General features: G+C 47.8%; 3 protein-coding genes and 1 pseudogene across 3 annotated transcripts; 3 read left to right on the top strand and 1 right to left on the bottom strand.

Annotated features, from left to right (window-relative positions):
* The first annotated feature begins 556 nt into the window (after positions 1 to 556).
* CORO2A (coronin 2A) lies at positions 557 to 56189 on the top strand. Its single transcript, XM_004271472.4, has 12 exons — positions 557 to 870; positions 29355 to 29555; positions 45522 to 45638; positions 47999 to 48148; positions 49374 to 49553; positions 50289 to 50405; positions 51021 to 51125; positions 51817 to 51913; positions 52837 to 52949; positions 53275 to 53365; positions 54256 to 54530; positions 55842 to 56189. Exons 2-12 carry the CDS (start codon positions 29355 to 29357, stop codon positions 55971 to 55973), a joined length of 1578 nt encoding a protein of 525 aa, XP_004271520.1. The 5' UTR covers positions 557 to 870; the 3' UTR covers positions 55974 to 56189.
* Positions 56190 to 58950: 2761 nt separating this feature from the next.
* On the top strand, positions 58951 to 93105 carry TRIM14 (tripartite motif containing 14). Its single transcript, XM_012533615.3, is given in 12 exon segments — positions 58951 to 61295; positions 63837 to 63904; positions 63906 to 63930; positions 70359 to 70592; positions 74200 to 74380; positions 78160 to 78252; positions 81971 to 82208; positions 82210 to 82388; positions 82391 to 82578; positions 86934 to 87106; positions 88211 to 88293; positions 89752 to 93105. Coding segments are annotated over 9 exon segments (1542 nt in total). The 5' UTR covers positions 58951 to 60875; the 3' UTR covers positions 82495 to 82578; positions 86934 to 87106; positions 88211 to 88293; positions 89752 to 93105.
* Positions 76181 to 77447, top strand: LOC117201896 (40S ribosomal protein S3a-like; annotated as a pseudogene).
* NANS (N-acetylneuraminate synthase) lies at positions 89663 to 119038 on the bottom strand. The gene is made up of 6 exons (XM_004271471.3): positions 118805 to 119038; positions 107417 to 107632; positions 95520 to 95619; positions 94558 to 94712; positions 91660 to 91926; positions 89663 to 89893 (listed from the first exon to the last, which is right to left on the bottom strand). The coding sequence occupies exons 1-6, from the start codon at positions 118934 to 118936 to the stop codon at positions 89684 to 89686; spliced, it is 1080 nt and encodes a 359-aa protein (XP_004271519.1). The 5' UTR covers positions 118937 to 119038; the 3' UTR covers positions 89663 to 89683.
* Positions 119039 to 131313: the final 12275 nt, after the last annotated feature.

Here is a 131313-nt window from a genome sequence, read left to right as displayed (position 1 = left end):
TGTGTAAGATAGGTAATAGATAACCTCATAGGCTTGTGTGACGGTAAAGTACGCTGATTCAATTAAGGTGCCTAGAACTGTGCCGGGTTCATTAAGTGTTAGGTGGTGGTATTACTGAACGGCTGGATCTCCCCATCTCCGCCCCATTGCCTAGCAGTCTGGACCCCAAAGCCGGCGAGACTGGGCAGCAGCGCCCCCTCCTGGCTACTGAGAGAAAGAAGGGCCTCCTCCCGATACTAAGCGGCCCTCTTGCCCTCTTCCTCCCGGCGGATTGGGAAGCCTCAGGAATTACTCTACCAGCCCAGGTTCACCGAGCGCTACTCCCGTGGCGGGCTCTGCGCGCGCACTTTGCCGTGCGGGGTAAATTAGATCGTCTCATCTAATTTTCAAACAGCTCTCTGAGGCAGACACGGTTACTGTTTCCATTTCACCAAGGCAGAAACTTGAGGCTCCGGGAGGTCGAGTCCCTTGTTCCAAGCCACTCAGCGAGGGAGCGGCGGGACGTGAAGGCAGGAGAGTGTGACTGCCCCCAGCTTCTGTTTGGTCGCGCGGGTCAGCCCGCCCCAGTCACCGCGGCGAGTGCGTGCCGGTGTACGCGCCCGTTCTGTGCGCGTGTGCGCGCCCCGAGACCAGCCCCGGGGGGCCCGGAGCGCGGCGAGGAGCGTGAGGAAGCAGTGGTTGCCCCGCGGGCTCGCGGAGCGCGAGGGCGGGGCTTGTGCCGGCCCTTGCCCCGCCCGCCGGCCCCGCCTGCCGTGCTTAGGGAGGGAGGAGGCGGCGCTGGGAGCCGGGACTCGGCGGGCGGCGAGGAGCGCGGAGCCGGAGCCGGAGCCGGACGCCGCCGCCGCAGCCACCTGCGCGGCAGTCATCAAGGTAGGGCGGCCCCGAGCCACCGGCCATACCTTCCCTGTCTGTGCGATGTGTGCGCGCTGCGCCTCTGGGCTGCAGCGCCCGGGGAGGGATGCTGGGGCTCGGCGCACCGCAGGGGACCCGGCGGGGCTCGGGGGACCTGGCTTCCAGCCCCTCTGCGTGACCTTGCACAAAGCACTGCTCCTCTCCAGGCCTCAGTTTCCCCATCGGGACAGCGGGCCCAGTGGTGGCCCCTTCCTCGCTGGGCTCTTGGGAGGGGCCGCCTCAAGCTCCAGCCTCCCGACGGCGAGGGGCCTGGATGGGTACTGTCTGCACAGCCCACCCGCAGTGAGGGCCTCTTATGCTGGCTGTGGCGAGTCGGTCCCGACAGTCCCCCCATTAGTGGCCTGGGTGCCTCGCGGGACCTGTGTCAGGACCTCTTCCCTCTCCTGGTTGAGCAACCTGCTGGGCCTCAGCTTCCCTGTACAGGAAACAGGAAGCGGGGGGACACCCCCAAGTCCCTATCAAGCCGGTCTGGGCATGCAGGGTGGGGCGGTCAGAGTCTGCCTGCCAAGTCTGCCTCCCGGTCTGGGGCTGGGGGAGCCCTGGGTTGGAGGTGGTGGGGCCCTCGGCCACAGACTTGCCTAGACCAGACCCATGCAGGCACCTGTATTTAGGGAATGGTGTGGAACATGCCCTTCCCCATCCCTTCCCCACCAGTGCTGACGCCCAGCTCTACGTCCCAGCCTGGTGTGATAGGGATGGCTTGTCCACACACGGACCCCAGAGGGGCTACAGTGCCAAGAGAGCCATGTCTGAGTGGGGTTCGGTCTGGGACAGAGCAGATGTCTGAGGGACTGTGGCTCCAGGCTCTCTGGGTGAAGAAGACCTCTGGCATCTGACCCAGCCCCTTGGTCAGATCTCCTTTGGAAGGTCCTGCTGTCCCATTGCACACCCCTTGTTATGGGAATCTCACTAGCTGTAAACAGAGCTAGAATCTACTAGTCCTGCTCTGAGCACACAGACAACATCTGACCCCTCCATCCCCCACCCCGAGGCAATCATCTGGTCCCTTAAATCAGTTTACCTCAGGGCTAAACAGCCCCAGATCCAGCATTGTTTCTCCTGTCAGAGCCTTAGGGAGCAAAGGCAAGACGAGGGAGCTGAGGTGTCTGCCCCAGAGCAGGCAGTAGTCAGCCTGGGGATTATTCAGAACCCACTGTCATCAGCACTGGAATGTGTCCCCTGTACCCTTGGGTTAGCAGCTACCTTAGAGGTCTGGAGTGAGAGAAGGAGCCAGAGGAGCCCCTCTCCAGGCCTTCCAGCCCATGCGTGTTCTTCCCTGTCTTCTGTTGCCTGCCCTGATTGAGGGAGTAGTTTCTGAGAATCAGGACTGGGCCTTCTGGTCTCTCTTGTCCCCCCTCATGACCTGCCCCTCACCCGGGAGCTTTCTTACAGCCAAAAGAAGGGAGGCATTGCCAGGGCAGGTAGTGAGCACTGTGTCCTCAGAGGTTGTGAGCAGAGGCTGGATGAGCACTTGCTGGGGGTGAGCTGCCTTTGACTGCAAGTCTGGGACTCTAGGGCCGAAGTAGAGTGAGCATGACCTTACCTTCTGGCCATGGTGGAGCTGCACAGAACTTGAAGCTAGACCACAAACGAGTGTTATTATCCCGTCGTAAAAGCAGACTAAGTATATGTGCTGTCACTTGAGCATAGCTCCGACCCACAGGCTTAAGTGCTACCTATTTCTCCTGTCATCTCTACCTGCATATAATCTGGGCTCTGTTTTCCTGCTCTACTAGTCCAAGCTATTTAGGCCTTGATTTAGAGGTATAGCAAATTCTGGTTATTAACAAGTCATCCTATGCCAATAATTTTAAAATGCACCATGGAATTATGGAATATCTAAACTGCAAGGGATCTTAAGAAATCATCTCATTCAACCCCCTCATTTGACAGATAGGTATCCCCTATCCCTGGAGGGGATGTGACTTGTCAAAGGTCACACAGCAGATGAGCAACCAAGCCCAGCGATCTTGATTCCAGAACCAGAGTGTGTGTGTGTGTGTGTGTGTGTGTTTGGAAACACATACCACATAGTAAATGAAAGCAATCTGTATTTATTCCTATAAAATTAGCAGAAATAAATATAAAAGGATAAACGTCTATGCTGGCAAAGCTATAGGGATTCTCCGGTAGCATTTAATTTTGCAGAGCAACCTGGCAGTTTGTTACAAAAGTCCATGAAAATGATCCTAACTTCCCTTTGACCCTAGAATTCTAATTTAAGGACTTTACCCTAAGGAAGTAATTATAGAGAGAGACGAGTGTAGTGCTGTTATTTGCAAGAAGTTATCTTATGGTGAAGAAGCTCTTGGTGTTTTATCTGAGGCTTAATAAACATTTCATTTAAAAAGTACACCTTTAATAATAGTGATACTAAAGCTTCCATGTCCAGAGTCTGGCCAGCGCAGGAGCAGTGTGGTCCAGAGGAAAAGCAATGAGACTCCTGCCAGCCTAGATTCCAGGATGAGCTCTTCCTCTACCCCACCGAATGACCTTAGGTCAATCCCTGCCCCTTTCTGTACCTCACTTACCCTATATGTGAAATGGGGTAGATTCAGTGATTGCTGAATTTCTTTGAACTCTGACAACCCACATTCTAGGCTTAGCAAACCTCTGTAGAGGAAGCCTTTATTAGAAGGAGCAGTGAACACAGGGATAACCAAAGATTGTTGCAGTCTCCCTCCCCCATCGTTAAATGAATCCCCTTAGAGGCAAGCAGCTAGCTAGGGGAAGGGGCTTCCCTCAGCCTTAGACCTTTGTTATCTCCAAATGGCCAGAACCTGGATTTTTTTTTTTTTGGCCGTGCCCCTTGGCATGGAGGATCTTAGTTCCTGGACCAAGGATCGAACCCATGTCCCCTGCACTGGAAGCATGGAGTCTCAACCACTGGACTGCCAGGGAAGTTCCAGAACCTGGATTATTTTAGATCCTACTGTATTTTTGTTTTTATCCTCTTTACCAAATATCAGGGTACAGAGATTTTTCAGGAGGATTGGAAAATAATTCAGCAAGATCCTCCATTTATTATGTTACGTCTATAGGGTGTGCCTTGCCTTCTTCAGAACAGATTGGAGGCGTTTAGCAATCACACCTATTATGAAGGGCCAGGAGTTGGTGAACAAACATTTACTGAGCACTGACTGTTTATTAGGCCTCGAGGTACCTCCCAAGGGCCTGCAGGCTGCCATGCGAAACGTATTAGGTCATATGTGAAATGGCCAATATCTGGCTGTTTTTGACTTACAAGAAATGGCCATTTGGTTCAGCCTAAATGGAAAAAGATATAATGAAAAAGCACTGTGCTCCTTACCATAATTGAGAGATTGGCAGGGTGCGGTGGGGACTAGTACAGTGTGATTACTGTATAAGCTTGGAGAAGTCAAGTAAGAAGGACATGGGAGCCTCACCTCGAAGAATCAATAACAACAACAACAACAATAATAATAAGCTAACATTTATTGAGTACTTACCACCTGCCTGATTGTCCTAAGTGCTTCACAGTCATTCATGTAATCATTCAGCCTTTCATTTATTAAACACCTGCATTGCGCTAGGTATCTTCTAGGTATTGGGGGGAAGGGCGTTCTTGACAGTAAACAAAATAGACCAAAAAGATAAAAAATCTGTCTTAAAAGAGCTTACAATCTAATAGGAAAAAAAGACAGACAATAAACACTAAGTACAATAGGTGGCGATAAATGAGATGGAGCGAATAAAACATAGGATATTTTGAGTGTGTGAGGGGGAATGGAAGGAGGGGTTGTGGTTTCAAGTAGGGTGTATGTGAGGGGAATCACTGAGAATCACTTCTGGGCAAAGGCTTGAAGGAGGTGAGGGAATGAGCTGGCTGATTCCTGGGGAAGAGCCGTCCAGGGAGAGGGAACAGCCAGTGCCAAGAAAAAAGCCCTGAGGTAGGACCATACCTGACATGTTGAAGGAAGAGCAGATGAGAAGATTGCCACGAGGGAAGAGGAGACAGGTGAGAGAGGCCGCCGGTCCAATTGTGTACCCTGTCTCGTACAACATGATGGACTCCTGTAAGTTTGAGGGAGGTACTACTTGTATATCTCTTCTTCAGTTAAAGGGACAAAGGTACAGAGAGTTTAAGTGACAAAGGTACAGAGAGTTTAAGTAACTTGCTGAAACAGTGTCTCATAGAGGAGCTAGGGCTTTTAGTCAAGGGCAGTGGGAGCCATGGAAGGCTTTTGAACAAGTTATGGGCATGGCCACATTTGAGTGTTTTGTTTTTTTTTAATTTATTTTTATTTTTGGCTGCATTGGGTCTTTGTTGCTGCACGCGGGCTTTCTCTAGTTGCGGCGAGTGGGGGCTGCTTCTCGTTGTGGTGCGCGGGCTTCTCATTGTGATGGCTTCTCTTTGTTGCGGAGCACGGGCTCTAGGCGCGTGGGCTTCAGTACTTGTGGCACTCGGGCTTCGTAGTTGTGGCTTGCGGACTCTAGAGCGCAGGCTCGGTAGTTGTGGCGCACGGGCTTAGTTGCTCTGCGGCATGTGGGATCCTCCCGGACCAGAACTCGAACCCGTGTCCCCTGCATTGGCAGGCGGATTCTTAACCGCTGCGCCACCAGGGAAGTCCCCACATTTGAGTGTTTGTGCGATTCCTCTGGGGTACAGAGAGAGGGCTGTGGAAATAGTCCAGGCCTGGGATGATAAGGCTGGACCCAGGCAGCGTAAACCATTGAACGAGGGGGCAGAGGATCTGTCAAGCTTGGTGCTGGGGGTGAGGTAGGGGTCCAGGCCAGGTGAGTAGGAAGAGGAGGAAGCCAGGCTGGTCTTGGGCTTATTTATTTAACAAATACTTAATAGCACTTCTTATGCTCCAGGCGCCATCTAAGATTTTACATACACTGGCCCATCGAATCCTCAAAGGAATTTATAGAATAGATACTATTACTTACTATTTTTAATGGGTGTATTGTATGTAAATTATATCTCAATGAAGTTAATTTACAAAGAAAGTATATTTGTTTCTTCTAAGTACTTGATGATAATAGAGAATGTAGAAAAAAGAGAGGAAAACAGAAAATAAATCACATCTCTTTTTATCTTAGATAATCAATATAAATATTTTACTATATTTACTTGGGTTTCTTTTTCTACTATTATCCCCATTTTTCAGATGAGGACACTGTGGCCCAGAGAAGTTGGGCAGCTCGCCCAGGGTCATATATTTGGACCCATGTCATCTGGCTCCAGTGTTCAGGGTCTTAATCACCGCGCTGTGTTGCCTGTAGGCAAACCTGGAATGTCAGTTGGTGGGTTCCATTGAGACACCCCCCCGTACCCTGCACTCACCCCACCCCCAGCATCCTTTCACAGATAGGGAAAGTAAGGCCCAGTGAAAGGTGGCACCTTGCTCAGCATCTCTCAACCAGTTGGGAGCAGATATGTGAGGTCTTATTCTAAGAAGAAACAGGGAGCTGAGAATTTGTAGGGTTGATGTGACAGCTGCTTCCAGCCTGCAGTGCTGGTCTTCCAGAACAGTTGAGACAGAGTCCAGGGATGGCTTGATGTAGGAATCACATGGGAGGAGAGGGCTCTGAGGGTCTCTGGAGTTGTTCCCAAGACTCTCTTCTTGGGACAAAGACTAGGGGTTTAGATGGCTGCAAGCACAGTCAGCATTATGACCGACTGCCTGAAGCCAGGAACCCCAGGCCACATCAGCAGAAGCATAGAGTTAGATCCAGAAAAATGAAGGTCTTGCTGGAGTTTGGGCTACCTCCTGAGTGGGACTGGGGCAGCTGGGACAGATCCAGAGGCCGCCAGGCTGGGGAAGAGCCTGTGCCTTCAGATTCCGTGATGCTTCTGGCTTCCACCTCAGCGTGCCAGACCCCAGAAGACCTTTTGCCCTCAGTGATGTGTGTTCTCAGTCTTTGGTCCCTGGGACTCTCACAGACCTTCTCATCTCTTTGCAAAGAGTAAAGAAACCAGACTACTGTCCTATTTCATGGAATGCAGGGCACAGCCAGTTTTGAGATAATATACCATTATTTTATAATCCATTAAGAAAGAAAAAGGGCAGCCAATTAAACTATAAGTTACATCCCAGTTTCAGAGATGTTAAAAACTCTTGTGTCTTAGAATCAATTAAATATGACGTGTGACAGGCCCCACCCTAGGTTCTTTTTTTTTAAACTAACTTTATTTTTTATTTTTTAATATATTTATTTATTTATTTTTGGCTGCATTGGGTCTTCGTTACTGCGTGGGCTTTCTCTAGTTGCCTCAAGCGGTGGTTTCTCTTGTTGCGGAGCACGGGCTCTAGATGCGCGCGGGCTTCAGTAGTTGTGGCACGTGGGCTCAGTAGTTGTGGCTCGCAGGCTCTAGAGCGCAGGCTCAGTAGTTGTGGCGCATGGGCTTAGTTGCTGTGCGGCATGTGGGATCTTCCCGGACCAGGGCTTGAACCCGTGTCCCCTGCATTGGCAGGTGGATTCTTAACCACTGCGCCACCATGGAAGCCCCCCACCCTAGATTCTTAATGTATATTCACTCATTTAATCCGTACAGCAACCTTGTGGCTAGATATTCTTGTCCTCTTTTTACAGATGAGGAAACAGGGGCCCAGAGAAGTTAAGTTACTTGCAAAGTCGCACAGTCAGCGAGAGGTAAAGCTAGGATTTGAACCCTGTTCTAACTGGATTCCACCACATTTTCCTAATCCAACTCCACAAAGACAAGGCTCCTGAGCTCTGGCCCTTGGGAAGAAGAGAATGTTCAGCAAAGTAAATGTATGTCAGTGCAGAAATGCCTGGTGGACAGGCCGTTAAACGCTGGGTGCTCTGAGTAATGAGGGGCCTAGAGGAGGGCTGGGGAGCTTATGGACAGGAAGGAGCTTTGGGAGCTCGCTGGCTGGGTCATTAGTCTCATCCTTGTTATGACCATTTCCAAGAGTAGGTTGGCCTATGGCCTGCCCTGGAGAGAGACTGCGGAGGCCTATCCCACACAGATATCCCAGAACCTCACTCAGACTTATCCATTCATTCATTCCCTAAATAGTAATTTTTCAATTTGATTTTTTGAAGGAGACCTTTGTTCGTGTATTGGTCACTTTCTGCATGTGAAACAGAGCTCAGAGCTAGGGATCCAGAGCAGAGCAAAACAGATAAAGGGGCTGCCCTGGTGAGCTCACAGACCAGAGAAGAGCTGGTCTTCTCTGTCCCACAAAAACCGGAGAAGTCCCACAAAACCCGGAGAAGTCCCACAAAACCCGGAGAAGAGGGGCATAAGGAGTGTGCAGAGTAGAGAAATGTGCCTGGTCCAGGATCACTGCAGAAGGCTGTTCTAAGGGAAGGACTTTTGAGCTGAGATCTGAAAGATGAGTAGGAAGTAACCAGGTGAGGGTGGGGAGGGGAACATGCTAGACCAGCCTGTGCAAAGGCCCTGAGGCTGGAGGAAATGGACTTTTGAGGAATTAAAGGCGCTGAGTGTCTGTAGCTCGGATCCCTGGGCAAGGTGAGTGTGGAAAGGGAGAGTGGGCCAGAGCCTTCAAGCCCTGCAGCAATGGCCACAGAGTGGCATGCTTAGATTTCCATCTTTTGAAAAGATCAGGGGCAAGATGGTTGGTATCCCAGACTAAGTGACCAAGTGAGAACAGGTGGTAGCCGTGGGAATGGACCTATGTGGATGGTTTAAGAGATGTTTAGGAGGTGGAGGAGTGTGGGATGAACGACGGATTGGCTGTGGGTACAAGGAGAAGGAGGCCATGCCGGCGACCCCTGGGATCTGGCTTGTCTGAAGTGCCCTTCACAAGGCCTGACTCGCAGAGGGAGGGGTTCTGGGGGGGAGACAGGCAGTAGTGGGAAAGGACTTCACTCTGTGTGTGCCTCCTGCCCTCATCTGGTTTTCGTCTATTTTTTTCCCCAGCAGTGCTTAGATATCCTGGTTCATCCAGCATCAGGGTTTTGCCAGACAATATGGGAAAAGTCAGCAGGATGAAGGATTTTACGGTGTTGATAAGAGTGAGGTGATGGATCGTGGAACTGAGGGGAGGAAATAGAGTGAAGCGAGAAGGAGGCAGATGAGGGAGAGAAGGTTGAGGAGGCCAGTGATGGAAGTTCTCATGGGTGAAGGTCTGCAGTGGGGGGAGGCCTGGCCTGATGTCCCAGGTTGCTGGTACAAGAAATGGGCATCACGGTGTGTAGATATCACATGGCCCAGACACCACCCTACAAGCTGGCCTTTCAGAAAAACTGGAGCCAAGCTTGACAGATTATGTTGTCCTAGAGAGGGGTCTCTGGTCCAAGGCTCTCTCCTTGGGCCTGAACCCATTTTTATTGACCCATCAGGGGTGCTGACAAAGGGCTGGTCATATCTGGACGTGCCAGGAAGCTGGAGGCAGGGAGGGTGTGATCAGCAAGGGGGTGCTTGAACTAGTGACTTTGGAAGCAAGTGGAACTGTTTCAGTCATGGGGCTCATCTGAGGTCACACAGCTAGGAAGTGGCTCCCTGGTTTGGTTTTCTGTGCTGTGGATTCCAGATTTCAGAGGGTAGTTCCTTTCTTGTATCTTGCTCTGAACCTGAGAACATGACACTGCTGAGTCTGCAGCCTGGGAGGGGAGTTGTAGCCAGCTAGGGGATGGCCGGGACTGCATGCAGGAAGACTTCCTGGAAGAGGGAGCATCTAAGCTGAGCCTTGGACAGAGTGATGGGGAGGGAGATATTGGCAAAGGAACAACAGAAGCCAAGGGCTGGCGATGGGAAGCACACTGAGCCTTTTTGGGATGCCTTGAACATACAGTCTGAGTCTGGTCTGGCTCAATCTAAAGGGAATAGTATCAGATACGGACCAGATACCAAGGGCAGGGAGGTGGAAACAACCCACCCTGGCAGGGAGGAGTGTTTTATCACTGACATTGTTTAGAATTATAGGCACATAATGATAATAAAGTCCGGCTTTTTGTCGCTCTTATTATTGTTTTTAAGTTCTCTATAGCAAATACACCCAGGCTGACTGCTCACCTCCCTGCTGCCTTTGTCCCCCCACTTCCCCTTCCCAGCAGGGGGGAAGAGAGCCATAGAGATAGGAGCAAGATTTCAGCCTGTGCCTCAGAAGGCCCAGGACCCATGTCCACAGCTGCCCACACCTTACCAGGCCTGGGCTGGCATACCCTGGGGACCACTGGGCTGCAGGGCTCCAAGTCCTGTGGTGTCCAGGGCTGCAGTTGGTGGTCAGAGGCAGAATTCTTGGGCTCTAGGGGAACCCCAGATCTCACCCTCCTAAACAGCCTTCCAGAGTAATAAGGACAGTAGTAATACCCTTCAGGGGTTACTTCCCAGCCCACAGATGTCACCCTCATGGGCACTCAGACAACAGCTGGACCCGAATAGTCCCGTTTCACCAATGAGGCTTCAGAGTGACTCAGAACCGTGGCCAGCTGATGACCCCATGTCCCCCATCCTGATGGCACTTGTAACCTTTGCTGATATCTCCCTGCCACCCACGGCCACCCTCAGAGCCAGTGGGTGATCTTACATCACAAGGGAGGCAGCCCAGAGGGTGAGAGGTCAGGCAGCTGCCTACGGCCCAGTGAGAGAGCCAGGAAGGGACCCACTGTGGCCAGGACTCAGAGGTGTTAGCATCAAGAACTAGAGATTTGCGTTCTCTCTGGGATCTACCACTGACCAACTAGGTGACCTTGGACCAGTTACATCCCTTCTTGGGTCCTTGTTTCCTCACCTGCAAAGTGAGGGGTTAAACTAGGTGATCCCTACCATCCCTTGCAGCCTGAAAATCTTCTCTGAGGGTCTCCCTGTCTTCTATTCTGGTGGCCTCCAAGGTGAGGCACACAAGATGCTCATTGGGGTGCAGGAAAAAATATCATCTAAACAAGAAAATCATTCACGTTTGCTCACATTTGCCAGGTGTAGACACACTGACACACTCTCCAGTCAGGGGGCAGGCAGCTTCATGTCTCAGGTCTCCAGAAGTCTCTGAGAAAGGGGTGACAAGGACATCCTACTCTTTGGTTTGTTTTAGGCAGGTTATCCCAACTAATTAAACTGGTCAATTAATCCAGGTTAATCTAGACTAATTAATCCAGGTTGGATTTGTGGATTATATTAACCAGTTTTAACAAACTAACCCTCACAAAATGGACAAGTGGTTTTGAAAGATTTCTATGAGGACACTGGATTGTTAGTAATTCTGATAATGCTAGAGCATGGGGACAAGACAATGTGAGAATTAACACTTGGCTTTCCAGCACTATCACTTCAGTCAGCCACAAGGCAAGGAAAAAAAAAACATGAGACAAGAAGTCAGCACAAGTTTTTTTGTGTGGGGGAGGACACTATTTGAAATAGAGATTTACAGTCACTCTGGTTAATGATGAATCTCGCCTCTTGTGTACATTGTACCTTACGTCTATAGGTGATGGTTACTTGTATATAATATAATATATTGGGGTCGGTGAGCTCGATGTTTTTCCCTTTGGAAGGAGTAAATGATCAAAACAGTTTGGGGCCCACTTCTGTAACTTCCTGGTCTTTGCTATGCTGCTGCCACTTCTGACTCACCACCACCTTTGTGATCATACTTTGCTCGAGTGAGATGCGATTTCTCCAGTTTTCTACCCGTTCCTAGGGCAAAGACTCCATGGCTACCTCTGGGCCCACAGAGCCCAGCATGGGGGTCTGTCTCCAACTGGGGACTTGGAAAATATGGGTTGAGTTGATGTGCTTCAGTTTACCCTTCATGCTCTACTGGCCTTTCTAGCAGCAAAGACTTGGGGTCTGTCTCCTCTCCTGACCCCAAGGAGCCCCATCTTTCCCAGCCTGAACCATACTCTGGAGAAACGCAGCCCACCTTTCAAAGGTCTGAGCCTCAGGAGGGCCCAGCTAGGGTGAATGACCCTCGGCCTCACAATTAGAAGACCTTCTTCCCCAGCCATCCTTGGAATTTGTTCCTCTGAGAACAGCAGCACAGATAAGAAGCAAAATATTTGACACCGTATCCAAGCACAGGATCAAAGGAGACTTTGTTCCGTGTCTTAGAGGACTCTCCTGGGCTGGGAGTGCTGGAGACCTGGATCCCATTCCTGGTTCTGCCCTGTGTGTGTGACCCTGGCCGTGCTGACTCAGTTTCCCCTTTCATACCTCGTGATCTCTGGGGGTCTGGCCAGTGCTGCTTTTCTGAGATGTGAAGTCTGGGATCTTTTTGGAGACCTGCTCTGCTGAGTGGTTCTTTGCCCCTCTCTGGAGGGTTTGGGTATGCTCTGGTCTCCAAACTGGGTGAAAGATGGGGACAGCTTGGAGCATTACTGTGAGGCAACCAAAATGGGTGGAAGATGGGAAACTGAGTCGCACAAGAAACTCCCCAACCTGGAGCAGAGCCATCCCAGGGTTAGGTGGCAGGGGCCTCAGATCTCTGGAAGGGCTGTTGTGGGGCAGAGAAACGGATGTGGTTGGTGGGGCTCCAGGGATGGAGACAGGGCAGTGGGGGAAATTGTAGATTTCCGCTCAGCAGAAGGAGGAAGTCTAACGGTTGAGCTCTCCTGCCCCCCGGAAGGGGTGAGCTTCCCTTCAGCAGAATGGTACAAGCCGAGACATGCAGACTTTTCAGATGGAATGGTGTGGAAAGGAGAGCAGAGAGCTGGGCTGCGTGCTTCCCTGGGTCCCTGACCCTGGGCAGTCCTGGGTTATTGTGTCTGTTTCTTGCCCCCAGATGTAATAAGATCATTTGAGAGAGGGGGTTAGTGGGTCTGGCTGAGAATTAGATTAGACGAGAATTAGAGCTTCAGGCTCTAAATCAGCGCTGAGGGCTGGGGGAGGGGCATAAGGCTTCCTCTGTTTTCATCCAGTTAAGGGGATTTTCATGCCTCCCAGCACAGATGACCCCTGAATCACTCCTGAATCTTTAGATCTTTAGGTGTCGCCTCTCTGAAGAGAAAAGGAACATGGGCACTTTGTGCTTCTGGTTTAATCTGTAAGCCCTGTTCAAAGTCCTAAATATTCATTTCATTTTATTTTATTTATTTTTGGCTGTGTTGCGTCTTCTTTGCTGCACACGGGCTTTATCTAGTTGTGGCGAGCGGGGCCTACTCTTCGCTGCGGTGCACTGGCTTCTCATTGCGGTGGCTTCTCTTGTTGCAGAGCATGGACTCTAGGCACGCGGGCTCAGTAGTTGTGGTGCACAGGCTTAGCTGCTCCAAGGCATGTGGGCTCGAACCCGTGTCCCCTGCATTGGCAGGCGGATTCTTAACCACCAGGGAAGCCCAATATTCATTTCAATCCATTAATACAGGTAAATAGTTTAAAACCATGCCTTCTTATAGTGAGCAGTCAATAGAAGTTACCATTATTACTTATTTAAAAAAATTTTTTTATTGAAGTGTAGTTGGTTTACAATATTTTATTAGTTTCAGGTGTACAACATAGTGATTCAGTATTTTTATAGATAGATTATACTCCATTTAAAGTTATTACAAAATAATGTCTATATTTCCCTGTGCTATACAATGTATCCTTGATGCTTATTTATTTTATACATAGTAGTTAGTATCTCTTAATCTCATATCACCCCCTTCCCCCTTCCCTCTCCCCACTGGTAACCACTAGTTTGTTCTCTATGTCTGTAAGGTCATTTCTGTTTTGTTGTATACATTCGTTTGTTTTATTTTATTACCTTCCACATATAAGTGATAACATAGAGTATTTGCCTTTCTCAGTCTGACTTATTCACTAAGCATAATACTCTCTAGGTCTATCCCATGTTGTTGCTGTGATTACTTACTTTGAATTTACCTTGCGTTTACCATGTGCCAGGCAGTGTTGTAAATGCTTGTCAGGTATGAACTCATTTACTATTCCCACCCCATTTTATAGATGGAAAACCTGAGGTCTAGAGAGGCTGACTCACCTGTCCAGGGTCTTTCGGCTGGTATGAGGTGGGGCTGATGTTTGAGCCCAGCAGGTGGGCTCCTGACTATGTTTGTAACCACTGCTATGCCACCTCTCGGCATCGTCATATTGATCTCGAGTGTCCTCTGTGTAATAGAGAAAGAAAGCGCCTTTGCCTCCATTCTCCCTTCAGAGCCTCCCAAAGCCTCAGGAGGGTTTCAGGCAGGGACGCACATTCCCATTTTATGGATGGGGCCCAGGGGCACAGAGAGGGACAATGACTTGAGCAGGGTCACACAGACGACGAGGGCAGAGCAGAATGGAGCCGGGCCCCTGATCTCAGAATATCTGTGTACCATCGCTCTACAGAGCAGGGCTCCCAGCTGAAGCCCGGTGGGAGTAGGTGCTGGTTATTGAGGGCACTGCTCCCTTAAGAGGCCCCTTCCTTCCTCACAAGGAGCAGAGCCAGCTCTATAGAGAGGGCAAGCAAGCCAAAGGGAAGATGATGGGAAAAGCCACCCTCTGCCAGGGAGAAGGTCGAGGCGGTCCTGAAGGTGCCTGAAGGAGGGGCGAGGATTGTCACCCTGCAGGGCCCCTTCTGCAGGAGGCCTAGGCAGAGAAGGCCCTGACTAGCCACGAGTAAAAGGGTGAAGGGGCAACCAACCTGCCCCCCCACGCCCTGAGGTCACGTCAGGGACTGACTCTAAGGCCAGGGGTCAGGGAGGGTTAAAAGAAGCAGGTGCTCCCTGGGGAAACAATCATGGAAGTGGAGCCAGTGAAGGAGTGCAGGAGAGCTGGGTGCTGATCTAGCTTGGTGCTGCTGTTTCTTTCTTTTCTTTTTTTTAAATTAATTAATTTTTTATTTTATTTATTTTTGGCTGCATTGGATCTTCATTGCTGCACGCAGGCTTTCTCTTGTTGCAGAGAGCAGGGGCTACTCTTTGTTGTGGTGCGCGGGCTTCTCATTGCAGTGGCTTCTCTTGTTGCAGAGCACAGGCTCTAGGCACGCGGGTTTCAATAGTTGTGGCTCGCGGGCTCAGTAGTTGTGGCTCACAGGCTCAGTAGTTGTGGCACACGGGCTTAGTTGCGGCATGTGGGATCTTCCCAGACCAGGGCTCAAACCCATGTCCCCTGAGTTGGCAGGTGGATCCTTAACCACTGCGCCACCAGGGAAGTCCTCAGTGCGGCTGTTTCTTTTTTCTTTTTTTTTTTTATTGTGGTAAAATATACAAAACATAAAATTTATCATTTTAACCTTTTTTTTTTTTTTTTTGTGGTACACGGGCCTCTCACTGTTGTGGCCTCTCCCGTTGCAGAGCACAGGCTCCGGACGCGCAGGCTCAGCTGGCATGGCTCACGGGCCCAGCCGCTCCGCGACATGTGGGATCTTCCCGGACCAGGGCACGAACCCGCATCCCCTGCATCGACAGGCGGACTCTCAACCACTGCGCCACCAGGGAAGCCCTTAACCATTTTTAAGTATATCATTCTGTGGCATGAAGCACATTCACACTGTTGTGCAGTCATCCCGCCATGATTTTTTAATTCTGACTTCACTGTAGCCTACTCTATTCTTTAATGGTTTGCTTACAGGTATGGATGAAAAATGTGCGTTCAGTGCTAAAATATCATGTTTAGCAAAGGAACTGTACGTAGGACACTAACCCACGACTTGCCCCATGCCAGGCACTGCTCTAAGGCAATGTAAATGGATAACCGTATGGAATCGTTATGATGCCCCTATAAGGTAGGTTCTGTTATTGACCCTAGTCTACAGATAAGGAGACCGAGGCACAGAGAGGTTTGGTATCTTTCCCACTCCCCGCACCCCGGCTCTTGTTTGGGCCCACTGGTTTGTTGAGGCCTCACTGTGTGCCAAGGCTAGAGGCTCTGTTCTACTACTTGCCTCATCTCACAGCAGCCCGGCCAGAGGTAGGTGCCGTGTGGTGCCGAGACTTAGAGAAGCTGAGTTGGGTTGGTAGCCGGGTCTCTAACTCTGAAGCCTGTGTCTTGACTACCTGCCCTCCATGCCTGCTGTTCAGGTGGTGAAGCTGTCGTGGGAACACCTGCGCGATTCTTGAGTGCTGGCCCGAACCCGCGTTTGTGTATTTAAAAGAATCTTGGAGAGAGAAATCCCAGGATCACAGCCCCAAGTGGCCCCGAGTTAGGAACTGGCTGTGTGCTCACAGAGCCTGTGGAGGTCAGGTTCCCACTAGTTGTGTAACCTCAGGAAAGTGCCTCCGTCGCTCTGAGCTGAGTGCAGCTTGCTGCATCCAGGAAGTGGGGATAGTTCTCCCCACCCCAAGGCGGCTGTGAGGAGTGAATGGAATAGTGAACGGGAAGGACTTTGCAAATCATGCAGCAGGGCTGTAAAGCAGTGGCTCTCAGAGTGGTCCCTGGACCAGCTGCATATTGCTAGAAATGCAGAATTCTCAGGATCCACCCCAGACTTGCTGAATCAGAAACTCTAGGATGGGCCCAGCAGTCTACATATTAATCAGCCTTCCAGGGGCCCCTGATGTGCTCTCAAGTTTGAGACCCACTGTTGGGAGAGATTCTTGCAAAGTGTAAATGAGATACTGTCACCAGTCCTGGCAGAGTCAGTCTCGGGGCAGAAGTGCCTCTTCAGCCCGGGGTGCTGGCATCTTTCTTATAACCTTCATCCTCCAGTGAACCTCCCACCCTCCTGCCCTCCCTGGCCTGCAGGCCCAGCCTGAACAGATGTGGGCAGAGCCCAGAGAGGCTGGAAATGGGGAGAAGTCCTCACCATCCTCTCCTGGCGTCTGTTGCAGACACTGCCTGGGGAATTGAGTAAGGCTGCACAGTGGCATTTATCTCCAGGTTGATACACAGGTTGGGGAGAAGCAGTTGGGAATTTCCCATCACCCTCCTGTGTAGCTGGTCCAGGAAATGGAGGGTTGGGCTGCCCAGGCTCGGGCAGGAGCAGGCAGCCTTCAGTCATACCTGGGGACTCTTCCCACAGGGAAATGGGTTGAATGATGAAAGGAAGCTATTTTCTGATCTAAAACCCCAGCTGCTGAGAAGTGGCCCAGGAGTGGGCCTCGAGGCCGGGCTTCCCAGCTCCATGTTTCTCTCAAAGAGCTGAGATCTGTGGAGGGACATCAGGCCTTGACTCCTGGTCAGCCATCCGCCAGTTCTTCCCCGATCAGTCAGGCTTCTCTCCTCCTGAGTCCAGACAAGGACGGCCTCAGAATCATCCTCCTCTCACCATATTCCACAGCCCCTCCAGCAGATTGGAGCTGGGCATGAAATGAACCCACTTATTTCTTCCTTAGACACAGCCCACAGTTGACGAAAGAAAATACTTGCCCTCCCTAATGGCAGGGACTCTATCCACCTCAGCCCTGACAGGTCACACCCTGGTTATAGACTTTGACACCTCCCTCCGTGGTCTCAGGTGGCAGCTCAGCTAGCGTGCAGAGCCTTGCCCCGGCAGCTTTCCAGTCACGGCCCTCATTGCTCCTCTGCATTTGCTCAGGCCCCAGCTGAATTGGACCCTTGGGTTCCCTGGGTATGCCTTTGCCTGCCCACCCCTCACCGCGTGGCTCAGTGCAGAGCCTTCCACCTGCAGTGCCGTCCCTACTCTGTCCTGGGCTCGCTCTGCTCAGCCTTGAAGGCTTAGCTCAAACACAGCCTCCTGGCAGCCCTTACCCACTCGCCAGGTTTCAATCTCCCTGCTACCCCAAATTGAGTTTGCCAGCCTTTCCCATCAGTCTGGGCTCCTGGGGGGTAAGGATCGTTCCTGCCTCTGCCCCACGGTACCCAGCACAGGCTGGACTCACAGAAGGTCCCAGTGATGCTGCCTGAACTCACTCTGGGCCCCAGGTCCCTGCAGCAGGGCAGGGTGAGAGCTGATTTGTAGGTCCACTGACGACAGAATTCAGGCTCCCTGGCCAGGTGCCCATCCCAGAACAGAGCTTCAGGGCTTCAGCCCTACTCCAGGATCGCTGTGGGGCTCTAAACAAGGCACCTTCCCCCTTTGTTTCTCAGCGTCTCTCTCTGTCTAAAGACAGATCCAGAAGTTCTGCCAGAGAATGGACAGTAAGCAGGAAGTGGAGCTGCCAGATTTTCAACGTCTGGGAGGCATCTTTAAAAAGTCTCCGTGACCCTTGTCTCTCGAAACTCACAGATAAGGAAATTGTGGGGCAATAAATCTTCGTGGAGTTTTGGTCAGGACCTGATCAGGGGGAATAAACAGGAAGAAGGCCTGCTCTGTGTCTCCAGAGGGTCAAGGCAGGAACAGCTCTGAGGACTGGGGCAGCTGCCAGGCAGGCGGTCCCACTGCCCTCATGGGCCCCCCGGGTCTGGCACGTGCGGGCTGCAGAGCCCTCAGCGAATTGTCCCAACAGGTGGGTTAGGGCCGAGGCGTTACCATCTTATGGGTGGACAAACAAAACCCGAGAAGGGGACAAGGTTTGCCCAAGGTCATGCAGCAAATTGGCATCAGAATTAGGACTCTCCAACCTGACCAGCAAGCCTGCTGTGGAAGAGACAGGCCCAGTCCCTGGCTCCTAGTACCGAGAAGGGGTGTTCAGGAAAGGCCGGTGGAGTGAGTGAAAGCTCAATCCAGGAGCCAAGTCAGTCTCCCCCTGGGTGCCTGCCTGTGTGGTTTAGCCTGTGGGTGGGCAAAGCTGAAGGGAGAGGACCATTTGGCATTGACAGTCCAATGGATAGATGGAGGAAAGATGGGAGAAACACAGGGAGCAGGACAGGAGGAAGGGAAGGGAGTATCCATCAGCTGACCTTCTACTTAGTACTGAAACCAAGCGGGACCCTGTGGGGCTCCTGGGCACAAAAGCCTTTCCGGCTCCCCCGTTTCTTACTTGCAGGGTAAAAGCTTCAGCCTCCTAGACCTTCCCAGAGTTCCAAAGGGCAGATTCAAAAAGCCACTAACCAGGGAAATAGGGAATGCTGAAACAAAGGGGGAACAGTCAAGAAACTATACTGCAGTGATTAAAGCAGGATCCTGGTTCCTCCTCAAGGGATATACCTAACAATATCTTTGGGCTCTTCTGCAGGAACTAAGAGCCCCACCCAGGTGGAGGGTGGCAACTTCCGGCTGAGCACAAGATTTCGGGAACACTGCTCTGTTACCTCACCACCAGCCAATCAGAAGAAAGTCACACACCCTGCAGCCCTCGCCCCAAATTTGGCCTATGAAAACTGCCCCAAAACCATCGGGGAGTTTGGGGGTTTTGAGCACAAGCCACCTTGCCTGGCCCTGCAGTAAACCTTTCTCTGCTCCAAACTCCGACGTTTTGGTTGCTTTGGCCTCGCTGTGTGTCAGGCACACGAACTTGTGTTCAGTAACAGTACCAGACACGTGCAAAGCCTTTTACATCTGTTACCTCATTTAATCTTGGACAAGGCCCCGTGAGGTAGATACGAGGGTCCTCTTTTACAGATGAGGATGCTGGGGCCCAGAGACAAATGAGGGTCCCGGGATTTGAACCAGTTGCCTCCTCTTTCCTCTCCCTGTGTATCAGGATGGGGGACCTCATAGGCTAGAGAGATCGCTCAGGCCTTGGAACTTGGGAAGCCCCCTGGAGGCGGTTCTATTTGAGCCGGGCCCAGGAAGGTGGAGTGAGAGGAGGGGGCATCCTAGGAACCCAGCTAAGTGCCAACCTTGGACTTACCTGGGCTGACTTACCAGCTCAGACTGGTCTGGGCTGACTTGGCTCTAGGCAGAGAGAAGGGGTGTGAGCAAAGATGGGGTGTCTGGGAAAGCCAACGCTTTGAGGGGAGAGCAGATAAACCAGCGTGGCTCAAAGGGCAGGTGTGTGGAGATGAGGGGAAGGCCGTCAGGGAATGTGCAGGGGCCTCAAAACCCAAGTCCAGCCGAAGGCTTTATCCTGAGGACAGAGGGGACCTGGGGCTGGGGGGCGTCTTAAGGGAAATGACAGAGTCAGGGTGGGGGCAGGATAGGAGGCCTGGGCTGGGGTGGAGGAGAAACGGAGTCACGGAGAGAAAAGGCTGGCCAGGCCTCACACAGCTTGAGGAAAGGGTCAAGAGCAAGGGTGCCGGGGGGCAGGGGAAGCCAGGTCATCTCAGGAGATGCCCTGCTCCTCCTGGGGGCCCAGGCACCTGGCTCTGGGCAGTGTCAGATGTCAGGAGGGGAGGTGCTCCCTCGGGCCTAATCTCATCAGGAGGAAAGAGGCATTTTCTTGGCGCTCTCTCTGACTCAGCCTGTATTTCCTGTGGGCCTGCGGGGAGGCATCTGTGCTGGACCAGAAGGACCACAGAGCTGGAGGAGGGGTGATAAAGGCAGAGGTGGGAGGGTGCTCGAGGCAGAGAGAACCTGGAAAGAGAACTGTTATTCCATGCTGGCTGCAGGGTGCCTCAGCCTCCACTGCTGATGGGCCGCGGGCGGTTGAGGCCTGGCGGGGGTGGGGGCGTCCCCAGGCAGCGTGGTTCTGCTTTCCTGCCTGGGAAAGCCGTGCCCATGGAGAGAACCAAAGGGCTTCCTCTGCCCTTCCGCCCTTCGCCCCACACTCCCACCAAGACCCTCAGGCCCCACAGCACAGGGCTGAGCGAGGCTGCTGGCCTCTGCTGCCAAACCCAAGTCCGTGTGCCCCGTGCACAGTGAGGCCAAACAAACCGAAATGTCGGAGTTTGGAGCAGAGGAAGGTTCGTTGCAGGGCTGAGCAAGGAGAATGGGGGAGGGGGCTCGCGCTCAAAAGACCCAAACTCCCCCGTTGGTGTTCAGGGAAGAGTTTTTACAGGCAAAATCCGGGGTGAGGGCTGCAGGGTGTGTGACTTTCTTCTGATTGGTTGGTGTTGAGGTAACAGGGTGGTGTTCCAGGAATCTCCTGCTCAACCTGAAGTGACCATCCTTCTTCTAGGTGAGGGCCTTAGTTCCCGTAGAAGAACTCAAAGATACATTGTTACGTGTATCCCGTACATCCCTTGAGGATGAAGCAGAGCTCTGCTTTATCTCTTCACTTTTGTCTGACTGCTTTTCCTTTGTTTCTGCATTCTCTCATCTCCCTGGTTAGTAACTGTGTCAATCTACCCTTTGGAACTAAGGGAAGGAAGGTCTAGGAGGCTGCGGGCTTTTGTACCCTGGAGAGACGTGCTCAAATAAATGCCTTTCCTCTCCGGGTTCTTCTGAATCCACAGGGATTGTTAGTTGGCTTCTCACGTGCCTCATCAATGTGGTGAGCACCGAGGGTCGGAACTCTGCACCTAGCGGGCTGCTTTGCACTTTCTGGTTTGGGATTTTTACTCAGATCCCCAAAATGTTGGGCCCTCAGCACGTACCTGTCATGTACTAAATCAAATCTTAATGTCCTGTAAACATTGGGACCACAACGGTCTTCACAGCAAACATCTGTTGAGGACTAAGTATGCACCGGCATTGCTCCATGTACTGGGCGGATTATCTCATCTAATTTTCAGGGCAGCCCTGTGGGAGAGTGTGGACCCAGGACTAAACAGTTCGGTTCTGGATTCCAGCTCAGCCGCCTACTTGCTGTGTGATTTTGGGCACGTTACTTAACCTATCTGTGCCCCAGTTTTCACATTTGTAAAAATGGGGTGATAATAATGTTGCAGGAAGAGGGGGACCCCTTCCAGGGCCCAAGAGTGGGCTCTTGTCTAACACTCAGGAATGAATTGTCTGAGAAGATACATGGGCTGACAAAGCAAAAGCAAAAGACTTTATTGGAAAGAGGCACCCGGGTGGAGAGCGGTGGGGTAAGGGAACCCAGGAGAATTGCTCTGCCACGTGGATCGCGGTCTCAGGTTTTATGATAATGAGGTTAGTTTCCAGGCTGTCTCTGGCCAGTCATCTTGCTTGTGTCCACCTTTGGTCTGACTCAGGGTCCTTCCTGGGGGCACGCATCTCTCAGCCAAGATTGATTCCAGCACGAAAGTTTCTGGGAGGTTGGTAGGATATATTATAGGCTGGCGTCTGCTCCCTCCTTTTGGCCCCTCCTGAATTCTTCTGTCTGACGGTAGCTTATTAGTTCCATGTTCCTTATTGGGACACCTCCTGTTGTGAGATAACTCTTGCAAGTGGTCATTATCGTGCCTGGCCAGGGCGGGCGGTTTCAGTCAATGGTTCTCTAACACCTGTACTTAACCAGATTGCTGTCAGGGTCAAGTTAGTACCTGGAACATACTTCACATATAATAAGCAATGTGTTAGCTATTATTTGTTATTATGCCTGATTTTACTGGTGAGGAAATAGACACATTAAGCAACTGGCCCAAGGTCACATGGGCACAGTGGACATGTCCTATAATTACACTGTTTAGTTGGGTACCCGGTAGCCACGTGCGTCTCTTGAACACTTGAAATGGTAGCGCAACTGAGGAGCCAAATTTTACATTTCAATTCATTTTAATTGATTTTAATTTAGAAGCCATGTGTGACTAGAGACTCCATGTTGGACAGAGCTGCTGCCTGGGTCCCATACCCAGTGACCTGATTCAAGTGATTCTAATGTGCATTCAAAGTTACAAACCACTGCCCTGTGCTTTAGCAGCCAGTTAAGATCGTGGCATCTCATCCTTTCCCGCTCTCGGCCATTTCCCTGAGAAGTGTACACGTGTGGAGAACAGTGACTGAATTGCCCCTTTACCCTGCACAGAATAAGCACTTTACAGACCTTGGATTTTTCTGCTTTGAGGTGTTCTGTTCTTTGGTTCAGGATGTTGGGCTCTTTCAGAAGTTCGTTCTAGAGCCTTCTGTCTCACAGGCAAGTTTTCAGAGTCAAGGCTACTAGTGACTTACTGTAGAATCGTTGCGTGTAAATAGGGTAAAAGTTCTCTGGAGGCCTCTATGGTAGGTGGCAGTGGAACAGGAGGGAAGAGGACAGGGCACAACCTTTAAAAGAATGGCATAATAGAACATGACAAAAACTGGTTAGAACCAACTAGGTCCAAGATGGCAGAAGATTCGACTTCCCATAGACCTTGAGCCTCATATGCTCATTATAATTCATTAGCTAAGTGACACACCCACCAACGCCATGACAGTTCTGCGGCCAATCATCAAAGTTCAAAAAGCAGATGGTGGCCCAATTCCTGGAAATCTCCACCGCTTCCCCAAAATAGTTGGAATAATCCTCCTGTTCATTAGTCTATGAAATTACGCAGCCCATAAAAACTAACCACCCCATATTTCAGGGCCTCTCTCCTGAGATGGCCCACACTCCATCTGTGGAGTGTGTTTCTCTCTAAATAAACCTACTTCTTACCTATCACTTTGTCTCTCACTGAATTCATCCTGTGACAAGACATCAAGAACCTGAGCTTCATTAAGTCCTGAGACCAGGTGTGTGATCTCAATTAAAAGACCATGGGTTCGGGCTTCCCTGGTGGCGCAGTGGTTGAGAGTCTGCCTGCCGATGCAGGGGACACGGGTTCGTGTCCCGGTCCGGGAAGATCCCACATGCCGCGGAGCGGCTAGGCCCGTGAGCCATGGCCGCTGAGCCTGCGCGTGCGGAGCCTGTGCTCCACAACGGGAGAGGCCACAACAATGAGAGGCCCGCGTACCGCAAAAAAAAAAAAAAAAAGACCATGGGTTCAAGGACTTCCCTGGTGGCACAGTGGTTAAGAATCTGCCTGCTAATGCAGGGGAACACGGGTTCCAGCCCTGGTCCAGGAAGATCCCACATGCCGCGGAGCAACTATAAGCTCGTGCGCCACAACTCCTGAGCCTGTGCTCTAGAGCCCACGAGCCACAACTACTGAAACCCGCGTGCCTAGATCCCATGCTCCACAAGAGAAGCCATCGCAATGACAAGCCCGCGCACCGCAAAGAATGGTAGCCTCGGCTCGCCGCAACTAGAGAAAGCCTGCGCACAGCAACGAAGACCCAATGCAGCCATAAATAAATAAATTTTTTTTTTTAAAAAAAGGCCATGGGTTCAAGTCCCAATCTGGGTTTGTCCAGGTTCAAGTCCCAATTTGAGTTGCACGGTTTCAGCAGGGTAACCAACTTTTCCCTTTTTGCTTGAGACTTTCCTGATTTTAGCGCTGAAAGCCCTGCATCCCAGGAATACCCACCCCACACACACCCTGGACAAACCAGAACAGTTGGTCACCTCCTTCTGTGGAGAGTGACAAGGTCTCTTCTTGCTTCCATGGTTAGGCAGAGACCTGCATTGACAGCAGCGGGGCCTTGACCTCAGCTGGGCCTTGGCATCCTGAGCCAGATATCTCACCCCTTCCTGTGGGTGGATCAGAGGCCCTGATAAGGACTTAAGGTGAATTAAAAAGGTGCTTTCCTGTCAAGTTTGGGGTCAAGGTCAAGATCTAGATAAACTCTATTATGGATAATTGTCAACCCAGGATTAGAGTCAAGACATGGGACCCACCCATAATTAGGCATGTATTGTGTTGATTCTTGGTCTTTGTAGATCACCTTCAAATACAGAGTCCTTTACCCTTATGGTAATCTTTTTTCACTTTGTAAAGCTAGGAAACTTGTGATTGTAATCTCCCTCTTTTAACTGTGGCTGAGGTAAGTGTGGTGGTTCAGACCCTGCCAGGAGGCGTGTTTGGGGGCAGCTCGATGACCACAAGGTCAGGTTTTAAGGGAAAAAATAAAATACAATTCCAAATATGAAATGTGGAAACAGAAACTTACTAAGGGGACAATGGTAGCCAGGAATGCCAGATTCCTCCCCACCGCTGACGTTCAAAGACCAAATCAGGTAATTTCATTCTCCCTGAGGCCAGGAACAGCGCAATTAATGAATAATCTATTATGCTGCTTTGTACCACACCCAGTTTGGGTTCAGTTTCAGCCACCCTGCAGCTAACCCTTGTCCTGCAATGATTCAGGGCTAGGCTGGGAAGATAGGCCTCTGGAGCCAGGCAGGAAAATCTCTGTGTCTCTGTCTCCATCTCTCTCACACACATCAGAGAGGAGCACGAGGTGGGAAGAGGGGCATCTGGACCACGTCTTGGCTTCTGCTTGCCATCTCCACTCCTACTAATTTGATCTTGGTCAAGTCACTTCCTCTGCACCAAATGGGGACAACAGGCCTCAGGAGAGTTGTAAGGGATAGGACAGGCAGCAAGCCATTCCCCTGTCAGGCACTGAGATGTAAACTCAGTGGGGACTTCCCTGGTGGTCCAGTGGTTAAAACTTCTCGCTTCCACAGAAGGGGACATGGGTCCAATCCCTAGTCTGGAACTAAGATTCCCCATGTGCTGCACGGCACGACCAAAAAATAAAAATAAATAGATAAAAAATAAACTCAGTGGGGTGTTAAACCCAGCGATGACTAAATCTTTTTGCAGGGCAGGGAATTCACAGCACAAAGAGCCTAATCCCATGGCATCAGGCCAGCTAAGCACCCTTGGGATAGCAGAAGCAGAATGGGTGCCACCACCTGCTTTGTGCCCTAATGGGCTGGCCCGCTACGCCTAGGAAGACCTGCTATGGCTTTGATGTGGGCCCAGCTGGATGGGACCAGGCAGGATAGGACAAGTGGCGTGGGGTAAACCTGTCCCGGATCGATGTTCTGGCCCAGCCCGTGGGCAAGGGCCTCACAGTGCTGAAGGCCCGCTATGGTCCTCATTTTCAGGCAAGTGCCTGCTTGTGGGGAAAGTAAAACTCCTGCTCTCTGAATTGCTGAGTCCTTAAACTCATTCATGCACTGATAAACACAGGCACGCGTGTGCAGTACATGCACAGACACAAACACCCAAACAGAGGCACAGGTGCACACCCACCCACAGGGGTACACAAGCACGTAGGAACACCCTGATCAGTGCAGTGTTCACACACAGACTTGCACACACAGTGCACACACATTCGCACAAACTTCACCCACATATATGCATGCAGTCCTATACCTGGGGCAAAGGGAGAGACGGCCCACCTGGCGTGGTGCCACCCACCCACTTCTGTAAGTTTCCCTCATGGCTACAAGTCTGGAAGAAGCTTGGCAGTGGAGGCAAGGTGTTGGAGCCAGGTGGGGTGGGATGGGGGAGAGGAGTTTGGCACAGGGGTCGGGGGGCATGAGGTTCACACTGCTCAGAGGCTGGCCGGCCTCATCAGTGGAGGCCAATAGCCCCTTCGCCAGAGGACGTCCGCTTGGTTTACTGAGCCTCGTTTTCCTTTGCTGTGAAGTAGGGGCGATAATGGTCATGACACTTCCCCTTGGGACTGAGGTGGAATCCAGGGTGTAATGAGTGTGAAAGAGCTTTCATCATCATTATCTGGAGCTGAGGCCTCCAGAGACAGAGCTGCACCTCCTCCTAGCTGTGTGACGCCAGGAAGGTTGCTTCACTTTTCTGCCTCAACCCCTACATCTGTAACAGGGAGCAAGGTAGCACCTAAGTTCATACAGGGGAAGCGCTTGGAACGGAGCCTGGCACATAGCAAGCACCCGAAACTAAGAGTTGCTATTGCCATGGAGGTGACTGTGAGCTCCAGGAGAGCATTGCCCAGGCCTCTTATGGCCCCTGACTCTGAACCTGGAACCAGAGCCGTCCCCCAGGTGTGAAGGGAGAGTGCTGAGAGTGGCCAGAGGGGCCAGGACTGTTGATGCTGGCCAGGTCATGTTGATTTCAGCAGGCATGACTGGCCCCCTCACCACACAGCCCACCATGGGCACCAAGGCTGCTTTATCCCCCTCCCATGTTTTTCACTAACACGTCCCACCCTCTCCATCCCCTCTGCCCTGCTTCAGCCCAGGCGACTGTCATGATTACCTCAGCAATCAGAGGAATCCACCTAAAAGTGAAAACTGGTCCTCATCCTCCCCTGCTATAACCCCTGCAGCAGCTCCCATTGCCCTCAGAGTCCAAGTCCTTTCACATGGCTCCTGAGGGGATCTGGGTCCTGCCTGCTTGCCCACCTCTTCCCTGCAGGCTCCTGTGCCCTGGCCACACCAAGCACAGGCAGCCATTGCCTGTCTACCATTGGTTGGGCCTGCCTGGGGCAATGTGTTAGTCAGGACGGGTAGGCTCTGCTCTGTGACAAGTATCCCCACTATTTCTCTGCAGTTCACTCTACAAGTTTAATTCTCTGTCATGCTGTATGAGTCAGTTTGGGGCAAGGTGCCCTATTCACACAGTCCCTTGGGGACCCAGGAAGATGGAAGATGCACCATCTGGAACATGTGCCCTCCTCATCCCTCCAGCCAAGGACGAGAGTTCTGGAGGGTCACCGGCAGGTCTTACACGCTTCAGCCTGGAAGTGGCACACATCACTCCCACCCACGATCCACTAGCTAGGACTGATAGTGGCTGCCTAACTGCAAGGAGGCTGGGATGTGAGGGGAGCAATGGAGTGTCTGGTGAGCATCACCGTGGGCCACAGAGAGACGCCCCCCACCCCCACCCCCAACTGCTGCTCAAGGCGAGGCAGGGGTGGGGGCCCAGGAGCTGAGCCTGCTGACTTGCCCCCTACTTTCCCACCCACAGCCCAGGCCCCAGGCTACTCCTCAGCTGCCACTAATTGCCAAGACCCCAGGGAGATCGTTATCCTTGCTCTTCTTTCCTTAGATGATCCTTAGGACCTGTTTCTCTCAGGGCTCAGTGCAGAGAAAAGCTGTACTGCTCCTTAGCAAGTGCAGGCATTTATCTTACAGACAGTGAGTAAATCCCTTTCTGATTCTGTTTCCCTTGTCGAATTGACCACTAGGAAGCTCCGACGCAAAACCTCCCCTGTGTGCTGGTCCTGGCAGCACACAATCGTAGCTTGACTCCCCCTACATTTCAGGTGATCTCTTTTTGTTCCTGCATTTTCCCTCTGTCCCCATTTCCTCACCATGGCTTTTTTTATTTCCTTCTATCTGTGTTTTCTCTATTTCTGTAAGGCTTCTTACATCGTTTCTGGGATTGGATGGGCATTGTTAGGCAGTCCCTGCGTTCCGTGCTACTTCCTGTAGCTCTGGCAAATGCAGCCAGGGTTTTGGGCAAAGCTCCCTAAAGGAAGGTTGAAATGTCTGAGCTTCACAGGACAGACCTGCCGCCACGAAGCTGATGGTACCTGGTGCTCTGTAAAGGGAGGGCACCTGGGAGCTGGGGGAAGGAAGGGTTTGGACTCATAGTGATGGGTACAGACAACAGTGGGCTGGGAAGAGCAAGCCAAGCAGAGGGAAAGGCAAGGGTGAAGGCCCAGAGGACTGGAAATGCAGGGGCAGGTACCAGGGAAGCTGCGTGGTGTGCTTTGCCTGGAAGGAGCCGTTTAGAAGATGAGCAAGAAAAAGCGAAATCTTGGGATATAGGGTGGGACCCAAGCTGAGTTTGGCCTTGATCCTGTAGGACAGCAGTGAATGGGGAGCATCAAAGGGTGACCTAAGGTGGGGGCCGGGGAGGGAGGAATATAGCCAGGCTTGGTGTCCAGAACAATCCCTCTGGCTGCATGAGGAGCGTAGATGGGAAGGCCCAGTGGGTCAATGAGACTGAGGGGCGGGGGTTTGAACTGAGCAGCAGCAGGGCCAAGAGGAGGCCACATGGTATATATTTGGCCACTAATGAGCCCTAGACCCTCTTACAAGCCATTCATGATCTAGCCCTGCTCACCGCTCCAGCTCGTGTTCTCCTCGTTCACATCATCCAGTTTACATGTATATGTGTGTGTGTGTGTGTGTGAATATATATTTTTCTTTTTAGCATCTCCTTACTAATCTTACCAAACCATATGTAGTTTCCCAAACATTCCACGTTCGCTTCTATCTCAGGGCCCTTGCTCAGGCTGTTCCATCTGCCTGGGACACCTTCTCCCCCAGCTCACCCTTTTCCAGCCTACATGGCCAACTCCTTCTCATCCTTCAAATCACAGTTCACGTGTCACTTCCTCTGGGAAGCCCTCCCTGACTGCCATGTACAAACTTCCATTATTACCTATAGTACACTGGGTCCCAGTGGCCCAGACTCTGCTAATGTCCTCACTCATAGGACTCTTCACTCCCTGTAAGGCTGGGCTCAGGCTTGCTCTCTCCAAACCCCCAGTGCCTGGCACAGGTGGTACTCAGTAAATATTGAGTGAACAAATACAAGGCCGGATGAGGAGAGAGGGAAGGTTAAGATGGCTGGATGATAATAGTGGTAGTAATTATTGCTGTTGAGCAAGGGATCTTAGTGTATCATCTCATTTCATCCTCATGACAAGTCTATGAGACAGATACTTTCTTTATCCTCATTTTACAGATGAGGAAACTGAGACTTCAGAATTTAAGTCATTTGTCCACCCAGCTGGCAAGCACAGAGCTGGAATTGGAGCCTGGGCAGGCTGGCTCCAGAGGACACTATATTTCCCACTTAGCTGGGTGGGGAGGCTGGCCTGTCTGGTGAAGTGCTGGATAGGGGAGGAAACAGAGTGAGTTCTCTCTACGGTTTTTCTGCCTTTTTGTTTTCGCACACGAAGGGATGAAAAGCAAACAGGTCAGCAGTAGTTGTACGCCATCTCACCAGGTCCCTGGAAGTAGCCACAATTATAGCCTGTTCACCTGGGTGCCCTTCATAGCACGTCACTGTCCTCATAGAACTGACCGCTGTCCTGGTCCTGCCCTCTTATGTCCTCTCCAGGTGAGACTCCGTGTGTCCTGCTGTCAGGTTGCGAGCCTCACAGCCCTTCTGTCCCATTTGTCTCCTGCAGATGTCATGGCACCCCCAGTACCGGAGCTCCAAGTTCCGCCATGTCTTTGGCAAACCAGCCAGCAAGGAGAACTGCTACGACTCCGTGCCCATCACCCGCAGCGTCCACGACAATCATTTCTGTGCTGTGAACCCCCACTTCATTGCAGTCGTGACTGAGTGTGCTGGTGGGGGGGCCTTCCTCGTCATCCCCTTGCACCAGGTAAGGATGCCTGCTAAGCTCAGGCCCAAATACCTCTCTGGAGGCAGCACGGGACAGAGGGAGAGTAGAAAGAGCCTCAGTTTTGGTTCCATATGTGAGTTCAAGTCCTAGCCCTGCCTGTTACCAGCCATGTGACCATGAATAAGTCATTTCACCCCTTTGAGTCTTGGTTTTCTCATTGAAAAAGTATACCTCTCCTGGGATTTCAGCTTCTAGCAGTTGTTTAGGACTCCTAGGACCTCCCCTCCACCCCATTGCAACGTAATTCATTCATGAATAACATTTAATTCTTAATGCATTGCTGGGCTCACAAGACATTGGGGAAATCTCCAAAGCCTCCTCCTCTCTCCAAGAAAGGAAAAAAACCTTGAGCCGAAATTTAAGTAGGAGAGGTAAGCAGCAGGTGAACAGGAAGAACAGGCTTGTCCTGCGGCAAAGGTTGACGGTGTAAGTTGGGCCATATGCAATTGCTGATTATTTAACAGTTTTTGACCCCAGAATGGTGGTTTCATATAGACTAACTTAATAGCAGATCTTTTCAGAATCCTGAGTTTCTGCCTTGAGGTAGAATCTCTGAAGGGGCTAGAGGGATCCGGGCTTGGTAGTGCCTCTGGTTTGCAGCAGAAGCAGATAGAAGGTTTCTCCAGAGGAAAGCATTTCCAATGTGAACAGGATTCCCACAGATTAAGATCAGGGAAATTCATAAACTGAGAACACCAAGCATGTAAGCCCCCATGAGCAAGCATCCACTGAAAGAACAAACAACAGACTTAGAACCCCTTTTAGTTAAAATCACAAATATAAATTGGAATCTCATAGATCAGGTTTTCTGATCCCAATGCAATTGAGTTAGAAGTCAATAACAAAAGATAAATTTTAAATGCCCATTCATTTAGAAATGTAAAAATACTTGGAAATGAATGAGAATGAAATACATCACAAAACTTATGGGATGCAGGGAAAGTGGTGCTTCAAGGGAAATTTATAGCACTAATGCTTATATTAGGTGTAAAATTAACAACTAAACATTCAACCTGAGAAGTTAGAAAAAGGACAACAGAGTAAACCCAAAGAAAGTTTGAGGAAGGGGGTATTAAAGATCAGAAATCAGTGAAAAGAGCATCAAAGATCGATTAAAGAGGATCAGAAGAGCCAAGGGCTTCCCTGGTGGCACAGTGGTTGAGAGTCCACCTGCCGATGCAGGGGACACGGGTTCGTGCCCCGGTCCGGGAGGATCCCACATGCCACGGAGCTGCTGGGCCCGTGAGCCATGGCCGCTGAGCCTGCGTGTCCGGAGCCTGTGCTCCGCAACGGGAGAGGCCACAACAGTGAGAGGCCCGCGTACCGCAAAAAAAAAAAAAAAAAAAAAAAAAGAGCCAAAGTTAGTAGTAAATAGTTGGTTCCTAGAACAGACTGATAGACAAACCTCTGGAGAGATGGTCAAGAATAAAAGAGAGAAGGTGCAAATAACTCCAAGAACAAACAAACAAACAAAATGCAATATCAGTAGAGCTTCAAAATATAAGACACTAATCTGAGCAGTTTTATGACAATATATTTGAAAACGTTGGCAATATGGACAAATTCCTACAAAAAAATATGACTTGTCAGGACCGATTCAAGTAGAAATAGAAAGCCTGAATGGTCCTTTAACTATTTTAAAAATTGCATAATAAAAATCTCTCTTAAAGAAAACAGAAGAAAGAAGAGGCAGCCATAGAGTGAGAAAAGATATCGGCACAGTAATCATGACAAAGAGCTCATTTCCTGAGTGTATAAAATGGACTAGGGGGAAAAAAAATGAACAGGTATCTCATAGCAGAGAAAATCCAAACGGTTACTAAACATTTGAAAACGTGCTCAACCTCGTTAATAAACCACAATGAGATACCACTGCGACCCACCAGATTGGCAAAAATATAAAATCTAATAATAGTGAGTGATGAAGAGGCCACGGAGCCCTCTGAACTCTCAGGCACTTCTGGGGGCAGGGTAAACCGGCACACGTGTGTTGGAACAAAGTGTGACAGTTTCTATTAAAGAGGAAAATGCACAGACTTGGAGATTCCACTCCAAGGTGTTTACCATGCAGAACTGTGTGCTTATGTCACCAGAACACAAATGCAAGAATATGCATGGGAGCATTGTTCATGTTATCAATAAACTACAAAAACCCAAATGTCCAAGAATTGAATATATAAATTACGGTATATCCATAGTGTGGAATATACACAATTATGAAAAGGATCAAAATATAAACACATACCACGACATGGATGAATCATAAAGACAGTGTCAAGGGAAGAAACCAAATAAATTACAACGTCACTACCTAAAGTTAAAAAGAGACTAAATTAAACTATACTTTAAGGGATGCATAAGTAGGTACAAAAATCTTAAAGAACAGCAAGCAGGGGAGGATAGCCAGGATAATAGTTACCTACTGGGGGAGGGAGGGAGTTATGATTGGAAAGTATTCCATAGCAGGGAGTCTCCTTTGTGCTAGTAATAGTTCATGGCAGTTATATGTTTAAATTTATTTTCCAACAATTCATTAAGCTGAACATTTACATTTTATGTACTTTTTTATATTATATTTTACACAAACACACACATAAGGGTGACACTAGGTCCATGTGGTTTTACAGGCAATTTCTATGTAACTTTCAAGGAACTGATTATTCCAATCTTTTATAAACATTTTCAGAAAATAGGAAAAGAGGGACTGCTCCCCTTTTGTTCTGAGGCCAGTGTAACCTTGATTCCAAGACCAGACAGGAACAGATCAAGAAAGAAAAATATCACTCAAGAAGATGAATGCAAAATTGTTAGTTAATCAAATCTAGCATTGAATTAAAAAAAGATACATTCTGAGCAAGTTGGATTTATTCCAGAAACTAAGGGTGGTTTGATATTAGTTAACCTATAAATATAGATTATTTGCATTTGATAGAGTGCAATACCCATTCATGATAAAAATTCTTTGCAAACTAGGAAAAGGGAATTTCACTAACATATAGGAAACAGAATTGTTTGAACTTTCTGTTTTGAAAGAATCTCAACCCTACAGAAGAGTTGCAAAAATACTTGAATAAATGATTATCCTTGACTTAGATTCACCAATAGTTAACATTCTGCCAAATTTACTTTTTATCTTTTTTTATATCTTTCTCTCCATATATGTGTATATAGAATCTAACTCAGGATCATGAATTATGTTGAGTTGTCATATCTCTTAGTCTACTTTATTTCATTATATTGACATTTTAAAGCAGTGAAGGCCCACTGTTTTGTAGGACATTTCTTTTGTGATTGTTTTGTTTTTTGTCTTTTGTTTTTCGACTTAAAAAATTTCTTATTTATTTTTATACAGCAGGTTCTTATTAGTTATCTGTTTTATACATATTGGTATATATATGTCAATCCCAATCTCCTAGTTCATCCCACCACCACCACCACCACCGCCACAGCCCACCCCACCCCCTGCTTTCCCCCCTTGGTGTCCGTACTGTATGTAGGACATTTCTAAAATTGGATTTGTCCCATTGTTTCCTTGTGATTAGATTCATGTTATACATTTTTGGCAAGAGCATTAAACAAGTGATATATCCTCAGTTCATTATTAAATCATGTAACACATGATATCAGTTTGTCCCATTATTGGTGATATTGGTGATATTTGTTATCTTTATTAATATGGTGCAGACATCATCATAAAGAAGGAATGTGAGAAACATCCCTTTAGGGAATTCCCTCGTGGTCCAGTGGTTAGGACTCTGCACTTCATTGCCGTGGCCTGGGTCCAATCCCTGATCAGGGAGCTAAGATCCCAGGGCGTGGCCAAAAAAAACAAAAAACAAAACTTGGCAAGAAGGTGCTGGCCTGCACAGTAAGATTAGAAAAATAACTTAAAGGTATAAGGATTGAAAAGGAAGAGGTAAAACCACATTGTTTACTGATGTGATTGTCTACATAGAAAACCAAAAGAAAGTAGAGTCAAATAATTAGAAAAATGAGTGTTTGGCACTCCCAGACTCATTCTATGAGGCCACCATCACCCTGATACCAAAACCAGACAAAGATACTACAAAAAAAGAAAATTACAGACCAATATCACTGATGAATATAGATGCAAAAATCCTCAACAAAATACTAGCAAACAGAATCCATCAACACATTAAAAGGATCATACATCATGATCAAGTGGGATTTACCCCAGGAATGCAAGGATTCTTCAATATATGCAAATCAGTCAGTGTGATACACCATACTAACAAATTGAAGAATAAAAACCATATGATCATCTCAATAGATGCAGAAAAAGCTTTTGACAAAATTCAACACCCATTTATGATAAAAACTCTCCAGAAAGTGGTCATAGAACCTACCTCAACATAATAAAGGCCATATATGACAAACCCACAGCAAACATCATTCTCAATGGTGAAAAACTGAAAGCATTTCCTCTAAGATGAGGAACAAGACAAGGATGTCCACTCTCGCCACTATTATTCAACATAGTTTTGGAAGTCCTAGCCACGGCCATCAGAGAAGAAAAAGAAATGAAATGAATACAAATTGGAAAAGTAGAAGTAAAATTCACTGTCTGCAGATAATATGATACTATACATAGAGAATCCTAAAGATGCCACCAGAAAACTATTAGAGCTAATCAATGAATTTGGTATAAAGTTGCAGGATACAAAGTTAATGCACAGAAATCTCTTGCATTCCTATACGCTAACAACGAAAGATCAGAAAGAGAAATAAAGGAAACAATCCCATTCACCACTGCAACAAAAAGAATAAAATACCTAGGAATAAACCTACCTAAGGAGGTAAAAGACCTGTACTCAGAAAACTATAAGACACTGATGAAAGAAATTAAAGATGATACCAACAGATAGAGAGATATACCATGTTCTTGGATTGGAAGAATCAATATTGTGAAAATGACTATACTACCCAAAGCAATCTACAGATTCAATACAATCCCTATCAAATTACCAGTGGCATTTTTTTTACAGAGCTAGAACAAAAAATCTTAAAATTTGTATGGAGACACAAAAGACCCCAAATAGCCAGAGCAGTCTTGAGGGAAAAAAATGGAGCTGGAGGAATCAGACTCCCTGACTTCAGACTATACTACAAAGCTACAGTAATCAAGACAATATGGTACTGGCACAAAAACAGAAATATAGATCAATGGAATAGGATAGAAAGCCCAGAGATAGACCCTCGCACCTATGGTCAACTAATCTATGACAAAGGAGGCAAGGATATACAATGGAGAAAAGACAGTCTCTTCAATACGTGGTGCTGGGAAAACTGGACAGTTACATGTAAAAGAATGAAATTAGAACACTCCCTAACACCATACACAAAAATAAACTCAAAATGGATTAGAGGGCTTCCCTGGTGGCGCAGAGGTTGAGAGTCTGCCTGCCGTTGCAGGGGACACGGGTTCGTGCCCTGGTCCGGGAAGATCCCACATGCCATGGAGAGGCTGGGCCCATGAGCCATGGCCGCTGAGCCTGCGTGTCTGGAGCCTGTGCTCCGCAACGGGAGAGGCCGCAACAGTGAGAGGCCCGCATACTGCAAAAAGAAAAAAAAATGGATTAGAGACCTAAATGTGAGACCAGACACTATAAAACTCTTAGAGGGGCTTCCCTGGTGGTGCAGGGGTTGGGAGTCTGCCTACCGATGCCGGGGACGCGGGTTCGTGCCCCGATCCGGGAGGATCCCACGTGCCGCGGAGCGGCTGGGCCCCGTGAGCCATGGCCACTGGGCCTGCGCGTCTGGAGCGTGTACTCCGCAATGGGAGAGGCCACAGCGGTGAGAGGCCCGCGTACCGCAAAAAAACTCTTAGAGGAAAACATAGGAAGAACACTCTTTGACATAAATCACAGCAAGATCTTTTTTGATCCACCTTCTAGAGTAATGGAAATAAAACCAAAAATAAACAAACGGGACCTAATGAAACTTAAAACCTTTTGCAAAGGAAACTACAAACAAGACAAAAAGACAACCCTCAGAATGGGAGAAAATATTTGCAAATAAATCAACGGACAAAGGATTAATCTCCAAAATATATAAACAGCTCATGCAGCTCAATATTAAAAAAACAAACAACCCAATCCAAAAATGGGCAGAAGACCTAAATAGACATTTCTCCAAAGAAGACAAACAGATGGTCAAGAAGCACATGAAAAGCTGCTCAACATCACTAATTATTAGAGAAATGCAAATCAAAACTACAATGAGGTATCACCTCACACCAGTTAGAATGGGCCTCATCAGAAAATCTACAAACAACAAATGCTGGAGAGGGTGTGGAGAAAAGGGAACCCTCTTGCACTGTTGGTGGGAATGTAAATTGATACAGCCACTATGGAGAACAGTATGGAGGTTCCTTAAAAAACCAGAAGTAGAATTACCATATGACCCAGCAATCCCACTACTGAGCATATACCCAGAGAAAACCATAATTCAAAAAGACACATGCACCCCAATGTTCATTGCAGCACTATTTACAATAGCCAGGTCCTGGAAGCAACCTAAATGCCCATCAACAGACAAACAGATAAAGAAGTTGTGGTACATATGTACAATGGAATATTATTCAGCCATAAAAAGGAATGAAATTGGGCTTCCCTGGTGGCGCAGTGGTTGAGAGTCCGCCTGCCGATGCAGGGGATGCGGGTTCATGCCCCGGTCCGGGAAGATCCCACATGCCACGGAGCGGCTGGCCCCGTGAGCCATGGCCACTGAGCCTGCACGTCCGGAGCCTGTGCTCCACAATGGGAGAGGCCACAACAGTGAGAGGCCCGCGTACTGCAAAAAAAAAAAAAAAAAGGAACGAAATTGAGTCATTTGTTGAGACGTGGATGGATCTAGAGACTGTCATACAGAGTGAAGTAAGTCAGAAAGAGAAAAATATCATATATTAACGCATATATGTGGAACCTAGAAAAATGGTACAGATGAACCAGTTTGCAGGGCAGAAATAGAGACACAGATGTAGAGAACAAACGTATGGACACCAAGGGGGGAAAGTGGCAGGCGAGGTGGTGGTGGGATGAATTGGGAGATTAGGATTGACATATATACACTAATATGTATAAAATAGATAACTAATAAGAACCTGATGTAGAAAAAAAAATTAAATTTAAAAATTCCAAAAAAAAATGAACAACTAGTGACACAACAACAAGGATGAATCTCAGATGCATCATGCTAAGTAAAAGAAGCTAGACTTAAAAGGGCAAATATGTATGCATCTATTTATGTGACATTCTGGAAAAGGCAAAACTATGGGGATGGAAAACAGACCACTAGTTGCCGGTGGCTGGAGTTGAGGAAGGGTTGGCAGCAGGAAGTATTTTGGGGGGTGAGGGAACTGTGCCATATCTTGATTGTCAAAATAAACTGTATGCAAAAAAAAAAAGGAAAATGAGTGTTTGGAAGGTGGCTGGATAAAAAATGAGAATACAAAAATGAATTGCATTTTTACATACCAAGAGTGCTTAGAAAATGTAAATATTTTCAGTAGAATAAGAGAAGTGTGAATACCTAGGAATAAATGAGCAAGACTTACTAGGAAAGGGCTTCCCTGGTGGTACAGTGGTTAAGAATCCGCCTGCCAATGCAGGGGACACAAGTTCGAGCCCTGGTCCAGGAAGATCCCACATGCTGTGGAGCAACTAAGCCCATGTGCCACAACTACTGAGCCTGTGCTCTAGAGCCCGTGAGCCACAACTGCTGAGCCCACGTGCCACAACTACTGAAGCCCGCGTGCCTAGAGCCTGTGCTCTGCACCAAGAGAAGCCACCACAGTGAGAAGCCCACGCACTGCAACGAAGAGTAGCCCCCACTCGCCGTAACTAGAGAAAGCCTGCGTGCAGCAACATTGACCCAATGCAGCCAAAAATAAATAAATAAAATAAATTAATTTTTTAAAAAAAGACTTACTAGAAGAAAATTACATAGGATCATTGAAAGACTAATATTGAAGATGCCCTAAGTAAATGGAGATATGTACCATGTTCATGAATAGCCACTTTTTATCCCTCCCCCAAATGTCCACAGCATTCTCCTTTTTATGACATATTCTACAGCACATTCCTTTCTTAGGATATCATGCCCTGAGTACTTTGAATTAGAGTCATTTGTGTTTTTCTGGTAGCACCTCCTAATGTACTTGCAATGGGGGGTAAGGGGGGAAGAACTAGTACTTTGCTTACCCATATATCACCTTTTGGGCACACACAGTTGGCGCTTATAAATTTTCATCAATTGAACAAATCTGTTCTCCATTTCTATACTTTTGCCATTTTAAGAATGTCATACAAATAGAACCATACAGTATGTAGCCTTTTGCACTTGACTTCTTTTACTCAGTACAATTCTCTGGAGATTCATCGAGGTTGTTGTGTGTATCAACTGATCATTCTTTTTTATTGCTGAGTAGTATTCTGTGGTGTGGTTGCACACAGTTTGTCGAACCATTCTCTGTTGAAGGCCATCTGGACTGTTTCCAGTTTGGAGCTGTTAGGAATGAAGCTGCTATAAACATTTGTGTACAGGTTTCTTTTTATTTCTTTTTTAAATATTATTTGAATTTATTGTATCATGAATATCACTAACAAAACATCAGAGGGGAGAAGGAAGAGAATTTATACCTAAAAGGAATCAATTCAAGAAGTAGAATAAACATAGCAATATAAAAATATTAATTAGAAAACATACTTCAATACACAGGAATGATCTCTTGTGGAACTGAAGTTTCATTTGTGTGTACAGGTTTCTGTGTGAACATAAGTAAGTTCATTTTTCTGGGATAAATGCCTAGGAGTGCAATCTCCCTGCATCATAAAGTAGTTATATGTTCAGTTTTATAAGAAACTGCCAGGATATTTTCACAAATATTTTTATAGCATAAGCAAAATATTACATGGAACATACTTCTAAAAAGTTCTTTGCTGTTTATCTGAAATTCAAATTTTACTAGGTATCCTCTATTTTTATTTGCTAAATCTGGCATCTCTATTCCCAGGTGATGCCAGTGCTGCTGGTTTACAAACTACATTTTCAGCAGCTAGGCTCTATTCTAGTTCTTTTTTTTTTCTTTTTATTCTAGTTCTCTTTTATCATTAGGAAAAACTTTCAAACCCAAGGTAGGTTAAAAACATATAATGAACTCTTCATACTCAGATTCTAGAATCTTGAAGACTTTGCCACTCTTGCTTCATCCATCCCCCTTTTTCCCCTGAAGGTTTGTTTGTTTGTTTTTTAAGATTTTTTTTTTTGATGTGGACCATTTTTAAAGTCCTTATTGAGTTTGTTACAATAGTGCTTCTGTTTTATGTTTTGGTTTTTTTGGCCGTGAGGCATGTGGGATCTCAGCTCCCCGACCAGGGATCAGACCTGCACCCCCTGCATTGAAAGGCGAAGTCTTAATCACTGGACCGTCAGGGAAGTCCCCTCTGAAGTTTTTTTTTAAAGCAAATCCTGGACAGTTTGTCATTTTACCCCCACAAAGTTCAGTTTGCAATTCTAAAAAATAGTAACATTTTCTGACATATCCACAATGCTAGGATCACAGCATCAACAATATCTCCTGTGCCAACCGATTGCCTGTTACGTAAAAATGCCTTTGACCGCCTCATAAGTGCCTCTTTGCACCTGGTTTGTTTGAATTAGGATCAAGAAAGGTCCACGCATTGCATTTGGTTGGCATTTTCTTAAGTAACCACATCCAGTGTGACGGAACAGGGGGGAGAGGCTGAGAGAGGGAAAGGACACACATGCTGGTCCCATCATGCAGTGCTTACCTGGGCAGATAGGCCTGCGGGCCCTTTTTCATGTAGTCAGCGGGGACAGGGCTTATGCTGTGCCTTTATTAGCTCATTTTCTAGGAAGTATTGCTCCATCGTACAGATGAGAATGCTGAGGCTCAGGGAGCTGACTGCCTGAAGGACCCTGAGCAGGAAGGGTGAGGACCCAGACCTGGGCATGGTCTTGGGCCCCACTCTCATTCAGCTGACCTGCACTCCTGAGGTTTACCTCTGGTTTACATTGGCTCCTTGTCAGTTACCAGGGATTAAGTCCCATCCGGGCACAGAGAGTGTTAGTAAAGGAAGGAAGGAAGAGACAAGCTAGCTAGTTCTTTATTGGAAAGAAGGATTGGAAGGTGCCTGGCCTCACCACCATGTCCCAGAAGTTATTCTCAGAAGGGCCAGGCTGTCCGAGGTGCTGTCAGGTGTCCCGAGGGGAGTGACTCCGCAGTCCTTTCCTCTTGCACGCTGAGGCCCAGGGTGAGCCCCTTGCAGGGTGGCTCTTGCAGCCTAGGCAACCAAGGGCTGTGCTCTGGGAACAAAGGCACGGTGGGAAGGTCTGGGGACAGGCCCGCCCTGAGCCTGGGGACATGCCAGGTTGGGCTCTGGACCCTGGCGCCCGGCCTACAGCAGACCCACTGCATCAGAGTGGGAGGTGGACTTTGCTGTGAGGTGTGGAGGTCGGGAGGAATGCCAGCAAGAGCAGGCAGAGCCCTGGGGGTGTGCCCTGCAGCATCACTGGGAGTGGACCAGGCCAGAGTTGGGCATGGGCCTGACACATGGCGAACAGGTGCCTGGGAGCAGGGGTTAGGGGAGCACTTCACTGCTGTGCTCTTAGAGGCCAGCTGGACCCTTCTTAAAGCCTATGTCAGACCATGTCACTCCCTTGCCTAAACACCTCCCAGGACCCCCCATTGCCTGCACACAAAGTCCTGACTTGCTCATCAAAATCCTTCATCCCCATCCCAGCTGACGTTTTGAACCTTAGAGCCTTCCACAGCATACACCTGTCCCCTCCACACTCAGGTTCCCCTTCTAGAAATGCAGGATATAGGCTAGTCGATTTTACTTTTTTATTTGGGGGGAAAGTCTCTTCCAGTTCTAGGGGTCTATTAAGCCTGGAAAAGAACATGTTCAAGGAATGGGTCCTCTGCCTTCAAATATCAAGGAGCTGGCCTTGGGGCCGGGGGAGTGGGATGGGAGTAGGGGTATCTATGGGGTCCCGAAAGACAGAGCTAGAACCAGAAATGGAGAGTGAGGGAAGCAGGGAGGGCCACAGGGACGCTACACCAGGCTCCGAGTAAGAAGCGCTTTCTCACAGTTCAGCAAGGTCTAAAAGTGGAATAAACCAGCTAGGGAGGAAGTGAGCTTCCCATCTCTGGAGGTAACCAAGCAGGGTTACCAGATAGCCTCTGCAGTTCACCACTTCCAGCCCTGGGTGTGGGGTTCTATGGTGAACATTCCCCATGCTCATCTGTGTATGTGAGGGGAGGGCTGATGAATGACGCTCTGCCCTAAAGCTTCCTGGGAACATGATTTGCATTTTAGCAGCACGTGTGTTCGCAGGATTAGGGAACACTCCTGTCATCTTTCCCCTGCTCAACTGTCTCTTCTGGGGAGCCCTCTGGCTAAGTCTCACCCCCTCTAGTTAGGACATGACTCATCTGTCCACTTGTCCATCTCTCCATGGGCATCTCTCTCTGTGCAGGGTGACTGTCTCCATGCCCACAGCCTCTCCCCTCTTCTCTGACCTCCTCTACTGTCCTACCCATCAATGTACCTTCCCTGCTGTCTGCTTTAGCATCCTCTCTGCTTAAAACCTACCTAAGGCCCAGCCTTTCTGGCTTGAAATGCCTCCCCTTCACCATAGCCTGGTCAAAGTCTCCCTTTCTTTAAGGCCCAATTGAAAGGCCTCCTCCTCCAGGAAGCCTTCTTTGATTAATCCCCCCAGGGCCTTTCTTCTGCCTCTGTTTCTCTCTGTGAGCCCTGAGTACACTACATCCTGTCACCTCCACAGATTGGAGGCTCCTGCAGGGCATGGACCATGAGTAATTCACCTTTTGCCACCACTTGCACGCGTCATAGGACCTGGCACATAGTAGGTCCTCAGTGAAAGGCCTCCATGATGCTGATGATACCTATGGTTTGAGGATAGCAAGAGGCAGACCAAGAATGAGAGGAAGCTTTCCCAGTTCTCATGGTTCTGCCGTGGGTGGAGTGGCTCTGATTGTCAACCCTTCCGACCCCCAGCTTCTGCATTATCAATGGGGATTTTTGCACTACTTCCTGGGGTGGTTGGAGGTAAATCAAATAATATTAGCAGAGCCCCTAACACAGGGCCTGGCACATAAATGACTCCCTAAATTATGATTCCTGAAGAAAATACTTGCAAACCTGTTCCTTATAGATGTGATAATGTTCTTGAGTCCGTCAGTGGGAATACCATCAAGACATCAATTTATTCACTGAGGGCCCCCCTGGAGCCATTGCCCATCAGTTGTGTAGGAAGTGATAGGAGCCGCCCATGGAAGCTTGGCCTCACACTAAGTACACCCCTGGGCCCCTCTGAAACATACTGAGCAACAATAAAACTGGGTAATTGTGATTAATTATTATCACAATTAATAAATGTGTGAGTTCTGATGAACTTAAACTGGTGAATTTCCTGAGAGCTTACCATGTACCAGGCAGAGTCTTTTTCTTTTTTTTTCTTTTTTTATTTTTTTCATTTGGCCGTGCTGCGCGGATCTTAGTTCCCCGACCAGGGATCGAACCCAGGCCCCAGCAGTGAAAGCGCTGAGTCCTAACCACTGGACCGCCAGGGATTCCCGAGGCAGAGTCTTAAGCACTTTATGTGTATGAACTCATTTAATCCTCATACCCACCCTAGGAGATTCTACTACTGTTGCCATTTTGTAGATGAAGAAACTGAGGCACAGAGAGCTGAGGTCACTTGCCCCAGATCACACAGCAGTAAGTGCTGTAGCAGGGATTCAAACCCAGGAAGCCAGATCAGCCTGCCTGCCTAACCTCTTCTACACTGTGCAGCCTACTTCTGCCTCCCGTGTCCACCTGGGCTGTGGGGAGGGTCTCCCGAGGCCATGACTCTGATGCTGTTCTGGGGACAGCCGGCTCCCTGTGAGCCCTAGAGGTCACAACAATAGCCCTACAGCCTCTCCCATCCTGGCAACTGAGGTCCTCCACCCACCTGGCTCTGTCTTATGGGTCCTACAGTCCCATTCACTCCGTCTGCCCCAGGGCGGCCCCTCAGAGACTCAGAGGTGGCGTCTCTCCAGGCTGAGCAGCTGCCTGGGGTCTACAAGGAGGGCGGGTGTATCTCCTCTGATTTAGAGCCTGCACCCCCGTAAATCAGAGGCCTGTCCCTGGCTGACTGCTGGCCTAATGGGCTGAAAGGCAGCAGTGGCCTCCTAATTATAAATGTCCCTGCCCTGACAGGGCTTTTAGCAGCCCGGTCAATAGCCCATCCGACTGGCTAATGTCTGTTAATGTCAGTCCTCCACACAAACCCTTTTAGACACAGAGCCTGCCAGCCTCTGGGGAGGAGCAGCCATCCCTTGCTTGCTGAGAAGGAAGAGAAGCTGTGTGGGGCTGGGGCCTCTGCTCTTAGAGGCCTGGGAGGAGCGCCCATCAGAGCCAGGCATGGCTCTCAGGCACCTCCAGGTCTGAGGCAGACAATGTACAGAGGCTCTCTTCCCTGCCCAGGGGCTCATTTTCTCTATCCATGGAGAAGCCAGACCCATCCAAAAGAAATGGAACTTTTGCTCACCTCCTCACACATCATTATGAAATGACACAAGTCCAAAGTCTTTCCTTTATTTTCTCTCTCTCTCTCTCTCTGAATGTGTATGTGAAAGTATTCTTTTTTCTGAACCCTTTGAGGGTAAGTTACATACATCTTTGCTCTTTATCCCTAAATACTTGTGTGTTTCCTAAAAATAGGAATATTCTCTTAGGTAACCGCAGGACATTGTCAAATTCACTCAGTTTAACGTTGCAACAATACTTTAATCCACCATTCACATTCCAGTTGGTCAAATAATGTGCTTTATAGCGTTCCCCCTCCAGGAAGGGATCCAGTCTAGGGTGAGGTTTCCCTTTCCCGAGGGGCAAGATCGGAATTGGGCAGAGTACTTCTGAAGGGGAGCCCGGGACCACAGCCTGTTTGCAGAGCTACTGAGATGCATGCATAAAACCGCCGTGAACCAGAGTCTCAGTTGTCTGTCCTCTAGTTTACCAGGGGTGAACAGGGGTGTCCTGTGTCTGTTCTCACAGCAGCTCCCTGCTTTGCTGCCCTAGTAAGCAAGGCCAGGGACCATCACTGGTCTTTGCTTCATCTCCCTTGGGCACGGTCTCAGGACGTCCCACAAGAGTGCAGTGGTCTCTGCAGAGTTCGGGAGGTGAGGGAAGGAGAGACTGTGGGTATTCCCTGAGCTCTCTCTGTTCTTCAAAATTAATTTTTAAATATCATGAGACAGTTAGTTCTGTGAAGTCAAGTACTACGTCTTATGTTCACCCAGCACCTCGCATAGGGCCCGTCCCCTAGGTTCCTCGTAAAGATGTGGTGAATAGGTGGGTGTTGGCCAGTTTTCTTCTCCACTTTCTCCCTCACTTAGATATAAAAGTGGAGCCTTCCGGTGGGTGGGCTGCAGAACCTGAGGCTGGCTAGTGGATGTGGCGGTGCCTGCGTTGGCAGGCAGAGGGCCTGGTCCTGGTCCCTGTCCTGCCAGGGCAGTGCAGTGTGGTGTGTAAAATGTGTGTGTTGGTCCCTGCCAGCTGCTGGTTTCTGTGGCTGAACTGGTGTAGTTGTCCCATGGCCCAGGAAATCTCAGCTTCAGGGCTGTGTAGCCTGAGCTGTGAAAACTGTGTGTCCTCCTATCACCTGGACAGGAATTCTCAGCAGGAAAGAGGGGAAGGGAAGAAAATGCTCTTTCTTTTTAATTGAAGTATAACTCACATACCACAAAATTCACCACTTAAGTGTACAATTCCATGAGTTTTAGATGTTCACGTGGTTGTGTAACCATCACCCCTAATTTGAAAATGATTTTATCACCCCCAGAAACCCCACACCCATTAGCAGTCACTCCCCATTGCCCCCTCCCCCCAGCCCTAGGCAACCACTGCTCTGCTTTCAGTCTTTATGGATTTACCTATTCTGGATCCCACCGCCCACCCCTGTCCCCCCACTGCATGGCCTGTGGGATCCTAGTTGCCTAGCCAGGGATTGAACCCAGGCTCTCGGCCGTGAAAGCGCTGAGTCCTAACCACTGGACTGCCAGGGAATTCCCCCTATTCTGGATTTTTTCATATCATTATTCAGGGTTCTGAATTCCAGGTACCAGGGGGTGTGTTCATTTGCTCAAGCAGTGAAACTACATCCGGTACATCATCTAGTGGAATCATGCGGTATGTGGCCTTTTATGTCTGGCTTCTTCCACTTAGCATGATGTTTTCAAGGTTCACCCACGTCAAAGCATGTGTCAGTACTTCATTCCCTTCTTTGACTGAATAATATTTCATCGTGCGAATATACTGCATTTCAGATATCCATTTATCCATTGATGGACATGTGGATTGTTTCCACCTTTTGGCTATTATGAATAATGCTGCTGTGAACATTGGTGTACAAGTCTTTTTGTAGACCTATGTTTTTACTTCTCTTGAGGCTATACCTAGGAGTAGAATTACGGGGTCATGTACTAACTCTGTGTAACCTTTTGAGGAGCTGCCAGACTGTTTTCCACAGTGGCTGCACCATTTTTGCATTCCCACCAGCAGTATATGAAGGGAAACATCCTTTTACTGAACACCTACCCTGTGCTAGGCACTGTGCTAGACCCTTCCCACACCTCGTCTCCTATGATCCTCACATGAATGCTCTGAAATACCTATCATCGCCTCTATTTTACTGAGGAGGATACTGAGGCTCAGAGAAGTGCCGTGACTCCCCCAGGATCACACAGGGGTTAGTGGTAAGTCCTAGATTCACTCCCAGTTCTGCCCCGTACGTTTTCTTATCTACTCGGTGATTGCTGCCCGAGGGACCCTCCAGGTGCTAAAGTGGAATTAGCCCCCTCCCTCCCCAACCTTCCTGGGTACTGTTTTACAGACGGGAAAGTTGGACCCCCACTACCCAAAGGTCTGCGGGCACAGAGGGAACGTCTTAGACGTCAAATGGAACCCTTTCAATGATTTTGAGATCGCCTCCTGTTCTGAAGATGCCACGGTGAGTGTCAGTGCGTGAGGCGTTTCCCTTTCCCGAGAGGAGTGGGACTGGGGCAGAGGGAGACGGCATGGTGTCTAGACTCAGCTCTGACGTTCCTGATTCCTTCATCCTTCACGAGGTGAGGTCACTGTGTGCGGAAGGGGTAAGTTAGATTGAGGAAGAGAAGCTCTGGGCTCCGTGGGACTCGGGGTACCACCCCTCCTCTCTATGGGCCTCAGTTCCCCCATCTATAAAATGAGCATAATAGCTCCCAACCATCTAATGAAAACCCAGTGAGATTCATTTCCCAGTGCGAAAGCCCATCTTTTGGGGGAACTGTAAAATGCTGTGAAGGGCATTTTTACTGTGGCCTGAAAATATTGTGCTACATAATCTCATAGACAGTGGGGAGGGAAGATTTAAAAGGATAAGAGTGGGAGCCTTAGATGAATGTGAACACCAAAACCATCCCAAAAGCTTCAGTCCCACCAACTTTTTGAGCCCCTGTTCTGTACCAGGATCACAGTCCCTGACTCCACAATGTTTGGTGTTATTTATAATGTATTCTCTGCCTACTTCTAAAACTCAGCAGGTATGGCTTAAAACAAAAGACACAGATATGATCACATGATTGAAATAAGGATGAAAGTCATAGTTACCCTTTATTGTGAGCCCATTGTGTTCCTGACTCTCATTACACATATCATTTCACTCAGTCTTCCCAGCAACCCCACAAGGTAGGATGTTTTTCTGATGCAGAAGCTGAGGATCTGAGAAATGTGGCAATTTGCCCAAGGTCACACAGTTTGTGGAGGCAGAGCCACACAAGGGCCTGATTCCAGAGCCCAATCTTTTTCCACTGAGCTGTTCCACTTCCCTAAAGAGCAGCAGCCACAGATGGAGGAATTTAACTATGGAGGGTTGCAGCTATTGAATTCCAGGCTTAGCTTGGAGCTGCCTGGCAGCCAAGGCAAAAAAAGGAAATAGCCTCACTGTCTGATCAAAGGAAACAGACCCGTTCATAGAGAGAAGCAGGTAGAAAGTTCTAAGAGGACTTGTGTCATTTTCCATATGAGGGTTGCTGAGGAACATAAAGGACAGTGTCTGCCGATATGGCTTCACCAAAGGGACAGCTGGGCCCTGTGAGAACTGACCTTGTCTCCAATGAGTGTAGGGCTTCTGACAGGATATCGAGTATCTGACTCTGTGTTCACTCCTGGAATACCTGCCCTTTCAGGCCTGCTTTGAAGGCTCCCTTCAAGGTCTTTATTAAATTCCTAGCTAGCCTCATCACCCGTCCCTTCCCAGTTGCCCCGGGGGCAGGAGGAGTGGACACAACTATTGGGAGTGGCAGGGATGACCCTCTAGCTCTGAGGGACGGTGTCTGTTTCTACCAAACAGGCCTGCCCAGAGTCTGTCCTCCAGCCAGGTCCAGTTCTGTTTGGTAACAGCCCTGACCAGACTCCATCCATCTGGAGCCTGGCACTATTGTGAGGTTGGCTTTCCGGTTTTAAATCCAGGATGACCAGGAAATAAATGCTGAATTAAAAGTGAAGTCTACCTGAAAGCCCATAGATCCTAAGAGAAAGAGGACATACAACCACATAGGGGCCTGAGAGCCCTGCAGGACAATAAGGGACGTTAAGTCAACACCGGCCTGGGCTCTGTCACCCTTTGTAGCATCCTCTGTTCCTCCGTTTGTATGCCTCTGTGATGGGGAAATGACTTTCTACCATGTAAGCCCCTTCCATCCTCAACAACACTGCTCTGGAAGGAAGCCCCAGCCCCTCCTCCCAGGCCCTCACTGTGGAATACAGGCCTGTGACCCCATCCAACCCTGCCTTCTGGCCTTTAGTCTTCCTCTTCCGGGCCATCCAAGGGGGCCCCTGTAACGGAAGTGGTTGGGGGTTATCCCTGCCCTGTCCTGCTCCAGAGGCTGCGCTGGCTCCCTAGCTCCCTGAGGAGATAGCATAGACCCTTTCTCCTGGCATTTGAAGCTCTACCCTGAGCCTTGGGGACCAGGAGGGGGTAGAGCACTGTACTTTGAGGGGCATTCTAGGCTGAGAGGCAGGTGTGCTCTGACATTCAGCCTGGGAATCAGGCCTGTGGCCCATCCGCTCACCCACTGCCTCAGATCGCTAAGAATGGCAAAGATTACCAGAAGCCTAGGCTCATCTCCAGCCCCTGCTTGGGCTGGAGGACCTTGGCAAAGCGCCTGTCTCCCTGAGGGGCCCCAGCTGCCTCTCCATTGAGTGAGAGGTAGACACAGAGAGAGCTCCCCCGGACTGTCTGCTGAGCACTGCCAGTTCTGCGGCTCAGGGTCGTGGACGGCCAAGGTGACCCCAGCTAACCCTTCCCTTGGACCGTGTCTTCCCTGACAGATTAAAATCTGGGACATCCCCAAGCAGCTGCTGGCAAAGAACCTCACGGTCTGCAAGAAGGAGCTGGTGGGCCACGCCCGCAGAGTGGGCCTGGTGGAGTGGCACCCCACAGCTGCCAGTATCCTCTTCAGCTCCGGCTATGACTACAAGGTGGGTCTGTGTATTAGTTTCCTAAGGCTACCCTGACATATGACCAAACTTGGTGGGTTAAGACAACAGAAATGTATTCCCACATGGTTCCGGAGGCCAGAAATCCAACATCAAGGTGTTAGGAGAGAGCCATGCTTTCTCCGAAGTCTCTAGGGAAAAGTCCCTCTGCGCCTCTTCTAGGTTCTCGTGGCTCCAAGCATTCCTTGGTTTGTAGCTGCATCAGTCCAGTCCGCCTCTGTCTGCTGCCCTCTTCTCTTGTGTATCTATACATCCCCTCCTCTTCATACAAGGACACCAGTCATTGCATGTAGGGCCCACCCAAATCCAGTATGACCTCACTGTAACGCATTACACCCGCAAAGACCCTGTTTCCAAATAAGGTCCCATTCTGAGGTCCCAGGTAGATATGACTTTGGTGGGGGCGGGAGGGTGGTGGAGACACTATTCAATCCATTAGTCTTTCTGGAGGGGATGGGCTGGACCCTGCCCAGAGATGCCTCCCCCTGCTCCATTGATTTCAAAGCTAGCAAGCTGTGGGCCCTGTGGATTGGGAAAATTCACAGTAGAGGAGACCTAGATTCTATTCCCACTCCGTCCCTGACTTGCAGTATGACCTGGGAAAGTCCCTTGTCTTCTCTGGGCCTCAGTTTCTCAGTCTGCACACAAATGGGGTTGATGTGGGATGGGAGTGGTTGACAGGTCCTTTACCCCGTTCTGATCAGAAGTGCTCTATTATCTATTTATGTAGGGTGTGCTACTGCTTATGGTTGTACAGTTTATCTGTACACAACTCCAGGGGGCGCTATTCGCATTATAGACTACGGGAATGGGTTGCCCTGGAGCTGTGCAGTGCACAGCCTGTGTAGCTAAACATGGCAGCCCTTGTTATCTGTGTGGTAGAAACTGTTGCTAATGACTGTTTGAAACCCCCTGGACTATCTGGTCCCCTGGGGTCCTCCCAGCATGGATGTTTCATTGCTCCAAGCAGATGGCGTTTTCTTTTCACTGCCAGATAGCCTGACTCCCCACTTCCCCCTCCTGCCACGTGGCAGCTTCAGCCAGCAGACCCATCCTCCCACCCAAGGCCTCTTGGCCAAACTGCCATCTGTGGCTTCCCTCCCGGGGATACCGTGTTTCACTGCAGCCTGGCTGGCGCGTGACTGTGGAGGCCAGGGCGGGGCTCGGGGGGATGCACTGTGCTCAGAGCCGGCTCTCTGCCATGCAGGTGATGGTCTGGAACCTGGATACAAAGGAGGCTGTAATCATGAGCCCCGTGAAGACAATTAACTGTCACCAAGACGTGATCCTCTCCATGTCCTTCAACACCAACGGCAGCCTGCTGGCCACTACCTGTAAAGACCGCAAGATTCGGGTTCTCGACCCCCGAGCAGGGGCCGTCCTCCAGGTCAGTGCTGGGCTGGGGTCTGGCTTGGGGTCAGACGAGCAAGGAGTGGAGTGGGCATGGCAGGGTGGGGGAGGTCTGAGAACAGGGCAGTAATGATGTTAATGTTCTGGCCAAGCCTTCATGCGTGTTTATCCCCATCTGTTGGGGGGGTGTAGAATATGTCATACCCATTTTTCAGATGAGAAAACTGAGGCTGAAGAGAGGCTAAGGGACTTGCTCACATTGAAAGCTGGGACTGGAACCTGGTCTAACTCCAAAGCTTGTCATTGTGCCTCACCTCTGTCAGGAGGCATGACATGGGGTCAAGAAACCTCAGGGCACCACTGTTATCCACTGTGTGACCTTAGACAAGCACTTTCTGATCTCTGAGCATCTATTTTCTCATCTGCAACAATGGGCCATTAATCCTTCCTCTGGGAGGGTTAAATGAGATATCCCAGGTGACAGTGGCCACCCAGCTCTATGCCTTGCATATAGTGGATGCTCAATAATAATCTTTTAGCAAAAACATGGAGCTGGGCCGAAGTTTACCTCTGTCCTAGCTCAGAGAAAGAACTCTCAACAAAAATAGTGGGAGAGACTTTATGTAGATGGGAGAGACCCAGGAAGGCTTCCTGGAGGTGGTGCCTCTGGAAGGATTCTCCAGGCAGAGCTGGGATGAGAAAAGAAGGCATTCCAGGCGGAGCAGCAGCATAAGCAAAGACAGGGTGTCCCTGACCACACATGTCCCTCCAGGAAGCCAGCTATAAGGGGCACCGGGCCAACAAAGTGCTATTTCTGGGGAACCTGAAGAAGCTGCTGTCCACGGGCACATCCCGATGGAACAACCGGCAGATAGCCCTGTGGGACCAGGTGAGTCTCCCAAGCAGCCCCACCAGCGCCCCTCACCAGCGCCACACCTTGTGCATCTTGTTGTTCAAGGAAGGGGAGGGGTCAGGACCCAGGAGAAGCCTCGACGTGGGGGAGGGGAGGTGGCTGAGTTTGGGATCGGGACTTGGAGGTGGGGGGGAGGGCAGGAGAAGGAAAGGGCCTTCTAGGCGGAGGGAACAGCTGGAGCAAGCCCTTAGAGTGAAATAGGGAGGTGTGTGGGCAAGAGGAGCTGCCTGTTCAAGGTGGGTGGGGGTGGGGATGGGGAAGAAGACCAGGCCAAGTAGTATTGATTTCAAGGAGCACTTGGCCGGAGTTCGACAGATCGCTTCCTCTCTGTCTGAATCTCCTTGCATTATAGTAGATATAAAACAGGAGGAGGGGGGCTGGAATGACATCATGTGTATGAGAAATGATTCGTTAAAGGTAAAATGCTAGCAAGGGAAAAGGAGGTGGTCTCTCTCTCTCTCTCTCTCTCTCTCTCTCACACACACACACACACACACACACACACACAGCCCTGTGACAGGAATTCTTAGCACCACCAAGGGGCACTCCATGAGTGACCCATAGGCCCTCCTGGTCTCCCTTCCCTTGCAGGATGACCTCTCTGTGCCTCTCGCAGAGGAGGACCTCGACGGCTCCTCAGGCGTGCTGTTTCCGTTCTATGACTCGGACACCAACATGCTCTACGTGGTGGGGAAGGTCAGTCTGACACGGGAGGGAGGTGGCGGCCTGGTGCCGTTGGGGTACGGGACAGGGGCAGGGACAGGCAGGAGTGGCTAGATACTCTCCCCCTGTGGTGAGCCTCGCCCCTCTCTCACCTTCCTGGCTCCACAAGAACACCTGGGACCAGGGCTTTGCCTGACACCCTGAGCTAGTCCCTCCCAAGTTCTGGGTCCAGATAAGGAGGGACCAGTCGGTGTTTTCTGTCAGGGGCACCTTCAAATTTGAGGCAGAACAGGTCTTCACTGGGTAAGACTATCTTGTACTTGGCATCCCTGGCCCCTACCCACCAATGCCAGGAGCAGCACCCACCTCCCCCCCCCCAGTCATTATGACAGTGACAACCAGAAATGCCCCAGGGTCTCAGGAACCCCACTTCTGACCTTGGTGTGTGGCTCTCAGATGGGAGTGGGGTTCAGGCCTGTGCTCCCAGAGCCTCTGCCTTGGAGGCATCTGTGTGGGCTTTGGGTCATGGTTGTGGGGACTAAGTGTTAAAATGAGGTGCCTTGGTGCCCTGCTGCCTTGGTGGCAGTCCTCTGCTCTGCCCTTGTGAGAGGCGGCTCTGCCAGCTCTTCACTCACAGTCCTCTCCAGGTTTCTGCTGTGTGGCAGTGGGGACCAGGTGGGGGGCTGATGGGGCCCGGCTCTGAGCGGTGCCCTCCCCTCCACAGGGAGACGGGAACATCCGCTACTATGAGGTCAGCACTGACAAACCTCACCTGAACTACCTGACCGAGTACCGCTCCTATAATCCACAGAAGGGGATCGGTGAGTGCGGGACACTGAGGCCACTTGGGGCCTGGGGAGACGGGGATGAGTCAGGCCTCGCCCTAGAGGGCCCCTCATTGGGGAGGGAGACAGCGGGTCAACGCTCTGAGTCATGGGAGCTCTAGTTGAGGTATGTGGGAGGTTCTCTGGGAGCACACAGGAAGAAGTCCGGGAGGGCTTACTGGAGGAGGCAAGACTTGAAGAGCCAAAAGGGAAGCAGAGCACAGCATGGGGAGAGGATGAAGGTGTTCTAGCTGAAAGTTAAGCAGTTACAGCAGTAGCAAGGAGTTGGGGAACACTGACCTAAGAGAGGTCCTACTTTTTAAGTGTGTTTAGGGATTCAAGACAAAACAAAACAAAACAGGATGCAACTATATGCCCTCTACAGGAAACCCACTTATATATAAAGACACAGCTAGATTAAAAGTAAAGATGGAGGTACTTCCCTGGCGGTCCAGTGGTTAAGACTCCGTGCTTCCACTGCAGGGGGCACGGGTTCAATCCCTGGTCGGGAAACTAAGATCCCGCAGGCCACGCTGCACGACCAAAAAAAAAAAGTGAAGGTGGAGAAAGATAGTATGCTAACACTAATAATCAAAGGAAAGCTGGCATTGCTCTAATAAGAGCATCTGGGTTGGGAGCTATGGGGAGGGTGATGGAGGGCCTTGAGCAGAGCACACTTTCTGTAAAAGTTTAGCTAAAATCCTTGAAGGTAGGGGAGAAAGTCTGAGGATTTCAACCTCATTTCCCCAGCTCGGGACCTGGTCCAATGTAGGACTGTTTGTTAAGGGAAGGATAGTGGAAAGAGGCTGGTCTCTGTTCACTTCCAGGTGTTCAGCCTGGCTTTGCCACTCACCCTGGGTCCCCGGGGCCCCAGCCCACCCTGAGGAATCTCTTGGCCCTCCTTGGTCATCTCCCCACAGGTGTTATGCCAAAGAGAGGTCTCGACGTGTCCTCCTGTGAGATCTTCCGCTTCTACAAGCTGATTACAACCAAAAGCCTCATTGAGCCCATATCCATGATTGTACCCCGGCGGGTAAGGGTGGTGTGAGCCGTCTCCGAGGGAGGTAGGGAACCCCTCCTGGAGAAGAAGGACCCCGGGACCTGGAGCCTGGAGCCCACGCCCCTGGGGGAGCAACAGGGAGGCTGATGGCCCCTCCTCAAGGGGAAGCCTTTCTCGTGGTCACCACACTGTCCCTCCCACCTCTGCTCTTGAGTTGCTCTGTGACGTTGGACACATCCCTTTGCTCTCTGGGCTTCAGTTTCCTCAACTCACAGGGGTTGGGGGGAGTCTGCACCCCTGGATCTCTAAGGGCCCTCCCCCACCATCCCCGCTCTCACTGTCCTGACTTCTCCTGCAGTCGGAATCCTACCAAGAGGACATCTACCCGCCCACGGCAGGTGCCCAGCCGTCTCTGACGGCCCAGGAGTGGCTCAGTGGGATGAATAAAGGTGAGGAAGGCAGAGAAAAGGCCTCGGCTGAATGTGGGGGACAACGGAGCGTCCAGTGGCCCCAAGTAGCTGAGAGGGGTTTGGCTGGTATTTGTGTCCTCCCGTAACCCCAGAGGACTGGTCCTTGACAGTCGGTTCCCAGTGGTTAGGATGGTCGCATATGGGTCCAGGAAGGGAGGGGCTTGTCCCAAGTGGCTCAGGAAACTCCCTCCGAATCAAGGGATTTTGCTCCAGGGAAAACGTCTTTAAATTCTGGGCTGTGCAGAGTGACGGGAGAGTCTCAGCTGGATGCCCCATGCCCATCCTCCCGCCACCTCTGCAATTACTCTTTGACCCCAGAAACCCTCTAGGCAGCAGCCCCCGCCCGGGCCCTTCTGCCCACTCTGCCTGCCCTGACTCTCCCTCCCTGGCCTGTCAACATAAGGGCCTGCGCAGGGGGAGGCAGTGTGTGCTCCCACCCCTGCTGCAGCCCCCGGAGCTGCATGCCACCCCCTCCCTTTTATGTGTAACCCTTAGACAGTCTCGCTCCTTTCTGGGCTCGGTTTCCTCATTGTAGCCATGTTGCCTGCCTCCCCTGCTTCTTGGGGTGTTGGGAGAATTCATGAACTGGTAGACGGCAGAGTGCAGTGCAGGCGCGAGGGGCCCGCGGTATTCTGGGGCAGTCCCTACAAACCAAGCCTCGCTTAGATAATCACACGAGTGTGTATTTGCACTCTGCTTGCCCTGGTCTGTGGGTTTGTGCCTGTCTGCGTGTAGCCATATCGCCCACACGTGTCATGTGTATCTCTGTGTCTCCGTGTGGCTTGTGTGTGTCTGCGTGTGTCAGTGCCCCCCATGCCCACCTGCTCAGGGGCACTCAGTCCTCACCCAGCCCTTTGCTTCCCTCCCAGGGCCAGTCCTGATGTCCCTTAGGCCTGGCTCCGAGCTGCTGAGCCCCCAGCCTCTGACCCCAGAGAGACCCCCCTCCAAGCCCAGGCCCCACACCTCGCCTCGCCTCTTCAACCAGACAGAAAAGCTGGCTGCAGAAGATGGAAGGAGGCCCCTCTCCCTGCTGGAGGAGAGGGCGCCACGGTGGGTGGCAGAACACAGACTGGAGGAGAAGAAAACTTGGTTCACAAATGGCTTTGACATCTTCGAATGTCCCCCACCAAAGACAGAGAACGAGGTGCGAACGAGGGTGGGGTAGGCCTGCCAAGGGAGGGGAGCAGCTGTGAGCAGCTGGGGGCGGCAGAAAGTGAGGGGCAAGGAAAATAACCAGCTGTGTGGCCTGGCCTAGCCCCTTAACCCACTTTGCTGATTCACTCACAAACACGTCATGAGCACCATCTGCGTGTCAAGATGGTGGGTTTACTTACAGGTGGTAGGGAACCATCTGTAAAATGCCGAGGGTTTGACTTGGTAGGTAGTAAAGTCCTTTGCACTTCTGATGCTCTAGGATTTTCTGTGCGCTCAGAGTCAACATTTGTTAAGTGCCTACTGTGTGCCACGCCCTGGGTAGGTAGACACTTCAATATATCATCTGACTGTATTTTCTCAACAGCCCTGGGCGCGTGTAGCAGCTAAGAACACAGGGGTTGGGGTCTCACAGAGGGATTCTGATCCTGGCTCTACTGAGCGCTACTTCTAGGACCTTGGACGCGGGGGCTGAATCTCTCTCTCTTTTTTAAAATAAATTTGTTTATTTATTTATTTATTTTTGGCTGCGTTGGGTCTTCGTTGCTGTGCGCGGGCTTTCTCTAGTTGTGGCGAGCGGGGGCGAGTTGCGGTGTGCAGGCTTCTCATTGCTGTGGCTTCTCTTGTGGAGCACGGGCTCTAGGTGCGGGGGCTTCAGTAGTTGTGGTGCATGGGCTCAGTAGTTGTGGCTCGCGGGCTCTAGAGTGCAGGCTCAGTAGTTGTGGCGCATGGGCTTAGTAGTTCCGCTGCATGGCTGAATCTCTCAGCTTCAGTTTCCACAGTGGTGGAGTGGGGGTACTAATACTACCACCCTCGGAGGGGTGTTGTTAGCACCCAGTGGAATAACGAAATCCTTAGGGGGGACACCCAACATCTAGTACCATTCTATACAGTGGCAACAGTTATAATAATGCTGAGGTTAGTTTTCTGATCCCCAGTTTCCAGAGGAGGAAATTGAAGTTCAGAGAGGGTAAGTAAACTGCCTGAGGTCACATAGTTTAGCGGTGGTGAAAACTCCAATCTCCAAGACTTCAGGGCTAAGTATCCTTTGCTCTACCCATGGGGGAATCTAAGGAGGCAAAAAATGTCTGAAACGTCAAGACTTTTTGATTTTCATTAATTGGGTGAAGAAAACTAGGTTTTTGTAAAAGATCTATGACATGGCTGTCCCCTCAGGCCTCAGCCACGTAAATGTAATCACCCACCTTTCTGAGTCAAAAAGGGGCAATGTTTAATGCTTTCTGCTGGTGTCCTGACCCCAGGACACCCAGGTGACCTTCCCCTCTGCTCTGTGCTTTCCCAGCTGCTGCAGATGTTCTATCGGCAACAAGATGAGATCCGAAGGCTCCGGGAGCTGGTGACCCAGCGTGAGGTCCAGGCCAAACAATTGGAACTGGAGATCAAAAACTTGCGGATGGGCTCAGAGAGGCTCTGAGCAGGGTCCTCTGCCCTCCTCGCCCTCAGGGACACCACTCGGCTCACGGGGAGGTCCGGAACCAAACCACAGGTCCCCTGAGAACAGCCACTATTTCTGTATTTTTTACCAGAGATGAAACTCTTGGTCGCGGAAAGATTCCAGTGGGACCTGGTGCCGATTTTCTATTTGCCTTCTTGAAACAACAGTGTCTGAATTGACTCTTTTTAGATGATACCTTGCCTTCTGTTTAATTGTTTTGAAGGGTCCACGGTAACTTCTCAAGGGGAAGAACATTGTAGAAAGTTAGAGCTGGAAGGTCCTAGGAGGTGAACCTTCCTGTGGTTTTCAAACTGTGGTCCATAGCAAGGGGGGAAGGCTAAGTCAGGAGGGCTGTGCCCGCCCCCGCCTCCATTCCTACCAGTCAGCTCCCCTTCTTTCTGTTTTGTATATTAGCTTCTATGGAATACATAATTCTGCTACTAAAAAAATATTAGAAGTTTGAAAACCAGTGACGTGGCCCAACTTCCTTATTTTACAGGTGAAGAAACTGAGGCCCAGAGAGAGGCAAGTAATCAAGGTCCCCAGAGAGTTCATGGCCGGGCTGGGCTGAGCTCCTGGTCTCCTGGGTCTGCCTTTCTGCGGTTTATGATGCAGCAGATGTGCAGTTCTCAGCCCACAAGGCAGGAATCTGTTGGTTCTGGCCTCAGCTGTGCCCCTGAGTTGCTCAGTGACCTCTTGCAAATCATTACCTCTCTGGTCTCACTTTCTCCATCTGAACAAGGGGGACCCTGGAATGCACTGCCCTCTATAGGATCTGCCACCTGAGATAAGAAACGTTGGCCTTGACCTAAGGAAAACTACTTGTAGGGTGATGATCTGGGTTTGCTGCAGGAACTCCAAAGACGTTGACAAAGAGGCAGAGGAAGTTTAACTTCAGGGAAGTAAGTCAGGGTTCAGCCTAATTGTAGAACACAGACGGGAGGCCATCCTCTCTCTCTTCAACCAGAATCAGCTGAATATGGGTAGACACTATCCCTTATGTGGGGATGCAGACAGCAGAGTGGTGCCCATGGCTACTGACTGCCACCACCAAAGCCCTGAGGTCGCAGAGCCTGCCTCCTCCAGGATGATGTAGGCAGATTTCAGCCCAAAGTAATAGAAGAGGTCCCCAGGAGGTAGGGAGACCCAGCCTGGAAGTGTGCCGGCAGAGCCCCATGGCTGCCCAGCCATGAGGGTTTCTGGAGAAGGATGACTGTACTAGGCAAGGAAGCGGGACCAGATGGCCCTGACTTCCCTTCCAGCCTGAGAGTTTTTCTGTGTCCCTCCTTTGTGAATCTGTATTCTGAGCCCTTTCTCTAAGGTTCTCTCCTTCTCAGTGGTCAGTACAACAACCCAGCTAGAGACGGGGAATGTTGGAAGTTAAATGTGCCCCTCTTTACCAAGGCTATGCAGACGATGAGTTTGTCCATTGCACAGGGCGATCCTGGAGCTAAGATGGGAACTGCAGGAGGCCACCTAGCCTGGTAGGTTTCAACCCAGGCTAGAATACCCTTAGAATCCCCTTAGAATCCCCTTGGGAGCCTTCAGGAAATACAGATACCCAGGCCCAACCTCAGACCAACTGGAGCCAAATCTCCAGAGTAGGGCCTGACCTTGGTGTATGTTTTTATAAGTTCCCAGGTAATTCTGCAATACAGAGAGGACAGAGACCCGCTGGGCTAGTCCCTCTGTACCTATTTGCAGTAAAGATGAGGACAGTGAGTGCAGACAGGATCTGGGACTTCAACCCTGTCTTCTAAGTCCATGCTAGAAACTCCTTAAAAAAGTCAAGAAGCATTGTCCTGGGTGTCTCTGGGACCCTGACTGCAGCACAGTGAGGGCTCTGTGCTCCCGACTGCCCCCTCCCCGAGCCATGGCTGCGTCCCCTTGTTTGCCCACACACACCAGGTGCCCATGTTCCTTGTCGGGTTTACTCAGTCACTGGGGCCTGCCAAGCTTGCCAAAGGCCAAATCCCAGGCATTGTCAGGGGAGCAGAGCTCCACTGGATGGGGTTACCTTTCCCACCTCATTTGCGGCCAGCATGTCACAGTTTACAAAGCACTCCCACCCTCAATCACTGACACATTCTACTCTAATACGGGTCAGCTAGGTGTTATTATCCCCAAGTTCAGAAGAGAAGACCTAACCTCAGAGAATGAAGAATCATCAAGCCCAAAAGGCACTGGCTGCAAGGCATGGAGGTGGGGCCAGTCTGGAGAGCTTCCCACATGCCTCCTCGACACAGAGACATCCCTTCCTTCTCAAGCTTTCCCCACCCCTGAGGGACCCAGACCTCGTGCTTAAAAACAATACGAAGGCATCCATGAACAAACTTCTTTTTCCTTCTTTTTTTTTTTTTTACATCTACAATAAATTATTTAAATTATTTCACAGCAAGGGAGAGGGATAGGTAATTTTTATCAGATATTTTTTTAAGACATTTTTTAAAATTACATTTTTGTTCTTGACTGATGAAGTGGAACTCGCCCAGCATTTGCAGGGCCCTCAAGCTCAGGGCAAGTGGAATGTGTACTCATCTCCTTACTCCATACCCTAGGAACCCCCTGACTGTTGACTCAGGAACTTTCTGAGAATGAAGACAGCACTGCGAGATGAGCTTTGGGGTGTATCCACCTTAGCTCTACAGTCATTGAGATTGTATCATAGAGGGAAGCAGGAAGTCAGAAATCAATCTATGCTTTTCATATGAAACCGTGCCTGAAACAGTTTGATTGTTTTAATATTGTTTCTGAAATTCCTTGTACCTTTGTAAAAAAAAAAAAAGTGAAAATAAATAGATGTGGAATAGTGCAATGGAAAGAATGGAACAAAATAATAAACAACATCTTCCTAGACATTTTAATGCATGGAGCTTACCTTGATTTGTTTCACAAATACCAATGACAGGTTCCCCTCGATATATGAAAGTAGAGGGTTCTTATGAAACCTTTTGCAAGCCAAAATGGCTAAAGTGAAGAATCAGTTACCTTAACACAACTTGCTAACGGACACACAAAATAAGTCCAGATAAAGCACAAATGCTCACAGGCACAGTTCAAAGCTAAGACTGCTTAATGTTGAGATGCTGAGTGTAGTTCCTGGGGAAGGAGCTTGGTGGTGCCACTCCCACTGCTTGGGGTGCTAGGGGGTGCACCAATGCCTCTATAATAGCTTGCTGTAAAACAAACGCTGAACCTATTTTCACTTTTTGTCTTTTCTCATAAAAGCGAAAATCCTCTTCAGATTTCTTTCCATTAGTGAAAGCAAGTACTAATGTATGTCTTTTGTGAAAGCAAGGTGGCAGCAAGTGAACTTTTGGAAATACCCACTTGTTTGGGCCAGAATCCAAGCTGGGAAACAGGCAAGAAAGACTTGGTTCCTACCCTCCAAAGAGTTTTTAGTCGTGGTTGGAAGGAAGGGGACATTCAGGCTGCTCTTGGAGGAGAAGCAAGGAAGGCTTCTTGGAGGAAATGATACTTAGGCAGAAACCTGAAGGATACATAGGAGTAAACAAGGCAAAGGGCATCTGGGGAAAAGAGTGTTCCAAGCAGAGAAAACCAGCTGTTCCATAGTCTGGAAACAAGCAAAGGGTGGAGCATAGACAGGGCAGAGATCATGAGTATTAAGGGCCAAGGGCAGACTTCCCTAGCTGTCCAGGGGTTAAAACTCCATGCTTCTACTGCAGGGAGCGTGGGTTCAGTCCCTGCTAGGGGAAGTTCCACATGCGAGCGGTGGGCCAAAAAAAAGAAAAAAGAAAGGAAAGAGCCAACGGCTTTGTAGGTGGGAGCTGAGGCTTTTTCCCCTAGCTTTATTGAGGTATGATTGACAAAAATTGTATATATTTATGTTGTTTGTGATTTCTTGAGGTGTATGTGGTAATGATTACGATATGAATACATTGTGAAATGATCACCACAATCAAGTTGATTAACACATCCATTACCTCACGTCCTTACCATTTTTTGTGTATGGTGGAGAACATTTGAGATCCAATCTCAACAAATCTCAAGTGTACAATACAGTATTATTAACTATAGTCACCATGCTGTACATTAGATCCCCAGAACTTATGGGTTCTGTAACTTAAAGTTTGTACCCTTTTCCCCCACCCTACCCTTTTCTGTGAGCCCCTGGCAACCACCTTTCTACTCTATCAGTTTGGCTTTTTTTTTTAGATTCTACATATTTAGGTGTCACACAGTATTTGTCCTTCTCCGTCCGGCTTATTTCACTTAGCATAATGTCTTCCTGGCTCATTCATTTAGAAAATGGCAGGATTTCCTCTTTTAAGTCTGAATAACATTTCACTATATATATGTGCATATACCACATCTTCTTTATCCATTCATCCACTGATGGACACTTGGGTTGTTTCCATATTTTGACTATTGTAAATAATGCTGCAATGAACATGGGAGTGCAGATAGCTCTGATATACTGACTTCATATTCTTTGGATATACACCCAGAAGTAAGATTGCTGGATCATATGGTAGCTCTATTTTTAATTTTTTGAGGAACCTCCATAATGCCTGTACCACCGTGGATGCTGAGACTTTAGCGTGGGGGCAGGTGGAGTTTCCAGAATGTTTCTCACAATTGCGGGAATCGTTATTTCTCTTGGGGATAGGGCAAGAGAGAATTAAGGGAAAATGAAAAGTCTAGGTAATGCATAGCATCCCGGAAGGCCACAGCCAACTTTGGTCCCATCCACAGGGCTGCAGTTTTCTGATCATGACTGGACGAGCGTCACTCAGCGGGGAAGCCCACCTCCTTGCAGTTAGTTAGCCCATTCGAAGTGAGCCCCCATTTGTGCTGCGGCCGCCTCTGGGCTAGACACAGAGCCGGGAGACCAGGCCTGAGCATTCACTGCCCCGGCGGATGGGCGGGAGAGCACCGTGCTGTCCGCAGGGTGATGATGCTGCGGCTGTGCCCTGGCCTGCAGGCGGCGCCCTGCCATATATCTGTCTTTCCCTGCCGGAACTGGGATGGCCCGGAGCGCCCCGCCCCACGGCGCAGGTTTCTATTTCCCCGCCGGCCCCACTCTGCGCGGCGGCCGCAAAACTTGCGGGTGAATGGCGGGCGCGGCGGCGCCAAAGTGGGACTCCTGGGGGGCTGGGCCCAGCGGAGCCCGAAGACGCGCGCGGCTGGCGCTGCCCGGAGCACGGCGACCGCGTGGCTGAGCTCTTCTGTCGCCGCTGTCGCCGCTGCCGCCGCTGCGTGTGCGCGCTTTGCCTGGTGCTGGGCTCGCACCGCGGCCACCCGGTTGGTCTGGCGCTGGAGGAGGCGGTGCGCGTGCAGGTGGGGACGCGGGGGCGTAAGCCCGGGAGCAGCGGGCGGGGAGGGGCGTACTGGGTTCCACTGACAATTCCCGGTTGGGACCAGGACCCCCAAGGCGGCCCAGAGAGCATCTAGGAGGCCGACCTGTTGTTCAGAAAAAGAAACAAGCCCAAGGAAAGGCAAGGCCATCATTTAAGCATAAGAAGAGGTGGGTTTGGGAGTGAGAACTTGGGCACCCCGGCCGGCACCGGATATCCCGGACCTCACCCACCAAGGCGGGTCCACCACACTGCCTTTGGGCCGGGAGAAATTCTGCCTTTTAACAAAGATGAAAAAACCCCTCCCGCTTCGAAAACATCTGTGTTTCCGGAAAGCCACACAAACACCTCCTCTGGTTTTCCCTCCTGGAATTCAGAGAGGGGCTGAGGACCGCCTGATCGCCCTGGGAGCGGACAACCCTCATAACAGCCTGGTGAGAGCTAGGCCAGACGGTTCGTGGCCAAGAAGAGGAGGGTCCTGGAGGCCGAGGCGGGCCTTGAACCCAGGACTGCCTCCCACGGGCCCATTCTCACCTTGGAGCTCTCACCCATGCTTATTCTTAATAGTGGAAGGGGGCTCTGGACTCTTGTTCCAACCTTGTGGCCAACTTGTCCAGTGACTCTAGTCAGACCCCTCCAACCTCTCTGGGCTAGGCAGGCCCTCCTGTCACAGACAGATGTTGATTCTACCACTTCACCTTCAAGAAGTCGTCTGTGGTTACTCCAGTCCCACAATGACCTGTTCCCTGCACAGCATGACTTAACACCATCATGGTGACAACCTTGGAGCTCCACTGTGAGAATGGGCCACGTGGGGGCCAATCTAGCAGGTAGAGTCCAGGATTCAAGGCTTGCCTCTGCCTCCAAGATCTTCTTCTTATCTATAAAATGGTTATAATAATAATTTAGTTCCTCAAAATGCTGTTTTCAGAGTTAACAAGAATGCTTTCAGAGATACAGCTTCTAATAGGCAGGTCCACCCACCTACCCCTTTTGCATCCACACACCCACCCACTCACCTGTCTGTTCATGCATCATCCATCTGCCCATTCATTCATTCATTAGACATCCATTCAACTCATACCTGGTGCCATGAGTCAGGGAATAGACCAATTCTTCCCTGACCTGGAGGAGTTCCTTGGCTAGTGGGGGAAGAACAAACAGTGACAACACAGTATGATAAGTATTGTAATTGGGGAGTCTGAGGCAGTGGTCAGTGGGAGCCAAAGAGAGGACAATGTGAACTAGGGACAGGAAGCCCAGCAAGACTTCCTGGAGGAGGAGCCATTGGAACTGGCCGTGAAGAATAAGTGGGGTTTCACCAGGTACTAGACGGGAGAAGCACCCTGTGACTGGAGGTTTCAAGCACCAGGAAGCTGAGTTATCCTTGGCTGATAGCCAGGAGCTGGACTTGAAGGCTTAGAAATCACAGTGGGGTATGAATGTGCTCCTGGAAGTTGAGGCTATGGCTTATACTTGGGTTTCTATTGTGTTCCCAGCCCCACCACTCACTCCCAGACCCCCAGCTAGAATAAAACTGCACACCATAGCAAATGCTTGTTGGATATTAAAATAACAATACAAGCTATGTCTATTGAGCACTTACTGTGTGCCAAGCACTATACCAAGCACTCCGTGTACTTCTTATTCTTTACAGCAACTCTGTAGGGGTGTCCCCTTTTTTTGTAGCTGAGGAAACCGAGGTTCAGAAAGGTGAGATCACTTGCCCAGGTCATGTGGAAGGAGAGCTGGGACTCAGACCTAGGAGGTCCCATCTGAGTCTGGGGCTTAGGCTCATAACTTGCTCCAGCTCTCCACTTGAATTTGGCAGCCCCTGGTAATTCTGTTCAATTCAGCAAACACTTCTGGGTCACCCCCTGGTCCCTATGGGGGATCAGGAACCAAGAATGGAGCAGACCTGCCCTCAGGAAGCTCCCAGTTGGTCCAGCAGCTGAGTGTAAGGTGAGCCATAAGAAGGTAAGATGGAGGTAAGGCCTTTGGAGAAGTGGCAGTTGCGAAAAGCAGAGATAAGGAAGGGAGCCATCTTAGGTGGGAGAGGGGACCTCTTACCCATGCAGGTCCTCTGAACCCCAGTCCAGGCCAGAGGACCACAGACCAATCCTGGATGCAAGTTCCATGAGAGCAGCTCCGAGAACAGGCGCCAGCACATTATAGGTACTCAGTATTCACTCTAGAAGTGAAGGCTCTTCCCCTGACCCCAAGCTGCTTCCCTAAAGTCCTATTTGAGGGCCTGGAAAAGCAGGTCACAAGCAGGACTGTCCTAGAAAAAAAGGGGGCACCTCGAGGTTTGGAGAATACCTCATGTGGGCCTCTGAGGATCAGAGTGGCCCTACTTCCAGCTCATCTTCCAACTTGCCTCATGACTTTGGGCAAGTCAGCTCACCTTTTGAGTCTCAGCTCAGCTGAAAAAAAATACAGGAGTGAGAGGACATGACCCCTGGGGTGACTTGTTATCTCAAAAGTGACAACATTAAGACTTCTCTCCTAATACTTTCACATACAGAAACTCACCCAAGAATGTTTAAAGAATTTGACAACCAAGAAGCAGCAGCAAGTTGGCAACATAACCCAGACAAGATGCTGCTGAGAAGCTCAAGGCGAGTGGGGGATTCTTCCTTATGCCAGATGAGATGTCCACCTTTGCCCTTGGACACACAGTTCTCCCCAATATGGAGCCAAGGGACAATGACAAACAGCCTCAAAGGGGCAGGTCAGGTTTGGTGAGACCTGGGGCTTCTGTAATTTAGGGGGCCCTTTTGGAGAAAAAGAACACAAAATTAGTTGCAAGATCACGAAGGGGCCATGCCAGGGAGGGACCTGGGGCTCCTGTTTCATTAGCTTTGTGGTGAATCTGCCTCTGCCCAGACCCCTAGCCTTGTCCCATAATGCCTGACAAAATGCAGGAACGGCCTTTCCTCCCGCATGGCCAAAGCCATTCTCTTGGACAGACTAGTCCTCCAAACCCAGCACCCCAGACTGCCTTAAGCAAAGCAAAACACAAGATAAGGAACACACAAATCGCTCTTTAGGTTTCACTGTTGAAAGAAAGTAAATAGGTATAAATGTATTCCATAAGTATGTACTTTCTTCAGGCTTCTCCTTGCATCACACTGTTTATTTAAGTGGATTCTTTTGTGGGTTTTAAGTGGGAAGTTGGGGCTGACATTATCCCAGCTGCTGTTTTGACTGTGAGAATGGTGTTGCTCTTAAAGGAACGTTTTAGGTGAACTTGGCCAATCCCTCCCCTTCTCACCCTCAGCTGCCACCGCCTCAAAGTGAGGGCTGGAGTGGGTTGCCCTCCCAGGGTCTGTCTCACTGAGGGCCCTGTGAACCCCAGACTGGCCACCCCAAGTCAGGCAGGGAGATTGGCTCTGACGACCACAGGAGTAGCTGGCACCCAGACCAGGCCACAGAGTTGGCCCCCCGTTTGCCCAACATCCATTATCTTTCGGGCGACAGCATGCCCCAGTTTACTGGGGACAGTTGTGGTTTACACCTGTGGCCCTGGGTTAATTATTAATCATGTCATGTCTTCAAGAGCAAGACTCTGGGTATAGGCAACTACATCAGTTCAGAAGGATTTGGGAACTGAAAGTTGGCACACCTGAAGGGATGGCGGAGGTGCTTTGGGCTGTTCAGCCAGAAGAACAGAGTCAGGGCACAGTCTCACTGTCTGTAAATCGCTAAGCAGATATGGTTTGGGGGTCCCCGAGGAAAGAGTTAGGATCCGTGTGGAAAGTCTAAGGGGGCAGGTTTCAGCTTCATCTAAGGAATGGTTTTCTTTTTTGAAGCTTTTCCCCAACTTTTAAACTTTATTTTGAAGTAATTACAGATTTATAGGAAGTTGCAAAAGTAGTGCATGACCCTGGATGGATGACAAGATTCCTTGCCCTTCCCCCAGGCCCGTGGGTGGGCTTTTACTGGTGCCTAGTTCATGGATGAAGCGGCTCTCTGTGAATCTGGTTTGATGCGGGTCAGGTGGCCCCCTTCCCGCTCCCAGGACGCCAGGTGCCCAGGGCGCCCTCCTAGATGACCCGGCCCCAGCATGGTGTGGCTGTCATACACCCCTCCACCTCCACCCCACCGGGGTCCCTCACTCAGCTCCTGCCCGTGGTTCTGACGCCAAGTTCCCTCTTTGTTTTTGGCACCTGAGGATTTCCCTTTTGTTGTTGTTGTTTCTTTGATTGTGGGTTGGTTTTTGGGGTCTTGTGGGGGTTTTTTTCAGCTTGATCGCGTAATTTTAAAATTTACTCATCTTATCAGCATTTCCGTATGTTGGAAGTAGGAAGGGGGATTTCCATGTCAGCTCCTTCTCCCTTTTTGACCAAAACTATATGTCATGTTACATATGGGGGGTTTTGTGGTTGTTCGTTTAAGACCCTAACCCTTCCCTGTGTCATTAAAAGTTCTTTGTCAGTGTCAGTATTAGAGGCTGTATATTCCATTATAGGGATTTACCATGATTCATGAAGCCGTTTTCCTAATGTTGAACATTTAGATCACATCCAGGCTTTCACTCAAGTAAAACAACGCTGCAGTGATATTTGGCACCTTGATTTATTTTCTTTGGGACACGTTCCTAGAAGTGAGTCGCCTGGCTCAATAGGCACAGACGTTTGTAGGGAGTCTGGTGCGTTCCGCTGAACTGTGGCAGGCGTAGTTGTGGCACAGAGGTCTGGGGCAACCATGCCTCTCCGTCCTTGCTTACTCAGAGGCAGTACTAGGGAAAAGGCCATTTGCCTGAAAATTAATCCATTAAACAGCTTGGTAAACAAATTAAAACCAGTAAAGTTCATAATTGACCAACGTCTACTGTTCAGAAGCCAACAACCAGGCCTACCCATCCACGCCTTTCCAGAGAGCAATCAAGAAGGACTTGATCATGAATCCCCAGCCAATACCCATTAAATGATTTTTCTCTGACATCCTTGTTAATAGGCTGTTTGCTTCCCCATCATGGCTTTTCAGCGCGCTCATACATGCCAGGTGTAGGGAAAATCAACACTTGCCTGCTGCCCTAACTTTTTACTCAAACTGGGATGAGTTGACAATATATAGCAGAGTGGTTACAGTTTTCTTTCAAATCTTCCAAATTTTCCACAGTAGCTTTTGTTACTTTTGTGAACAACAACAAAAGAGTATATAAATACATGATATATATATAGATATATATTAGCTCATTTTGAACCAATGTGGCCCAGACAGTGTGCTTCCTTGTTTCATTTCCAGAACTCTCTCTCTCAGTCTTTTTTTTTTACCATATTGCATAATCAGCCTCATCTTGCCTATACTTAAGTTTTGTACGCTGAGATTCATAACGAAGTGTAGTGTCATTAAGCTTATTTTGTATATTCTTCTTTAAAAAGTGGATCTGTAGAAACTGCTTGGAGCCCAGTTGGTTGGGAGAAGATATTTGCTCTCAGTTTCTGTAGAAAGGTCCTCCGTGTACATATGTTGCCTCCAAAATGTGTGGATATATCAAGCGTTTAGAACACATTTTCTTTCCTTCGTTTAGTCATTCAACAAAGATATATTTCTGTCCAGGCTCACTGACTCATAGAAATCATGTTGTAAGTGTGGACTAATTCCCAAGCTAGCCCAAAGCCAGTTTAGTCAATATGAGGCTCTAAACTCAGAGCCTCACCACTGCCTAGAACATTGCATGGGAAACACAGACTTTGGGAGCCCATCCCGTAGATCCTGCCAAACCACACATTCCTGCCCCACTAAGGAGAGAACATGGCACACAGGGGAGCCTGCCCACCCCCATGCCTGCCTGGGTACCAAGGATCTTTCTGCTGTGTGGGCTGTACAGACATCTGGGCTGAGGAAAGAAGCTGGCCTGATTTTTTTGTTGTTATGATTTTATATTTTAATTGTACTGGTAATACATGAACACATCTCAGTTTTTAAAATTTAAATAGTTTATTAGAATACAGTGTACAGCTATGGAAAGTACAGAGTGAGAGTCCCTCTTGACCATCTCCCCAATCCCACACCTCTTCCCAAACATGACCAAACTAACAGACATTTTATTTTTTTAATTTTTGATTAATTTATTTATTTTGGCTGCGTTGGGTCTTCTTGCTCCGTGCAGGCTTTCTGTAGTTGCGGTGAGCAGGGGCTGCTCTTCGTTGCGGTGCGTGGGCTTCTCATTGCGGTGGCTTCTCTTGTTGCGTAGCATGGGCTCTAGGCGCATGGGCTTCAGTAGTTGTGGCTCATGGGCTCTAGAGCGCAGGCTCAGTAGTTGTGGCGCACAGGCTTAGTTGCTCCGCGGCATGTGGGATCTTCCCGGACCAGGGCTCGAACCCATGTCCCCTGAACTGAGAGGCGGATTCTTATCCACTGCGCCACCAGGGAAGTCCCCAGACATTTTAAATGCACTTGCAAACATGCAGATGCGTATATACATGTACACTTTTAATTTTGTTATCTTTTACATAAATGGGATCATCGTATATATATTATTCCGCAACTTGCCCTTTTTCACACGGTGTCTTGAAGAGCTTTCCACGACAGGACATATAGGTCTACTGCATTCTTTGTGTGTGTGTGTGTGTGTGTGTGGCAAAATACACGTAACATAAAAGTTACCATTTTAACCATTTTTAAGCATATAATTCAGTGGCATTAATTACATTCACAGTGTTGTACAACCATCAGCACTCTTTCCAAAAGTTTTTCATTACCCTAAATATAAACTCTGTAATCATTAAGCAATTACTTCCCAATCCCCTCCCACCAGCTCCTGGTAACCTCTAATCTACTTCCTGTCTCTATGAATTTGCCTACTCTAGATATTTCATATAAGTGGAATCATACAATATTTGTCCTTCTCTGTCTGGCTTATTTTATTTAGCATCATGTCTTCAAGGTTCATCCATATTATAGCATGTGTCAGAACACTGCATTCGTTTTAATCACTGAATATTATTATTTCATTGTATGAATGCAGCATAATTTGTACAATGAACATACATATATACTTCCCATGTTGAAAATTTTGTCCAACTTTTCTCTATCTCCAACAATGCTATAGTGAGATTCTTGGTACACAAATCTTTGTGCATTTGTGCACATGTGAAAACATTTTCTAGGATCAATTCCTGCAAGAGGAGCTGCTGCATCAAAGGATTTAAGCGTTTAAAATTTTGATATTATCATATCACCCTCTAAAAATGCAATACTGATGGACGCTACCACCTGCAGTGTATGTAAGTGCCTATTGCACACACCCTTATGGACTCTTGGTATTATCCATCAGTTAGCATTCTTCCAGTCTGATGGCCTATATATATATATATATATATATATATATATATATATATATATATAATTATTTTTTATTTTCTGATTATGCTGCTCACTTCCTTGATTGTTTGGGACGCAGAGACACCTGTTCATACGTCTCTTGGCATTTGTATATCTCTGGTCCATTTTTAAATTGAATGATTTCTTTTTTCACTATATGTTATGGATAGTAAGCCTGTGTAGTTTGTTACTTGTCATGGCTTTGTTTACAGTGCCTTACCTCTTGGGAAGAGTTTCTTTTTTTATGTAGTCCAACCTGTCATGACTCCCATTTTGCTATCTGAGTTTTGGGTTCCTCTTACAGAGGTCTTCCCTTCTCAAATTTTTAAAAATAAAATTGTTTTGTATTTTATTCTAGTAGGTTTATTATTCTTTTAATGTATAGTGCTTTGATCTATTTAGAATTGTTTGTTTGTTTAGCTTTTATCGTGGAAAACCTCAAGCATACATATGTGTTTTGAAGCAAATTGCAGACATTCAATTTCATCTGTAAAACTCTGAACATATTACCTCTATAAGATAAGTACTCATTTTTAAAAATATATAACCATGGTATCATCATCACACCTATGAAAATTAACAATGGTTCCTTAATATTATCAAATATCCAACCAGTAGTCACATTCCCAATTGTCTTATAAGTGTCACATTTTATTTGTTTATTTGAATTAGGAGTGAAAGTTTTCAAAATGCTATTGGTTGATGTATTTTTTAAGTTGATGGTTAACATGCTCCTCTGTCCTCTATGTGTCTTCTAAATTGTATCTTTAAGTTAGATCTAGAGGCTTAATCAGATTCAGATTCACATTTTTCACAAGAGTACTTCATAGGTGGGGTTCTGTCTGAATTTGTTTTTGTATACAGAATAAGATAAGAATCTAACTTAGTTTTTTTTTAATACATGATTAATTGCATGCTGTACCAATACCATTTGTTGAATTATATATATAATTATATTAATTATATATACGTATATACATACTTTTCTAAGCTATTCTTTGCTCTTGATCTTTTTGTCTATGCCTAAGCCACATAGTTTTAAACGCTGTACCTTTACAGTTTGTTTTGATATCTAATAAGGCAGCTCATCCTTCATTGATTCTTTTTTTTCGGCCATGCCACACAGCTTGCAGGGTCCTAGTTCTCCGACCAGGAATCGAACCAGTGCCCTCAGAAGTGAAAGCCTGGCGTCCTAACCACTGGACTGCCAGGGAATTCCCCTTCACTGATCCTTTAAAAGAAATTTTTTGCTTTTCCTGTGCTTATTCTCCCCCATGGTAATTTAACATTTGGTTAATCTGTATGTTAAGACTTTGATTGGGATTACATCCAATTTCTAGACTAATTTGGAGACAAATGGCATCTTTATAGTATTCAATCTTCCTAGCCAGGGATATGGTTTTTCTTCCATGCATTCAGATTATTTTATGTCTTTCAGTACAATTTTATGCTTTTCTTTATCTAGGCCCTTACAGTTTTTGTTAGGTCTAGTTTTAAATATTTTGCTATTTTTTTCCTACTGTTTTAAGAATGATCTTTATTTCTCCATTCATTTTCCAATTGGTTATAGCTGGTACTTAGGAAAGCTTTTTATAAGTGCTGAACTCACTTTTTAGAAGTTATAATAATTTTTTTCATGTTGATGCTTTTGGATTTCCTGGTTGGCAATCATATCATCTGCGTTTGGTTTTGTATTGTTCGGGTTTTTCTTTAGGCTCATGCAGAGTCAAGTAAAACCTGGCTGACAAGGAAATTTACTGAACTCAGATTACTACTTGATGAAGAGGAAACTCTGACCAAGAAATTCAGTGAGAAAAACACGCAGCTTGCCCTGCAGGCGTACAGGGAGCAAATTGAGTCTTATGGGGAGCAAATCGATGTCATGAACAATCTCTCCAACAGGGTCTGGAATACCAGCCAGGAACCCAGTCCTGTACAGCTGCTGCAGGTAATGCTGGGTTTCTGCCCTCACAGTGGCCACCGGCTGCCACATTTCATCTTGGTTAATGTGGCACTGAACACAGTATTCACACACTGAGTAAATACACAGAGAACTGCCTTGTCAGCAGGTAGACTGATTACATTGTTAGGAAGATAATATACATCTTGGACTAATTAAATGACATGAACAGCCACCATTTTTGAGGGCCTCTGTGTTCCAAGCACCTCAGGTATCTTAGCTCTAATATTTACTAGAACTCTGCAAATTGGATATTCTCACCCCATTTTACTAATGAGAAATGGAGGCTCAAGGAGATGAAGGGACTCATCCAAGGTTATACAGCTGGTAGGTGGCAGATCTGGGATCAGGTCTGTCTGACTCTAAAGCCACAAGGCATCACTGCCCAGTCCTCTGACAGTACAGTCTTAATGGAACCATCACTCCTGGAAAGGCAGGCACCTTTGCAAAAGCTACTAAGCAGACTTCAAGAGTGGAGTCACAGTTTGCTCAAAGGGGAGAGAAGGACGGGACTCCTTGGCCAGTGGGCTCTGTTGAAGGCTATTATCCTGAAGGAGAATCTAAAAACTAGCCCCTATAATATTCACTACTACAGTTAGTGAAAGCATGTTGCTGAGGGTCATGTTCCCGTCTTCAGGGAACCATGGGAGAAACTCCTCTCTTGTGTCAGTACTCCTGTGCAGTCACCTGTGCACTTGGATTGCTTTTCTACTCATCTAACTCTTCCTCTTTCTTTCTTTGCCATAGCTTCTGGGAAGCTCAGAGCCAAATATGTTTCAAATAGCTGGGATGAGACTTCGTGGCATACAGTTTATGCCTCATCTCACTCTGGCTTCCAGCTTACAGTCTTATCCTGGTTTTCTCTTGGCTTCATTTTTCTCACTGTAAAGGAAAATCTTGCAGCATTAGATAACTTTTGTAAGATGCTTTAAAGGTTTGTGGGATGAAGCAAGGTACAACTAAGTAAAGATGACACTGAGTTGAACCACAGATTAGCATGGGCTCTGGCTGCAAAATAAGACAGACAAATAAATGTCAGTACAAGACTAGTCAAGCCAGTCCCTGGAGGCTGTTTCCACTCTTGTGCCTTTATGTGGCCTTGGTCAATTCAGCCTGTGTCTCATTGTTAAATAACAGCCACAACAAAAAAACCCTAACAAAATATTCTGGGTGAGGTGCTCTCCTAGGCACTTTAGACGTTGTACTTTAAGAGAGGCAAGATGCACAGAGGGGCACGTTTTTTTTCTTTTAAAATAATGGTACATTTTAGGAATATCTGATTCAAAGGGAGGCTTCCATGGAGAAGAATGCTATTCTTCCATCATAGATACAGTTTCAGGGCTTTCTCAACTCTCTCTCTTTTTTTTTTTTTAATTCTCTGGTGCCCAAGCTACTGATTTTCATCATTCGTCGTTCCTTCCATTTGTTAACTCATATTTTCATCAAATATACACTGAGCAACCTGATTGCAACAGGCCCCTGCTTCACATTAGGAGCTCATGGGTGGGGAGACATGCTCAGAAAGTTACTCACAACACAGCACAGCTAAGTGAGCTAGCAAAAGTGTGTCCAAGAGAAGTCCAACTCTGTATGGGGAATCAGGGAAGGCTTCCAGGAGGAAGTGACAGTGGAGCTGGTATGGGAGAATAAGGAGGAGCTAACTGTATATACAGAGGAGAAAAGCAGAGAGGACATCCCAGGCAGAAAGGAAGTACGTGCGTGTGAGAGCTTGGCAGGCTGGAGAACTGCCAGGGTTCAGCCTGACTGGAGGCGGGGCAAGGGTACAAGGGAGGGGGGCGTGTTGGGAGATGTAGGGATGCCAGGGTTACTTGTTGAAGGGTCTTATATGCCTGGTTATGAAGTTTAGACTTTGTCCTGTAAAGAGAACGGGGGCCAGGGGAGTGTTTTGCAGCAAGGAATGACACGGTCAGATTAATGCTTTAGAAAGGTCACTTTAGTGACAGGCTGGAGGATGGACTGGACAGGCAGGAATGGAGCCTGGAAGGAAAGTTGGGAGGAGACCACAGTATCCAGGAGAGAGATGATGGTGGGCTGGACCAGTGAAGGGTCAGTGGGGATGGGGAGAAGCAGGCGAGTTTGATAGATGTGACAGGATTGGTGACTGGGGGAATCCAAGATGACAGCTGGTTTCTGGCTTGAGAGATGGGTGGTTATGTGGCTGTTCCCTGAGTCTGCAAAGGCAGGAAGTAGATGTGCTTAGTTTCATTCATTCATTTATTGCATTGTGAACATTTATCGAGAACCTCCTATGTGTCAGGCCCTGTGCTAGATGCTGGAGTTTGGGGTTACCAGGTGGTCGCATTTGTCCCTCATCCCCTTCCCCAGTCCCACCCCACCCATCTGCCCTCTGGGCCACCCCGGAGCCGCTCCCTGCCCTCCCTGCTAGTGATCTGACTCCCTGGCCGGCCCTCTGAGTGTGACCTTAGCCCTCTTTGTCCACAAATTACCTTCTTCCCACCCAAATGAGGATGGGCTCTAGACCTGCAGCTTCCTAGGTAGACAGGGCTTGGAGACCATCCCTCAGCCCTTCCAAGGCCCAGCATCCTTCCTGCCAAGCGCTGGGCCACCTTCCCTCCCTCCTGAGGCATCCACCCGCCCCTCCCATCTTGGGCAGCACCGCCCACCAGCCAGGGCCTGCTCTCCTAAGGAAATCTGTTGTCTTCTAAATCCCTGCCCAGGACAACCCTCCAGAAAGTGCAGACAGGGATCTTAGGTGCAAACAAGAGAATCCACTGTAACTGTTTTAAGCAAGAAAGGAGTTTATGAAAGAGTATTAGGCAGCACATCTGATCTCCAGGAAGGCCAGAAAGTCGTGATGAAGACCAGGCCGCAGGAGTGAAGTCAGGGCCATGGCACAGACTTGCTCCAGTGTAGACCCACCCTTCTCCGCTGGGCAGATGTCACAGCTCACACCCCTGACCCAGAGCACGTCCCCTGCAACCTCCACCACTGCTGTCCCTGACAGCTACACGCCACTGTCACCAGCCCACCCTCACTTCCACATCCAAGTCTTGGAGTGGAGACTCCTCGTCACATGCCTACACCGGGGGCTGGGACAGTTTTCTTGCTTGTACTTAGCAAAGCCACACTTAACACAGGAAGGGTATTTAAAAGGTGCTGTCCAGGCAGAAAACAGGACAGGCCCCCACTGTGGTGGGCACACCCCCTTGGTCAGCATTCCAGCTGAGCTTCCAGAGTCTTTGGCTTCCCCTTTGGGATATGGTTTCCTGTTCCCCCCGTTTGGACATGCCCCAGGAGCGCCTTCCCCAGGAAAACTGGCCCCTCGCTCTTTTCGTCCCCTGTACCTCAGGCCGACCTCTGTCACAGTGTCTGTAAAGCTTCGGGGTCCCTTTCGAGGTGGTGAGCAACTTCAGGGCAGGGGCAGTCAGCTTGCCTTCTTCCTCGAGGCGGGGGTGGGGGGGGACTGCCAAGGCTGTGGTCCTCGGGGCTCTGCTCCCAGGGGCAGGGCCTGGGGTGGCAGCAGGTGCCACGGCCAGGTGGGGCCAGTGCTTGCTGGCTGGGTTTGTTCCTGGGCACAGTGGTGGAGGCTGGGACGCGGCTCCAAGCCACCCAGAGCCCCACGTGCCCTCGCGCGTACACGGCCGCTGAGCAGCAGATGCAGCAGCAGATGAGCCTGGGGGAGTCATGGCACCCCATGCCCCACTCCTTTGAGCCCGTCAAGAGCTTCTTTAAGGGCCTTGTGGAAGCCACGCAGAGTCTGCTACAGACGCCACTGGACGTCTGCCTTAAGGCGAGTAAGTCACCGTGTGACCAACCTTGGGTCCTTTACTCCCCTAGAGCCCTGTGATTAGAGACAACTGTGAAGATCGCCACCCTAAATCATGTGTCTCCTGCACAGAGGCCCTAGGCTGGGTGGTCAAGGTCTCCTGGGCCTGGGCCCAACCCTCCCTTCCAACCTCACCTCCTACCCATTCGGAGACCAGGTCCTGCTTCTCGCAGCTGCCCTGCTCTGCTCCTGCCCCTCAGTTGCTCCCGAGGTTCTGCCACACCTCAGCTTTGCCTGCGCTGGGCTCCCAGCTGGAAGGGCCAACTCCTCTTCCTCTGCCTGGTCAGGACCCACAGCTGTGCTCACCTGGGAAGCCTTTCCAAGAAACCCCGGGCTCGCTCGCTCTCCCGGCCGTCTCCCACCTCTGCCCTGGGCCTGCTCCATCTTCTGCCTGGGGGTGTTTGTCAGCCGGATACATGGACCCCTCCCTTCCTCTCTTAAATGCCTGGAAGGCAAGAACCACTTTGGGTCCAGCTCTGAGGTCACTGCAGGGCCTGACACAAAGCAGGTGCTCAGAAATATCCATTCATTCATCTCTGCTATTAGGATTCATTCAGACCATTTACTGAGCCCCTGTTATGTGCTGGGCACAGTGGGGTACAAAACAAAGCTCCTGCCTTTGTGGTGCTCAGTCTTTTAAGGAGAAGATGGACAACAAATGAATATATGTCAGCGATAAGAAGTGCTTTGGGGGACTTCCCTGGTGGCACAGTGGTTAAGAATCCGCCTGCCAATGCAGGGGACATGGGTTCGAGCCCTGGTCCGGAAAGATCCAACATGCCGTGGAGCAACTAAGCCCATGTGCCACAACTACTGAGCCTGCGCTCTAGAGCCCGCGAGCCACAACTACTGAAGCCCGCGCGCCTACAGCCCGCACTCCACAACAAGAGAAGCCACAGCACTGAGAAGCCCGTACATCGCAACGACACTCGCCGCAGCTAGAGAAAAGCCCGCGCGCAGCAACGAAGACCCAACGCAGCCAAATAAATAAATTTATTAAAAAAAAAAAAAAGAAGTGCTTTGAAAAAAAATGAGCTGAGTAAGGAGAATGGAGGGTGACCAGGAGGAAGAGCTTTTTTTTTTTTTTTTTTTTTTTTGCGGTACACAGGCCTCTCACTGTTGTGGCCTCTCCCATTGCGGAACACAGGCTCCGGACACGCAAGCTCAGCGGCCATGGCTCACTGGCCCAGCCGCTCCACGGCATGTGGGATCTTCCCAGACTGGGGCACGAACCTATGTTCCCTGTATCGGCAAGCGGACTCTCAACCACTGCGCCACCAGGGAAGCCCAGAGCTATTTTCTATGGGAAGTGGGAAAGGCCTCTTTGAGAAGGGGATGTGTGAGCTGACCTGAAGGATGGGCTGGAGATCATTGTGGTCACATGCATGGACTCTGGAGCCAGACTGCCCAGGTTCCTATCCCAGGCCCACCACTTCCTAACCCTGCCATCTTGAGCAGGGCACCTAACTTTTCTATGCCTCTGTTTCTATATCCATAAAATGGAGATGATAATATATTCCTGTCTCATAGAGTTGTTGTAAGGATTAAATGAGTTCTTACATGTAAAGCGCTCAGAATGGCGCTCAGGCATAATAAGCACCATGTGAGTGTTAGCTATTATTGTTGCTGCTGCTGATATATCTGGGGGAAGTGTCTTCTAGGCAGAGGGAAAAGCAAGTGCAAAGGTCCCGAGGCACAAGGGAAGAGTAAGTTTGGCATGTTGAAGGAACAGCAAAGGGTAGGTGGGGGGAGTCAACAGGAGTAGATGTGGGCGCAGGAAGGGAAGAAGAGAGAAAGAGATACCAAGGAGACTCCACAGATTTTGACCGGAACAACTAGAAGGAAGTTGTCATATTCTGAGATGGAAAAGAGCATTTAGACTTGGAGGGAATGGCCCTTTTGGCTCTCTGAGCAGCACCATGGTGGTTTGCAAGAGCAAATGCCTGACGAAAGGCAGTTAAAAGGGAGCCAAGAAGAAAATGGTTGATCTGTTTTCTAAGGAAGGTTGGTACGATGTGAAAGCACCAGCTACATTCCATATAAGAAATATTGGAAAAACCCTAGTCATGAGAACTCTAGGAACCAAAATTGCTTTTGATGGCCTCAAGGGTTAACTTTTGGAAGTGAGCCTTGCTGACCTGCAGAATGATGAAGCTGCATTTAAGAGAATTAAAGCTAATTCCTGAAGATGTTCAGGGCAAGAACTGCCTAACTTTCATGGCATGGATCTTATCCATGACAAAATGTGCTCCATGGTCAAAAAATGGCAGACCATGATTGAAGCTCATGTTGATGTCAAGATTACTAATGGTTATTTGCTTCATGTGTTCTGTGTTGATTTTGCTAAAAAATGCAACAGTCAGCATTACCCTGTGTGGTAGACATCTTCATTATCCCCCATTTTACGGATGAGGAAGCTGAGGGTCAGAGAGGTTAACTGATTTGCCCTAGGTCACACAGCTGGTAGGGGTAGAGGCAGAATTCAAACAGACTCTGGTCCCAAGGTTTGTTTTCTGATGCCCTGGAGTCTGCTTCCTCTCAGGCCATCACCCCTCATCCACCACCAGATAAGGCCATCATTCTTACTATCACAGGTAATACTGAGAGGTACTGACTCCCAGGAAGGCCACAGGGAGATGGGGGTCTTGCAGCACCACTGCCCGTCCAGTGTCCCGCCTCACCTCCCTACCTGTGAGTGTAACAGGCATTGCAGGCTCAAAAGGCTGAAATGGAATCCAGCATCTTCCATGCCTCAACCCCCAATCCTCTGCTTCTTGACTCCAATCTACTCTTCATTCTCCACTCCCATTAGAGTTAAGCCTTGGTACTTGTACCACTGCAGTATATCCTGAACCCAGCCCCTTTTCCATCCCTGCTGCCCCAGGTCAGGCCTGAGCCTACCAACAGGGCCTCTGCCTCCACACTCACCCTGCCCCATCCACTCCCCACCAGAGAGCGCTCTGGAGATTCTTCTGCTCATATCTACACTCCTTCAAACACCTTCCATGGCTCCTCAGTTTTTACACGACGCTACTAGCACCTGTCCTTAATGTCTTTGCTCCTGCTGTATCCTGGGGAAAGGCTCCCATCCTTTTTCTGGGTGTCCAAATCTTCCCCATCCTTTAAGGGCCAGCTGAGGTGCTTCTTCTTCCATGAAGCCTTCACTGACCCCTTCAGGCCCTGGAGCCCTTTCACATCTCCTCTTCGATGTAGAGCACTCTCTGCCTTGAGCGGTATGGCTCAAGCAAGCCCATTTCTCACCTCATTTACCTGACTGAGCTGTTGGAGACAGGGACCATGACTTGGGTTTCCCCTGAACTCCCTCTTACCTGGATGAGACCGGAACGCGACCTTCCTAAGGGTTCAGCTTTGATTTCTTGTTTTCGATCTTTATCCTAGAAATTGCATGTCTGCCATGAAATTGCCCCCTTCCTTGACTGCTGAATACATGGTTGACTCTCAGGTTGGTCCTGGAGCCTGCTGTCTCCTCCCCATGTCCAGGCCTCATTCACACTAGCCTGTCATTGCTCAGTTTGCTTCGGATCCTGGAAAGTGCGTTTCTGTATAGATCTGAGCCTTGTCCTGAAGTTTTCTTGTTACTGTGAATTTGCATTTCCTACTTAAATTTGCATGCAATTCTTGGGAAGAGATTATGCGAATCCCCAGTTCTGTAATATTTTTAGTATGTTTTGTAATTTGTGCTGCTTGCATGAACACCAGGCACTCATTTCTCACAATTCATTACAGACGTGAACTGCCAGCTCTCGGGGTCCTCCGGCGCCCAGCCGGGTTCCCTGCTGAAAACAAGCCCCTCACCAGAGCGATCACTCTTCTTAAAATGTAAGACCCCAGGAGCGGGGAGAGGGTGAAGAGGGCGTGGGGTGTACTTGTGGGAGGGAGGGTCACTGAAGTAGAGGCCCCCCCTTTTCCCCTAAGAAACCCAACTTCAGTTTTCTTAACCCTTATTATCAGTTTTTTAAAAACCACAGAAATAATACACGTTCACTGTAGAAAAATTAGAAAACAAAGAAAAGTTTTTTAAAAGAAAATCACTCATAAATCACTGAAGAGCTTTGGAAATGTTTCTGCTCACATACCCAAGCAGACACGTAGTAGTAGATAACTACTATTATTTGCCCTTTTAACTTTCTTTGGCATATCTATATACATACTGTGATAAATATTTAATATATATATTTTTTACAAACATGGTGTCATACTCTACATCCTGTTTTGTAATCTGTGTTTTCATCTACTGATATATTATGAACATCTTTGTTCCCTTAAAAAATTATACAGGTAATGTGTGCTTCTTGTAGAGAATTCGAAATTACATATACTAAAAGAAAACAATTGGCTGCCCCAGAGTTAAATGATGTTAATTTTTGTCATATATTCTTTCAGACATTTTAAAAATATATATGTCTACAGATTTTTTAAAATGGGATATTATAGATATTCTTTTGTAATTTTATTTATTTATTTATTTGTGGCTCCACCACGAGGCTTGCAGGATCTTAATTCCCCAATCAGGGGTCGAACTCTGGCCCCCAGCAGTGGAAGTACGGAGTCCTAACCACTGGACCGCCAGGGAATTGCCTTCTTTTGTAATTTTAAAAATTTAGGGCTTTCCTGGTGGCGCAGTGGTTGAGAGTCCGCCTGCCGACGCAGGGGACACGGGTTCGTGCCCCGGTCCGGGAGGATCCCACATGCCGCGGAGCGGCTGGGCCCGTGAGCCGTGGCCGCTGAGCCTGTGCGTCCGGAGCCTGTGCTCTGCAACAGGAGAGGCCACAGCAGTGAGAGGCCCGCGTACCGCAAAATAAATAAATAAATATATAAATAAATTTAATAGTATAGATTGAACAATTTTCTATTTTAATAAACACAGATATTATAGTTATTTTTAAAGGATACATGGTATTCCATTGAATATGCCATGTTTAAATCAATCTCATATCATACTATTGGACATTTAGGCTGCTTTACATTTTCATTTCTATAAACAGTGCTGCAGTAAACATCCATTCTTGTACCTCTTTGTTGAATTAATTAGTGACTGAATACACCTTAGCTCATTTTTGTATTTTTTTAGGAGTAATTTCTCAAAATGGAATTACTAGGCATGCATTTTTTTAAACTAAACTTTAACAAATATAAAATACATAAAGTGCACAAGTCAAAGGGCTGTAGCTCAATGATTTTTTTAAAGTGAACACATTCAATAACTTCCTTCAGACCATGAAATGGAAACTTCTAGCTCCCCAGAATCCTTCCTCATGCCAGTTCACTATCCCGAAGGGTAACTACTCTCCTGACTTCTCACAGTAAAGATTACTTTTGCCTGTCTTTGACCTTTATATAATGAGATCACTCAGACTACTCTTTTGTGTCTTGCTTCGACAGAACAACATGACATTTGTGAGATTTACCCATATGATTGTGTGTAGCAGTAGTTTGTTGATTTTCACTGTGGTGTAGTATTCCATTGTATGAATGTAGCACACTTAATATATTGATGGACATTTTGGATTGTTTAGCTTTTGCCTATAGTGAATAATGTTGCTTTGAATATCCCTGTACATGTCTTTTGATGCACCTATGTATGCATTTCTGTTGTGTATTTACCCAGGAGTGGGAGAAAAGGATGCCCAGTATAAACACTTCTATGCAACATTGTTCTAGATGTCCTAGAGAGTGCCTTGAGGCAAAAAAAAAAAAAAAAAAAGTAACCTATAAGGATGGGAAAAGGGAAAAAAAGATCATTATTCAAAGGTGACATTATTATTTACAAAAAATCCAAAATAATCTGTAAATAAATTAGTTACCAAATGAATTTAGAACAGCTGCTGGATGTAATGTCAGCATACAAAAATCAATTGTATTTCTATGTATTGGCAATAAACAATTAGAAAATGAAATTTTAAAAACATTATTTTCAGTAACACTTTTAAAAAGCTAGGAATAAATCTAACAAAAGACATACAAAACCTCTCTACAGAAAACTCCAAAATATTACCGAGAAAACTATCCAGCAGTATCTACTAAAGCTAAACATCCACATGCCCTAAGATCTAGACTTTTCTCTAACTTCATGTCTACAGATGTGTATAATGCAGCAAGAACTGTTATTGCGAGTTTAAATCACCACCACCTTTCTGGAGGACAGTTTGGCAATATTTACCAAAGGCCTTAAAATCACAATCATCCCCGTCGACCGAGCAATTCTTCTTCTTCTAGGAATATATTCTAAATAACTAATCAGATACATAAAGATGTATTCATATTAGTATTTTCAAAACCTTTTTAAAAAGCGTATTTTTTAAGGCGGGGGGAGGGAATACGTTAAATTATAATTCATCTATACATCAAAATCTTAAGGTTGCCATTAAAATGCTTTTTTTTTTTTTTTTTTTTGCGGTACAGGGGCCTCTCACTGTTGTGGCCTCTCCCGTGGCGGAGCACAGGCTCCGGACGCACAGGCTCCTCGGCCATGGCTCACGCGCCTAGCCGCTCCGCGGCATGTGAGATCTTCCTGGACTGGGGCACGAACCTGTGTCCCCTGCATCGGCAGGCAGACTCTCAACCACTGCGCCACCAGGGAAGCCCCTTTGCTCATTTTTTAGTTGGGTTATTCTTTTTTTTGTTTTTGTTTTTTTTTGATACTGAGTGGTACCAGTTCCTTATATACTCTGGACATTAATCTCTTAACAATTATATGGTTTGCAAATACACTCAGCTCCCTGTATCCATGGATTCTGCATGCACAGATCCAACAGCCCATCAAAATTTGATCAGAGGTTTGTTGAATCCACAGATGAAATTGATGTGGTAAAATGTTCATAAATACTTCAATAAATTTCAAAAGCAGATTACCCAAGAGCCTGTATAGTATGACACCAACGTTAAGAAAAAAACTATAAAGGGTCAAGTAAAGAAAAAAATTGGAAGCATATACACCCAAGTGTTAACAGTGATAGGATTATTATTTTTTTTATTTTTATATAATTTAAATTTATTTATTTTTTTATTTTTGATGGTGTTGGGTCTTCGTTTCTGTGCAAGGGCTTTCTCTAGTTGCAGCGAGCAGGGGCCACTCTTCATTGCGGTGCGCAGGCCTCTCACTATCGCGGCCTCTCTTGTTGCGGAGCACAGGCTCCAGACGCGCAGGCTCAGTAGTTGTGGCTCACGGGCCTAGCTGCTCCGCGGCATGTGGGATCTTCTCAGACCAGGGCTCGAACCCGTGTCCCCTGCATTGGCAGGCAGACTCAACCACTGCGCCACCAGGGAAGCCCCGATAGGATTATTTTTCATTAACTTTTTAGAAATTGGCAACAAATTCCATGGTACAAAATTCAAGCCGTACAACGGGTGTGCACTAAAATGTTTTCTCCTGCCCGTACTCCCCAGCCACCGCCCCACTCGTGATTTCCGTGTTTCCCTGTATTCTACCCTGAACACTTGCGGGACAACGGGTACCAGCAGGGTCGGTTTCCAGGGGGCGGGGCAGGGGCACTGGCCCCGCCCATCGGGCCTGGCCCAGTGTCCCCGCCCTCCGCAGACGCGCGTACGCTCACGCTGGAGCCAGGCACGCTGCACCCGCGCGTGCGCCTCTCGGCAGACTGCTTGAAGGTGCGTTGTGGCTACCACGGCAACCTGGGGCTCAATCCTGCGCTGCGTTTCGACGCGCTGTGGCAGGTGCTGGGCCGCGACTGCTTCGACGCCGGCCGCCACTACTGGGAAGTGGATGTGCAGGAGGCGGGCGTCGGCTGGTGGGTGGGCGCGGCCTACGGCTCCCTGCGGCGCCTCTGCCGCAGCCCGCTTGGGCTGCAACCGCCAGTCCTGGTGCCTCGAACTATATGACCTCGAGTACTGGGCCTTCCACGACGGCCAGCGCAGCCGTCTGCGGCCCCGCGACGACCCCGACCGGCTCGGCGTCTTCCTGGACTACGAGGTCGGCGTCTTCACCTTTTACGACGTGACGGCATGACCCACCTGCACACCTTCCGTGCCGCCTTCCAGGAGCTGCTCTACCCGGCCCTGCGGCTCTGGGAAGGGGCCATCAGCATCTCCCGACTGCTCTAGGGGCCGACACCTGAGTGGCCGCCCTAGGCTCTCCGCGGCTTTGGTCTCACCCGATCCGGACATGGCTGGTCTACTGCCGCCTCTGTAAGCATTCCCATCCTCTCCCCTACCAGTCATGCCCTGTGCTTTGAACAGTTCCTCTCCTAGGTAGGCTAGTTTCAAACGGGCCCTAAACACAGGTCCTCTGCTGCTGCTCTCTCATCCGAACTCCCCACCGCCACCAGGGCCCTTCTACTACACTGCTTTTAGTCCAGGTTCCTGAAAGGACACACCCATGGGTGAGCCCTAAGCATCCTCACCATGTCAGAATACGTGATCCTCAGCCTCAGAACATTCTCCCTCATACAGCACTCAGAACCGCCTGGCACATAGTAGGCGCACAGTAAATATGTGAATAAGAGTCGCTAAGACTCTTCTGTCCCTTAATGTCCCTTGGATCTGCTTCCTCCTCTCCACTCTCCTTCAGCTTGTCCATGTCACTTCCTTAAGAGCAGCTGCAAGAGCTTCTTAACACCTGGCCTGAACCCTTTCCCATGCTCATCCTCCACCCTACAGCTAGAGTGATCTGCGTGAAACCACTTAACCTCTTAGAACTATCAGAAGGTTCCCAAGGAGACTATGTGGGGGGAGGGGAGCACTTTACCTTAGCAGTCAAGGCTTTTCTAGTCTGCCCCAAACTACACGTCCTCATCTAGCTCCTACTGCTCTTTTCAGAGACTCTCCAAACAGAACTGTGTGTCGCATAGTTCCACCTCTATACCTTTGCCCTTTCCCATATAAACACATTTATACAGGAAAGCCCCTTCTTCTTTTTGCCTGTCTGTTTTCCCCAGGCTTAACTGCCCCCAGGAGGTCTCCCCAAGCTACAAGAATCTCTCTGTATCAGATCCACAGTCTGGGACCTGTCTTTCCAATTAGATTGGAAGATTCCTAAGGGCAGCCATGTCCTACACCTTACCCACCCTGAAAAGTTCAGAAAGTCCCTTCCCTCCAAGGCAGCGAGTGAATGACCACTAGCTGGCTGCTATTGAATCAGAACAGCTGAGCTGGGAGGGTCTCACAGATCACTCAGCCTGACCCCATTGTACATTTGGGGAGAATAAGGTCCTGAAAGAAAGTTGCCTAAAGTCACCCACGGTGATTAAGGGCTCGGCCACCTCCCAGCCCTCAGGCATGTGTCTCACTTGCCCCCTGGCCCAGCCCTTCAGGCCCAGCTTTCAACCTGGAAGATTTTACTGCTTATTCATTTCTTAGGGAATGTTGGGAAGAAATCAGCAGGTGGCTGTTGCTAAGCAACCACAGGCAGTTTTCCCAACTGTCTTGGAATCAAAAGGAGAGGAACTAACTATGAGTGGGGTTTGGGCAGCTCAGGCATCCCTATGCTCCTCAGATCCAAAATGTTGCCAAGGAAACCCAGAGAGCCCCTGCTTTCCAGAAGGTAATGATGGAAATAGAGAAGGCCAAATCAGCAGGGCTTCCCAGGGAGATCATCCCCTCTAGTAGGGAGGGAAAGGCCTCTTTCCAGGGTCTGTGCCTCCGTTCTGAAGGTTCAGCATCCTGTCGGTCAAATTCCTTATATGGTTTTGAAGTGGTACTATGTAAAAGTATCTTCTTAGGTGCTTGGCAGGAGGGCAGTGGTAGGGTGAGGAAAACGCAAAGCAATCTCCCTCAGGGTTTAAACAGACTCTCAGTGCGTTAATTGGTTTGAACCTTATAAAACTGGCAATTTCCAATAGTTTTTTTTAACCTAAAAACGGTACTTTCATATGGGGCAATGTAATGTAAGTAGAATACAAGGCAGAAGGAACCTCAAAAGTGGCTTTAGTCCTAACCAAATCATTTAAAATGCTAGCTTGGATAGATGTCTTCAGCACTATGCTCCAGGAATGCTGAGAAGAGGGAAATTAATTCTACTGGGGATGGCCCAGAGCTGAATTCTGACAGGCAGAGGGCATTCCTGACAGAGGAAGATGCATGCACTTGACCCCATATCTCTGTTCATCCCTGCAAACCAATATTTATTCCCAGACCCACGGCCACAGGGTCCAAGTAAAAATACTTGCTATTTTGTCAGGCACTGTTCTAATGCTTTACAGCTATTAACTCATTTGATCCTTACATCACCCCTAGGAGGTAGAAAGTTATCCCAATTGTACACATGGCAAAATTGAGACACAGAATGAGTAACTTGCCCAAAGTCACACAGCTGATGGTGGAACTGGGGTCTGTACTCATCCACCATGTTCAGGTGAATGCAGCCGGTCTCTAGCCAGTGCCTACTCGCTCTGGCCCCTCTCTTTTTTCTTTTTTTTTCTTTTTTAACATCTTTATTGGAGTATAATTGCTTTACAATGGTGTGTTAGTTTCTGCTTTATAACAAAGTGAATCAGTTATACGTATACATATGTTCCCAATCTCTTCCCTCTTGCGTCTCCCTCCCACCCTTCCTATCCCACCCCTCTAGGTGGTCACAAACCACTGAGCTGATCTCCCTGTGCTATGCGGCTGCTTCCCACTAGCTATCTATTTTACGTTTGGTAGTGTATATATGTCCATGCCACTGTCTCACTTTGTCACAGCTTACCCTTCCCCCTCCCCATATCCTCAAGTCCATTCTCTAGTAGGTCTGTGTCTTTATTCCCATCTTACCCCTAGGTTCTTCATGACCTTTTTTTTTTTTCTTAGATTCCATATATATGTGTTAGCATACGCTATTTGTTTTTCTCTTTCTGACTTACTTCGCTCTGTATGACAGACTCTAGGTTCATCCACCTCACTACAAATAACTCAATTTCTTTTCTTTTTATGGACGAGTAATATTCCATCATATATATGTGCCGCATCTTCTTTATCCATTCATCTGTTGATGGACACTTAGGTTGCTTCCATGTCCTGGCTATTGTAAATAGAGCTGCAATGAACATTTTGGTACATGACTCTTTTTGAATTATGGTTTTCTCAGGGTATATGCCCACTAGTGGGATTGCTGGGTCATATGGTAATTCTATTTTTAGTTTTTTAAGGAACCTCCATACTGTTCTCCATAGTGGCTGTATCAATTTGCATTCCCACCAACAGTGCAAGAGTGTTCCCTTTTCTCCACACCCTCCTCCAGCATTTACTGTTTGTAGATTTTTTGATGATGGCCATTCTGACTGGTGTGAGATGATATCTCATTGCAATTTTGATTTGCATTTCTCTAATGATTAGTGATGTTGAGCATCCTTTCATGTGTTTGTTGGCCGTCTGTATATCTTCTTTGGAGATGGCCCCTCTCTTATTAGGCCTGTGATGCTTTGCTTTTGCTCGGTTTCTCTGTGGGACTTAAGTCTACCTTTGGATTACCTTCCATGGGCTCTGAGATGAGGTCTTACACCCAGAGGGAGATTTGAGAGTTTGGGATTCATGTAGCAGAGTCAGAGCTGGACTATAAAGGATGAAAACTGCAGTTTTGGTCCACAATCAATTGTGGCCTCAAGCTAGTCACTGTACTCCTTGGGGCATCATCTGTAAAATGAGGTTAATGACCCCACCTGCAAGTGCTGTGAGGCTCAGATGAGCCCACAGGATATGAACTTGCCTTAAAAACTGTACAGTACTGTACCATGCCAGGACCTATCTGCATCCGCAGTGGAGTTCCTGTTGTGCCTGACACGGTGCTGAGACAGCCGATACTCCTAGCTGCCATCTGGCAGTAGCAGGAGCCTCCGTGAATACTCAGCACAGGACTGAGCTTCCTTGGGGTCCATGTCTGTAACGGTACTGATCACTTATTCTCTTTCAGACTTGAATTTATAGAAATTTCCTTATTGATAAGAGCAAATTGCTTGCAGATGTGGTTTTAATAAAATGAGTACCGTCCCTTTTTTTTTTTTTTTTTTTTTGGTACACGGGTCTCTCACTGTTGTGGCCTCTCCCGTTGCAGAGCACAGGCTCCGGACGCGCAGGCTCAGCAGCCATGTCTCACGGGCCCAGCCGCTCCGCGGCATGTGGGATCCCCCCAGACCGGGGCACGAACCCGTGCCCCCTGCATCGGCAGGCGGACTCTCTACCACTGCGCCACCAGGGAAGCCCGTACCGTCCCTTTTAACCGTGTTCTTCATTGGGAGTTTGTGTTGCTTCAAGTACACGGCACCCAGGCCTGGACGGGGCCTTGCTCATTTCCCACCCCCTCCACAACTTTCTTGCTCTAGTCAGCTGGTCCTTGATGGAATAGCTCTAGTAATGGGGGGAGTTCACTATTTCTGAAGGTAATTCACGTTAGAACTTCTTGCTTATGTGGCAACAAATTCTGCTCCTAGCAGTTCCTATCCAAGATAATATTATGTAACTTTGGGCAACTTTTGATCAACATTGAAGCCATTTGTGGTCACTTACTAATTTTTAGAGATTTCAGGGACCCTTTCTTGTCTACTGAATGATATCTTCTGTTTCCGCAGTTCCTTTTTGCCAGGGAGAAGGGGGACAGTGATGATAGCCTGGTGGAGGAGACGCAGTCTAGCAGAGGGCACACAGAGGTGGCCCAGCACAGCCAGGGCATGGTGAGCAGGAGTCCATACCACGAGGAGGGGACAGGCTGCCCAAGAAGCCAAGCTGCATACGAGGTGGGACGGTAAGCATAAGAGGGGTGGGGCCCAAGGTTGAGTCCGCCATGTCCTACTCTGAAGCCTTCCATGGCTTCCCATTGCCTATTGAACACAGTCCAAAGTCAGCAGGCTTTTAAGCCCTTGCTTCCTTCCTGACAACCTTCCAAATCCCTTCCTTCCTCTCCATGTGGCCATTCCCTGCCCAACTTTCACCTGGACATACAGGGTACTTCCCATGCCCCAGATTCCACAATTCCTCCCTCAGTCACTTCTCAACATGCACAGTTGAACTAAAGTGCCACCTCCTCCAGGAGAGCTTCCCTGGCCAACGCCTCCTCTCCCATCCCCACTCCCATAGCTCTCATGACTCTTGGAAAACATTTCCGCAATTCACACATGCAGGGCACTATTTGTGGACGTAACTGCACCCAACAGGCTGTGAATTCTCCAACAGGGACCGTCTGCTGCCTCACTGTGGGCCCAGCACTGGATCTCCTTCCTGGCAGGTGCTCAGGGACGTACAAATAGGCCAGAGCTGTGCCCAGAGATCCATCCTCCTGCCCTCAGGGCCTGGCACAGCATGAGGTGGCCAGCTGCTCCTGGCTGCAGGCAGCCCCATACTTTACCTACATACGGCATTCACAGGCTATGATTTTCTCTATGTGCCCTGATAGGAAGCGGGTTCTAGACGATGGCCCTTCTTCACAGTTCTCTCCAACACATTACCCAGTCCTCTACCCAAAGGGCAGAGTTAGGCCCTGTGCCCTCACTGGCTCTTCCAGGTGTGAGCCTCACTGGCTTCTGCCCTCTGGGGGAATCCAGCTGAGGTCTACAGAGCAGCCTGGGCCCTTCTCACATTCCAGTCTGACAGGACCTGGAAGCAACTGACAGGTTCCCTGCTAGAAACTGCCTGCTGTACATTCTCAGCCAGAGCCCCAGCTAGGCTCTTCCCTCCTTTCCTTTCAGACCCACCTCCTCTTCCCAGGCCCTGGAACACATCCGTCTACTACCATACTAAGTCTCTTCTTGTTAGGAGGTCTCAGATATTTAATGTCATCTCTGCTCTTGTAGAAAAAAAAAAAAGGCTATGGAATCAGAAATTTTGATTGTCTGCTCATGACTGTTTGTAGGGAGAAGTGAAAGGGAGTAAACAGCAGCCAGAAATGGATGCCGTCACACTCGAGCTCCTAGCACGTCAATCTTACGGATTCTCGTGAGTACAACCCCGGATTCCCACCCCACCCCACCCACACATACAAACGCGAGTCTCCTTCCAGAAACTGTTTTGGGATCCCCAGGAGAGGGAGGCCCTATCCTCACAAGTAAAGAAACTTCAAAGAGCAATTTACACATTCGAAAAGAGACTCCAAGATACACTTTTTTTTTTTTTTTTTTTTTTTTTTTTTGAGGTACACGGGCCTCTCACTGTTGTGGCCTCTCCCGTTGCGGAGCACAGGCTCCGGACACGCAGGCTCAGCGGCCATGGCTCACGGGCCCAGCCGCTCTGCGGCACGTGGGATCTTCCCAGACCAGGGCACGAACCCGTGTCCCCTGCGTCGGCAGGTGGACTCTCAACCACTGCGCCACTAGGGAAGCCCCCCAAGATACACTTTGAATCAAGAGGAATTAAAGTAACCAGGTCAAATAAATATGAACAAAGATTAAGAATTTGAAAGTACATTTGAAAATAATCATTAATCTCAGTATTGGTTCAAAAGAACAAAGAGGACTATGATAGGGAATCTCTGTGAAGGGTTCATGCTTCAGTTCAAGGAAGTCCAACAGTGAGGATCTTTTGTTAGCTGGGTTTGTAATTTCACGACGGATCATGGAAGGGCTGATTTCAGCATCGCCAGCATACTTACAAGTCACCACAAGCTGCAAATACGCCAAGCCCCACACTCCCCAGCTCCCTCACGTGCCCCACTGCACGTGTCACCTTCTGTGGTTTACTTTACTGTGCTCCTGGTTTATGGAGCATCTGTCCCCATCTGAACGGAAGTCCCATAAGGAGGGGATTCACTGCAGTATCCTCAGGCCCCAAAGCAGGGCCTGGCACATAGTAGGCCCTCCACATTTGTTTAAAGAAGGAATAAATGCCATTTCCCTCTCTTTGCTCAGAGCTGTGAGTGCTTTGGCATCCTCTGCCTGCAAAACACTTTGGCCAACCCCTTCTCTAATGCCTAGTGATGGCTATACAGCTAACTAGACTCAACCCCAGGGCGGGCAGGGGATAAGGAGAGAGAGCTGGAAGGAAGAGATATTTGGGGTCATTAGGGTTGGTTTTGCAGGCAGGAAGAAGGAAGGCTGAAAGGAGAGGGCCCATACAGCCAGCACTCACTCCTCTGCACCCTCACTGCCACTGGGCAGTGATGAGATGCTTCTGAGCCCACCGCCCCTTCTGGGCCAGCCAGCCTGAGGCAGAGGCCACCCATATTTGCTCTCTGTATCCCTCCAACGGGCTTGACCCAGTGCCTAGCCCCTAAATGTCTGCTGTCTGGGTGGGGAGTGGATGAAAGCCAGATCCCCGGAGACCACCACTCCTGCCCCACCTCACCCAAATGCACCCGATGGCACCAGCATTCAGAGAATGGCACTTTATTTTAAGACTTGATTTTTTTGCCATGATTTTCTACCGATTCCTCCATGATGGTGTCATCTTCTTCCACAGTGACCAGGACCTTCTTGCCCACCAGACTGAAGATATCTTCAGGAGGGTAGCCTTTGGGCTCACCCACCTTCACAGTGAGCATGTCCAGTGTTAGAATGGTGCCTTCCGGAATTTTCACTTTGGCCACCACAGACTTGCCCAGCTGTGGACAAAATTAAGACTCAGTGCCAGCCTCACAGAAATAGTTAGCACACGTTGCTTTATCCCCAAGGTCCCTGATCAGTTTTCTCGCACAAGGTTACCTGGATAGCAGGGACTCTGTTTTCCCCCTTCGGTGCCTAGAACAGTATCTCACACACAGCAGGGACTCGGCCAGTGTGGGGTGGACTCAGAGGAGGGGCCTTTATAATAAAGGACTCAGGTTATGTAGCCAAAGAGAGCCAGATCCGAATCCCAGGCAGCTGGGTACAAGCTGTGGCTGAGTTTCTCTGTAAAATGGGAAATAACAGTGTCTCTGCCCTGTCAGATGACTACAAGGATTCGTGAGAATAATGTATGTAACCTACCTGGAACATAGACTGCTCTCAGTAAATTAAAATTATGATTGCTTTTGTCATCGTCCAGTTCAGCATCACATTTTAAACATGGGGAAACAGAGGTCCACAGAGGGCGGGTAAGCTGGCCAAGGTTGCGAGGAGCCAAGATGAGAACCTGGGGTTCCTGACTCCTGGCCCACTGCTCGAGGGACACAAACTTTGTGTCCTCCTTGCTCAGTACAGTAGCAGTACAGAGGGTGCACAGACGCTGAGTATGGAAGGGAGCCTCTTAGGAAGAGGCAGATAGGCTGGGCAGGTGAGGGGAACAAAGGAGACCTGAAGCTCATGACCAGTGTTTCTAGGTCTTGCCCATAGATGCTTTTCAACAAAGTATCTAGTCCGATACTCTGCATCTTCCAGGTAAGGGCCACGGAATCAATTCTGGAATTTATGCCAGGACAAAACGTCTGTCGGCCGATGATTATCAGATTCTGCATCCTCTGGTACCTCACTGTTTGCCCAGGGAGCCAGGAGGCTCAGAACCAAATTAAGTGCTCAACTGCTATAACTCTCATTCCAGTTTCTGGGCCAATTCTCTCCCCTTTTCTTGTATAAGGTAGTTTGTTTCTTTTTACTGTTATTTTAATTTCCTGGTGTATATGCATCTTTAATTTGAGGGCAGCAAGTAGGCCCCACTGGGATAAAAGAGCACTCCTCTAGCAGGCCTGGTGTTATATCTTTGTTCTGGCCCAGACAGCCCGCAGCGTTTGAGGAGTGTCTGCTTCCCTGGCAGCCCCGGGACGTCTGGCTCTAGACTCAGAGGCCGAGCCAGGTATAGGCCATGGCTTCCGGGAAGCCCAGATAGTCAGTGTGCCAGGCAGGGCTCGCGGGCCTCCCCGTCCCCTCTATCTGAAGGTTAACGCTGCACAGCTCAAACTGCTCCTGAGGGAACGTTTGCGTCATCCCCCACCAACCCCGTGACAAGCCCCACCCCCATCAATCCATTGCCTCCTTAGGGATGCCTTGACATAGCACAGGCCCTCCTTCCACTGCCTCATGGGGCCCCTCTGCCTGGATGTCCCTCAAGGATTACCTACTCCACGGGACCCCAGACTTGACCTACCCGCGTGCCTCACGAGGGGCCCCGGATACCACCCCCCTTTACCCGGGGTCTAGAGCGCTGGGGCCAGAGGCTTCAGAGACTTAATGGAAAACTGTAATATGCCAGGGAACCAGAGAAACAGCTGAAGTTCCTTAAATAACCAGTTCCTCCCGCTGCTAATACGAACCCCAAAAATCTCATAGGCTCCGAGCGACATCCCTGCATCATTCCACTGGCCTGGGCTCAGGTAGGGCTGGTACCAACTACCTCTCAGGTAAGCGCATGCGGCCCCCTCTCAACAGTGGCACCCGGCAGGACAGAAGAACCCACCTTCTCGTTGCAGGCCATCTCACAGGGCAGCAGCTGCTTGGTCGGGGAGCCCAGGGCCCTCTCCACGAGGCGCACGGACCGCACTAGCTCGGCCAGCTCCACAGGCTCCAGCGAGGCCGAGTGGTCACTCCCCTTCCAGGTCTTGTCCAAAGTTATGTGACGCTCCAAGACCTTGGCCCCCAGAGCCACTGCGGCCACAGATATCACTATACCTGTTTCATGCCCAGAATACCCTATGGGAATGTCAGGAAAGAGCTTCTGATATTCCTTTAAAATAGAAAAAGGGAGGGAAAAAAAAGTTAAATAGTGTGGTACTTTCCGCATACATTCTAGAGTCAGGCAGATCTGAGTTTGAGGCCCAGTAAGCTCCAGGAAGCCTCTGATGCTCTCTGAGTCTCTCCTTCCCAGGGATAGCAGTACCTGGTGGGAGCTGCTATGAACTTGTGGAGGGCACTCAGCACACTGTAAATGCTCAAAAATAATGGCTGCTGTTATCAGGAACACGTCTGAAGAATGTTACACACTGCGCAAACCACGAAGAATAATAACAGAACTATAACCAAATGCCTAAACCCATTCAGAAAGCATCTGTCACATTTAATTAGCCTGAGCTGCTGAAAGCAAGTATGCTATATGCACAAATATCACCATCAATAATACATACAGCCCAATCTCAAAACAATCCTTTGGTGGGAATGCTAAATAATTAATTGGTTATCTATAATTCACTGGATGTGACGAAAGACATTCTAAGTGGAGTGAGCCTTGTCAGTGAGGGTGACCAGAAAGCTTAAGTACAGCAGAAAGACCCAGATGGGAATTAATAGAAGATAAGGATGGCTGAGTGGCAAAGGCCTTGAAAACCAGGCTTAAGGGTGTGTGATGGACAAAGAAGTGCAGGTTGCTAGGTCAGAGGACTCACCCTGCTGTGACAGGGGTGGGCTGGGCCTGGGGGGCAGGCTGGCAATTTAACTCTGATGGTGCCCTGCTCTAAAGAGAGAGGATGTGAGCATACCTCAGGTGGGGATGGAAGGGATATGGGGACCACACTTCACAAAGGAAGAAAACTGAGGAAAATATTTGGCGTCAGACACACTAAATTGTTAATTACGGTAATCTCTGTGGGATGGGATTACAGAGGATGTTCATTTTGTATGTTATATATTTCAGGGCTGAATTTTTTTTTTAAACCATGTTTAAATTTAAAAAATAACATGATTTAGAGATGAGCTAGAAATGGAGAAAAGACTACAGAACTGGGAGAGACAGAAACTTTAGTTAAAAAGAGAGTAGTGTCATTTCAAAAAAGGTTAATTTTTTTTTTTAAGTTAAACATGAAGACTAAAAAAATGTATAAGAGCTTATATAATCATGGGGGGAAAAAACCCGCAGAATGTCATATACGGTAATGAAAGAAAAATATAAAAGGAAAACTGGTTAATTGCAGTATCAGGATTGTGTGTGTGTATATTTAGAATTCCACTACTCTTACTATAATGTTTTTTGTACGATAATTACACACCTATATATTTCCAATTAATTATGTTTCGGGAGCTACCAGGAGGAATTGATAGAGATGGCCCGAAACAATAAGGGACAAAGAATTCTACTCCAGCTTTGCCACCAGGATGCTGTGAGATCTCAGGCCAGGTAAGGACTGGACCTCGTCACCTGTAAACCGACTGAAGTGGAACAGACAAAATGCTGGGAGAGAGAGAGCTCTCTCAAGGTTGTCACTGTAACAACTCTGACCCTCAAGGATACTCAGAATCAGAGAGCTGGTAAATAACAGAGTTGGAAGTAGGAAAAGCCAGAAGTTTCAAGAAGGTCTCCTACAACTCAATATGAAGAAAAACGGATTTCTATACACCAGTCTTCATATCTGCATTATTCACAATAGCCAAAAGGTGGAACCATCCCAAAATGGTTTTGTTGTGCTACCATCACCACCATCCATCTCCAGGACTTTTTCATCGTCTCAGAGTCAAACTCTATACTCATTAACACTAACTGCCCATTTCCCCCTCCCCCACTGACAAACAAAATGGGTATTTTGTTTGTCAATATGGAGAAAAGTGATGTATTTGTACACCAATGTTCATATCAGCATTATTCACAATAGCCAAAATGTGGAACCATGCCAAATGTCCATCAACGGATGACTGGATAAACAAAATGTGGTACATATATACAATGGAATATTTTTCAGCCTTAAAAAGGAATGAAATGCTAACACATGCTACAACATGGATGAACCCTAAAGACATGCTAAGTGAAAGCAGACACACAGAGGGACAAGTACTGTACGGTTCCATTTATTTGAGATACCTAGAGTAGTCAAATTCATAGAGACAAAATAGAATGACTGCTGCCAGGGGCTCGGGGAGGGGAAATGGGCAGTTAGTGTTTAATGAGTATAGAGTTTGACTCTGAGATGATGAAAAAGTCCTGGAGATGGATGGTGGCGATGGTAGCACAACAGTGTGAAAGTACTTAATGCCACTGAACCGGACGCCAAAAAATGGTTAAGATGGTAAATCATATGTATATTTTACAAAAACAAACCCACAACTCACTAAGAAAGCCAGCGATTCACAGAAGACGGACCGCTGATGGCCAATACACACAGGTAAAGAAAATGTATATGGACAATTATGAAGACTCCCCCTTAAATTTTATAATGAGAGAAATTAAGGTTGGTTTTAAGAAAACGTAATTTGTAATCTTTAGAATGTATCTGACTCCTTAACTGCATAGTTGATTCTAATTTGATTCTGCAACAGCAAGATCGTCAAAGGATGTTCGAATTACGAAGCACGTCAAGACTGGTTAGAATTTGGGCTGCATCTTCCCCACAGCAAACGGCCCAGTCAGACAAGGGCCCTCCCTCGGGCTCACCGAGATGACGCACAGGTTGACGTCCTCGGGCTGGAGCGGGTACGCACTGGTGCACTGGAGGAAGCAGAAGTTGGGGTTGAGGGGCTTCACAATCTGATAGACTTGCTTCATGGTGTCCATGGACTGCATCCCACTGGAGATGACCATTGGGCGGCCTGAGGGACCCAACACCAACACCATCATCACTTTCTTTTTAGGTGTTCTGACTCTCCCTTAAGCACACCCCTGCTGTTTGGTTTCATCATTCTACTGAACCCTGCAAACATCTCTTAAGCACTGTGCCAGCCACAGTGGGGGAACAGAGGGGAGCCTGGTGGGTTCCTGTTCTCAACCACGGGAAACGTAGACTCCCCTCACCCCCATAACATTATTGTTCAGCAAAGTGAACCCAATTAAGAGGAATTTCACACTCTTTAGAGAGAGATGAGCATCTCATTGGATTAAGAGGTTGCACGGTGTGGTAGGGTGAGCACTGCCCCAGACTCAAGAGTGTGAGGCTCGGGGCGGCCAGTGTCCTAGCTGTGTGTTCTCAGATGCCTCGTCAGTGAAGTAAGTAGAAAGCAGCATCATCATATGACCTGCATCAGTCCCAGGATTGTCATGAGGATCAAATGAGATCACTCATGTTGTAAAACCACTTCACAAACTGTGATGTGTGGAGGTTGGATATTATACCTACAGAATACTTCTCAAAGTCAGAGCTTCCTCTAAGAAGTTTGACACATACTGTCATATCCTTAATTTTATATAAATATTTTCTTAGAAATTAAAAATAATTTAAAAATTCTTTTAAAAAACTGTCTTATTTTTCATTTCTTTCCTTGCAAGTCAGCACATGAAAAAGTGGGAGTATAGGCTGACTGGAAAATCTGTCTTCAGGAGACTCCTTTAGCGGGTTATTACTAGCGGGGTGAAAACATGAAGGTCTGGACTCAGATGTATGACAAAAATTAAACACTCACCTTTTCTGGCTGTCTTTTCCAGATAAGGGAAGTTGTTAGTGTCCCCAGATCCAACTTTGAAAAATGGAACATTCAGTTCATGCAGAAACTCAACTGCCATCTACAAAAATCCGAGAGGGAGCTCCTTTTCACGACTGTTCAGAAGCACTGTCCTGAAGACAGGCGAGGAGCCACATACGAAGAGAAAAACCCCTCTTGCCCAGCAAGAGGGACTCTCTCAACAACTTGAAAGCAGACACAGATTTGTTATGTCATGTCATTCAAATTCAAACATTCCGTCATTCATATCCACCCATCCACTTGTCCAACAAACATTGCGTGCTGGCACACACTGGCTATGAGCAACTGGAAAAGAATCGGAACCCTGGCCAGACCTTCCTTCCCCAGGGGCCTGGAGCCCCAGTAAACAAACGAAAAAGGGTCATGACCTAATCCTGACCCAGCAAAGCAGGCAGTGAGCAAGTGAAAGTCCCTCAAAGGCCTTATCCTTTCCTCAGGACCAAACAGCCGGAAGAGAGGCCATTTCAATCCTTGCCAAAAATGGAGCGTTTGATGGCCTAGCCCTGACACACTGATCCACAGCTGGCGGGGCCCATCAAACCCAAGCCCTTTCAGACCTCAAACTATGCTGCCCACAGAAAAAACGAACCTCAGTCACTTTTTTGGACACAACGTCACTGTTTGAGGTTACCTCTCTAGGGCCCTTCACCATCCTTACCTGGGATTCATCAATAACACTCAGGAAATTGGCAAATGTCAGCAAATGCTTGCTGAAGGAATCAGTGGACCACAAGTTTTAAGAATAAAATCTCAATTTGCTGTAAAATTACAATTTTACATTACTATTACTGTTTTCATTACTATTTTTTTTTTTTTTTTTTTTTTTTTGCGGTATGCGGGCCTCTCACTGTTGTGGCCTCTCCCGCTGCAGAGCACAGGCTCCGGACGTGCAGGCCCAGCGGCCATAGGCTCACGGGCCCAGCCGCTCCGCGGCACGTGGGATCCTCCCACACCGGGGCACGAACCCGCATTCTCTGACGTGGCAGGCGGACTCCCAACCACTGCGCCACCGGGGAAGCCCCATTACTATTTTTTTTAAATTGAAGTTGAAAATCAGAAGTAGGGCGAATCAATGTCTTGGAACGTTTCCCAATATCTAAGTTCCATCTATTAAAATGCTGGCTGAGTCTCAGAAGTAACTTTGGAAGACTTGATTAGCTAGGTCAGTGCTTCTCACGCTTTATTTCGGGCACACGAACCTGCCATGGATCTTGCCCAAATGAAATGCAAATTCTGATTCTGTTGGTCTGGAGTGGGGCCTGAGAGTCTGCATTTCTTGTAAGTTCCTGGGTAACACTGCTGTTACTGCTCCGTGAATCATACTCTGAGTAGCAAGTAGCAAGGTTACCAGCATGAAAATCCAAAGGGCTCGGGGGTGGTAAGGAACAATATGAGAAGGCAATTCTGCAGCAGGTTCTTTAAATCAACCCATTACTGCCCGAGCTCCCTTCCATCTTCCCAGCAGGTGACGAGGTACTCCAATCATTGGTCTCACTCAGAGAATCACCTTCCTCATATGTTAATCCTCTAATAATGTAGGGGTTAGAGCTGCTGGTGATTCATACAGAGTGACCAACCAGCCAGTGAACAGTTCAAAGGCAGAAGGCAACCCCCTCGGTCTAAGAGACACCTCTCAGGATGGCCCAGGCGCCACTCCCCAAGGTGCTAAGCCACCACTGCCTTCCCCCACTCTGCTTTATGTCTTCCTCGTCTCTCTCTTCCCTTCCACAGTTTTCTATGTCACTCTCTCCTGTGTACGTATCTCTCGTACTGTTAACCAGCCCTAAGGTGGAACTGAAAACCATTTGTTTTTAATATATTTCTTGAACAAAGTCTAATGTTCCCACCCTTCTCACTCCATCTGGCAGATGAAGAGTGTTTTCTATTTTAAGAGGGAAAACCCTATGCTAAGTTTTCGTCTGTAAAATGCTGTATTTGTGAGAGCATGGCTCATGATGAAAAAGTCCCCAAGGGCATAAAGAGATGGATAAGCCCACTCAGCAGAGGTGCAGAGCGCGCAGGGGCAAGGAGGGGCCAAATGCAGAAAGCACACTTTGCAAAAGCTTACCTACACTACTGTATAGCCCAGGGAACTCTACTCAATGCTCTGTGGTGACCTAAATGAGAAGGAAATCCAAAAAAGAGGGGATATATGTATATGTCCAGCTGATTCACTTTGCTGTACAGTATAAACTAACGCAATATTATAAAGCAACTACACTCCAATAAAAAATTTTTAAAAAGCTTACCTACACTGATTGTAAAATCTGCATGGAGCTCTACAATTTTCAAGTGAGGAAAAGGGGAAATTCCTGCCGGAGGAGAAAGGTGCATCTCGTTTTGCAGCCCTCCTGGGGAGCCAGCCCCATCTAGTGGCCATTTAGAAAACTGCCATTTTGTCAATCCTTGGTCCAGGAAGATCCCACATGCCACGGAGCAACTAAGCCCAGGAGCCACAACTACTGAGCCTGCGCTCTAGAGCCCGCGAGCCACAACTACTGAGCTCGCATGCCACAACTACTGAAGCCCACGCACCTAGAGCCCGTGCTCCGCAACAAGAGAAACCACCACAATGAGAAGCCCGCACACCTCAGCAAAGAGTAGCGCCTGCTCGCTGCAACTAGAGAAAGCTCGCGCACAGCAACAAAGACCCAACGCAGCCAAAAATTAATAAAATTTTAAAAATAAATAAGTAGAGAAAGCATTCTTTAAACATTAAAAAAAGAAAAAGAAAACTGCCATTTTGGATTAATCCCTGCAAACGGTGCCAACTTCCATAGTAATCTGGAAGGTACTAGCCTTCCATCCTGAGGCAATATTACTGTGCCCAGGGCCCCTCAGTCTAGGTCAGCGCCAGTGGCTGCCTTCTCTCTGTGGACTCCCTGGCTTCCTCTAGCCCTGCCCACGCTGCTGTCTGTCCTCCTTCCATCTACGGGTACAATGCAGCCAGGCAGTCTCACAACTTCTCCTCCCTCCCACCCCACACATCATAAAGGCTTTCTGAGTCTGTCTGAAAGGAACTCGACTGAGTATGACCCTCCCTGGGCATCCAACTGGGTTAAACACACAGAAAACAGTCCCACTAGCAAACTGGTTTGGGTAAAATGCTGCACTGTTAGACTCTCCCTTAGAGGGTCCCAGTAAATACAATTGTCTAGCTATTTTACAGTGTTTCCACACTTATTCTACTCAGAACCCTTATTTATTTGGGGAAGGGGCTTTGATTCTAAATTAATGAACTAATAAGGAACCCCCTTTCCACATGTCCCATGAGAAATTTGGGGGCCCGCTGATCTAAGGGGTAACAGAAATGACAGGAGTGGAGCTGGGATTTTTCTAGAGATGCTTCCACTCCCCTTGGTTTCTGGATCCATGGTGATGAGCTGGGGAGAACAGGGGGTGCTGGAGAGCTGCCCAGGGTGAGGAAATGATGAGGGGGGAAGCACAGAGCCATAAAGGCTGGGCCTGCCCTCAGCCCGGTGGCCCTGTCAGAGTGCATCACGACGTAGGCAGGGGGTGCCCTGTGGCAGAGGTGGTGGAGGAAAGAGGGCACCGTGGAGGCAGGCGCTGGGAGGGAAGGGCAGCTCTGCCGGAATGGGTCTCCAGGGGCCACCTCTATGTCACGGCTCCCATTTGCTTTCTCAACAGAACCCTCCATTTTGACCAGACACTCTGCTCATTTCAGTCAAGTTCCACATGCCTCCGTGCAGTTTTGACCGTGTGCCCTGGCAGTTTTCTTGGTCTTCACAAAGTTCGTTCCACCATGCCTTAACCTTTCCTCAGCACACAAAGAATGCCCTAGGACAGCACACAGAGTGGAGAAAATCGGCACCCAATAAATGCCTACTATCCATGAGGAAGTTTGGGTGGGTAAATACTCAGAGATACTTGCCAGGTAAACACAGAACAAGGAACCAACCCACCTCCAACTGCCGGGTAGACAGCTGGTTTGGCAAAGGGACCTGGCCGGCAAAGAAAATTAACTCTTGCAAAGGCTCTTAAGAATGCATTTCTCCTTACTGCCTATGCCCAGGTCAGTCAGGAGACTAGTGGGGAACAAACAGCATTCTTAGGAGAGAGGAGCCTCCCTGCCCTGTTAGTGTGAAGCAGAGAAAAGGGTTCTGAGCAACAGAACAGCTGTCATTCAGTGGGTGCAGATCTTGCACCTCCTAGACTCACCTCACTGGGTCCTCACTGCAGCCTCTGGGGTGGGCATCTTGATTACCCCGTTTTTACAGATTGGACACGTGTGGCTCAAAGAGGCTACATGACCAGCCCAAGCCCACCGATCAAGTGCTAGTACCAGGACCTGAACTCAGAGGGTGTCCGCAGAGCACGCGTTTATACACCAAAGAGAAGTGCTTCCTGGGAAACCAAGAGGGTACCTGCGGAGAGTCAGCCCCAGCTACCAACACCCAGCCAGGTTCCTCTCCTTCTCCCACCTGCTCCTGATTCCCACCTCGAAGCCACCGGGGAGTGAAAGACCTAAAGAAGTGACTTCCTGAGCAGATGCAAGGAGATGCATCCCCTTCAGAGTCCACAACCGGGAGCTCCGGTGCCTGGAAACGTGTACTGGACAGGAAAGTTCTCATCCCAAATCCAAGTCACCTTAGTGACACTATCTCTGATTCTATGCTGGCTCAGGACAACAGAGCAGGGAGAGCCTTTGGATAGCAGCTTGTTCACACACAAAAGGAAATGGAGGCCCACAGCAGGGAAGGGACTCTTCCAAGCTCACACTCAGAGCAGAGCAGGGCAAGGACCCGGATGTCCCGATCCTCAGCCCAGGCTGTTTCCTGAACCGTAACTAACATCGCTAAGCGCTGGCTGTGTGCTGCGCTTTACATGGGTGATCACATTTAATCCTCATAACAACCCTACGAGATGGGTTCAGCTGAAGAAACAGAAGCACAAAGAAGGTAAATAACCTCCACCTGGACTCAGCAGGCATGACAGGCAAAACCATATTCAAACTCAAAATGTGACCCCAGAGTCTGTACACTTAACCACGGGCCCATCCAGCCAGAGTCTGCGCTAGAGAGCACTCTTAGTACTGAGGACTCTACTGAGTTTCTGTTTATGCAGGTTCTACCTATTCATATTTACTGAATTAAAATATGTTAAGGGACTTTCCTGGTGGCACAGTGGTTAAGAACCCGCCTGCCAATGCAGGGGACACAGGTTCGAGCCCTGGTCCGGGAAGATCCCACATGCTGCGAAGCAACTGAGCCCGTGCGCCACAACTACTGAGCCTGCGCTCTAGACCCGCGAGCCACAACTACTGAAGCCTGTGCACCTAAAGCCCGTGCTCTGCAACAAGAGAAGCCATGCAATGAGAAGCCCACGTGCAGCAACGAAGACCCAATGCAACAACAAAAAAAAAAATTTTTTTTAAACCAAGGATTTTTTTTTTAGATTTTAAACTTTTTATTTTGAGATAATTAATAGCTTCACATGTAGCTGTAAGAAATAATACAGAAAGAACCTATGTACACTTTACAGTTCCCCCCAGTGGTAACATCTTGCAAAACTACAGTGTAATATCACAACTGGGAGGGTAAGGTTGATAGAGGCCACCGATCTCATTCAGATTTCACCATTTTCAAATGTACCCATCTGAGTGTGCTCGTATCTAATTCTCTGCAATTTTACCACGTGCCCAGACTCACGCGGACCACCACCACAGTCCGATACGGAGTTATGCCACCACTACAAGGCTCCCGTCATGTTACCCCTCTATAGCCACATCAACCTCCAAGCCCTCCCCTCCCTAACTCCTGACGACCACTAATCTGCTCTCCAGCTCTATAATTCTGTTATTCCGAGAATGTTAAATAAGCAGAGCCGTACGGTATGCAACCTTCTGAGAGAAGCTTTTTCACTCAGCACAGTATCCCTGAGATCCATCCAAGCTGTGGCAGCCATCAGTTTTCACTCCTTTTATTGCTGAGTAGTATTCCGTGGTGTGGATACGCTACAGTTTATTTAATGATTCATCCCCTAAAGAAAGTTTGGGTTCTAGTTTGGGGCTACTACAAATAAAGTTGCTATGGACACTCATATACAGATTTTTGGGTGAACATAGGTTTTCATTTCTTTGGGAATAAATTACCAAATGACAACTGGTGGGTCACATGATGAGCACATGTCTAGTTTTATAAGAAACTACCAGTACATGTCAAGTGGGTGAATCGTACAGTATGTGAATTATATCTTGATAAAGTTGTTTTTAAAAAAGGAAAGAATTTTCTAGAATGTACCGTTCTACATTCCCACCAGCAATGCATGAGAGGTCCATTTTCTCTGCATCCTTGCCACAATTTGGTGTTATCATCACTTTTTTTTTTTAAGATTTAATTTTATTTATTTTTGGCTACGTTGGGTCTTCGTTGCTGCGCGCGGGCTTTCTCTAGTTGTGGCGAGCGGGGGCTACTCTTGGTTGCGGTGCTCTGGCTTCTCCTTGCGGTGGCTTCTCTTGGTGTAGGGCACTGGCTCTAGGTGCACGTGGGCTTCAGTAGTTGTGGCGTGCGGGCTTAGTTGTTCCACGGCATGTGGGATCTCCCTGGACCAGAGATCGAACCCGTGTCCCCTGCATTAGGAGGCGGACTCCTGTCCATTGCGCCACCAGGGAAGTCCCATCACTTTTTATTTTAGCCTTTAGCCATACTGATAGTTGTGCAGTGATATCACATTGTGGTTTAAAACTGAGAAATGTTTAAATTACAAGAATAGACAAGCATAAAAGAAAAAACTAAAAAATTGGACATCATCAAAATTAAAGATGTTCGTGCTTCAAAGGACACCATCAAGAAGTGAAAAGATACCCCACAGAATGGGAAAATTTTTTGCAAATCATGTTTCTGATTAGGGACTTGTATCAGGAATATGTAAAGATAAATAACCCAATTTAAAAACTGGCAAAGGATCTGAATAGATATTCCTCCAAAGAAGACACACAAATGGCCAATATGCATATGAAAAGATGCTCAACATCATTAGCCATCAGATAAATGCAAGTCAAAACCACAATAAGATACCACTTCACACTCACTAGGATGTCTAGAATCAGAAAGACATGTAATAACAAATGTTGGTGAGGATGTAGAGAAATTGGAACCCTCATACATTGCTGGTGGGAATGTAAAATGGTGCAGCCACTTTGAAAAACAGTCTGACAGTTTCTCGAAAAAAATTAAACATGAGTTACCGTATATACACCCAAGAGAATGAAAATACGTTCATATAAAACATGTACATGGATGTTTGTGACAGCATTGCTCATACTATTCATACTAGCCAAAAAGTGGAAACAATCCAAATGTCCATCAACTGAGATGTGGATAAATAAAAAGTAGTCTAGCCATAAAATTGAATGGTATTCAGCAACAAAAAGGAATGAAATACTGACACATGCTATCACATAGATGAACCTTGAAAAAATGTTGCCATGTGAAAGAAGCCAGACACAAAGGACCACATATTATCTGATTCTATTTACATGCAGTGTCCAAAAGAGGCAAAACTATAGAGATAGACAGGAGATTAGAGGTTGCCTAGGGTTGGGAGAATTGAGGGAATTGAGCAATGACTGCTAATGGGTATAGTTCTTCCTCTTGGGGTGATAAAAATGTTCTAAATTGATTGTGGTGATGGTCGCACAACTCTGTGAATATACTAAAAACCACTGAACTGTGCAATTTAATTGATTGAACTGTATAGTATGTCAATAAAGCTGTTAATTAAACACTGGGAAACCAAAAAATTCATTTGACTTGCTCTATTGATATATTCACTTTATTGCGGTGGTCTGGAATTGAACCCACAATATCTTCGAGGTATGCCTGAATGCTTATTCCAAAGACAGTACTAGGGATCCAAAATACATCTGTACACTTCCTTGGAAATTCTCTCCAGAGCCTGTTTATGGGCCCTGCAAAAACTAATCTGCCTCAAAATGAACCTCCAGGGACTTCCCTGGTAGTCCAGTGGTTAAGACTCTGTGCTTCCACTTCAGGGGGCACGGGTTTGATCCCTGGTTGGGGAACTAAGATCCCGCATGCCGAGAGGTGTGGCCAAAAATTAAAAACAAAAAAACGAATCTGCCTCATTACTGACTTGTTACCAAGTTGGTCAGATCAAAAGTTTCACCCAGGAATTTTAAGTCTATTCACATTTGACCCAAGAACAATCAGTTTCTTGAACCCAAACCAGCCCTCTCCAAGGACTAAGATTTAGCTGTCCCTGAGTGAATGAGCCCTACAGGCAGTTACCAAAGAGCAATCCCCAAAGGTTCTGAACCCACAGTACGTGAAACAAGCACGGAATGAAAACTGTCATTTCTTGGGCATGACCTTCCTATCAAGCTATTTCCTAAGCATGGACTATGGGTCAACACTGTGCCAGGACCTGGGTTCATGAGGGTGTCCATGCTCCTCAGGTCAAGCCTACCTCGTGGGTATTTTTACTTTTATTTATTTATTTTAAAAATAAATTTATTTATTTATTTTTGGCTGCATTGGGTCTTCGTTGGTGCACGCGGGCTTTCTCTAGTTGTGGTGAACTGGGGCTACGCTTCGTTGCGGTGCGTGGGCTTCTCAGTGTGGTGGCTTCTCTTGTTGCGGAGCACGGGCTCTAGGCACGTGGGCTTCAGTAGTTGTGGCATGCAGGCTCGGTAGTTGTGGCTCGCGAGCTCTAGAGCACAGGCTCAGTAGTTGTGGCGCATGGGCTTAGTTGCTCCGCGGCATGTGGGATCTTCCCGGACCAAGGCTCAAACCCGTGTCCCCTGCATGGGCAGGCGGATTCTTAACCGCTGCGCCACCAGGGAAGTCGACTTCTGGGTATTTTTAATCCACCCCCTTGCCCTTTACCTTTGAGGAAACAGGCCCAAGAGATGCAAGAAGAGTATGGTCAGGAGGGCAGGCTCTGGAGTCGCCTAGGTTGGAATCAGCCTCTGCTGATCAACAGCTACTGACAGCTAACCCGCTCCGTGCTCTAGCATCCTCATCTGTAAAGTGGGAATAATAACTGTCCTATCTCAAGGGGTTGTTAAGAGGAGTAAATGAGCTGATACATTTAAAATACCTAGCACAGAACCGGGCAGATCATAAACACTCAAGAAACGTTGAAGATTCTTACTTTTAATCACTCAGCTAGTTAATAGCAAGACCAGAAAAAACACCCAAGTCTTTCAGATCCCAAAGCCCACAATCTTTTTTGTCTAACATTTTTGATTTACAGATCCTTTAAGGATCTGACAAAAACCATCAACCCTCTCTTTTGTTTGGCTCACTTATTTACTTATTCACTCAACAAACATCTCCCGAGCACCTACTACGTACCAGGCACTGGGGATGCTTTGGTGTTAACAGCCTGGTGGAAAGGAGCAATAGTTAGCGGTAATTACAGAAGTAAAGAAAATCGGGAGACAGGACTTCCCTGGTGGTGCAGTGGTTCGGAGTCTGCCAGTCAATGCAGGGGACATAGGTTCGAGCCCTGGTCCGGGAAGACCCCACATGCCGCGGAGCAACTAAGCCCGTGCGCCCCAACTACTGAGCCTGTACTCTGGAGTCTGCGAGCCACAACTACTGAAGCCCGTGCGCCTAGAGCCCGTGCTCTGCAACAAGAGAAGCCACCACAATGAGAACGAAGAGTAGCCCCTGCTCACCGCAACTAGAGAAAGCCTGCACGCAGCAACGAAGACCCAATGCAGCCAAAAATAAATAAATAAATTAATTAATTAATTTAAAAAAAAAGAAAACCAAGAGAACACAACAGAAGGACGGGCCTGAACCAAGCAGGGGCACAGGAAGAATTTCCTGAGGAGGTACTATTTAAGATGGGATCAGAAAAATGCCCAGTAACCACTTTAGATAGGTTTTCCTAAAAATATGTCCCCTTTTCCCCAGGGCATCTCTTGGGTCCAAAGACTCTCCAGCCACCAACATCGAGAGTGGTGAAGAGCAGGGGGGAAGCCCAAAGGCTCTCCTGAGCTTTGGGAAGCCACACACACCCGGACGACGGCCAGGTGGCAGCTGAGGGACTGCAGAAAGCACACTGCACTAGGCGTCAGATCTGCCCTCAAGACCCATTTCCCAGCTGTGTGACACTGTACAAACTTCCTGGCCCCTCTGAGTCTCCATTTCTTCATCTGCAAAATGGGGCATAGTAGGGATAAGATATATTACTGTAAGCGGGCTACAAACTGAAGCCTGGACTTGTCAAGTTTCACAGACACCTAGGTTCTCTGCTTCCCCCCCTTTTTTAAACTACCAATGGTTTAGGCTAGAGTTATGTTTCTTTTGACTCAATTTACAGACATATCTTAGGGTTGGAATAGTGACACAAAGGTCAGAGGCCTAGAGAAGGAACTGGGCTCCCTTCAAATATTCTACTTGACTAAAAGAATCCTAAGTGTTTCAAGAGCATTTAAAATGTTGTTTCATCTAATGATCCATTACTGCAAAGCTATCCTAAGGAAACAATTCAAACCACAGAAAAGAAGATGGTCATCTCAGCATTATTTATAAGCACAAAAAACTGAAAATAAAAACATAACCTCATGTTCAAACATAAAGAAATGGTTACATACATTATAAATCCTCAAAAGAAATACTACACCATCATTAATAACTTTCAGCACAAGATATGGAGAGCTACATGTCAATTATATCTCAATAAAGCTGAGAAAAAAAAAACAAGATATGGGTAAAAGCTGTAGATAATGTTAACTGGGAAAAGCATGCACGGAACTCAACATTCACAAATATAACAACTAGGAAATAAAATATGCACATAAAACAACTTCAGGAGGAAATATATAAAGAGAGCTGCCAGGGACTTCCCTGGTGGCACAGTGGTTAAGAAACTGCCTGCCAATGCAGGGGACACGGGTTCCAGCCCTGGTCCGGGAAGATCCCACATGCCATGGAGCAACTAAGCCCGTGTGCCACAACTACTGAGCCTGCGCTCTAGAGCCTGCGAGCCACAACTACTGAGCCTGTGTGCCACAACTACTGAAGCCTGCGTGCCTAGAGCCAGTGCTCCGCAACAAGAGAAGCCACCACAATGTGAAGCCTGCGCGCCGCAACAAGAGTAGCCCCCGCTTGCCGCAACTAGAGAAAGCCCGCCTGCAGCAACAAAGACCCAACGCAGCCAAAAATAAATTAATTAATTAACTGATTAAAAAAAAAAAAAAGAGCTGCCATATAGAGATTATGGGTCAGTTTTTCTCCCTTTTTTCTGTTTTCTAAACTTTCTGTGACATTGTATAATTTTTATAATTAAAAAAATTTTTTATATTTGAAAAAAGAGCACGTAAAGGAGTCTTGAGGCAGGTTACAGAGCAGATGGGACCCAAGACCTGGCACCAGCTGGACTCGTCCAGTATGTCAGCATGGCCATCCTGTGTGCTACTGCCTTCTGAACCATGCAATGCCACCTCACCCAGATAAGCCACGGCCACTCAGCAAGGGGAGGACTCCTGTCAGAACTGAGGTTTCCTGAGTCCAGGCCACTTTCCACTGGGAGAAAACTGGCCCAGTGTGGCATCTTCTACAGGCTTGAGGGACTCTGGGGTTCCCGGGTGGCTGGCCCCTACTCCCAGAGACAGCCTGCTCTGAAAACTATGGTTCCCTGCATCACTGGGCCTCTGATCCCCCTGGCCTCCTGTTTAGTTGGGCATTTATCTTGTTAATGCTATGGGGAACTCTAGGTCCAGAAAGCACAAAAAAGTCTAAAGTGAGCAAGGGCTGGAGCTGGCTCTAAGCCAAAGCCACAGGGCTACCTGATGTCCCCTAGGTCTGCTAAAATGACAAATAGCAGCGTGGCAGAGGGCTCACCTCATCCATGCCGGAGGCAGTGAAGAAGATGCCAACCTCCTTGGCATATTTCTGCAGCTCCTTGTACTGGGCGTGGCTGAATTCCAGGTGGCGTTTGTGCTCCCCGTACGTCTTCCCCCAGGAATGCTTCGAAGTATACGGCCTCTCCAAGGCTTTCCGATTAAACTTATACTCCAGCTCACTCTTCTGGAACTTGGCACAGTCAGCGCCACACTCCTGCAAACACACATTAGGGCTCCTTTAATGACCCTGCACAGATTCTGAGAGACAAGAGAAGTGTTGGGGCAACTGCTATGAAATTATTATCTTTAAAAATAACATCGGGGGGCTTCCCTGGTGGCGCAGTGGTTGAGAGTCCGCCTGCTGATGCAGAGGACACGGGTTCGTGCCCCAGTCCGGGAGGATCCCACATGCCGCGGAGCGGCTGGGCCCATGAGCCATGGCCGCTGAGCCTGCGCGTCCGGAGCCTGTGCTCCGCAACGGGAGAGGCCACAACAGTGAGAGGCCCGCGTACCGCAAAAAAAAAAAAAAAAAAAATAACATGAATTGACAGACGCATTAAGAACTCCCAAAGAAGAGAAACAGGAAAAGCAAGGAAGTCTCACAGGAATAAAAGGGTGGGGATGGGGGTTCTGCTGTATTTTTCCTTCTTAAAATGTAAAAAAAAAAGGGGGGGCTGCTTTGTTTTGTATTATAATATTAAAAATAATTAATCAAACAGTCAAAGAAGATTTTAAGTTGTGTAACTCGGCAGAGGATATGAAAACTGGGCCAGAATTTAGGGGAAAAAGTCAGAATCTGACTTAACTCTGACTCTCTTGGATAAGTCACTTCCTATCTCTGGACTCAGTTTCTCCATCTATACAAATGGCCATTTGGACTAGCTCTAGGACCTGTAACTTGCTGAGGAGCCCCTGATGGGGGTGGGAAACAAAGGAACAACTGTGTTTTTAGCTGTTCTGCACATCTGCTTTTCTGCATGGCATCTCGTTTGAACAAGAGGTTCTGGGGCAAAAGCAAGCAAACTTAGAAATGCCCCAGCTTTACTTAACAGAAGCTATAATATAAAAGCTGGATTGTCTGACTATAAAAGCTGTAATTTTATTGCCAGTCAGACTCCAATCTTTCAAAATTGTTTTTTAAAACCACTCAACAGATAGATTAAGCAAAGCTCTCTAAAGTCTCAGCTCGCTGACATTTCTGTAGACACAGAGGTCTTCATGCTGCTGGAAACCTCAGCTCCAGAAATGCCTGTGCTGAGAGTGCTGCTTCTACTCCTGGAAAAATCAAAAGATGGCACAGTCAGGACTTGATGCTGGATAGAAGTTCAGAGAACATTAGACCTGAAAGTGACCTTGGGCAACAGAGTCCTCATTGTCTAGATGAAGATCCCAAGGCCTAGAGTGACCTGACCAAAGCTGCACAGTGAGTCTCTGGCAGAGCTGGCCAGAGGGCTTTCCTGAACGCTGCAGAACATGATCTTCACAGAGCACTGCTTCCTTCCCTTTGCTTCTCACCTCCGTCTGAAGAAGTAGACTTACCCTCAAGAAGTTAAAAAGCTTGTCTCCACCTAGGCAAGTAGTAAAGTGAAGTAAAACAGCAGAAAGTACTAATGATAAGAGATAAGATAAAGTTCTACCACATTCCACCTGACAGCAGTTGTATGGGGAGGACAGCAGGTTCCTCCCCTTCTTTTCTCAGCTTCTTTCCTAAATATGACAAATTTCTCTATCTGTTTAATGCTATGGTCAACTCTTGGTTCAGAAAACACAACCACTGTCACTATTTTACCATAATGCTGATGGTTTCTTTGCTCAAGCTTTTATTGCTTCTCTACTGGCAAAAAGCAAGCTACAGAATGAGCCAAGGTGTGATGTGCCCTTTGCATCAAAATTTGAGAGTTAAAAGTATATTCAATCAGCAAATTTCTAATTGTAACACAGTTATATTTTTATACATATTATATAATTATAATAACATTTTGTTGTAATAAAATAAAAATAATTGGGTGAACAAAGAAAAGAACAAAGGGTGTCACTCATCATCCAATTATACAAAAGCTTAAGTTGCAACCCACTGTAGTCACCCACAGAGAGTGAGTCCTAAGAGGAGCTCAGGATAGAAAAAACAGGATGAGGGATTCTGTGCTTTGGATAAAAAGCCCCCAGAGGAGCTTCTGGGTTGGCTAACACGTGGAGGTGATGGGAGAGTGATGTGCCTGGAGAAGTCATGGGAAGTCTGCTCCCATTCCCCGTGCCTTGCCCTATGCATCCCTTTCATCTGGCTGTCCCTGAGTTATATCATTTTATGATCCACTACGGATCTACCGTGTGGCTGACAGGGTCTTGGTGCTCCAGCCGGGTGTCAGGCCTGAGCCTCTGAGGTGGGAGAGCCGAGTTCAGGACATTGGTCCACCAGAGACCTCCTGGCCCCATGTAATATCAAACGGTGAAAGCTCTCTCAGAGATCTCTATCTCAACGCTAAGACCCAGCTCCACTCAACAACCAGCAAGCTCCAGTGCTGGATGCCCCATGCCAAACAACTAGCAAGACAGTAACACAACCCCATCCATTAGCAGAAAGGCTGCCTAAAGTCATACTAAGTTCACAGATACCCCAAAACACACCACCAGATGCGGTCCTGCCCACCAGAAAGACAAGATCCAGCCTCATCCACCAGAACACAGGCACCAGTCCCCTACACCAGGAAGCCTACACAACCTACTGAACCAACCTTACCCACTGGGGGCAAACATCAAAAACAACAGGAACTACGAACCTGCAGCCTGTGAAAAGGAGACCCCAAACACAGTAAGTTAAACAAAATGAGAAGACAGAGAATTACACAGCAGATGAAGGAGCAAGGTAAAAACCCACTAGACCAAACAAATGAAGAGGAAATAGGCAGTCTACCTGAAAAAGAATTCAGAATAATGAGAGTAAAGATCCAAAATCTTGGAAATAGAATGGAGAAAATACAAGAAACGTTTAACAAGGACCTAGAAGAACTAAAGAGCAAACAATGATGAACAACACAATAAATGAAATTAAAAATTCTCCAGAAGGAATCAATAGCAGAATAACTGAGGCAGAAGAACAGATAAGTGACCTGGAAGATAAAATAGTGGAAATAACTACCACAGAGCTGAATAAAGAAAAAAGAATGAAAAGAATTGAGGACAGTTTCAGAGACCTCTGGGAGAACATTAAACACACCAACATTCGAATTATAGGGGTCCCAGAAGAAGAAGAGAATAAAAAAAGGGACTGAGAAAATATTTGAAGAGATTATAGTTGAAAACTTCCCTAATATGGGAAAGGAAATAGTCAATCAAGTCCAGGAAGCACAGAGAGTCCCATACAGGATAAATCCAAGGAGAAACACACCAAGGCACATATTAATCAAACTATCAAAAATTAAATACAGGGCTTCCCTGGTGGCGCAGTGGTTGAGAGTCCACCTGCCGATGCAGGAGACAGGGTTCGTGCCCCGGTCCGGGAGGATCCCACATGCCGCGGAGCGGCTGGGCCCGTGAGCCATGTCCGCTGAGCCTGCGCGTCCGGAGCCTGTGCTCCGCAACAGGAGAGGCCACAACGGTGAGAGGCCCGCATACCGCAAAAAAAAAAAAAAAAAAAAAAAAAAATTAAATACAAAGGAAAAATATTAAAAGCAGCAAGGGAAAAGCAACAAATAACATACAAGGGAATCTCCATAAGGTTAACAGCTGATCTTTCAGCAGAAACTCTGCAAACCAGAAGGGAGTGGCAGGACATATTTAAAGTGACGAAAGAGAAAAACATACAACCAAGATTACTCAACCCAGCAAGAATCTCATTCAGATTCAACAGAGAAATTAAAACCTTTACAGACAAGCAAAAGCTAAGAGAATTCAGCACCACCAAACCAGCTTTACAACAAATCCTAAAGGAAGTTCTCTAGGCAGGAAACACAAGAGAAGAAAAGGACCTACAATAATAAACCCAAAACAGTTAAGAAAATGGTAATAGGAACACACATATCGATAACTACCTTGAATGTAAATGGATTAAATGCTCTAACCAAAAGACATAGACTGGCTGAATGGATACAAAAACAACACCTGTATATTTGCTGTCTACAAGGGACCCACTTCAGACCTAGGGACACATACAGACTGAAAGTGAGGGGATGGCAAAAGATATTCCATGCAAATGGAAATCAAAAGAAAGCAGGAGTAGCAATTCTCATATCAGACAAAATGGACTTTAAAATAAAGACTATTACAAGAGACAAAGAAGGACACTACATAATCATCAAGGGATCAATCCAAGAAGAAGATATAACAATTATAAATATTTATGCACCCAACATAGGAGCACCTCAATACATAAGGCAAATGCTAACAGCCATAAAAGGGGAAATTGACAGTAACACAATCATACTAGGGGACTTTAACACCCCACTTTCACCAATGGACAGATCATCCAAAATGAAAATAAATAAGGAAACACAAGTCTTAAATGATACATTAAACAAGATGGACTTAATTGATATTTATAGGACATTCCATCCGAACACAACAGAATACACTTTCTTCTCAAGTGCTCATGGAACATTCTCCAGGATAGATCATATCTTGGGTCACAAATCAAGCCTTGGTAAATTTAAGAAAATTGAAATCATATCAAGTATCTTTTCCAACCACAACACTATGAGGCTAGATATCAATTACAGGAAAAAATCTGTAAAAAATACAAACACATGGAGGCTAAACAATACACTACTTAATAATGAAGTGATCACTGAAGAAATCAAAGAGGAAATCAAAAAATACCTAGAAACAAATGACAATGAAAACACGATGACCTAAAAGCTATGGGATGCAGCAAAAGCAATTCTAAGAGGGACGTTTATAGCAATACAATCCTACCTCAAGAAACAAGAAACATCTCAAATAAACAACCTAACCTTATACCTAAAGCAATTAGAGAAAGAAGAACAAAAAACACCCGAAGTTAGCAGAAGGAAAGAAATCATAAAGATCAGATCAGAAATAAATGAAAAAGAAATGAAGGAAATAATAGCTAAGATCAATAAAACTAAAAGCTGTTTCTTTGAGAAGATAAACAAAATTGATAAACCACTAGGCAGACTCATCAAGAAAAAAAGGGAGAAGACTCAAATCAATAGAAATGAAAAAGGAGAAGTAACAACTGACACTGCAGAAATACAAAGGATCAGGAGAGATTACTACAAGCAACTATATGCCAATAAAATGGACAAACTGGAAGAAATGGACACATTCTTAGAAAAGCACAACCTCCTGAGACTGAACCAGGAAGAAATAGAAAATATAAACAGACCAATCACAAGCACAGAAATTGAAACTGTGATTAAAAATCTTCCAGGGCTTCCCTGGTGGCGCAGTGGTTGAGAGTCCGCCTGCCGATGCAGGGAACACGGGTTCGTGTCCCGGTCCGGGAAGACCCCACATACTGCAGAGTGGCTGGGCCAGTGAGCCATGGCCACTGAGCCTGCGCGTCTGGAGCCTGTGCTCCGGAACGAGAGAGGCCACAACAGTGAGAGGCCCGCGTACCGAAAAAAAAAAAAAATCTTCCAAAAAAAAAAGCCCAGGACCAGATGGCTTCACAGGCAAATTCTATCAAACATTTAGAGAAGAGCTAACACCTATCCTCTCAAACTGTTCCAAAATATAGCAGAGGGAGGAACACTCCCAAACTCATTCTACGAGGCCACCATCACCCTGATACCAAACCAGACAAAGATGTCACAAAGAAAGAAAATTACAGGCCAATATCACTGATGAACATAGATGCAAAAATCCTCAACAAAGTACTAGCAAACAGAATCCAACAGCACATCAAAAGGATCATACACCATGATTAAGTGGGGTTTACCCCAGGGATGCAAGGATTCTTCAATATATACAAATCAATCAATGTGATAAACCATATTAACAAATTGAAGGAGAAAAACCGTATGATCTTCTCAATAGATGCAGAAAAAGCTTTTGACAAAATTCAACACCCATTTATGATAAAAACTCTCCCGAAAGTAGGCATAGAGGAAACTTACCTCAACATAATAAAGGTCGTATATGACAACCCCACAGCCAACATCGTTCTCAGTGGTGAAACATTGAAACCATTTCCACTAAGATCAGGTACAAGACAAGGTTGCCCACTCTCACCACTATTATTCAACATAGTTTCGGAAGTTTCAGCCACAGAACTCAGAGAAGAAAAAGAAATAAAAGGAATCCAAATTGGAAAAGAAGAAGTAAAACTGTCACTGTTTGCAGATGACATGATACTATACATAGAGGATCCCAAAGATGCTACCAGAAAACTACTAGAGCTAATCAATGAATTTGGTAAGGTAGCAGGATACAAAATTAATGCACAGAAATCTCTTGCATTCCTATACACTAATGACGAAAAATCTGAAAGGGAAATTAAGGAAACACTTCAATTTACCATTGCAACAAAAAGAATTAAATACCTAGGTATAAACCTACCTAAGGAGACAAAAGACCTGTATGCAGTAAAGTATAAGACACTGATGAAAGAAATTAAAGATGATACAAACAGATGGAGAGATATACCATGTTCTTGGATTGGAAGAGTCAACACTGTGAAAATGACTATACTACCCAAAGCAATCTACAGATTCAATGCAATCCCTATCAAATTACCAATGGCATTTTTCACAGAACTAGAACAAAAAATTTCACAATTTGTATGGAAACACAAAAGACCCCGAATAGCCAAAGCAATCTTGAGAAAGAAAAACAGAGCTGGAGGAATCAGGCTCCCTGACTTCAGACTATACTACAAAGCTACAGTAATCAAGACAATATGGTACTGGCACAAAAACAGAAATATAGATCAATGGAACAGGATAGAAAGCCCAGAGATAAACCCACACACATATGGTCACCTTATCTTTGATAAAGCAGGAAAGAATATACAATGAAGAAAAGACAGCCTCTTCAATAAGTGGTGCTGGGAAAACTGGACAGCTACATGTAAAAGAATGAAATTAGAACACTCCCTAACACCATACACAAAAATAAATTCAAAATGGATTAAAGACCTAAATGTAAGGCCAGACAATATAAAACTCTTAGAGGAAAACATAGGCAGAACACTCTATTACATACATCACAGCAAGATCCTTTTTGACCCACCTCCTAGAGAAATGAAAATAAAAACAAAAATAAACAAATGGGACCTAATGAAACTTAAAAGCTTTTGCACAGCAGAGGAAACCATAAACAAGATGAAAAGACAACCCTCAGAATGGGAGAAAATAGCTGCAAATGAAGCAACTGACAAAGGATTAATCTCCAAAATTTACAAGCAGCTCATGCAGCCCAATATCAAAAAAACAAACAACCCAGTCCAAAAATGGGCAGAAGACCTAAATAGACATTTCTCCAAAGAAGATATACAGATTGCCAACAAACACATGAAAGGATGCTCAACATCACTAATCATTAGAGAAATGCAAATCAAAACTACAATGAGAATTCACCTCGCACCAGTCAGAATGGCCATCATCAAAATACCTACAAACAACAAATGCTGGAGAGGATGTGGAGAAAAGGGAACCCTCTTGCACTGTTGGTGGGAATGTAAATTGATACAGCCACTATGGAGAACAGTATGGAGGTTCCTTAGAAAACTAAAAATAGAACTACCATACGACCCAGCGATCCCACTACTGGGCATATACCCTGAGAAAACCATAATTCAAAAAGCGTCATGTACCACAATGTTCATTGCAGCTCTATTTACAATAGCCAGGACATGGAAGCAACCTATGTGTCCATCAACAGATGAATGCATAAAGAAGATGTGGCACATATATACAATGGAATATTACTCAGCCATAAAAAGAAACGAAATTGAGTTATTTGTAGTAAGGTGGATGGACCTAGAGACTGTCAAACAGAGTGAAGTAAATCAGAAAGAGAAAAACAAATACCATATGCTAACACATATATACGGAATATAAAAAAAAAATTGGTTCTAAAGAACCTAAGGGCAGGACGGGAATAAAGACACAGATGTAGAGAATGGACTTGAGGACATGGGGAGGGGGATGGGTAAGCTGGGACGAAGTGAGAGCGTGCTGTGGACCTATATACACTACCAAATGTAAATAGATAGCTAGTGGGAAGCAGCCACATAGCACAGGGAGATCACCTCGGTGCTTTGTGTCCACCTAGAGGGGTGGGATAGGGAAGGTGGGAGGGAGATGCAAGAGGGAGGAGATATGGGGATATATGTTTGTGTATAGCTGATTCACTTTGTTATACAGCAGAAACTAACACACGACTGTAAAGCAATTATACTCCAATAAAGATGTTAAAAAAAAAAAAAAGCCCCCAGATAGCTAACATGCATGTCTCAGGAAAAATTTTAATGATCCCAGATTCTTGCATTTGCCCATACATAGAAAAGTACTAAAATCATTAACTTGAGATATTTGTTCTTTGTCATTAGCAGTACTTTTTTTTTACCAAGATTCATGCTTGATTACATGTATTTCCTAGCCAAAAAATCCATATATATACTGGCTTCTCCCCTACCTCTTTGGAGCAGTTTCTCAGATCTACTGAGAGACTGTATCCTGGGCTATAGTCCTCACTATAAAACTTAGCTCACAACTCTTCTGTTGCACATTTTTATTTTGGTCAACAATTGAATGAACTGCCAATTAAAGAAGGTCACTTGCCACCTGGTTCTACAAGAATTAACTCACTACCCACTGCAGCTGCTGACCTTCAACATATCCTGAAAGTAATTTAGGGTAGAGATCAGGAATGAGGCTCTCTGTGCTCCAGGAAAACTGGCAGAACAGGCCTTTAGACAGTTAAGTATTTGTAGGAGAAATTTCTTATGAACCTGGATTCTTGAATCTTCCCATACTTAGAAAAGCACTAAAACCATTAACTAAGATATCTGTTCCTCGTGACTAACAGCAACCTTCCACAGAGATGTGTGGTTGATTACAGGTTCCCTTCATCAAAATCACATATACACTTACCTCCCTCCTCACCTCTTCAGAACAGTTTCTCAGAGGCTGTCTCCCTGGTTATGACACTGAATAAACTCAGTATGACACTGAATAAACTCAACTCACAGCTTTTACACTGTGCGATTTTTTCCAAGTTGACAGAACTCAACTTTTAATATTGTAAACAGATTTGGTACATGAACAAGCCAGCTTGTACATAATATACTCTGGATAACTAAACTTGGAAATGTGACTCCATCTGGCAAGAAAAAAAATCCTAAAATGTAAGGATTGCAAAAGATTCCATTGCTTTAAGTTTAAAAATAAAGATACATACATATTATAAAACAAGTGAAACTGAAGCTTAGAGAGGAAAAGTCCAAGATTATCCAGCTGCCCAAGATTATTCAGCTAGTAAATGGTATCATGACTCCAGTCCAGCGCTCTTTCCACTATAACACAACCTCAAACTCTTCATTCTCCTCCCCCGGGGAAAACTATCCTTCACAATTAAAACAGGAAGAAGAAAAAAATACCACTGTAACTTTGTTTCTATGGCTTCACTATTTCTAGGTGTTTTTACAACTTCAGCATTCAGAGTTGACACCTCCAAAATAAGGTTGTTTCCTAAATTAAGAGCCGAAGTCTCCCCCTAGAAAACAATGTTACAGTACAAAGGCTGGAGCCTTGTGTCTAAGAGCAAAGCTCTGAAATACATGAATTACTAGCTGTGGGCCCTCAGACAAGCCACTGATCTTCTCTGAGCCTTTAAAATGAAACCAACTGCATCTATTCCACTGTGTTGTTGTAGGAATTAAATGAGATGGTGCATTTAAAGCACTTGGCCCAGAAAGCATTCAAAAATGTTAGCAATTGTTACTCTTTAAAGGTATTTTAATTTTTAGATTTCATAAGTGATAACATAGAGTATTGTTTTTCTCTGACTTATTTCACTAAGCATAATATCCTCCAGGTCCACCCACATTGTTGTAAATGGCAGAATTTCATTCTTTTTTATGCTTGAATAATATTCCATTGTGTATATCAACCACATCTTCTTTATCCATTCATCTGTTGACGGACACTTAGGTTGCATATAGACTCACAGATCTAGAGAACAAACTAATGGTTACCAGTGGGGAGAAGTAAGGGGGAGAGGTAAGATAGGAGTGGGGGATTAAGAAGCACCATCTACTATGTATAAAATAAATAAGCAACAAGGATGTATTGTACAGCACAGGGAAATATAGCCATTATTTTGCAGTAACTTTAAATGGAGTATAATCTATAAAAATATTGAATCATTATGTTGTACACCTGAAACCAATGTTATTGCAAATCAATTATACTTCAATGAAAAAGTAAATAAAATTTAAAAATAAAAGTATTTTTATGATTCAGTAGGCTTCCATAAAAGCTAGTCCTGAAGGAGTAATAAGAGTTAGTCATCAAGGAGTAACAGAAAACCTAATCATGAATGACTGAGTGAACAGCACTGACTGAAGGGAAGTGAAAGGAAAAAAGATGGAGTGAGCTATCTCTAAACCAAGGAATCACAGCGCAGACTTATTGTGGGGCCCGGGGTCACAATGAAGAACGTGACAGGCCTCCCCTTCAGAGGGCTCACAGTCTAACAGAGAGAGAAGTTTAAACAGACAGTGACAATACAATTCGATGGGAACAATTACAGGAGCCCAGCTTTGCAGGTAGGGATTGGAGAAAGTATCCAAAGAGGGATCATAAATGTTCATTAACATAATATCACTAATAACCAACATGTATTGAGTCCTATTTGCCAAGTACTCTACTAAGAGCTTTACACGAGTTATCTCATTTGATCCTCACAACTCTATGAGGTAGGTAAGTACAAGGAATGGCAGGTGAGAGAGACAACAGCAAATTTCAGGAACTTCCTGGAAGTAATTCACTGTCGCTGGAAGATGTCAGAGATTAAAAAAAAGGCAAGAAGGGGCCAGGTCATTAAGGTCTTGAAGGCTTTATTAAAGGGTTTCGACTCTACCCGCTGGCAGTGGGAAGCCACTGAAGGTGCCAGGCGGCTGATCAAATCTGTGTTTCAGAAAGATCATTCTGCCACCAGAAGGGAGCGAGAGAGCTGGGAGTAAGGGCGGGGGGCGCAGATGCAGTAATGCAAACAAATCAGGATGGTGGCGGAGGGCTGAAGAGGATTCGAAACGTTTGGAAATGGATCCGGCGAGCTGGACGGCAGGCCGGACGTAGGGCACCGAGAGGCAGAGGAAGGATGGCCCCAGCTCTGCGCAGCCCTGCCCCACCCTTGCCCAGGCCGGTCTTCCTCAGGCCCCGCCCCCCGCTCGGCGCCCGAGTACTCTAGACAGTCCCCTCACCTTGGCCATGCGGATCATGCGCTTGGCCACGTCCAGGTCGCCCTGGTGGTTCTGGCCGATCTCGGCAATGATGAAGCATGGGTGCTGCCCGCCCACCCAGCGCCCGGGACACAGCTCCAGCTCCAGCGGCATGGCAGCGGCTCGCGCTTCCGCGCCACACCACCCGTCACGGTGCCGCCGCCGCCGCCTTCGTCGTTTCGGTCAGCAGCCCAGCAGAGCCCACACACCGGCCCCGCCACGTCAGCCCGCGACCACCGTGCAGCCAATCCTCGAGCGCCGCCTCGCTCCAGACAGCCAATCAGGTTAGGGGGCGGAGCCACCCTCTAGGGGAGAGGTGCGGCGGGAAGAGGAAGCCGCGCGCACTTCTCGGGAGCTGAGCTTGTGGCTCACAGAGTCTGGTGGTTGTGGGGTCCCTGCGTTTACCCGTGAGCAGACATTCCCCGAAGGAGGCTGACGGCTGGGTGCTTTCGGCGTGGAGAGAGTGCGCGCCCTACAGTGTAATGGAAAAAACAGATTCTGGAGTTAGAATTACAGAGCTGGTTCGAGCCCAGCCCATGCCACTAACCAGCTCTTGATCCTAAATACCTTAGTCTTTCTGAGTTTTATTTTCCTTTTTCTCTGAAATGGGAAAATTATAAAGACCCCACCTCTTAAGGTTCGTGAGATGATGTATAGAACACCCTAATCACAGTACTTGGCCTGTAGTGAGCTTTCAATAAGTGGTTGCCAGGCTTCCCTGGTGGCGCAGTGGTTGGGAGTTCGCCTGCCGGTGCAGGGGATGCGAGTTCGTGCCCCGGTCCGGGAGGATCCCACGTGCCGCCGAGCGGCTGGGCCCGTGAGCCATGGCCGTTGGGCCTGCGCGTTCGGAGCCCGTGCTCCGCAGCGGGAGAGGCCGCAGCAGTGAGAGGCCCGCATACTGCAAAAAAAAAAAAAAAAAGTGGTTGCCAGTCCTATTACACGAGAGGCAGCAAGTTCAAAAAGGTCACTGAGGGCTTCCCTGGAACGGCTAGGCCCGTGAGCCATGGACGCTGAGCCTGCGTGTCCGGAGAGAGGCCCGCGTACCGCAAAAAAAAAGTTCACTGACTTGTCCAAAGCCGTCCAGAAAGCTGTGGTGGAGCTGGGATTAGGACCCTGGACTGCCTCCTAGCCTAGGGCTCTTGCAATACACTATACTGGGTTACAGACAAAGCTGAGAAATAACCAGTTTGAAAGAAGAAATAACACTTGATTCCCAGCTTGACTTTCAGAACTAATGAGCAAAGTAACAATAACAGAAAGGAGAGGAGGAGGCACTTCTGGGTGGAAGGGAGAAGGGTAGGTTTGGGACACGTTGGTGTAAATATGCAGGTAAAACTGCCCACCAGGCAGGAGGAGAGGCAGGTCTGAAGCTCTGAGTGGAGGTCTGGGCTGGAGAGAGAGATGTGGGAGCCATTTTGAGGAAAAGCTGAGGATGGGTTTGACTCCTGAAGGAGAGAGTGTGCAGAGGGATGAGCAGTGGAGAGGTGAGCCTTGTGCAGCCGTCCTGGAAGGACAGAGAACCAGGGTGTGTGTCCTGAGGAGGAGAGACCCACAGATTCAAAGGCCCAGAGCAGTGCAGGAGAATGAGGAGCCAGAACTTGGTGGGAACATGGGGGCAGGGGGACCACTGGAGACAGCAGATTTGGTGGTAAAATGGATTTGGTGGCCAAAGGAAGATGAAGAAACACTGGAGGCAAAAATAGACTTTTCCTTGGAAAAGTTCAGTTGTTAAAAACAGATGGAAAATGGACCATGGGCTAGAGGGGGGTCCCAAAGTTGAGCGGTTCTGAAGAAGTGCAAGTTTGGAGGCCAGGAGGAAGCAACCAAAGGACAAGGAGATTGCAGCAGTGTTCATTCGTCTGCGATATGTCTAGACTAGATGCCATGTGCTTTATGTCTCTCAAGTTTAAGTGGCCTTTCACACCTGGGTAAGGCTGAGCAACAGGACCTGATTACAGAGAAAATTAAACCCAGCACTAAAGTAACTCAGTCACTTGGGGCTAAAGAAAACCATCATGGTTTTGCATAGTTCATAAATAAGTGGAAATTAAGTTTAAAGGAAAAAAAAAGAAATCACATTTAAAAATATGATCATCCCACAAAAGCAAATTAGGCTGTTGTTATCTGTGGTTAAATAAGGACTTTCAATAAATTAAAGTAGGTACTTATTTAGTACCTACCACGAATAAGGAGGAAAGTATACAATTTTTCTTCTACTCTTGTTCTTGTTTTTTTGGGTTTTTTTTTTGCGGTACGTGGGCCTCTCACTGCTGTGTTCTCTCCCGTTGCGGAGCACAGGCTCTGGACACGCAGGCTCAGCGGCCATGGCTCACGGGCCCAGCCGCTCCGCGGCATGTGGGATCTTCCCGGACTGGGGCACGAACCTGTGTCCCCTGCATTGGCAGGCAGACTCTCAACCACTGCGCCACCAGGGAAGCCCTCGTTCTTGTTTTTAAAGCCAGTTTCCAGTGCTTTCTGTTGCTTTTTCTGCTTGGATAATGAATCAGTGTTCAATCTGTCAAAATGGACGAGAACATATGGGAAGGTCTTTAAAAACAAATTAAAACCAATGAGGGGTCTTTTCTTTTCTTTTTTGGCAGGAGAGGGCAAGGAAGAACTTAATTTTGGAGAAACTAGGGTACCCAGAGTGCTGGGTCATGAGGGTCAAGGTCAAGGATTGGACCCAGTTCCTAGAGCTCATACCCTGGGGCCTGGGACCCCAGTGGCTAGTTTGACTGTGCTCATCAGCCCCTCCTGCAGCTGATTCCCGCAAAGCCTCCTCCAGCCTAGGACTCCTGCCTAATTTTTTTGCCACTCTGTGCTCTAGTTACACTGAACTATTTTTGAGTTCCCCTAAAGGATCATGTTCTCTCTCCTCCAGGCCTTGGCACAGGCAGTTTCCTAAGCCTGCACACTCCCTCCTCCCCTACACCCACCACGCTGAGCCCTGCCTTCTACAGGTCCTTCTGCAAGTCCTTCAGGGTAGAAGTCACCTCCTCTCAGGACCTTCTCTGATCTCCCCACCGACCTTCTCTGGGCTCCCATAGGACCCTCTTTTGGCCCACTTACTACCCTTCATGGTGACTCCCTCTTTTCTTGTCTGTTATTCTCTCTAGACTGTGAGCTCCTCTGGGTTGGAACCATCTGGGGCACCTACTCAGCACTAAACCCAGGGCAAAGCCCTAGGGACACCATGGTGAACAAACAAGAAGTCCAGGCCTCTGCCCTTATGTGGCTTAGAGCCTTATATTATAACTGTGTCCTCCAGGACAAAGACTTCCTTGAGAGCAGGATCTGAACTGTTTCCTACTATATCCATAGCACCAAGCACAGAACTTAACACTTCGTAGGTGCCAATAAACATTTTCTGGAAATGTTGACAGCAAGGAAAGGAAAGGAAAGATGACAGCAAGGAAAGGAAAAAGGAAAGATGACAGCAAGGACTGAGGCATAACTGACTTCATACGTTTACTCCTCAGGCCACATTCAGCCTCTTAGGTGAACATGACTGTTCCCTGAAGTCAGCTTTCTGGAAAGTTCCTCTGAGGAAGAAGTGAAGTATTAATGCACCCAAGTTCCCCGACCCCAGCTGCCGAGGACCTGCCCTGGTGTCAAGTGCCCCAGGTTCTCAGTTGTTCCATTTATAGGCACACTTGATGGTCACACCCTGACCTACACCCACTTCCTGCTTCCTCAAACTTGGTCCTCATTCCTGGAATATAAGCATCATTTTTATACTGTCCCTGAGCGAACAAGCCCACCATCACACCTGGGGCAGTCTGGGAGGTGAAAGTCACCTCATACTGTCTCTGTGGAAGGATTTTTGACCTGGGATACACAACTTACCTGCCTCCATTTTCCAAATGCTACCTCACTCACCCATCCAGCAAATAATTCCTGCATGCTAGGCACCCCGCCAAGCACGAGGAATAGAAAGGGGAATGAAGAGTGTGGCCCTCTTTCTGTAAACTGTATTTTACAGTAAATGTAGTTTACGACAGAAGTAAACTATGTTCACGCACTGCTGTAAAATCGTGGACTATGATAACGAGGGCAACGAAGGAAACAAATTGAGTGCTGTGTGTGACTAACAAGGGGACCTTCCTTACACGGGTGGTCAGGAAGTGTCTTTCTGAAGAGTCGACACTGAAGTTGAGACCCCTATCCCAAATTCCTTCCAAATGATAATAATCTATTCCCACACTGGGCCCCCACAGGAGGTTGAAACAGTATAGTGTCATGAAAAAATCACAGGGTTTGGAATAAGTCAGGCCTGGGTTCCACTCCCAGCTGTGTTCCTTCCTGCTAAGGAACTTCTCAACTTCCAGCCAATGGAAACAACCACCACCAGAGGCCATAGTGAGGACCATAGGAGATGAGAGGTGTGAGACCTCTAACAGCCTGGACCTGCGGCCCAAGGTTCTTACCCCAGATACTTAGGGAGAAAGAAGTCTCATCCTGAGCTCTGGGCCCCTGGCCTGCTTCCACTGCCTGTGGCTTGGAGGACCTTCCCTATCCTCATACCTCATCTTGACAGTCTCTGCCTGTCACCAGCCTCATCTCCTCTTCATCCCCCACCACAACCCCCTGTCTGGCAGGTCCTGCCCACCCCCTCTCCCCAGTTAAGACAGTGGGTCTAGGGAATTCCAGTGGCGGTCCAGTGGTTAGGACTCGGTGCTCTCACTGTGGTGGCCTGGGTTCAATCCCTGGTCGGGGAACTAAGATCCCTCAAGCTGTGCGGCGTGGCCAAAATAAAGACAGTGAGTCTACGTTGTCTCACCTCCTATCACTCTTTTTTTAAATTTATTTTTATTTTTTAATTTATTTTTTTTCCTCCTATCACTCTTAACTTCCAAGAGTCTCCAAAGCTTTAACAACTTTCACTCTTCTCCCTTACGCTGTCCTTGGGAATATCGTCCATTCACAGAGCTTCAAGATGTATGTTTTCATGGGTGACTCCCAGATATTCATCACCAACCCTAGTCTGACTACTCTCCTGGTTGCCTGCTCAGCTCACAACCATCTCTAGAAACAGCCCCAGTACACCAGAACGCCCCATAGCAACCTGGTCTCAAACATGTGATACTGCCAACCCGAGGACAACCAGATTGATGCAGACGTGTATTAAAAGATAATATTCCAACCGATAAGCACATGAAAAGATGCTCAACATCATTAACCATCAGGAAAATGCAAATCAAAGCTACAATGAGATTCCACCTCACACTCAGTAGGATATCTAGAATTAGAAAGACAGATAATAACAAGGATGTGGAGAGATTGGAAACCTCATACACTGCTGATGGGATATAAAATGGTGCAGCCGCTTTGGGAGACAATCTGGCAGCTCTTCAAAAGGTTAAACACGGCATTACCATATGACTCAGCAATTCCACTCCTAGATATATCCCCAAGAGAAATAAAAACACGTGTCCACACAAAAACTTGTACACAAATGTTCATAGCAATATTATTCATAAAAGCCAAAAAGTAGAAACAACCCAAATGTCCATCAACTAATCAACAGATAAAGTATAATATAGCCACTCAGTGGACTATTACTTGGCAACAAAAAGGAATGAAGCACTGATGCATGCTACGACATGGAAGAACCCAGCATTGGAACCTTGTCACATGAGTATTCAATAGGTGAAACTTTCAAGAGTATTCATCTGAGATAAATTGTGAAGAAGAGAGTCTGGGGGTTACGGGAGCCATGATGGACATTGTCAAATATTTGCAAGACTCCATTTAAAAAGCTAAATTGGATTTTTCCCCTCTGCAGCTCCATGGGGCAAAATTAGAGCCAAGAGTGTTATAGGAAATTAGATAAGTAAGAGCTTTTTAAGTAGACTGCTTATCGAGTTAACAACACCCATGATAATAAAAAATAAAGCTGCCTTACTATTGTGGAGATAAAGAACTTTCTGTTTTTCTAAGATGGTAAATACATTGCCTTATAAAGTGTGAGGTCCCCATCACCAAGGTATCCAACGAAAGTCAGGTAGGCATGTTGCTGAGGGGTTTCCAACATCAGTAGAGGAATTTGACTAGATGAGATCTGGTTCCTTCCTGCCTGGGGATCCTGGATTTCATTGCATTTTAGAAGTTTCCATGGGTGTCTGGAGATACAACTTTGTTAGCTCCAGATTGGTGGGTTCTGATTTTTGGGACTCTAGACTCCCTTCTGTAAACTTGTATCATCCACTGCCATTTTGGCCTTCTACTCCTCAAAATAAAATAATTTTTCCCAGTTCCAAGTTCAAAGGGGGTGGGGATAATTAATGTGAATTAGTGTAGTTTGAAAGAGCAGTAAAGTTTGGGATAACTGACTTACACAAGATCACAAAACTGGTAGGAAGAGGCAAATCAGGATTTGACTCTCCTCTCCAAATCTGTATTCCTGGGTTCGACTTTTAATCACATTTATGTCCAAACACCCAACTGTGGGGCCTTTTAAGCTCCTGACTGCCATTCTCTGCCCAGAGGTTTTCACAATTCACGTGTTTGGCGTTCTGAGTTGAATTGTGTCCCCGCAAAATGCATATGTTGAAGTCCTAATGCCCAGTCCCTCAGAATGTGACCTTACTTGGAAACAGTGTTGTTGCAGATGAATTAGTTGAGTTCATTAGGGTGGGCCCTAACCCAAGATGATTAGGTGTCCTTATAGAAAAGGGAAATTTGTGCACAGACGCATACACAAGAACCCCACATGAAAGACACAGGGAGAAGATGGCCATCTATAAGCCAGGGAGAGAGGCCTGGAACACAACCTTCCCTTGCAGCCCTCAGGAGGAACCAACCCTGCCAACACCTTGACCTTGGACTTCTAGCCTCCAGAACTGTAAAACGATAAACTTCTGTTGTTTATGTTACCCAGTCTATGGTACTTTGTTATGGCAGCCCCAGGAAGTTAATACACGTGAGGAAATGTCATTGAGGAAATATGCACTGAGGGCTGGTGGGTGAGGCACAGCAAAGGGACGCAGGCCCATGGCCCTGAGCACTCACTCTCTAGCAGGGGAGACAAGACAGGGAGCAGAGTAGCCAGTGCCAGGGCCATGAGAACAAGTTATCAAAGTCACTGAATGAGAAACCCAGGGAGGGAAGTTTCCTGTCTGCTGGCCTGCTGGAGAGGCTAATGCCTTTGCACTGGTTCTTGAAGACTGGGATGGTTGGCTTATGCAGGTGGAGGAAGAGTGCAGACAGAGGAGGCAGCATGAGCAAGGTGAAACACACAGGAATGTTCGGATGGCCAGGTAGGGCATATGGAGATTAGGTGCAGGAAGTAAGGCTGATAGGGTGATTTGGGATGTTGTGTGTGTGTGCACTTGGGGGGTGTGTGGCACTGGGAAGTCACTGAAAGTTCCTGAGCTGCATCAGGAGAACCAGGCTGTGGGGAGATCCCTTGAGCAACATAGGGAGGACAGGTCCTGGGTGAAACACTGAGGGGCCTCAAGTGGCCTATGATGTGGGAACTTGGATTTCCTCAGCCTCATTTCTTCCATTTCCCTCTTCCTCCTGCCGAAGCACCCACACTGTGGAGTGCTCTGGGTATCAGAAGTTCCCATCCACAGAGGGATCCTCCAAGTCCAGTGGAATAGTCTACTGTTACTAGCTCATCCCTGGCCTTTACCCTGGGATTAGCACAAGGCAGGGAGAGAAGTCGACCTTGCTCTGCACTCTGGGGCCTTGCAACAGTCATCCTGAGCCCCAATTCCCTCATTTGAAAGATGGGGTCAGAATCCTCACACTGCCTCCCTTGAACAAGATAATGGATGTGAGCTATGCGAACTGTAGCATGGTATGGATGCATTGGGGGCCATCATTCTTTTGTCAGAAGTGGGGCTCAGGACGGGTCAGACTGGAGCTGGTCAGGCCTGAGCTTGGCAGAGTGGATGTAGGTAGGATTTGGACAGGTAGCTGTGGGAAGCACCAGGTGGCTACAGAAACAGGAAAGCAATGGGCTGATGTGCCAGCAGGAGTGAAACCTAATGGCAGATCAGGGACAAGGTAGGGCCCTGACCCAGCACTGGTATGGACAAAGCCAAGGGCCTGACAGGAATTCCTATCACCAGGGGCTGGCTGGGATCCTGCAGACTACTCACTTCCCCAGAGTCCATGTCACCCACTCCCAGACTCCCCCAGTGCCAGGTCACCCACTCTGCTCAGATGCCCACCTCTCACCCACCTGCTGCTGCTGCTGCTGCAGCTACCAGGTGCACAGCTGTGCAGAACCCCCGCTGCACGCGTGCTAACCTAGTTGGCCACTAAGAGAAGCCCATGGTGTAGGCTGTTCCCAGCAGTTCTCCACATCACCCCTCACAGTGTCCAGCACTCTCACATTCATTAGCTTACCACAGCGTGCTCAGGGCACCCCCAATTTTTAAGTGGAAAACTGAGTCCCAAGAAGCAAATGGTCTTTTGCCAGTTCACTAAGATGGTATATGGCAGGGCTGCCTCTCACAACGTGAAATTATTATGATTAAGAGTGGTAGTTGTATTTATAGAGTGCCCACTGTTTGCCTGCACCCCTAAAGCATTTCATGGTTCTAATTCTAAAAAGTAGCTCTGTTCGCACTCTGTCTTCACTCTGTCCCGAGCCTCAGGGTCTTGTGAGCCAACATCTACTTTGCTCCGGAGAAGAAAGAAATACGTCCACTAACTTTCTCATTAGAACAGAGCCAGGAGCCAGACAGCCCTACGGAGGAGCATTTGGCAAAGAGCAGAAACTGAATTCGGGCAGAGCTGGGTTGGAATAGGCTGGCTATTCACCGGCTACGTGACTTTAGAAGCACTTCACCTCTAAATCCTTCAGTTTTCATATCCGTGAAATGAGGATTACAGTTTAGCTCCCTCCCTCTGATTCAGAGCATTAGTGCCCCGCTAGGGGCAGATATACATCCTGCTCATGCTAAGGCAAGTCTGTAATTCTGTCTTCCAGTCTGATTAGTCTGACTAGTAAAACAGATTTACTAGTATTCCTGTTGCAGTTTTTGGATGACACCTCATTCACCGTCAGTCTTGGGGGTGCAGCCCTCATCCAGCCTTGTCCAGGTAACTGTAACAGCCTCCTCAATCTCTTGCTACAGGTCTACCCCTTTCTACTCCACCAGCCTAAGGCACAGCTCTGATATTTCCCACTAGCCCAAACCCTTACCTAACTCCTCAGGAGGGTGGGGTAAGTGGAAGTAACGGCATGTAATTAACTACTAGCATGTCTACTGCTGGTTAGCACTTGGAATATATACCCCCATTCCGATCTGTATAGCTGGATCAGAGCTGCAAGCTTGCTTAAGCTTGGGCCCCATATTTTCAGCCAAGGAACTGAAGGTTCACAGAAGGGAGGTGACTCAGGAGGGTCAAATACCAGCTAGTGGCCAGGCTGGGGCTAGAACAGGTCTCTGGGTTCTCTCTGAGGCCTCCCTCACCACACCTCCACTCCTCTTCCCCAGGGCTGGGGTGGGGTGACGTTGTAACGAACACACATGCTGACCTGGGTCAAGACCCCTTAATCAGAGTAACTCTAGGGTCATTTTCTTTTCTCTATATGCCCTTCTGACACCTCTGGGACAAGTTATAAAATACTTGGTCAGAGATTACGAAGCTGACCTAATTGGCTCTAGGAAGAACTTCAACACTTGCTTCAATCTTGGTGGCTTTCCTGCAGAGCAACTGTTTGGCAGCTGAAGCTTAAGTCAGCTGGTAACTTGACTCCCTTTCAAACTGTCAACACAGTGGTATCACCAGTCTCATTAAAATTGATGTCAGCACAACCTGACAGGGCTGGAGAAAAGGGAAGGTCATAGCCTAGGGATAGAACCACCTCTGTGGTTCTGTCTCACCCTTCTCTGATGGGAGGGTGGTGTAGCCCAAACAGGAATGCCAGAAATGGAAACCATTGACTCTGCTGTAACTCTGCTCACATGTGTCCTAGTTAGGAGTCCTGGTAGTGGTGATGAGTGGGGGCTAGCGTCTTACACAAGGTGCTCTGCATTTCCATCAGAAGTGTCAGTCACTCTTCAGGGCCTGGATGCCTAAAGCAGGAATAAATTAAAGGTAAGAGCAAAGTTGAAAGCAGGGCCAGGTTCTTTCACTACTTCACCAGGAAACCTTGGGCCAGTCCTTGACGCTTTCCTGTGCCTCAGTTTCCCCATATCTACAATGAGCAATAGTTCTAAGCCCTTTTATTTTTAAGAGACGAATGCTTCAAATGCATGCCAACATATCACACAGGAACAGGGCCATTGCTCTGGATGTAGGGCAGGCGTGTGTGGAAGAGACCCCTCTCCCCACCCTGCAGGAAGGAGCAAGTAGGAACCAGTTATCCAGCCCATCACAGCTCCCATCCAGCTCAGACATTTATAACTTAAACATTCACTGCAAAAGCTGGGAGCAAACCCACTCAATGAACGTCTCCTTCAGATGGGAATTAACTCCAGAAATATGGTCTGCTCTGTGACCTCATCACCAAAAATCCTGTTCCTCAAGAAGTTTAAAATAGTCTTTAGTCAAGAGCAGCTAAGCCAGGGAATTCCCTAGTGGCACAGTGGTTAAGAATCCGCCGGCCAATGCAGGGGACATGGGTTCAAGTCCTGGTCCGGGAAGATCCCACATGCCACGGAGCAACTAAGCCATGTGTGCCGCAACTACCAAGCCTGCACCCTAGAGCCCATAAGCCACAACTACTGAGCCCGCGTGGTGCAACTACTGAAGCCAATGCGCCTAAAGCTCATGCTCCGCAACGAGAAGCCACTGCAATGAGAAGCCCACGCACCGCAACAAAGAGTAGCCCCTGCTCGCCATAACTAGAGAAAGCGCACGCGCAGCAACAAAGACCCAACACGGCCATAAATAAGTAAGTAAATAAATAAATATTAAGAGCAGCTAAGCCTCAAGGCCCTCCCAGAGGTCTGAATGTCACAGGCTTCTGGAAAACCTAATTTTAAAACAAGAAAAAGGGCTTCCTTGGTGGCGCAGTGGTTGAGAGTCCGCCTGCCGATGCAGGGGACACGGGTTCGTGCCCCGGTCCAGGAAGATCCCACGTGCTGCGGAGCGGCTGGGCCCGTGAGCCGTGGCTGCTGAGCCTGCGCTCCGCAACGGGAGAGGCCACAACAGTGAGAGGCCCGCGTACCGCCAAAAAAAAAAAAAAAAAAGAAAGAAAATGAAAAGCTGGTTTGATAGTTCCCTAGAATCCTCACTGGCCACAGGTAGTAGATCAAACTGACATTTTTGCAAAGTGAATGCAAAAGAAAGGTCTGCCGTTCAAGCCCCCTTGGGATAAGGTCCCAAATCACTGCTCGTCTCACCTGCCATTCCTCTTCTTCCTCTTCATTCTCTAGTCAAACTTGCCTATTTGAAGCCAAGCATACACAACTCCCTACCTCTGACCTCTGTCCATCATGTTCCTCCCTACTTTCTCCATTTCTATTTCTAAACTCTACTCACATCCGCATGTGCGCCTCAAATACTTTCCTTTCTAGGAAACTTCCCTAATCCTCCCAGTTAAAAGCTACCTTTCCTACCTCTAAATTACTCTTAACACTTACTGGACCACTGGTACTAGGTCTTGGTAAACATCATTCCCATGTGTCTTCTCTTCCCTACTAGTTCCTATGAGCACCCAAGGGCTGGTTTGTCTTTTTTGCTGTTTGCAAAAAGCAAACTCCGCTTTAAAGCCTAGAGGGGACTTTAATGTAAAGTACATGATTTGGGGGCTCCACTGACACTAAAATGACAAATTCAGATTAGTTTCCAATCTTTAACATTGCTTTTACATGTGTAAAAACACACTCACTCCAGTAGCTTATAGCTAAGAGTTACCAAAACAATCCTCAAGTCTTCCACTACAAAAATTGACAATGTAGTCGCACATGTATTAAATTGTTGAGACACTGCATAAAGACTGCAGAATCTTACCCCTCCCCCAAGTCCTTTTAAGATCCGTAAGATCCGCGAAAAAAGCTGAGCTGAGGCAGTGTGTACCCACGCCCCTCCCCCACCCCAGCCAAGCTTTTCACATGTCATTCCTCCTTAGCTCGCCTGTCTTGATAACAAACTATACCCTGTTCACCTGGTCAGTCGAACCCTACATGTTTCAGCCTTCGTGCAAAGCCCATTTTTTTCTTCAGACCTTCCTGTCAGAAGCCATGTGGTCACACCCCCTCAACTTTACAGACTGGGAGGTAGTCCAGAGGGCAACACAAGGTCACACAGGAAATCAGTGGCAGAGCCAGAACTAGAATTCAGATCTCCTGGGACTCAGAGTAAGGCCTTCTCCTTTATACTACCTCCTTTACTTAATTCATCTATTATTTGAATCTAGCATTATTTTTACTGGCTTTCAGGGGCTCCAGAGCATTGAATTTCACACATTATTTTTCAAAAGTCTACCTCATTACTCTCAGTCATCAAGAATGAGGATTAGAGTTAAATGCTCAAAGATCCTACATACTTGTGTATTTCCCCTCAACAACCACTAATATAAAAAC

The sequence above is a fragment of the Orcinus orca genome, chromosome 6 (assembly GCF_937001465.1).
Source record: "Orcinus orca chromosome 6, mOrcOrc1.1, whole genome shotgun sequence".
NCBI lineage: Eukaryota > Metazoa > Chordata > Mammalia > Artiodactyla > Delphinidae > Orcinus > Orcinus orca.
Note: the sequence above shows the minus strand (reverse complement) of the source record. Positions and strands in the feature narration are given on the sequence as shown.

Bases quoted from the DNA above. Each gene is read 5' to 3' on its own strand.
- CORO2A (XM_004271472.4), top strand. From the start codon at position 29,355: ATGTCATGGCACCCCCAGTACCGGAGCTCCAAGTTCCGCCATGTCTTT. The intron at 45,639-47,998 runs GTGAGTGTCAGT...CTTCCCTGACAG, and splicing joins CCTGTTCTGAAGATGCCACG to ATTAAAATCTGGGACATCCC. The intron at 49,554-50,288 runs GTCAGTGCTGGG...ATGTCCCTCCAG, and splicing joins GAGCAGGGGCCGTCCTCCAG to GAAGCCAGCTATAAGGGGCA.
- NANS (XM_004271471.3), bottom strand. From the start codon at position 118,936: ATGCCGCTGGAGCTGGAGCTGTGTCCCGGGCGCTGGGTGGGCGGGCAG. The intron at 107,633-118,804 runs GTGAGGGGACTG...GTGTGTTTGCAG, and splicing joins GCATGATCCGCATGGCCAAG to GAGTGTGGCGCTGACTGTGC. The intron at 89,894-91,659 runs GTGGGTTCTTCT...TTTTGTCCACAG, and splicing joins AGATGGCCTGCAACGAGAAG to CTGGGCAAGTCTGTGGTGGC.